This window comes from Pinus tabuliformis, chromosome 8, assembly GCF_031772625.1.
Source record: "Pinus tabuliformis cultivar Carrire ecotype Pingquan chromosome 8, CPIR1, whole genome shotgun sequence".
Lineage (NCBI taxonomy): Eukaryota > Viridiplantae > Streptophyta > Pinopsida > Pinales > Pinaceae > Pinus > Pinus tabuliformis.
In genome coordinates this window covers 428,848,588-428,992,766 of record NC_142294.1, presented here as the reverse complement: position 1 = coordinate 428,992,766, position 144,179 = coordinate 428,848,588, and the positions used below count along the sequence as shown (strand labels likewise).

Below are 144,179 nucleotides of genomic sequence, written 5' to 3'. Positions count from 1 at the left end.
GAATGACAACATGTTGAAACTATATAGGGACAACCCTGCCATGGTAGCTTCACTCTAAAAAGGTAGGAGGAAATTCTCAGTGACACCTATAGTTGAAAGTGGGTAGTGGACTATAAACTACACTGTAGAAAAGAGCTTCAACATAGAAAGGTTAGTTCGTGACAGTTAGGAGTATGTCGCAGTTCATAAGAACCATGACACAGGAAGGATTTTCTCTACAATGAAAGGTGCGTCAAAGTTCTCTGGAAATATGACCATTAAAAAGGAAACTAGTTGTTGGAGGAGCATAAATTTGCATTTATGGGGACAGGTTGGCAAGGGTCTAGGGACAAATAAGCAAATAATAAACAAAATCTAAGCAAGATCTAAGATAATGATGGGGTTAGAAGATTAATAGTGCTATAAAAGGCTACATCCTTCCAAGTTTTTGACACTTTGTTGTCTGAGAGCTCAAAAATCACTAAGTATTGAGAAATTTCAGAAGTCGTGCTACTACATGAACATTGAAGATCACATCCACATATTTGAAGAGAGAGGTATAGAGGGAATTATGAAAGTTACAACACCATCTGGTACACCTGCAAAATTTCCCCTCTTGTAGTGAAGATTACGAAGGAAGAAGCTAACTCTTGAGAAGAGAACAAAGAAGAAGAAAGATAAGAAGCCTAAGAAGCCTGTTGAACCACAACCAGAAGCCAAACCTATAAGAGACAATGGAGAAGAAGCAGAACAACCACAGATTGAGATAGAGAACACAACAATTCTATCCCTGTTGTCGCCATATTTACCACCGAGGAAACCCAATGCCAAACTAGTCAAAGACTCTAAGGATGTGAAGTATGGCACATTTACATAATTTCTACCAGAGAAGATGCCATTTGAAGGAGAATTTCTAGAACAATCTGAGAGTTGAAGTTCGAGGATAACAACTTCAATGACCATAAAAATTCTCGTATTTCACACCGAGCAGGTACCTAAACCAGGTCCTTTACCCAAAGAGCAGAGTAAGGAGATTGGAACCACGTTAGTGTGTGCAATGGTTAGAGCGATCAGGCTTACTGAAAATTTTGAATGTGCCGCACTTCAGCAAAAGTACACCTAACAAAGCCTACGTAAGACAATTGCTTGTGCTGGTGCACAAATAATACTTCTGGATGGGAAAAAAAATCCCCATCAATGAGATACTGATATGGCATATTACCAGGTTTCGATACCAAGGAAGGGACCCCACTGAAGAATTCATGGGTAAGGATAAGGACAAAGCAATAGCACAGAACATGAAGGATAAGTTCTGCTTGGTCAAGAAAATGCGAGGTTACGACATAAATTCAATTAGTGACCAACAAGTATGCTTCACCATGCATATCTTAGTTGGGAATATTATGCGAAAATGTTGAGCCAATGAAGTCCCCACAACAGTTGTTTCCCTAGCTGCACAATGCAACAATAGGGTCCAGTACAACTGGGCCAGATATGTATGTAAATAATTCCTGGAAGATTGTTGGGAAGCTCAGGAGGAAGGTAATACCTTTCCTTACACATGGTTTCTTTGGATCATAGCATTGTTGGCATGGAAGGAGTCAGATGATTCACAGTTTCCTCTAGTAGAAGAAGATGTGTGAAGATGTGTAGTATGCCTCGATCTGGTATAATGTAGAGCCATCACAAGCATAGGATAACAAAATATTATTTTTCTTGTATCATATGGATTTACACATGGTCATAAATCAGCACCCTAGAGTGTCACGAAGCTTGTACCAACAATATAAGTCTGTTGCAAAGTTCAAAGCAGACTTTCATAGGATCTATATACAGGCTCAAAAGGATACAATGAAGACATGGCATCCTCTGCCATACTTAGTCACCGAAGATGATCTTCTGACATTAATACAGTAGTGGCCCATAGAATGGATGACTGTGATGGAGAAAGATGCAGGAGATAGTGAAACAGAGGAAGAAACTTCACAGCATGGGGAACTAAGTGGAAAAGATAAATACAAGGATGTATAGGAGAAAGAAAAGGAGACAGAGCATGAAGAAGAGAAAACTAGGGAGAAGACAAAGACCAAAAAAGGAAAGAGGAAGATGTAGAGAAAAAGTTCACCAAGGAGCAAAAAGAAGAAAAAAGCAGATATATCCAAGGGCATAATGCCACTGGTCCTTACTGATGGGGACCTAGATGAAATTGGGAAGAATGTTCAAGAAGTCACAGCAGAGTCATGGAACAAAATAGAGGATCGCTATGGTGCACTCCTTATAGGTTTTGAGCAGAGTATTTCTAAATTGAAAATATAGGCGTAAACATCCAGAAAACCAGTGCAGATAGGCCAAAGACTCCATTCAAAAGGACTAATAGAGACGAAATTTGGGTTGATGATAATCCAGATACCTGCCAGAGCTCTACAGTTTGACTCCGTTGAAGTAAAGCAGCAGGAAAAATGTTGGGATCATGTAAATATGAACGTGGTAGCTCTTCCCATTCTGGTATTACATGACCTACACAAAGGCATCATGAATGAGCTAAAGGAGTGTGGACAATGCACCTCACAGTTAAATATTCACGTAGAACAATAGTGCATTGCGCTGAAGAAACATCTCGACCAGGAAATTAAGGATAAGGATCAGGGAGAGCTACAACAATAAAGATTGAAAGAGGTGGTCGAAGCCACTTGCAAGGAAATTCCAGACATGGATGTATGCTAGGAGGAATCAGTAGAAGATAAGGTCGCGAAGCTTGACCTTGTATTCAAGGAATCAAAGAAGAAGATTGCATATGTGTAGTTTGAATATGAATTGAAGATCAATGAGATGCAAATGAAGCTACAACCAGCCATGCCACCTAAAGTGCACGAACAGAGGGAGATCCACCTAAAGACTACAATGAAAAGCTTCTATGAGATAGTGGCAGAGTGTGGAAAATTATGGGATGAGACCATGTAGATTTTGATTTCACTGCATGAAGATATGAACATACAAAAGATAGAAGATGAGATCTAGTATAAGTAGAAGAAGCTAGAGGAGATTTAGGAAACTCTGAAGACCTTGCTAGTCTCATAGAAGCTCGTGAAAATCAGTGAATCCAAGGCACTTCAGAAACAGATAGAAGAACTCAGAAGGGAAGACCAAATTTTGATGGAGAGAAATCAACCATGGTAGGATGAGGCTCTGCATCTATCATAAGAAGTAGTGCTGTAGAAGATTGTAGGACCAGCGACAGAGGCACTACTGAAAGAAGTGCACAAATAAGATAAGTAGGCAATAGAGATACTAAAATAGTATAATGTCACCTACAACAATATCGCAACAAATATTTGAGGCAAAGAAGCTGAGTGACATGGGATGAGTCACATGTGAGTGTTAGGGACCTATTGGCCACAACCCAACTTGGACCAATTTTTGGTCAAAAATGTACATTTTGGGGAACCGGAGTGCATAGTTCTGCAGAGCTATGTACCACGTGATTTTTTAGAGGCTTCAAGGTGGATCAAAGTCCCTTTTTTTTGTAACAGGTTTGGGCAATAATTGATTGTTTTTAGGTGAAACATGGTAGCCAAACCATGTTATTTTGATAATACTTGTTGATGTAATTAGTATATATATAGGAGAAAATATGTAAGTCGAATTTGTTGGGTGTGGAACCTGATTATCTTCTTTATTTTGAGGTCTGTGTTTCAGCCAGATGTATACCCTAGGAAGATTGTACACCCCTCCACACAGGGGTACTTGTCCCCACCACGGTGTTTTGGAGGCCAGTGGGCCCCCAGTGGGGGTTTGGTGGTAGTGCCCCCAAAGCTAAAAATAGATATAAATTTGCTTTGTAAAATGTTGTAATTTCGTAGTCAATCTGAGCCATTCATTAGGTAGATGATTTGACGGTAGAAGTTATATTTAATTTAGGTTTTTTTACCTTAGAAAGCAACGCCTCACTATATTTGAGGGAATTGTAGTGTGGCTATGAATATGTGTATTCTGAGCAAGAAAGAGAGAGGAGATTGTGTGAGTGTGAAGAGGAAATTACAACTGATCTTATGTAGGTTGTATCTCTTCATTTTGATGGATAATATAAAAGGAAGGACTGGTTGTTTCTTCATGGACGTAGCCCAAATTGGGTGAACAACGTATATCTATGTCTCTCTTGTTTTATGCATTTTATGTGTTTGTGTTTCTGAAATATTTTATGTGTTCCATTGCTTTGTAATATATAATTTTCTGATAGAAGTAATGAACAATAATATGATAGAAGCATAAGGAAATATATTTGTAATATATTTTGGGTTTGAAGGAAAGGCTCTGCAGCTGAGTGCGTAGAGACCTAAAGTATGCAATTGAGTATGTAGACACCTATAGCTGGGTTCGCAGGTCAAGGATTTTTACACTGTTCCAAAGAATTAATATAAGAAGTACACTAATATGGACATAACTTGTGTATGATTATTATGTATCTTTTGCTTTCTATTTAGTTTGGTTATATTTTACTTCTGTGCAGTATTGTATATGGTTTTTAATGACATGGTTAAGTAGATAATCCAACCATGAGAAGTAAGCTATGTATGTTAAGTATAAAATAACATAAAAGTACCACATCGCATCATCCCTCAAGGCCGCAAAAACCTAGTTCTTCATCCTCCCATAATCACTTCGGGCGAGACTATGATATGCTTGCATATTGTTGCCGAGAGGGCCAAATTAAGGGTTTTGTTGGTGCATAGTAAACTTTGAACCTGGTTCAGACCAACCTAAGCCAATAGTTACAGACGCACATCATAATATCCTCATCACAGATCTATCAAACCATAAATAAATTATTCAATATGTGATCATTTTAGATCTATTAGATCTGATCCATCTCCATGCTGCCTAGTGTGCTTCTATTTCATATCAAGACATTAATAAATAATCCATCACATACACCACCTAACCCTTGCTCTCCATCTCCTTATATAGCTTAGGCCTTAACCAATACCTTAGGCCAATCCCTTAATAACGCCGATGGTATTCTTGGACAGAATCAAATATCTTTTATCGTGCTCATTACTATGGGCCAATACCATGGTAAATACCCCTGGTATTCATAATACCATAGTGCGAAAATTGTACATGACTTCTCTTCATCATACCTGCATATGTACATGAATTATCTTCACAAGACCCACATATACTTTCCTAAACTTCATCTCTATCATCTCTCTGTCTCTGAACTGATATTCCTTTATCCATCTCACCTGTAGTATTTGCATAACCATAATTTTGACATCGTTCTAAAGTAGGTTTCCATCAAGGGAAACCTCTTTCCATTATCTCTGTCACACTGCATAGTCATCATGTTGACATGTTTATAAAGTAGGTTTCCATCAAGGAAAACACATTATTCATAATGCCAAAAATCCCCCCCTTTGGAATCGATGGCAACCACTTTGGTGTTTGGTCACCATCACCTGTAAATACCTATAAAAACATTTGTAAGCATACCAAGCTTCTCTCCAAGCATTCTTCTACAAACTCTAAGAGACTCTCTCCCTTTGACATCAGGGAAAAGGGTTGATCAATGCTAAATGAAGACTTATTTCTCCCTTTGTAGAGAGGATCATTATAGGTCTAATATGTTGAATATGAACATTGACCATACTCCCCCTGAGCATATGCTAAATCTTCAGGAATATTTTCAATGAAGTACATGACTCTATGACTCAACCAAATATGACCTTTCCTATCACCAAGGACTCATGCATACATAAATCACTCAACATAGTGGGGTTACATATTTGACTCAAAATTACATCAAATTCCAAAAATGGGATTACATAGATAATTGAATTAACCCCAATAGTCCAAACATGACTAAATATTACAATTATTACATCAAAGTTATTTACATGACCTTTACATCAAGAAACAGATATGAAATTTATGATCAAAACCAAATACAAGGGCTTCAATCATGTGGTAGCAAGACCATAATATTCATCATAGGATCTTGAAAGATAGATAGCATAAATATGAACAACAACATGCACATCCTCATCATCAATATTTCAGATAAGACAATGTATCTTCAATATCATCAACCTGTGACCAAGTATACAACATCATAGGATTGTTTCGTAGAGATCTATTATCAACTCATCCCCTTGAGCTCATCAAGGTCAACTTTCTCTTTCCCTTTGTAGGAGTTTCCTCAATCCATGTACATCAAAGACATATAGATATTTTTCATCATAACAACATATCTATTCATGCATCAACAACATATGTGAGAACCAATAATATCATCATAAGGTAATATAGGACAATGTAGCATCAATCCTCATTAGCATCACCATGTGACCAAATCTATCAATATGTGACTAAATATGCAATGTGTCCAAGAATCACTTAGCAGTTGCAGCAATAGTATATCAATAACCATCCTCTTAATTTCATCATATGTATCTATCAAAGATAAGGAGAACCTTTAACATCAATCAAGTGTATCAAGAATAATCATCACACCATATGAAACTCAAGTGATCATCCATAAGATTCCTATTTGCAATTTATTGATATCCCATGACATAGAGATAGAAATATGTAAGAATTCATCATCATAAACCAATCATAGCGTGGGATTATACAATCAAGCTTTGTTATTATCCCATCTCCTTGAACCCATCAAGATCAACATGCTTTATATACAAAGAACTACAATCCCCAAGAAACACACCATGTGTAGCATATCATTTACATGTATCATCACCATGTAACATATGTGAGAACTAGTAGCATCACTTTAGGCATCATCCATGACTGCACCATATGAAACTTATACATCGTTGAAGACATATTGACAACAACATATAAGTAGTGAGTGAAACTCATCATCATCAACTAATGTCAATAAGGACCATGGCATGCATATCCTCTTCTTGTAGAATTAACTCCACTAAGTGCAACTTTGTCCAAGACTTTATCATCACTAATGAAAAAATTACAACATCATATGTGTCTTCAGTAGCAACAACTATACATCATCAATGATATATATACTTATCATTAACATAATCATGAAACAAGGAATTGTCAAGAATCATAATTTCAACAATGCATCATTAGAAGCATAGAAAATGCTCCCCCTAAACCCGAGTCAACTATTCACTACCAGGTCTGATCATATCCATCTTCACCAATTCGTAAATCCATCAAAAGAACCAAAGCAACAATGTCATATTGCAGCAACTTGTAAACCATCATAAGACAATACTACTTATAAGTAGTATCTAAGCATCAACAGATTGTAGCCAACCAATGTCAGAACTAGAAATCCAAATAATAACTAACTAAAGCATATCAGAACTTTTTCCTGAGTCTGTCCCAAAGTTTCTTCATCTCAGATAAACATACGTCCCTGTCTAGACAAAAACTCAGGTATATACACAACTGTCCTTCATGAGATCCGCGTACAAAAAGTAAAGTGTTGAACTTTCATAACCATAGCTCCCCCTGAGCCTGCACTGTATTTTCATGTTTCACTGTTGCTACATCAGATGAATTTTCAATAATATAAGAAACATGAATATCAAATCAACACGGGAATCATCATCAAGATAACATATGTATTGTTCCCCCGGAGATCATACATCACTGATTCTGAGGGCTTGATAATCATCTTCTACTTTCATGAGGTCATGTACCTCACATCACTTTTGTAGTCACTGTGAGTGAAGAATGTACTGTAGTAGAGACCATCTTATTTTATTATGAGTCTGAAGAAGAAGAACTATCCTCCTAATTTTTGTGAGAATTTATCTCTTTAAACATGTATAACTTTCTTGGATTTCTATATCCTCTTTCTATGACCTTTCCGGTTTCTTTATGTATGACCATTCATTTGGTTGATGTGAACACAATTAATAATATTTCATTTGACCTACACTTAGAATATTCTACTTTATACCCTTAATTAATAAAGTATCAACTTATCTTCTATGTTTATCCCAAAGTTTCTTCATCTCAGATAAACATACACGCCTGTCTAGACAAAAACTCAGGTATATACACAACTGTCCTTCATGAGATCCGCATACAAAAAGTAAAGTGTTGAACTTTCATAACCATAGCTCCCCCTGAGCCTGCACTGTATTTTCATGTTTCACTGTTGCTACATCAGATGCACTGTCAATAATATAAGAAACATGAATATCAAATCAACATGGGAATCATCATCAAGATAACATATGTATTGTTCCCCCTGAGATCATACATCACTGATCCTGAGGGCTTGATAATCATCTTCTGCTCTCATGAGGTCATGTACCTCACATCACTTTTGTAGTCACTGTGAGTGAAGAATGTCCTATAGTAGAGACCATCTTATTTTATTATGAGTCTAAAGAAGAAGAACTATCCTCCTCATTTTTGTGAGAATTTATCTGTTTAAACATGTATAACTTTCTTGGATTTCTATATCCTCTTTCTATGACCTTTCCGGTTTCTTTATGTATGACCATTCATTTGGTTGATGTAAACACAATTAATAATATTTCATTTGACCTACACTTATAATATTCTACTTTATACCCTGAATTAATAAAGTATCAACTTATCTTCTATGTTTATTAATAATGGCTCTACCTTTTCCCAGAACTTTTGTTGGAGCACTATTTCTGAGAATAACCTTACCATCTTTGTTTTTTCTGAGAGATGCCATATTACTCTTATCTCTAGTCATGTGATGAGAGAATCTATTGTCTATGTACCATTCATATTCATATTCAAAGGAGTAGAGAGAAACACCACACCTTATATGTTCTTATTCTTTTTGCTTATTATGAGAAATGTTGGAGGACTCATCATTTTCAAGTCTATCAATATTCTTATCAGATTGCTTGTCATGTTGTCTATGAAGATTCATTGATTTTTTCCTACATTCTTTTGCTACATGTCCATACTTTTCACAAGCATAAAATCTTATATGACCAAAAAAGAGAGCAAAGGAATCATAATATTTCTTTTTCAAATTCCTTTTATTGCAATCAATAGCTTTTTGGCCAAATTTGTTGCAAGTAAAACAATTTCCCTTGAAGAAACCTGAGTACCTAGGAGCTGATGTAATTCTTGTGAGATGAATCCTTTCTTGAAACAATTTTCTTTTGTAATTAGTGTTGGAAAGAATACTGAGAGGGGGGATGAATCAGTACTACCATATCAATAATTTAATTTTCCAAACAGATTTGTATATGCTACTTCAGCTAAGTGAACTAGCGTGTGTACGTGACTGTACTTAAAGCAACCAGCATATATGCAGAGAACTTTTGATTTACCCAATTTATCATGCATTGAACTTTAACTAGTATATCATAGATTTATTAGACAGTGCAGTAAAATCATAATAAAGCATCACACATAAGCAATGCATATGAACACCAAGATATAAGGTGGAAACCCAATGTGGGTGAAAACCACCAACTGCTGTTGTCTCTGTCTTCTTTTAATCATAAGAAAATCTGTTTACAATCTTGTACTGGTGCAGACTTATACCAGTATGCAGGCTTCTACCTCTAGAAGGTTACAACCTTCTCTCGTTCTCTAGCTTCTACTGGAAGGGAGCTATAATCCCCTAACTATTGTACTAGCTGATATGTTTACTAGTATGTAGGCGGGAACCTGCAGAAGGCTACGACATTCTTTATTCCTCCAAGGACCACATTTCATAAATTTTTAGACTGGATCCATCAACAACATCATAACTGCAATTCAATCATCAAATACATCTGCATCAACCAATCACTGAGACTCAATCATCACTTTCTAAATCAACCACAACCAAATCAATCAATCACTTTGACAACCCATCGTTAAATCACAATAACTCTGAACATTCATAATACTGTCACCAGAATACAATAACCAGAACCCAGAACTCTGCAACAGCAAACAGAAACAACTAAAACATACTTTATAAGGTATACACTACTTCCATGTGTTGAACCTACATGCATACACACTTTTCTCAAAGCCAACAAACGTATACATATGAAAACATTAATTCATAATTCTACAACTATTCTAGACTTTAGTTATACCCAGATCATAATATTTACAGAATAACACATGCGTCAGTATTCAGATCTAGACTATACATGATCAAACCACATAATGATAATTCATTTCAAGCCTTAAGATCCCTGTCGATCATTATATCTTATCCTTCATCAACCACTAAGGTTCATCCTTAGTTCAGTTCAAGCACAACACCATAAGCCAATAACTTGCATAATAAATCTCACACTTCATCAGATATTTGATACTTGCACCCTTGGCCTAATGAAATTATCCTCCTTTTATTGTTTTAGGCCTTTCTCAATACCATGGACCAAAACCACTTAGGACCAATACCTTGGACCAAATACCTAGGGTCAATACCTCGGACTAGATACCTTGGACCAATACCATGGATCAAAATACCATGGACCAAATACCTCGGACCAAAAACTTAGTTTTCCAAGGTATACATGCTTTTCCTCCTGTGAAAGTGTGTGTGTACATATACGCTACTTGTGGTGAGTGAACCTACATGTATACGCAGCTTGGTCAAGGTGAACCTGCGTATACCTCTCTTTCTTCATTCTGTGTAGCCTGATCTGTAATTCATTGCTGTTAACTTGATGTACTGTGATCTTTCATCCGAGTGAGTTGCCATAAAGGACACAACCTATATTATAATGCCAACAATCTCCCCCTTTGTACTTTATGGAAAAAACAACACCAATTCACTCTCCCCCTTTGACATCAAGGGCAAAGGGTCATGCTCCCCCTTTTGTTGGCATTATGATTCAAGTGTTGTCCTTGATGGCAACTCACTCAGAGGCTGGTACAGGTGCTCAGAGGTTGGTACAGGTGGTACAGGTGATGGCAACTTAATCAGAGGACAGATCTGAGTATAGCAGGCCAAGACAATTCATACACGCAGGTTAGTTAAGCCCAAGTCGCGTGTACACGCAGGTTGGCTTCAGTAAAAGCGTGTGTATGTGAAAACGTACCTTTGGTCCATGGCGGTTAGTCCTTGGAAGTTGTGCCTATGGTTTTGGACCATGGCGTCTCGACGGACGTGTTGATCCCTAGTTTTGAAGTTGATGGTATTGTGTTACTATGGTTTTGGACCGTGGTATTGTAAAGGGCCTAAGGCTATATAAGGAGAAGATCATTAGGCAAATGAAGGTAAGCAAGGTGCAAGAGTGTGTGAGTGATGAAGATCTGAGGAAGTGTGAGATCCAAGTGCTGGTTATGGGTTGGTGATCTGAACCAAGGTTTCACTCATGTGGAGGATGATGAATGATGGAACGAGATCTCAAGGCTTGGAATGATTATCTTCATATGGTTTGCCTGTGGATAGATCAGATCTACTGACGCATGTTTATTATTATGATCTGGGTATGTTTTGATGTCTGATATAGCTGCAGAGTTATAAGTTAGAATTTGCAGATCTGTACGCGGGTTGGCTTTGGTAAAAGAGCGTATACACACAGGTTGGGTTCATCCAAGTAGCGTATACAATGTGAAGTATGATATTTGAAGATGAAGTTGGATCTGGTTGTTGTTATGTTATCTGGTTGTTGTTGACAGGGTTACAGTGATTCAGAATTGGGTGTTTCAGTGATTGATGATGCAGGTTGTTCTACGATGATGATTGTTTCATGGATCCAGTATGAAAATGTATGAAACGTGGTCCCGGGAAGATCGTAGGCCGGCACCTACGTACTGGTAAACATATCAGCCAGTACAAGAGCCAAGGGGGTTGTAGCTCCCTTCAAGGAGCAGCTGGAAAACGAGTGAAGGTTGTAGCCTTCTGTAGGGTTGGCACCTACGTACTAGTAAATGGATCGGCTAGTACAAGAGCTATGAAGGTTGTAGCCTTCTGTAGAGTTGGTACCTACGTACTAGTAAATGGATCGGCTAGTACAAAAGCTATGAGGGTTGTAGCCCTCTGCAGGTTGCAGCCTGCGTGCTGGTAAATGACTGCACCAGTGCATTGTAAAAGAAGTTTCTTATTAAAGAAGAAAGAGACGAATTGCAGCAGGTGGTTTTCACCCACATTGGGTTTTCACCTTATATCATGGTGTTCATGTGTGTGGCTCTTGTGTGATGTTCTGTTCTGTTATTCTGCACCTGTTTACTGTTAATATGCTTAATAATGATCTGATGCATTTACTGAAGATTAAGCTAACTGAATTATAAGATCTCTGGATATACGCGAGTTTCATTAGACACAGTGGCGTGTACACGCGGGTTCACTTAATTGAAGTAGCGTATATGTTTCTGAGCATGAAATTGAAAAAGTTTGATTGATCTGATAATACTGATTCACCCCCCCTCTCAGTATTATTTCCAACAATTGGTATCGGAGCAGGTCCTTCAGAGAAGCTTGATCGCTTGAAGGAGATTCGTAGAACAATGGGGAAGAAAGCACGTCAGAAGAAGAAGACAGCTCAAAGGAACAATGACAACCTGCCGTTGAGTGGAAGTAAGAATTCAGATCCTGAATCACCTCAGAATGAAGATGGACAAACAAATGAAGTATCAGATCAAACCATAGATCAGCAAGATCTACCTAGCAAAAAGGAGAATGCCCTCAAAGAAGAAATCATCAAATTAGAAGATCTGTTGGAATGTGCCTCCAGAACTCGACAAATGCTGCTAGCACTGAATAAAGAGCAAGAAAACGAGATCCTCAAACTAAGGCATCAGTTGGATGAAGGAAGGAAAGCTTGTTGGCATTATGATTCAGGTGTTGTCCTTGATGGCAAACCCATTCAGGTGATAAATCAAGAAGGACACAGGAAATATGTTCAGCAAGTGCGTCCCCGCAGGTATACCATACAGAACCCGCGTCCAGGGACGCAGGCCAGCCGTTCAGGAGGTGCGTCCGCCCAGTGCACACATTTCAAGGCAGAGAAAAGCACGTGGGGTTTCTTGTGTGGTATCTAGCCGACGGTTTTGTGTTTCTATGGTGTCGGCTCGTGGTTTTGTTCCATGTTTTGGGGAGAAGCTTGCCTATATAAAGCAAAGGAGTTCATTTGGATTATGCATCATCTTGGTTGAATATCTTTTGGTGAGATCTAGTCCAGATCTATGAAGGCGAATCTTCTAATGGACTGTGATCTCTATGGCGCATGATCAGATCTGTGGATCTGAGTGTTTGGGTTGGTTCTGAAGTCCTCATATCTTTTATATCTGAAGGGACGCAGGTTCAGTGAAGGGAAAGTGCGCCGGGATGCAGTACAGTAAAGGCTCAGGTGCGTCTCTGAGGCAAAGGACGCGGCGCGACTGTGTTATTGGGTGCGTCTCTGAAGCAAAAGACACGGCGCGATAGTGTTTTTGGGTGCGCCGGTCGCAGCAAAGCATAGAGGAACAGTGCGTCGGCACGCAGAATAGTGGAAGGTAGACTGCATCCAGTCGCAGGTCACAGAAAGAAAATATGCGTCCCTGTCTTAAGATGATCTGTTGACTGTATATTTCTGTTCATAAGGTGTTCTGGGTTATTTCTGTAATTACTGATCTGATATCTGTAGTGGACTGTATCTGTTGTATACTTGCTGATCTTTTGATTCTTCATGAAAAGAAGTAGGGGGTTGTAGCTCCCTTCCAGGAGAGACTGGAAAACGAGAGAGAGTTGTAGCTCTCTGCAGGTTGCAGCCTACGTGCTGGTAAAGGACTGCACCAGTACAAAATCATTGTAAAAAGAATTTCTTGAAAGAAGATAGAGACATATTGCAGCAGGTGGTTTTCTCCCGCATTGGGTTTCCACCTTACATCTTGTGTTCTTTGGTGTGACTGTCTATTTTCTTTATTCATCTTCATTATTTTATGGTACTGATATGCAAGAATAATTCAAAAGATCAAATAAGGAAGATTTGGTAAATTGCTTGATAATACTGATTCACCCCCCCTCTCAGTATTATTTCCAGCAATTGGTATCAGAGCAGGTCCTTCAGAAAAGCTTGATCGCTTGAAGGTAGATCGTTCATCATGAGCAACTACGAGAGAGAAGCATCAATCAGGCCACCAGTTTTTGATGGGACAAACTTCAATTATTGGAAGGTAAGAGTTACTGCATATCTTCAATCTCTTGGTACTGAAGTTTGGGACATTGTAGAAACAGGCTATGCTTTTCCTTCAGCTACTCCTACAGATCCAGCTGAGAAAAAGAAGTATGAAACAAATGCAAAAGCAGTCAGTACTCTATTAGGAAGTATATCCCAAACAGAATTCATGAAGGTAATGCACTTCAAATCAGCAAAAGAAATATGGGACAAAATGATCACAAGCTATGAAGGAGATGAACAGGTAAAACAAGCCAAACTTCAAACTCTCAGAATTCAATATGAGACTCTCAAGATGTATAATGATGAAAGTGTGGCTAATTATTTTCTTCGGGTAGATGAGATTGTAAATTGTATGAAAAATTTGGGTGAAGAAGTAAAGGAGTCTCTAGTAGTTCAAAAGATTCTAAGATCATTATCCCCCAAGTTTGAATCCAAAGTATCTGCAATAGAAGAAAAAGAAAATCTCCGTGTTCTTACTATGTCTCAGCTACATGGAATTCTAACTGCTTATGAAATGAGAAAGGGAGGACCATCAGACAGAAGGGAGGCTGCTTTTAAAGCATCAGGCAAAGAAGATTACTATGAAGCAAGCCATGATCCAGAAGAAGAGGAAGAAGAATCAAATTTTGTCAGAAATCTTCAAAGAGGTTCTGGAAGGTTCAGAGGTAAGCTACCTTTCAAATGCTTTGCTTGTGGAAGAGTAGGTCATTATGCTACAAAATGCTCTTATAAGGATAAAGGAAAGGAACCAGTTAGATGGAACAAGAAACAAAGCGCAAATAAGAAAAGCTACTACACCCATGAAGATAGTGATGGCTTATCAAACAGTGATGAAGATGAACAAGGTAATAAATATAGGTTGTTAATGGCATTTGAAGATGATGATTATGAGGATGCTGTAGATGTGGATAACCTTTATGATGAAATTACTAGACTCAAGAGATGCATAGAAGAAAAGAACATGATTATTGATACTCTACAATTCCAAATTGATGAAAAGGAAAAACATCTTGAAAAATTAGAAGGTGAAATTGTTGGTCTTAGAAAAGAAATTGAGAAAACAAAAACTATTAATCTCAAGTTTGTCAAAGGATCTGAAACTTTGGATGAGATTATCAGTGTGCAGCGGTCTCCACTAAATAAGACAGGTTTGGGCTATAATGGAGAAACTTCTCAAGCATCCACTTCAAAAAGTTATCTTGATGCAGCAAGAAGAAATGAGCAAGAGCACAAGGAAGATCATCAGGTAAAGCAGGGACAAATGTCAAGCAGAAACTATCAGGGGCAATCCAGCTTAAGGGTGAACAAAAGCCACAACCAGCCACAGGTAAAATCTTCTCAATTTGGTTCAAGAATAGATGAAAATAGAAATTACAATCAGTTGGCTGGTAGATCCAATAATCGCAGAAGCTTCTTCAATGGACAATGCTTTTCTTGCCATAACTTTGGTCACAAAGCAGCTCAATGTGTTGCGTATAAAACAATCATGACTAGAGAAGCTCAAAAACAAAGAAGTATGACAGGGATTACAAAAAGGACCTATAACAACTTTTCAGCTCTTGAAAATGAAGTTGAATGTTCTATTTGCAATAATTTTGGACATAAAGACTTTGAATGCAGAAGCAGGTTTCCGGAAAGAAAGGTACAAGAGCAGAAAAAGGAACAAGCCTCAGGCGCCAAAACATGGAGAATAAAGGAACCTCAAACAGAAAGATGTGGGATAGCATTTTATGCAGAAGGACAAGAAAATCTATGGTACATTGACAGTGGATGTTCGAAGCATATGACAGGTGATAAAGAAAAACTTGAGTCTTATTCTAATTTAGAAAAGGGAAAGAAAGTCTCTTTTGGAAATGATACTCCTGCAACTATAAAAGGAAAAGGTATTGCTCCTTTAAAAGAAGATGTTAAGGCTGGAAATGTTTTGTTTGTTGATGGATTGAAGCATAATCTACTAAGTGTCAGCCAGATGTGTGATCAAAGAACCGAGGTTATATTCAGATCAAATGGATGCCTTGTTCGTGATCTTGATACAGGTAAAACAGTTCTCAAAGGAAAGAGAACTCCAAATAATCTATACATATTTGATGAAGGACAACAACAATGCTATCTAAGCAAGAATGAAGAGCACTGGTTATGGCATCGAAGGTTGGGACATCTAAGCTTCTCACAAATAAGGAAAGCTTGCAAATATCAGGCAGTTCGCGATCTTCCAGATATCAAAATTCCTGACAACACCATATGCAGATCATGTCAGTTTGGAAAAAAAACCAGAACTAACTTTCCAGAGAAAGAAGGATCAGCCAACATGCCTCTTGAGCTAGTACATACAGATGTATGTGGACCATTCAGAAAAAGAACACCTAGAGGAGAGGAATACTTGATATTATTTATTGACGATTTCTCCAGGTTTGTTTGGTTAGGACTTATGAAGCACAAAGATGAAGCATTCGAAAAATTCAAAACCTTCAAAGCCTTGGCTGAAAATGAATCAGGTCACAAAATTAAGTGCCTCAGATCTGACAGAGGTGGGGAATTTACTTCAAATGAATTTTTCGATTTCTGTGATGAACATGGGATAAGGAGAGAATTCTCTACAGCTAGAACGCCTCAGCAAAATGGAGTTGTTGAAAGAATGAACAGAACAATCCAACAAATGGCTCGTGCTATGCTTGATGAATCAGGAACCCCCGCAACCTTCTGGGGTGAGGCTGCACATACTGCGGTTATTATTCTCAACAAGACAAATGTCCAGGTGAACAGCACTCAAACCCCTCATGAGCTCTGGAGTGGTAAAACTCCTTCGGTAAAGCACTTCAAAATATTTGGGAGCAAATGCTATATCAAGAATACTGAGGAGCAGCTTGGCAAACTTGATCCTAGAGCAGATGAAGGCATTCTTCTTGGCTATTCTCCACATAGCAAAGCATACAAATGCTACAATAAAAGACTTGGCAGAATTGTTGACAGCATTGATGTAGTGGTTGATGAAAAGGGATATATTCCTAGGCAAATACATCGTGAAGACATCGAAGAAGATGAGAGCTACCCTCAAAGACAGAATGATGAAGAAGAAGAACCTCAAGAAGAATCTCAAGAAGAACCTCACGAAGAAGCAGAAGAACGGACAAGAATAGAAGAAAAGACTCCATCCAGATATGTTCAGAAGAACCATCCAGAATCTCAGATCATGGGACAAAAAGAAGCAGGTATACAAACTAGAAGAACAGTTGCAGAAGCTTCAAGCTATTTGGCATTACTGTCCTCCACCGAACCACAAAATGTGAAAGAGGCATGCAAAGATGAATGTTGGGTGAAAGCAATGGATGAAGAACTTGAGCAAATCGAAAAGAACAACACTTGGGAGCTGGTTCCTAGACCAAAAGATAAGAATGTTATTGGAACAAAATGGGTCTTCAAAAATAAATTGAATGAAAATGGAGAAGTAATTAGAAACAAAGCCAGACTCGTTTGTAAAGGGTATGCGCAGCAAGAAGGAATAGACTTTGAAGAAACTTTTGCTCCTGTTGCAAGACTTGAGGCCATCCGAATGTTCCTTGCTCTCTCAAGTTTTCAGAACTTCAAAGTATTTCAAATGGATGTGAAATCAGCCTTTTTGAATGGAGACTTGGAAGAAGAAGTGTACATTGAACAGCCAGATGGGTTCATTCTTGGAAATGATCCAAATCTTGTATGCCGATTGAAAAAGGCTCTCTATGGTCTCAAACAAGCTCCAAGGGCTTGGTACTACCGGTTGGACAAATATCTTCATCAACAAGGTTTCTTAAAAGGTTCAGCAGATAGCAATCTGTATATAAAAGTTGAAAATGACAAATTGCTAATACTTGTTGTGTATGTAGATGACATTATTTTTGGCAGCAATGAAGAAGCTATGAGTCAAAGCTTTGCCTCAGTCATGCAGAAAGAATTTGAAATGTCCTTGCTAGGAGAACTGACATATTTCCTTGGTTTGCAAATCCAACAGAAGGAAGGAGGAATCTTTTTATCTCAAACCAAGTATCTCAAGCAGATTTTGAAGAAATATGGCATGGAAGATGCAAAACCAGTATGTACACCCATGGTCACAGGATGTAGTCTCAGTGCAAATGATGAATCTGCAGCAGTACATCAACCAACCTACAGATCTATGATTGGAAGTTTACTATATTTGACAGGTACCCGACCAGACATCATGCATGCAGTTGGAATAGTTGGAAGATTTCAGGCAAATCCGAAGGAGACTCATCTTCAAGCAGTGAAGAGAATTTTCAAATATCTTCAAGGGACTCAAAATTATGGCTTATGGTATCCTAGAAAGACAGATCTTACTCTTCATGCCTATACAGATGCAGATTGGGCCGGAAGCGTGGATGACAGGAAAAGCACAAGTGGTGGTGCGTTCTTTATGGGTCCCAGACTGGTCTCTTGGTTCAGCAAGAAACAGAGTTCAATTGCCTTGTCTACAGCTGAAGCAGAATATGTTGCTGCTGCATCTTGTTGCACCCAACTCCTTTGGATGATGCAGAATTTGCAGGATTATCAAATCACTTGTACTCCTCCAATCCCTATCTTATGTGACAACACAAGTGCAATCAGCATCTCAAAGAATCCGGTTATGCATTCAAAAACCAAGCACATACCAATCAAGTACCATTTTCTCCGGGAACAAGTACTTGAACAGAAGGTCAAGTTGGAGTATGTTCCTTCTAAGGAACAAGTTGCTGATATTTTCACCAAACCATTGCCCAGGGACACTTTTGAATACCTCAGGCAAAAGCTGGGGGTTGTTGATGCATCATCTTACTGTTGATCATCTTCCTATTGGTGGTATAGGCTCAGGGGGAGCACATAATGCATTGTTGGCATTATGGAGAAGGAGATCTTGGAAATAGCTGCAATATGTCTCTATCTCCTTCATGATGGATTTCTGGTTACAGATCTGGAGATGCATGAGCATAGGGGGAGCATACCCTTTGCCCTTGATGTCAAAGGGGGAGAATGAAGCTGAAGATTATGTGGTTGCCATCAAGTCCAAAGGGGGAGATTGTTGGCATTATGATTCAGGTGTTGTCCTTGATGGCAAACCCATTCAGGTGATAAATCAAGAAGGACGCAGGAAATATGTTCAGCAAGTGCGTCCCCGCAGGTATACCATACAGAACCTGCGTCCAGGGACGCAGGCCAGCCGTTCAGGAGGTGCGTCCACCCAGTGCACACATTTCAAGGCAGAGAAAAGCACGTGGGGGTTTCTTGTGTGGTATCTAGCCGACGGTTTTGTGTTTCTATGGTGTCGGCTTGTGGTTTTGTTCCATGTTTTGGGGAGAAGCTTGCCTATATAAAGCAAAGGAGTTCATTTGGATTATGCATCATCTTGGTTGAATATCTTTTGGTGAGATCTAGTCCAGATCTATGAAGGCGAATCTTCTAATGGACTGTGATCTCTATGGCGCATGATCAGATCTGTGGATCTGAGTGTTTGGGTTGGTTCTGAAGTCCTCATATCTTTTATATCTGAAGGGACGCAGGTTCAGTGAAGGGAAAGTGTGCCGGGACGCAGTACAGTAAAGGCTCAGGTGCGTCTCTGAGGCAAAGGACGCGGCGCGACTGTGTTATTGGGTGCGTCTCTGAAGCAAAAGACGCGGCGCGATAGTGTTTTTGGGTGCGCCGGTCGCAGCAAAGCATAGAGGAACAGTGCGTCGGCACGCAGAATAGTGGAAGGTAGACTGCGTCCAGTCGCAGGTCACAGAAAGAAAATATGCGTCCCTGTCTTAAGATGATCTATTGACTGTATATTTCTGTTCATAAGGTGTTCTGGGTTATTTCTGTAATTACTGATCTGATATCTGTAGTGGACTGTATCTGTTGTATACTTGCTGATCTTTTGATTCTTCATGAAAAGAAGTAGGGGGTTGTAGCTCCCTTCCAGGAGAGACTGGAAAACGAGAGAGAGTTGTAGCTCTCTGCAGGTTGCAGCCTGCGTGCTGGTAAAGGACTGCACCAGTACAAAATCATTGTAAAAAGAATTTCTTGAAAGAAGATAGAGACATATTGCAGCAGGTGGTTTTCTCCCGCATTGGGTTTCCACCTTACATCTTGTGTTCTTTGGTGTGACTGTCTATTTTCTTTATTCATCCTCATTATTTTATGGTACTGATATGCAAGAATAATTCAAAAGATCAAATAAGGAAGATTTGGTAAATTGCTTGATAATACTGATTCACCCCCCCTCTCAGTATTATTTCCAACAAAGCTGAAGAGACCTTGAAGAAGCAATGTCTAGACAAAGAAGAACAACATCAAGTTGAGGTAAATATCTTGAAAAGTAAATTAGAAGAAAAGGATAAACTATTACGATTTCAAGATAGTACTAAGATCTTGGATGATATTCTTAGTAGTCAAAGGTCCCCTGCTATCAAAACTGGTCTTGGTTTTCATAAGTCTATTGAAGGTGAATCTGGTTCACAAAGTAAGACAAGAATCTCTCATGCAAAATCTGAAAGGCTCTACAAGGAGATGAAAGGTCAACCTCATCAACAATCAAGGAAAGAGACTCCTCAAAGAAAATCTTTTACTCCTCCCATGAATAATGTTGAATGTTATGTATGTCATAATCTTGGACATGTTGCAGCCATATGTAGAAAAAGAAGGTTTCAAGACCATCATGCAGAAAGATCATCACATTCAAGGTACTTTAATGGATATTGCTTTTCTTGCAATATGTTTGGTCACAAAGCTGCTGATTGCTATAGGAGGAATATGAAACATGTAAGATGCTATGCATGTAACAAGTTTGGACATAGAGCAAAGGATTGCAGGAACAAAGCTCATGATAAGAAGAAATCATCAACATGCTTGAAGATATGGAAGAAGAAGGAAGTTCAGCCAGAAAGATGTGGCACAGCACAGGGTACTCAGCACAGCACAGACATAACAGACTCAGGGGGAGCTGAAGGCATAGAACTTCAGTGTTCTAATTCTAATACGCAAGTTTCATGAAGCAAATCCGCGTATATACGCGAGTTTCACACTACAAAGTCGCGTATATGTCAGTTTGTGAAAAAGCAGTGGGGACAGACTCAGAAAAGGGGTCTGATATGATCCAGTCCAGTATATGTTCTATTGGTTAACAGTTACAGTCTGCTGAGGATGTCTGGAAATGTCTTGATACTTATGGCACAGGCTCAGGGGGAGCATATACTTCAAATAATGCATTGTTGGCATTATGGTTAGAAGCTGTTGATAAAGTCTATGATACATCTTGCTGTTTGATCAAAGGAATGGTATTGCAGGCTGATGCTTATGGTACAGATCGTGATGGTGGCCTTCATAAGTCCTGGTCTAGATATTTCATCTCTATGTCATGTATCTCTTTTATGATGTCAAGGTCATGTAACGGCCTATGTTGGTTTCCCCACTATGCCTGGGATGAATGATGTAATGTTCATGTCTTATCATGAGTAAACTCTTAATGTATCTCCACATGGTTAGGTAGATGAGTCAATATTGGTATATCCCCACTAGGTTGGGTGATGAATGTATGTATTGAGTCTTTTGGTGATAGGAAGGTCTTCTATGATGTATAAGTCCTTGTTCTTCTTGAAGAACATCTTTTGCAGATCTTGCCTACAGTCAAGGGGAGCATGAACAGCACAATTCAGCAAGAGCAGGATGGATAGATTGGTACACTTTGGCATACACAAAGGGGGAGCACATTTGGAGATTGCAGCAGGTACTCAGGGGGAGTATGGACAGCAGAAGGTATACCAAAGAAGAGGATATCTTGGTACGCCCTTTGCCCTTGATGTCAAAGGGGGAGAGTGACTTGGTGTGGTGGTTGCCATCAAGTCCAAAGGGGGAGATTGTTGGCATTATGATTCAAGTGTTGTCCTTGATGGCAACTCACTCAGAGGCTGGTACAGGTGCTCAGAGGTTGGTACAGGTGGTACAGGTGATGGCAACTTAATCAGAGGACAGATCTGAGTATAGCAGGCCAAGACAATTCATACACGCAGGTTAGTTAAGCCCAAGTCGCGTGTACACGCAGGTTGGCTTCAGTAAAAGAGCGTGTATGTGAAAACGTACCTTTGGTCCATGGCGGTTAGTCCTTGGAAGTTGTGCCTATGGTTTTGGACCATGGCGTCTCGACGGACGTGTTGATCCCTAGTTTTGAAGTTGATGGTATTGTGTTACTATGGTTTTGGACCGTGGTATTGTAAAGGGCCTAAGGCTATATAAGGAGAAGATCATTAGGCAAATGAAGGTAAGCAAGGTGCAAGAGTGTGTGAGTGATGAAGATCTGAGGAAGTGTGAGATCCAAGTGCTGGTTATGGGTTGGTGATCTGAACCAAGGTTTCACTCATGTGGAGGATGATGAATGATGGAACGAGATCTCAAGGCTTGGAATGATTATCTTCATATGGTTTGCCTGTGGATAGATCAGATCTACTGACGCATGTTTATTATTATGATCTGGGTATGTTTTGATGTCTGATATAGCTGCAGAGTTATAAGTTAGAATTTGCAGATATGTACGCGGGTTGGCTTTGGTAAAAGAGCGTATACACGCAGGTTGGGTTCATCCAAGTAGCGTATACAATGTGAAGTATGATATTTGAAGATGAAGTTGGATCTGGTTGTTGTTATGTTATCTGGTTGTTGTTGATAGGGTTACAATGATTCAGAATTTGGTGTTTCAGTGATTGATGATGCAGGTTGTTCTACAATGATGATTGTTTCATGGATCCAGTATGAAAATGTATGAAACGTGGTCCCGGGAAGATCGTAGGCCGGCACCTACGTACTGGTAAACATATCAGCCAGTACAAGAGCCAAGGGGGTTGTAGCTCCCTTCCAGGAGCAGCTGGAAAACGAGTGAAGGTTGTAGCCTTCTGTAGGGTTGGCACCTACGTACTAGTAAATGGATCGGCTAGTACAAGAGCTATGAAGGTTGTAGCCTTCTGTAGAGTTGGTACCTACGTACTAGTAAATGGATCGGCTAGTACAAAAGCTATGAGGGTTGTAGCCCTCTGCAGGTTGCAGCCTGCGTGCTGGTAAATGACTGCACCAGTGCATTGTAAAAGAAGTTTCTTATTAAAGAAGAAAGAGACGAATTGCAGCAGGTGGTTTTCACCCACATTGGGTTTCCACCTTATATCATGGTGTTCATGTGTGTGGCTCTTGTGTGATGTTCTGTTCTGTTATTCTGCACCTGTTTACTGTTAATATGCTTAATAATGATCTGATGCATTTACTGAAGATTAAGCTAACTGAATTATAAGATCTCTGGATATACGCGAGTTTCATTAGACACAGTAGCGTGTACACGCGGGTTCACTTAATTGAAGTAGCGTATATGTTTCTGAGCATGAAATTGAAAAAGTTTGATTGATCTGATAATACTGATTCACCCCCCCTCTCAGTATTATTTCCAACACCTTTGACATACATTATGCTAGTCATGCTCCCCCTGAGTACATGCTGGATTTTCTGATATGCTGAAATGTACTGATTGAGCTCCCATGATTGAGTCCATGCTCCCCCTAAGCATAAGCAAAGTCTGCAAAAATATTTTCTAAAAGAATAACATGACTCTATACATACCTCACCAATGACCTTCCTATCACTAACGACTCATACATACATCCATCTCCCAACCAAGAGGGTATATACCAAATTTGACTCATCCACCCAACCAAGTGGGGATATACCAATTGTTTATACATGATAAAAGCAAGAAATATTACATCATCCATCCCATGTAAAGTGGAGATATAAATTACATCATTTGTCCAAGAGGACCCATTCAAATGTATGAGAAGACATATTACACCCTAGAATTTTACATGACTTGAGAATCCAATGGTATAAATATCTGAAACCATAGCTAGACTCAGCAACCATAATGCCAACAATGTTGAATGTACGTGAAGGCTAATGCTCCCCGTTGAACCGGTGCTACCTGTGCATTGTTAACAGGTCAAAGATCAAGGCACTTTTGTTACTTAGATAAAATTAATGAACAGAGCATATCATCAATATCAGTCAGAGCACCCATATCAGAGCCTGCCCCAATGTTTTTGTTGCTTGAAAAACATATACGCTCCTTGACCCACAGAAACCTACGTTTGTACGCTCCTTCACTTTAGGAAACACACGTATAATCACCTTTCTCTGAAAAGTTTGATTTAACAGCAGGATGATGCAGCAACTACTCCCAGCTTTTGTCTGAGATATTCAAATGTCTCTCTGGGCAGTGGTTTAGTGAATATATCAACAACCTATTCTTTGGAGGGAACATATTCCAATTTGACCTTTTGTTCAAGCACTTGTTCACGTAGAAAATTGTATTTGATGGGTATGTGCTTGGTCTTGGAGTGCATGACTAGATTCTTTGAAATACTGATGGCACTTGTATTATCGCATAGAATGGAGATGGGTGGAGTGCATCTAATCTGAATGTCTTGCAATGTTTGCATCATCCAAAGTAGTTGTGTGCAGCAAGATGCAGCAACCACATATTCTACTTCAGTTGTAAATAACGCAATTGAACTTTGTTTCTTGTTGAACCAAGACACTAACCTGGAACCCATATAGAATGCACCACCACTAGTGCTTTTTCTGTCATCAACACTTCCTGCCAAATCTGCATTTATATATGTATGAAGAGTAAGATCTGTATCTCTAGGATACCATAAACCAAAGTTCTATGTTTCTTGAAGATATTTGAAAATCCTTTTGAACACCTGAAGGTGTGATTCCTTTAGATTTTCTTGGAATCTTCCAACTATTCCTACTACATGCATGATGTCAGGTCAGGTACCTGTTAGATAAAGTAGACAGTCAATCATGGATTTGTAAGTTGGTTGATGTATAGTAGATGATTCATCATTTGAGATGAGACTGCATCCTATTACCATTGGGGTACATACAGGTTTAGAATCTTCCATGCCATACTTTTTCAAGATCTGTTTGAGATATTTGTTTTGTGAAAGAAAAATACCATCTTTATTTTGTTGAACTTGTAGACCAAGAAAATAGGTAAGTTCACCAAGCAAGGACATTTCAAATTCTTGCTACATTACTAAAGCAAAATTATGACTCATGGATTCTTCATTTCTAGCAAAACTGATATCATCAACATAAACAATAATTACTAGCAATTTATCAGTGTCAATATTTGTATATAGATTGCTATCTGCTGACCCTTTTGAAAAACCCTGTTGGTGTAGATATTTGTCAAGGCAGTAATACTAGGGCCTTGGAGCCTGTTTTAGACCATAGAGAGCCTTTTTGAGTTTGCATACAAGTTTTGCATCATTTCCAAGAATCAATCCTTCTGGTTGTTCAATATATACTTCTTCTTCTAAATCTCCTTTAAGGAAAGCATATTTTACATCCATTTGGTATACTTTGAATTTCTGAAAGCTAAAAAGAGCAAGAAACATCCTTATGGCTTCAAGTCTAGCAACAGGTGCAAAAGTTTCTTCAAAATCTATACCTTTTTGTTTAGAATACCCTTTACAAACAAGTCTGGGCTTGTTTCCAATAACTTCTCCATTTTCATTCAGCTTGTTCTTGAATATCCATTTAGTTCCTATGATATTTTTATCATGAGGTCTAGGAACTAATTCCCAAGTATTATTCTTTTCAATTTGCTTAAGTTTCTTCATTCATGGCCTTGACCCAACATTCATCTTTGCATGATTCTTTTACATTTTGAGGTTCGGTGGAGGATAGTAATGTTAGATAGCCTGAGGTTTCTGTAATAGTTCTTCTTGTCTGTACACCTACCTCTTTTTCCCCTAAAATTTGAGTTTATGGATGATTTTTATGAATATACATGGACGAAGTACTTTCTCTTACTATTATTTCTTCTTCTAGTGCTTCATTGGTTTCTTCTTCAGAATCATTGTGATTTGATGTGGGAAAATAATCCCCATCTTCTTCATTGTCATAATCTTTACTTTTATCTGTTTTGGATTTTTGCATGCTTCATCAACTACAACATCAATACTTTCAACAATTTTCCCAAGTCTTTTATTATAACATTTATATCCTTTACTTTGGGAAGAGTAACCAAGAAGACTAATTTCGTCTGCTCTAGGCTCAAACTTACCAAGTTTTTCATCAGTCCTTTTGATATAACATTTTCTTCCAAAAACTTTAAAGTATTTTACAGTAGGAGTCTTACCATACCAAAGTTCATGAGGAGTCTGAGTGTTGTTTACCCGAACATTTGCTTGGTTGAGAATAGTTACGGTGGAAAATGCAACTTCACCCCAGAAGGTTGCAAAAGTTCCAGATTCATCTAGCATAGCTCAAGCCATTTGTTGAATAGTTTTGTTCATTCTTTATACCACTCCATTTTGTTGTGGAGTCCTTGCGATGGAGAACTACCTTTTCACTCCATGTTGTTCACAAAAGTCAAAGAATTCATCCTAGGTAAATTCCCCTCCTCAATCAGATTGGAGGCATTTGATTTTGTGATCTGATTCATTTTCAACCAAAGCTTTGAAGGCTTTGAACTTTTCAAATGCTTCATCTTTATGCTTTAGAAGACCTGTCCAACACATTCTAGAAAAATCATCAATGAAAAATATAAAGTATTCTTCTCCACGAGGTAACTTTTTACTTGATGGTCCACATAAATCAGTATGAACAAGTTCAAGAGGCTTACTAGCTGACCCTTCTTTTTCAATGAAGTGAGATCTGGTTTGCTTACCGAATTGACATGGTTTGCATATTGTATTTTCAATAATGTTGATATCTAGAAGATCACGAATAGCCTAGAAGCCTACTTTTCTTATTCGTGAAAAGCTTAGATGTCCCAGTCTTCTATGCCATAGCCAGTTTTCATCATTTTTGCTTAGATAGCACTATTGTTGTCCTCCCTTGAGTATGTATAAGTTGTTTGGAGTTCTTGTACCTTTGATCATGGTTTCTCCTGTATCAAGCTCACGAACAACACATCTATTTGATCAAAACACCAATTCATTTCCTTGATCACACATTTGACTGACACTCAACATATTATGCTTTAGACTATCTACATACATAACATTCCCAGCTTTAACATTTTCTTTCAAGAAAACAGATCCTTTACCTTTTATGACAGCAGGAGTGTCGTTTCCAAATGAGACATTCTTTTCATTTTCTAAGGCATTATATGAGTGAAGTTTTTCTTTGTCACCTGTCATGTGTTTTGAGCATCCACTTTTGATGTACCACTGATTTTCTTGTCCTTCTGCATACAAGGCTATACCACATATTTCTGTTTGAGGTCCTTTCCTTCTCCATATCTTGGGATTTAATGGAGTTTGTTTCTTTTGAGATGTTTGCCGAAATTTTCTCCTGCATTCAGATTCTTCATGCCCAAAGTTTTTACAAATTGAGCATTCTATTTCATTTTCAAGAAGAGAAAAGTTATTATAGAAACTTTTCTTGATCCTTGTCACATTCCTTTGATTTCATGCTTCTCTAGTAATGATGGTTTTGTAAGAAACACATTGAGCAGCTTTGTGTCCAAAATTATGACATGAGAAACATTGACCATTGAAGAAGTTCCTGCGATTATTGAATCTATTGACCTGGTGATTGTAGTTTCTATTGATATTCATCTTTGAAGCAAATTGAGTATCATTTACCTGAGGTTGGTTGTGGCTTCTATTCATCCTTGAAGCAAATTGAGCCTGATTTACCTGGTGATCTACTTTATGCCTTTGCTGACGATTGTCATACTGTTCACTGTTCTATGCCGCATCAAGATAGCTTTTAGTGGAGGTTGACGGCTTTTGTGATTGAGATGCTTCTTCAGTATATCCAAGGTCTGTCTTTATCAGAGGAGAACGTTGCACTTTGATAATTTCATTTAAGGTTTCTGATCCTTTAGCAAATCTAAGATTGAGAGATTTTGTTTTCTCAAGATCCTTTCTTAGACCCACAATTTCACATTTTAGTTTTTCATTGTGTTTTTATTTTTCAGCAAGTTGGTATGTCAAGGTATCTATAATCATATGCCCTTCTTCTAAATAGATTTTGAGTTTAGAGATTTCTTCATGAAGGTCATATTCTTCTAAAGCATCCCAAAAATTATCATCATCATAAGCCATTAAAAGTCTATAGTCATTATTATTTTCATCTTCATCATTATTTGATAAACCATCGCTATCTTCATGAGTACAGTAACTATTTTTACTTACACTTTGTTTTCTATTCCATTTTGCAAATTCTTTCCATTTATCATATTTATCTTTATGAGGACATTTGGTAGCATAATGACTGACTCTACCACAGGCAAAACATTTGAAGGGTAGTTTACCTCCAAATCTTCCAGAACCTTGTTGAAGCTTCTTGACAAAGTTTACTTCATCTTATTCTTATGAAATATGTCCTAATTAATTAAGTTCTTCCTTTCCTTTTGCTGAAGCTTTAAATGTGGCTCCTCTCATATTTGATCGGCCTCCTTTCCTCATATCAAAGGCAGTTAAGATTCCATGAAGCTATGTCATAGTGATAGTCTGTAGATCTTGTTTTTATTCTATGGCAGATACTTTTGATTCAAATTTAGCAGGAAAGGATCTTAAAACTTTCTCAACTAAGGTAACTTCCTTTATCTCTTCACCCAGATTCTTCATACAATTAACAAACTCATCTATATGTAAGAAGTAACTAGCTATACTTTCATCATTATGTATCTTAAGAGTTTCATATTGAATTCTGAGAGTTTGCAGTTTAGCATGATTTACCTGAGAGTCTCCTTCGTAGCTTAGAATGATTTTGTCCCATATTTCTTTGGCTAATTTGAGTTGCATAACTTTGACAAACTCTGATTGTGACAGACTTCCCAATAATGTATTGACAACCCTGGCATTGGTTTCATATTTCTTTTTACCTGCCGTATCTGTAGGAATTGTTGATGGAAATGTATATCCTCCTTCCATGATTTCCCAGACATCTGTTCCAAGTGATTGTAGATAGGTTGTGGTTCTTATCTTCCAATAAACAAAGTTGCTCCCATCAAAGATTGGTGGTCTGATGGATCCCATGCTTTCTTGATTACTCATGATGATGGATCTCCCTTCAAGCGATCAAGCTTCTTTTGAAGGACCTACTCTAATACCAATTGTTGGAAATAATACTGGGAGGGGGGGTGAATCAGTATTATCAGATCAATAATTTAATTTTCCAAATAGATTTGTATACGCTACTTCAACTAAGTGAACTAGCATGGATACAAAACTGTACTTCAAGCAACCAGTGTATATGTAGAGAACTTTTGATTTACCCAATTTATCATGCATTGAACTTTAACCAGTATATCAGAGATTTATTAGACAGTGCAGTAAAAGCAGAATAAAGCATCACACATAAGCAACACACATGAACACCAAGATATAAGGTGGAAACCCAATGTGGGTGAAAACCACTTGCTGTTGTCATCTCTATATTCTTTTAATAATAAGAAAATCTGTTTACAATCTTGTACTAGTGTAGACTTATACCAGTATGTAGGCTTCTACCTGCAACCTTCTCTCATTCTCTAGCTTCTACTGGAAGGGAGCTACAATCCCCTAACTCTCGTACTAACCGATATGTTTACTAGTATGTAGGTGGCGACTTACAGAAGGCTACGACCTTCTTTCTTCCTCCAAGGACCACGTTTCATAAATTTTCAGACTGGATCCATCAACAACATCATAACTGCAATTCAATCATCAAATACATCTACATCAACCAATCACTGAGACTCAATCATCACTTTCTGAATCAACCACAACTGAATCAATCAATCACTTTGACAACCCATCATTAAATCACAATCAATCTGATCATTCAGAATACTGTCACCAAAATACAGTAACCAGAACCCAGAACTCTACAACAGCAAACAGAAACAATTGAAACATACTTTATAAGGTATACACTACTTCCATGTGTCAAACCTGCATGTATACGCACTTTTCTCAAAGCCAACCAGCGTATACATCTGCAAATATTAATTCATAATTCTGCAGCTATTCCATACTTCAGTTATACCCAGATCATAATATTTATAGAATAACACATGCATCAGTATTCAGATCTAGACTATACATGATCAAACCACATAATGATAATTCATTTCAAGCCTTAAGATCCCAATCCATCATTAGATCTTATCCTTCATCAACTGCTAAGGTTCATCCTTAGTTCAGATCAAGCACAACACCATAAGCCAATAACCTACATACTATATCTCACACTTCATCAGATATTCCATACTTGCACCCTTGGCCTACTGATCTTCTCCTCCTTTTATAGTTTTAGGCCTTTCTCAATACCATGGACCAAAACCACTTAGGACCAATACCTTGGACCAAATACCTAGGGTCAATACCTTGGACCAAATACCTTGGACCAATATCATGGATCAAAATACCATGGACCAAATACCTTAAACCAAAAACTTAGTTTTCCAAGGCATACACGCTTTTCCTTCTGTGAAAGTGTGTGTGTACGTATACACTACTTGTGGTTAGTGAACCTGCATGTATACGCAGCTTGGTCAAGGTGAACCTACATATACCTCTCTTTCTTCATTCTGTGTAGTTTGATCTGTAATTCTTTGTTGTTAACTTGTTGTATTGTGATCTTTCATTTGAGTGAGTTGCCATTGTTTGGAAGCGGATCCCCCCATAGTATGTTTTGGGGCTTGAAGCCTGAATTTTGGTCAAGGGTAATAAAAAGACCCAGCGAAATCCAGGCGTGGAGCATGAGAGTTTAGGGTTGTCTGCCCTAAAATAATGTAATTTAATGTATGGTATGTTGGCCTACCCATGGTCTGCGGACCATGGGATTATATAAATAGGGTGAGGCTCTAAGTGTAAAGGGAGATATATGGGTTTTTGATGATGAATTAGCTCTGAGTCTATAAGTCTGAGTCTTGGGTTGTAGTAATAGTAAGAGGCTCTATAGCTAAGTGAGTAGAGGCCTGGTAGAGTCTGCAGCTGTGTGCGTGGATCCCTGTAGCTGAGTGTGCACGCAGAGTTGGGATTGTAATAGGATAGAGAATTAATGAAAGATAAGTTCATTTTGAAATATTGTGTGTCTATGCTTCTGTTATATTTATGCATCTCTTTACAGTTTTATGATTGCACACACTTGTTATGAATGTTGAATGATTAATGAGAATATTGGGCCCACACAATTAAGTAAGATCTCTAATAATAGCACAGTAAGGATAAAGGATCTAGACAACACCTCTTCGCGCTCTTGACAGAGCTACGTGGAAGTAGTTGCACAAGTTGCGAAGGGCAGATGGCTGCGTGGAGCAGCGCAAGCACGTAGGCTCAGTTTGTGATCTTCCTAGACTTTAACAAGACATCCCTAGGGTGCGGAAACTTGGTTTCAGCACCCTCCCATACTACCTCGGGTGAGACTGTTGGGTCCCTATAATACTAGTGATTACCCCATTACTATTATAGTTATACCCCTTTGTTGACGGGAAAAGTGTCTACTCATAATGCCCCTATCCCACTAAGGTGTGATAGTACCTTAGCAACAAACAAGGAAAACTACTTTCGTATTCTTCTTTATGAACTGTAAACGAAGAGGAATAGGATGAACCAACCTGTGTCTTGCGCTAGTCCTTTGATCCAATCTCTCTCCTCTTTGACAGCTTCCAGCTACCTGCTCCCTTACTTGCCCAGCTTCACCAAGTTCTTGCAAGATCACAAAAGAGGAAAACTACACAAAGACATGGATTTACATTCATAAACAGCTTAGGATCAGATATAAGCTAAACATGCAAATATAACAAAACATCATTGATACACAAGCATGTAGGAGAAACTCAAATAGTTTTATTGATATAACAAGAAGGTCCAGGAGGAGTTACAACCGATGATTCCTGATCCAGCATCAACCCCCCAGCAAAGGAATCCCCTCTTCACCTCCAACAAAGCATAAATCACCCAATGCACTGATCTCTATCTCAAAACCAACAACAATTCTCTGCAAAGTACAAAATTCTAGCCTCCTGGATCTCTAGGATGAGGGATCCATATATAGATGTATGCAAAGAGGATGAGTCAGCTTATGATTTGACTAGTGGCCTCTCTCTGTCAGTTCTTGCTTCCACTTGGAGATTGAGAGCCTCTTACTCATCCTTGGTCGAACTCAGTGAGGCAAGTGTCATTGGGGAAGATTCTGGAAGCTTCCATTGTCTGTCCACCTCGCGGAATGACACTGCCATTTGTCATTTCCCGCTCAGCGCACCTTGGTAGTGCATTTAGGTGCGTTGCAACGCACCTGGCTAGTGTACTGAGGTGCTATGCAACGCAGCTAGCTAGTGGAGTAGTTGAAATGATCCTGATTTGACTGTTTCTGAGCAGTTTCTGGTGGAGAACTTCTGGGAGAAGCTGTAGTTTGTTGACCTTGTTCCTTTAGGGGCAGGAACAACACTTTTAGGGACTTAGGATCCCTTGGTTTATGGACATTTCATGCTTAGAGCTGTAAGGCACAAAAATGTCTATAACAGTTGCCCCCTAAAGTATGAGGCCGTTTATCGGGTGAAATGCTTTATTAGGAGGATCCGAAGTTATTTCAATGCTGGGAGGAGACTTGTAATTAGATACAATACAATACATTATTTTCATAATGTTTTCATGATCTAGCTGAGGCAGGCATTCCCATGCTAAGCTTTATAAATTCATTTTTATGTACACAGGACAGACAATCGTCTGATGGTAGACTGATGATTGTGATGAAGTCATCATCCTTTTGGTAGGATGATTATCTGTGCTGCAATGTTGTACATGTCGATGTCTTTATTTTTCCTAAATATATATCGCAGCCCGGATGGATGAAACTAGATCCGGGGTCTTCAATCTCGTCCGATCTTCACTCGAAGTACAAGTCGATCCATGTGAAAAATGTTTTGAAGTCGAACATGGAAAGACATCGCTTGATTAACAGTCGATGATGTAAACTGTTAATAAGCGCGAGAGGAATCACCGATAATGATGATGACCCTCACGGTACTGCAGTACAATTCACGTGGTGTGAATAAAGGACTTGGCATCGAACACCACGCAAAATCTTTCGGTCGAAGGTCATTGATGTATACCTGTCGCCGGAAGTGAGAAACTTGCCATTGAGGCATGCAAGCTTCAAAGTACTGAATGGGGTATTCCTAGATCAACTTCTTGGATAATGAGCTGACGTCGACAAGAAGCGATCCGTCAAAGGAGGGCCTTGATGAATCCCACATCAATGACACGGAACGGAGCAAATGATTTTGATGGAGGTGAAAACGATCTGATGATATATGGTTCAAGATGGCGGTCATGAAGGAATGAAGTATAATGTATGGTAGTGGTTGGGACACGGGTGACTTCTCTGGATGACTTCTCTTGAACATGTCGGCGACACTTATGTGATGGATTGGTAGCATTTACCCCAAATGTGGATGGTATGGCGTGACCATGGTGATGTGACCGGTGAATGAAACAACCCAACCCGACTTAGGCACGGAGTGGAAGTGTCATGTTCAAGAGCGACTTGCTACCGATAAAGATTCTTTAGGTTTCTTCCCAATTTTTCCCCAGTCATTGCTGACCAGTACCTCTTTATTTTTGTCAAGCTTGAGGAGGATAACATATGCTTGTTCTATAATTTTCCCTTCGGGCAAACCCATCGCTATGTTTTAACGAGACTAGCGATAGTGAAACTCGTTCTCATCTAAAAACAAGTTTGTCGCTATTAATCTTTTTAACGGGTTTAACAACAAAGATAACTCGGTCCTTTTCATTTTTAGAGAGTCTGAAAAGGTACGTAAAGGAAACTCCAAAATTCCTTTTTCGTCATCTAATCCCTTAAGTCCGAAAAAGTATAAAACAATATAGAAGGGATGAATTTTCGATAGTTTTAACGAGCCGAACAATTCAAGCGCTCGATCTTTTTGTGCAATAATCCCTCAGGTCCAAAAAGATTAAAATCTAGAGGAGGGATAGCGCTTCCGGTCGCTTTAACGAGCTGGAAGGCCAAAACTCGGCAATCTTTTCATATTTTACGAGTCAGTTGAAAAGAGCTTAAAGAAGACTCATCTTTTGAGGAACGAGTGATAAAATGGGTAGCAGCTGATTCCAGGTAATGGTTGGAATTTTCCAATCACGGCAGTGTCACAAGGATGGCTAGTGAAATCACTCTTCGCAGCTGTTCCTCAAAATGGGTAAACAATCAAATGGATGTGAATGATCAGCCAATGGAAAAGTGGAGGTGACGGTGCAAACACGACCAAGGCTTTAATGGCTGAAATGCTTCATTCACGGTGGTTATTTACCGGGGAATAGTTCATTTTTTAATGAGCTTAAATGCGGGTGGAAACACTTGCTCATGTCTTATGTTTATTTTTTAACGAGCTTGAACTATGTGCTAAAACTGCTCGATTAATCCAGTCATATGATAAGAATGTCTCATATAAAAATGGCAACTCTTAGATTTTTGCCCCACATCCTTTCTTTATGCAAGTTAGGTGACGACTAATCCTACGATTTTAAAGGGTTAGAGGTCCTAAAAATTTAAAAAATAAATAGCCGCCCCTCGCTTGCACTCCAAAAGGTTTGCATGCCCCGAGGTATAAAACAGAGTTTCGGGGTCTCCCTCTATTCGAGCTGACAAAACATTCATTTTATCAGGAAGGGTCACCCTTTATTCGAGCTGACAAAACATTCGTTTTATTAGGAAGGGTACTACCTCTTACAGGTTACCCAAAGATTGTTCTATTTACGGCATAAACAAAACACTTCTTTGGCGATGTCTACCAAGATAAACAAAGGTGAGTGGCGGTGCTCGCCACTTACGTAACTTTGACAAGAGAATCTTGTTCTAGAATAACCCCTTTTCCAATCACAGACGGGGTACAGACTAGTCATATTCTCCCGCGGAAACCTACCCTATACCCGAAGTTTTCCTACCGAAGCAGACCAGGGTGCATGCCCCCTGGGTTTCAGTCATATCCCTCTGAATTACTCGCGCTCATCGGGGGGATGGACTGGAGATTGAGACATTTTTTGCATGAAGAGACCATTTAGGGATGGTATATGACTATTTGCTATGCGTGATCTGGGAAATGAAAGCTGGTCCATGAGCTTGACCACTCTTCCTTCGTGCGGAAAACACATTACTCTAAAGAGTGAGGAGACAATGGCTCCCATGCAATAAATAAAGTCTCGTCCAAGGAGTAGGTTATAATCCAAGGGTCCTTGAACGACCATTACGTTCATTTGAACTGTCTTCCCCCTCAATGTTATGGGCACATTGGGAAGGATCCCTAAAGGTCAACTAGTTCCTTTATCAAAGCCTGTCAGATTTCTCATCTCAGGCAAAAGCGATGGCGAACCAAGCACTTTCCAAGCAGTAGAGGAAAGGATACTCACAGAAGCCCCCACATCTATGATGGTACCAGCCATGACCATTCTATATATTTGAACGATAATTCGGAATGGTATGCTTGCTGGTAAACGGGGTCTGCCTAGTTGATTCCAATCGAAGGAGACAACTAGGTTGCTTGGAGGTGGGACCGAGTAGACGGCCGGGTATGGCTCTGATGAACTTCCCTCCTGCGGTAAGGGAATGGGTAAATTGCCCCCATGCTCATCGGAGTCTGTGTTGATGAAGAGAATTTGGACGGTGTCATCCTTGTTCTCTTCAGTGACTGTATCATCCGAAGATAAAACCTTTGAAGGTAAGACCGGGTCAACTGCCACCTCGACCTTTTGACTTTCGTCTGGTATAGATTCAGATGGTTTATCTTCGACGATAGGCGCTTCAGCCGACCACTTGAGCGGGCCAGCTGGATTCTCAACTAGCGATGGACTCGGAAAGAGTTTTTTATATCCAGGAGGAAGTCGTAACGGTGAAACCAGACGATCATCCAAAACTCTTTTCGCTTCGTCTAAGAAGGGACAACGGTGGATGGCGTGATTACCTTCGCATGGTTTACAGGGAAATCTAGCTTTCCATTTTTGTCCTGGGGCTTCACTTTCGCTAGTTGACGGTGTGCTTTCAACATGATCATCAGACGTTGAAGACACCAGATTGTGCAAATGAGGAGACCAGTCCCTTAGTATCCGAGGGATGCAAGGAAAATCTCTGTGAAAGTGGTCTCCTCTGCAAATGACACATGGCGATTTAGGCCTGGTCGGTGCAGTGTGTGGATTTTCATTAGACGACACTCGTTTTCCACCATTCGCCTTTGGCTCCTTCTTCTTCTTCTCTTTCTTCTTCTTCTCCTTCTCCTTAGGAACTTGACTTTTGGCTTTGCCAGCCCCATCAAGCGAAGAGGAAGGGGGAGAGGAAGAATTAGAGGAAGTAGAAGGTTGGTGGGCAACTCTGGATTCGTCTGGTTGCTGATTCGATTGTTCAGGAATAGTGGTGTTCTGAACGACATTGGTTGCGAAGAGCCATACTGGCAAGCCAATTGTCAGTCTTGGAAGCGACAATGTGGCCATATGGGGTGCACCAACATCTCCCCAAGAAGAGAAGGGACTAGGATTTCCACCAAGGGGAATTCCTTGGTTGGTATACTCCATTTTCTCAACCTAATATCAACGTAGGAAAAGGGGGTGAATATTCCGTTTTAAAATAAATTTTAAGACGCTTTGACACAACTTGTTTTTTCAATTTTAAAGAGTCGAGAAAAAACAAAAGATGACTCTAGTCTCCTTCGATTTTTAATGAGCCTGAAGTGACAAGTGCTCAGATGGACCTTTTCCATTAAGGAGTCTGAAAAGGAATGAAAGGGACTGCTCTCGAGATCTAGGTAGAGGGAGTACCAAACCAATCGCAAAACTGCAGAATACTTTTTACGGTGCGGCAGTCAATCTTCCCGAATGCTGTGTTCAGTGCATTGCGATCAGTAGGGCGGCCGACACGGCTTCCTATGGATAAAAGGTTTTAAGCCTATAGGGGTCTCCCAATATATACTCGACGGTATGTGGGAGCACAAGTCCGTACTGGCACTTATCGTCTCAAAGTGGAGGAATCACCCAACCATCAGTGAGGACAACAGTTACCAGGCTTTACGACGCCGGAATACGTCTCTAGCCTAGACCTCTAAATGTTGTGCGTTAAGTTCCAAAGCGTTGTTAGATTCATTCAATTTATTTTAAGTTGATCTTTCTTAGAAGTTTGCCTTTTTGGATCACCATGAGATGTAGATGTAATTCCTAAAAATGCAATCTAAAGATGATAAGAAAACTTTTATCTCTTTTTAGCAATGAAAATCCTAGCTACAAGGGGAAAAGAAAGACACAATCTTTTCTCAAAGAGCAAAGAGCACACTGTAGATGCACTTTTCCTAAATCAAGCCAAATAGACTATCAATATGCAAATGCACATATGCATGTATTTGTTTTCACTTTCTTAATATTGATGCCTAAAAAGAAAGTTGATGTACAAATCTGAATTTGCTTTCAAGTGAAAAACACAAACAAGCTTCTTTTCGAAATCAAAAGGTAGAGAAGATTACGACACTTTATGATTTTGAAATAAACACTCGTTTCGACACTAGAAAGTGACAAATTCAAACCAAAGGTAAAAGTAAAAGCATAATCGACTGTCAACAGCAAATGAACTTTCTCCTAAGATCAAAATCGACACTTACGACATATCTAAATCCAAGGACGACAGTATGACTATTCTACTTTTTCAATGGAAAACTGTAAATGATCTAACAAACACACAAAGAACATCTACAGTCTTTTTGTACAAAGGAGGCAGAATTCAGGCAAAGAAAAGGGGTTTTTAAACAGACACACACCGATCACAGGCTGCAAAATCAGAGACAAAACTGAAAAATGAAGCAAAGAACCTCAACTGCACAGGGCTAGGCTGATCAGCGCACCTGTTACATAGAGAAACTGAATTGCAGCGCAGGTAGCCCTCTCGGGAACTGCGTTGAAATGTAGAATCTCTTCACAAAGCCTGCGCTGGGGCAGAAACGAGATTTCTATTTGGGTTCTGGGTCACAGTTTGCAGTTTAATCTATGGATTTTGGCCGAGTAAAAGCAATCAGTAATGCACATTCAGAGGGTGGATTTAAAGGAGGTCTAAGAGCTATCACAAAGGGTAATCAGATCATTTGTGAATCAATTGTTCAAATCATAAACAAATCCAGTGAGTGGACTGAAGTAGCAGGTGTCTACTTTGCATTTGATAATGGCAAATGCAGTTCGATTGCTACTTATGTGTTTATGAAACCAACAACAAGAGAAACACAAACAAACTAACTAGACACGATCCCCAGTGGAGTCGCCATTTTGTTGACGGGAAAAGTGTCTACTCAGAACGCCCCTATCCCACTAAGGTGTGATAGTACCTTAGCAACAAACAAGGAAAACTACTTTCGTATTCTTCTTTATGAACTGTAAACAAAGAGGAATAGGATGAACCAACCTGTGTCTTGCGCTAGTCCTTTGATCCAATCTCTCTCCTCTTTGACAGCTTCCAGCTACCTGCTCCCTTACTTGCCCAGCTTCACCAAGTTCCTGCAAGATCACAGAAGAGGAAAACTACACAAAGACATGGATTTACATTCATAAACAGCTTAGGATCAGATATAAGCTAAACATGCAAATATAACAAAACATCATTGATACACAAGCATGTAGGAGAAACTCAAATAGTTTTATTGATATAACAAGAAGGTCCAGGAGGAGTTACAACCGATGATTCCTGATCCAGCATCAACCCCCTAGCAAAGGAATCCCCTCTTCACCTCCAACAAAGCATAAATCACCAAATGCACTGATCTCTATCTCAAAACCAATAGCAATTCTCTGCAAAGTACAAAATTCCAGCCTCCTGGATCTCTAGGATGAGGGATCCATATATAGATGTATGCAAAGAGGATGAGTCAGCTTATGGTTTGACTAGTGGCCTCTCTCTGTCAGTTCTTGCTTCCACTTGGAGACTGAGAGCCTCTTACTCATCCTTGGTCGAACTCAGTGAGGCAAGTGTCATTGGGGAAGATTCTAGAAGCTTCCATTGTCTGTCCACCTCGCGGAATGACACTGCCATTTGTCATTTCCCGCTCAGCGCACCCTGGTAGTGCATTTAGGTGCATTGCAATGCACCTGGCTAGTGTACTGGGATGCTATGCAACGCAGCTAGCTAGTGGAGCAGCTGAAATGATCCTGATTTGACTGTTTCTGAGCAGTTTCTAGTGGAGAACTTTTGGGAGAAGCTGTAGTTTGTTGACCTTGTTCCTTTAGGGGCAGGAACAACACTTTTAGGGACTTAGGATCCCTTGGTTTATGGACATTTCATGCTTAGAGCTGTAAGGCACAAAAATGTTTATAACACCATTATTAATATTGCTGTGCCCCTATTGCCCCTATATTGTTATTACTGTGCCCCATAGAATCCCTCTATTGTTATTTTTGTGGCTTTATATTATTATTGTTAGGTCGACTGGATTATATTGTGACTCCTTAGACTCCTATATGTAGAAAGGAGGTTTTGTCATTTGAATCATCCAAGGATTGTTCATTTATATAATGTAAAGGAGGTTGCCCCCTCGAAGAGGCTGAATTCTAAGGTGTTGATCTATCTTTTCTATCTTTTTTTGAGTTGGTTTCATAACATTTGGTATCAAAGCTTTGGATTCTAGGGTTTCGCTGCTCCAAACAGGTCTTCATGGAATTTTCACTATAACTTTTCTTCTGCGACATTTCAGAAGTTGAAAAAAAAAACCATTTGAGAAGAAATCGTGTTGAACCTCGGGTCCAAATTTCAGGGCTTTTCGCACTATATTTGCAGAGATATGATCTGAGGAAGTTGGTCTTTTTGCAGACTCCTAAATTACATTCCAAGCAGGTGACCTGGCGAAAATCGTCATAACTTTCTCTCTGGGGATCGGATTGAAATTTTGTAAGAAGGTACAAAAAGAGGACAGACCGTAGTTTCTTGTGTGTATGTTTCAGATCCAAAGGTTGAAATAGTGACTCGTGGCACATCGTACAAGTTCGCTCTACTGAACTAGTCTATAATCAAGTCACTGTGTGAGATTTCACATAACTCTTCCTTGGAGAATCCAATTTGGGTTAGACTTGTGGCATTGGAAAGAGGACACAAAGGAATACTGCAGGTCACAAATTCAGAACTATATGATTGGAAAGTATAGAGATACATCAGAGGCAATATCGAGCTCCTACAAAGTGAAAAAAAGGTGTGTAGTTTTTTAACATTTTTGCATAAGATTGGTTTGAAAAATTAGTTTGAAGGAATTCAAAGGGCATAGTAAATCATTATTATTGGTAATTGATGCCCCGAGGAAAGAAAATGCAAACACCTAGTAGGCAACCTGAAAGCTCTAGCATGACCCATGAAGAAGAGGAAGAAATGCAACATGATATATCAAAATTACGAGACCAAGTGCAACAATTGTCACTTGCACAAAAAGGAATAGAATCTAAGATGGATGGTTTAAAGAAAGATGTAGAAGCTAAGATGGATGGTTTAAAGAAAGGCTTAGAAGCTAAGATGGAGGATTTGAAGATAGATCTGAAGACAGACATGGACGAATTGAAGATAAATATGAATAAGTTGCTACAAGAAATGGTCACTAAGGGTGAAAGGGTAATAAAGGAAACTCATGATGAGAACAAAAGAAATGTTAATCATGATTCCATAGACTCTAATGTTGGATTGAAGACTCACCATATTCCAAAAATCGATATGAGGAAGTTTGATGGCAAGGATCCCGCCACATGGATATTACAGATGGAGCAATTCTTTGATCTCAATAATGTGCAAAACACACAAAAGGTACGTATGGCAACTTTATATTTGGAACCAAATCAGTTTGTATGGTATCAATGGCTTTGCTCTCGTAAACAATTTATCACTTGGGAAATTTTTACGGAAGAATTGATAGCACATTATGAGGATACAAAAAGCAACACTTTTTTTAGCCAATTGATAAGTCTCAAACAAAAGGGTTCAATAATGGAGCACATTGAGGAGTTCCAAAAATTGAACATAAGGGTAAAAGATATTCCAGAGGAGCATAGGATTGATGTGTTCATAGGGTCTTTAAAGGATAATATCCAACATGATGTTCGCCTTTGGGAACCTGATTCATTAGAGAAGGCATTCAGGTTAGCAAGAAAAATGGAAAGCAAAATTATGGCAACCAGGAAGCATACCACTCACAACTATAAAGACGGAAGTGTTGTTGCCCCTAGTCTTCCACAACCTATAAGGTTGACACCACAACAATTGGAAGAAAAAAGAGCAAAAGGGCTTTGTTACAGTTGTGATAGCAAATACACTAAAGGTCATAAGTGTGCTGAGAAGAAATTATTCTACATAGATTGTGAAGAGGAAGAAGAAAAGGAGCAAGAAAGGTCAAAAGAAGAGGATATACTCCAGGAACAAAGCCTAGATGAAGAACAAATAAATCCGACCATATCTTGTAATGCATTGGTAGGAATTACCACTCCTCAAACCATCAAGATAGAAGGACAAATCAAGAAGAAAAAGGTAATAGTGTTGATTGATTCAGGAAGCACCCACAATTTTATTCATTGTAAGGTAGCAAAAGAATTGAATTGCTTCCTATATCCAGCACCAGAGTGTCAAGTGATGATTGCAAATGGAGGAACAATAAATTGCTCTGGAAAGTGCCATAATATCAAGCTATCCATGGGAGAATATGTATTGACTAGCCCAATGCTTTCCATTCCAATGGGAGGTGCTGATGTTGTACTAGGAGTCCAATGGCTACAATCCTTGGGTACAATAGCTTTTAATTTTCAAGAACTTTTCATCAAATTTTCTACGGAAGGAAAGGAAGTTGAATTAAGGGGTATTGCAGGGAAACCAGGAAAGATAATCAGCTCTAATGGTATGACAAAGCTTCTAAAAAAGGAGCAAAGAGGTGTAATTGCACAATTATGTTCGCTAGATGTTTCCACATCGGAATCATCTATTTCTCCAGATCTCCAAAAAGTCCTGGACAATCATTCCAAGGTATTTGAGACTCCCAAAGGTCTCCCACCTATGCGTGATCATGATCATGCTATTCATCTGATTCCAGGAAGTGTTCCTCCAAACATCAGGCCGTACAGATATCCCTATGTCCAAAAGAGTGAAATTGAACGTATGGTTGCAGAAATGCTAGAGGCTGGTATAATTCAACCGAGTCAAAGTTCTTTCTCTGCTCCAGTAGTATTGGTGCACAAGAAGGATGGATCATGGCGCATGTGTCCAGATTATAGGGAGCTCAACAAGCTCACTATTAAAGATAAGTTCCCCATTCCTGTCATTGATGAATTACTGGATGAATTGCATGGATCAATTTACTTCACCAAGTTGGATCTTCGTTCAGGATATCATCAAATCAGAATGAAGACTGAAGACATTCCGAAAACAGCATTTAGAACTCATGAGGGTCATTATGAATTTTTGGTCATGCCTTTTGGCCTTACCAATGCACCTTCAACATTTCAAGGTTTGATGAATTCAATTTTCAAACCATTCCTTAGAAAATTTGTGTTAGTATTTTTTGATGATATACTAATCTACAGCAAGTCTTGGAAGGATCATGTTGAACATGTTGACAGGGTGCTACAACTATTGGAGGAGAAACAATTATATGCAAAAAGATCCAAATGTTTCTTTGGAGTCCAGGAGGTGGAATATTTGGGTCATATTGTATCTCATGAAGGAGTTAAGGTAGACCCTAGCAAAATTAAAGCCATTAAGGAATGGAAAATCCCCACATCCATAAAGCATCTGCGAGGATTTCTCGGGTTGACAGGGTATTATCGCAAGTTTGTTAAGAATTATGGGAGAATAGCAGCACCTCTAACAACATTATTGAAGAAAGATGCATTTTCATGGACTTCGGAAGCAACAAAGGCCTTTGAACATCTTAAAGAGGCAATGTGCCAAGCACCGGTCTTAGCTACACCGGACTTCACAAAAACCTTTATTGTGGAATGTGATGCTTCAGGAAATGGAATTGGTGCTGTTCTAATGCAAGATGAAAGACCCATTGCTTTTGAAAGTCGTCCAATCAAGGGAAAGTTTTTAAGAAAAGCTATTTATGAGAAGGAAATGTTGGCAATACTCCATGCACTTAAGAAATGGCGACCCTACCTAATGGGAAGACACTTCAAGGTAAAAACGGATCATGATAGCCTTAAATACTTTTTAGAACAAAGATTATCCTCTGAAGAGCAACAAAAGTGGGTCACAAAGATGTTGGGTTATGACTTTGAAATCATCTACAAAAAAGGGAAGCAAAATGTGGTGGCAGATGCACTCTCAAGAAAGGATGAGGATGTGGAAGCATTGTTGTGCGCCATTTCTATTATCCAACCAGATTGGATAAACGAAGCAAGGGAGGAATGGAAGAATGACGAAGAAGTGTGGGCACTTATTCGAAAGTTACAACAAGATTCCAGTACGTCTGATACATTTAGCTGGCAAAATGATTCGTTATGGTACAAAGATCGCTTATACCTCTGTAAGAATTCCCAGCTAAAACAAAAGATTCTTATGGAATTGCACACTTCTCCCTTAGGAGGGCACTCAGGATTTTTAAAAACTTACCACAGGGTTAAGAAGGAATTTTTTTGGGATGGCCTTAAATCAGATATTCAAAAGTTTGTGGCGGAATGTTTGGTTTGCCAACAAAATAAAGTTGAAACAATTAAGACACCGGGTCTATTACAACCTTTATCCATTCCAAGCCAACGTTGGGAGGAGGTTTCAATGGATTTTATCACAGGTTTACCCAAGTCTGAGGGAAAGAGTGTCATCATGGTGGTAGTTGACAGACTTACCAAGTATGCACACTTTTGTGCATTATCACATCCATTTAAAGCCAGTACAGTTTCTACTGCATTTATGGAAACAATTCAAAAGCTACATGGAAACCCAAAGATTATTGTAAGTGACAGAGATCCCATTTTCACTGGAAATTTTTGGACAGAATTATTTTCTTGTCTTGGTACTCAGTTAGCTCATAGCTCATCTTATCATCCTCAATCTGATGGGCAAACTGAGATAGTAAACAAATGTTTGGAAGGATATCTTCGTTGCTTTGTATCTGATAAACAGACACAATGGGTCAAATGGTTGCCTCTGGCTGAATGGTGGTATAACACTTCCTTCCATACAGCAACAAAAATGACCCCATTTATGGCACTTTATGGGTATCAACCACCATCCATCACATCATATTTAAGAGAAAATTCTAAGGTTCAGGCAGTGGAACATCACATCGAACATCAACAACAAGTCCTCCAACTCTTAAAGGATAACCTCGTGTTGGCACAGAATAGAATGAAACAACAGGCAGATCAACATCGCAGTGAAAGAAGTTTTGATGTAGGTGATTGGGTATTCCTACGGCTACAACCATATAAGCAAATGTCCCTCAAGCAAGCTAAGAAGGATAATAAATTATCACCAAAGTATTATGGTCCGTACAAGGTGTTGCAAAAGATTGGTACTATGGCATACAAATTGGAGCTTCCTGCAGCTTCTCGATTGCACCCAGTTTTCCATGTTTCATGTTTAAAGAAGGTTATAGGCGACAAGCTCCCAGTTCAAACAATATTGCCAGAACTTGATGAGGAAGGAAAAATTATATTGGAACCGGAAGCAGTCAAAGAAACAAGAACTCGACAGCTACGAAATCGATCAATTTCAGAGTATCTTATCAAGTGGAAGAACTTATCCGCTGAAGATTCCACATGGGAGGATGAGAATTTTATGCAGAAGTATCCAGAACTACTCAAGCATTGAGGAAAACACTTTTTTGAAGGAGAGGGGCATGTTGGGTCCCTATAATACTAGTGATTACCCCATTACTATTGTAGTTATACCCCTTATTAATATTGTTGTGCCCCTATTGCCCCCATATTGTTATTACTGTGCCCCATAGAATCCCTCTATTGTTATTTTTGTGGCTTTATATTATTATTGTTAGGTCGGCTGGATTATATTGTGACTCCTTAGACTCCTATATATAGAAAGGAGGTTTTGTCATTTGAATCATCCAAGAATTGTTCATTTATGTAATGTAAAGGAGGTTGCCCCCTCGAAGAGGCTGAATTCTAAGGCGTTGATTTATCTTTTCTATCTTTTTTTGAGCTGGTTTCATAACAGAGACCTTAGTCTGCACACCATGGATTATTTTCGAAAGGGCCGGTAGTTTCAGGATTTGTTTGGCTAAATCACTTCTGAACCTGGGTCAGGCCCCAACAAGCCAACAACCATCAAGGATAACACCTGTATTATAATGCCAACAATTGGATGTGGCATATCCATAATTATGACATATAAAGAATTCAACATTATTAATCAGAGGAGAGAATTTATTAACACTTATATAGTAAGGATAAAGTGATTTCCTTTGAAACTTCACTTTCCTTGTTTGTTGATCGGGTTGAATTCTTATCTTTCTATTGAGAACTTCAGGTTTTGGATTGTTACCCTTTAGATTCCTTGCTCTAGCCTATGAATTGGGTTCTCCTTTAACAGTTTCATGAAAACTAAAACTTAATTTAATGGCGGGAGACCTTTGAATACTAATAATAGTATCCAAAATCTTAGTACTATCTTGAATCTCAAATGTTTATCCTTTTCTTCTAATTTACCTTTTAGAATGTTTACGTCAACCTCCATTCTTTGGTATTTCTCTTCCTTTTCTAGATACTGCTTCTTCATTCTTTCTTTAACCTTTATTCCTTCTTCCACTTTCTCCTTTAATTTGAGAATATCTTCCCTTATCCCATTCTCTTCTTCTTAAAATTCTTGAAGTAGCTCTTAATTTTGCTTGTTTGATTTTTCAAGATCTTCCTTTAGAGAGACGATCTCAGCTTCAAGACCTTCACAATATTTCTTAGATTCTACATCAACATTACTGGTTTAATATGATCTCTATTATCATATGCTTGCAACTTATCTTTAAGATTAATAATATTTTTCAGATGAAGATCAAGTTTTCTTCTAAGATCAAAAATTTCTTCTAAATTCTCTTATTTAGAATCAATAACTCCATTTGACATAAAAAAATTGTTTTATCATCATGTTCATCTTTTGACACATTAGAAATGAGATTACCTGATAGTTCATTTGATGAACCACCTTCCTTTGGTTTTTCTTCATGGATTTCCTGTAGCTTATCACATAATTTGTGGTTGCATAATGCATAACCCTATTTAATGATGAATCAGGTATGTTATTAATGATGTCACTTAATGCCTTACTATTTTGTTCCACTTCTTTGACTGATGGAGGGATTTTGTTGAATCCATTGCATACTAAATACCAAACATCAAGGTTCATTAGATTATACTTCATGGTTTCTTTCCATTGTTGGTAATTATCATTTCTTAGCATAGGTACACCTTCACTGTCCATTATTTCTAACTTGCCTTGTTCTTTTACTTCTAGGGCCATCATTTTTTAATATGTCTTCTCTTTAGGGTGCTTAATTTCACTTTTACCCAAGAGTGAAAGTTCATTTGATTCACTTTCATCTTCACTATAATCATTATTACATAGATAAGGAAATGGACTACAATTAGAACAAAAACACATACCTAATAATTCTTTGTTACCGTCTTCTTCATTCTTGATCAATAGAAAGTGGGGTGCTCCAAAAACTAGATATTTTATGACATCTATAATTGTAGCTACATATTCTATATCATTGTCCCTACTATATTTTTCTGACTCCTTCCTTTGAGCTATCTTCTTCTTTCCCATCATCTTTGATCCACTCCAAGCTATTAAGCTTCAACTGAAGTGACTGGATCTAAAACCAATTGTTGGGAAAACTACTGAGAGGGGGAGGGTGAATTAGTATTTAAAAACTCACTTAAACAATTCAAATTATTATTCATATTTATGTATGCTACTATCATTAAGTAAACTAGCATATGTATGCAACTATGATGAAGGAAAACTACATATAACCAATTAACTAACTTTTTATATATATCATCATTTGTTCTAATTTAATGAGTGTATCATTACATTCAAATTTAATTAAACAGTAACCATGAATAGTAAGAACAGAATAAACTATCACACATAAGAAACACATCAACACATGAGGACACCAATCCTTTTAGGTGGAAATCCAATGTGGGATAAAACCACCTCTGATGTTGCCTCTGTCTTCATATTTTATTATAAAGGAAAACATGTTACAATATTTTACTGGTGCAGATTCATACTAGTATGAAAGAACCCACCTACAGAAGGCTACAACCTTCTATCATTCTCCAGTACCCACTGGAAGGGACCTCCAACCCCCTGATTAAATTTACTAGCTACCATTGGAAGGAAGGTTTGACTCCCTCACTCAAGGCTCCTACCCTTAGCATCTCTGTGGACCATGTTTCATAATATTTCGTACTAGATCCACTTGACTCACAACATCACACCTGTAGGCCACTTTTCATCATATTTTCATACTGGACCCACTACCATCATTTAAGTCCAATATCAAGTAATAATTCTGAAACCAATCACTATATAAAATCACTCAATCACTGAACCAACTAAATCATCAAAGAAATCATTGAATCTTAATCAATAAATACAATTAGATCAAACTAAACTAGGATAGATCATATCAATGCACAACTACTCATCAATAAACCAAACATTGTTACCCATCACAGAAACCAATTGTTGCTACTGCAAACCCTGATCAACCATATCTCAAAATATATACGCTATTGTTCTTAGTCATACCCGCGTATGTAAGCACTTCCCCTTAAGAGGACCTGCGTACAGATCTCAAAATACTAAACAACTGAGTCTAAATCACTGTCACACTAAATCAATCACTAAATCACATACTAAACCCATCACAGATCACTGAACCAGATACAGATCATCACACAGTAGTATCATCTCTAGTCAACATATCATTCCATAAAAAATTCAACCCAACCAAAACTATTAAACATAGATTATCATGAGAGAGACATCATTAATGGATAACAACAAACATAACAGAACTGGTCATGCACAAATAACAACTCATGCTACAAAGCCATAACAGATGTACGTGAATCTTATAAAATGCTTCTGCGTATGTATGTCCTTCTCATTCACCACACTTGCGAACAAATCTGTCCGTACTATAGTATATATACGTGACTACCAAAAAGTAGATCTGCATATGTAAGTGAATTCTCAGCGGCATACCAGTGTACAAATCTATAATCACTGAGTTATACCTTTTTTTTCACAATACAACATCTGATAAACCCAAATCTTGACATACAAATTGTTACAGACACACATCATAATATCCTCATCACAAATATATCAAACCATAAAAAGATTATTCAATATGTGATCATTTTAGATCTATTAGATCTTATCCATCTTCGTGCTCCCTGGTGCACCTCTATTTCAGATCAAGTCATTCATAAATAATCCATCACATACACCCCTTAACACTTGATCTCCATCTCCTTATATAGCTTACGCCTCAACCAATACCTTAGGTCAATCCCTTAGTAGCACCGAAAAGTGCCTTTGTATTCATAATATCATAGTGCGGAAACTGTACACAACTTCTCTTCATCATACCTAGACATGTACGCAACTTATCTTCACAGGACCCATGTATACTTTCCTAAACTTCACCTTTATCATCTTTTTGTCTCTGACCTAATATTGCTTTTTCCATATCACGTGTAGTATCTGCATAACCATCATGTTGAGATCTTTATCAAGTATTTTTCCATCAAGGACAACCTTTTTCCATTCTCTCTTTCACATTGCATAATCAGCATGTTGACATCTTTATCAAGTAGGTTTCCATCAAGGACAACACATTAGCCATAATTCCAACACACTTTCCTTGTGACTCTTCATCTACCCTCATGACTATTTGACTTCCTACGACTTTTCAAATTTACATGACTCTTCATATTCCATACATGTCATTTTGTCTTTCACTTTACAATACATTTTGAAACATGAACTACATAATCCACCATAATGATGTGGCATGTGACAACTCACGACATGACACTGCTGACATGGACTGCTTGACGACGTGGAAATATCAAGCCACTGTTTCCTCTGTGTGTTGAGTGTCTATTTGAGACCATTTTTCTCTCCACCTCTACATGGCTTAGAGGTAATGAATCTTCAATGATCTCGAGTCTTGAGTTGTGATTGCAAACTAATGTCCCTTTTCTTTTTCTTAGTTGATCAACTTGCACACTCAGCTACAAAGATGTCTTTTAGCATGTTTCCCTTCTTCATATCCTTATTCATCATCTCACCATCTTAAGATAAGGTACCTGTATCTAAAATTTACTCATGACAAGAATACATTAGCCTAAAAAAACCCTAGCCTAAGATAGTGCATATTGATCCATTGACTAGGCCAGAACTAGGGAACAAGCTGGGAGAGGAGCTCAGTGACTGTGTAGCTACATAGTTTAAGAGTTAGGGGTGAACCTTGAGCCTTAAGACTATGCAATATGTAGTCCAGGATGGGTTGAGGAAGAAAACTACACAATTCTAGGGGTCAGTGTGATACGTTGAGAGGATAGGCACTGGATGAGCATACTGCGCAGTTCTAGGAGACAACAGATGCTGGGACATTATGAAATTGTGCATCTCAGGGGCTCAAGGGATTAGCTTGAGGCTAGATATTGCACAATGTGTAGTTGAGGCCTAGCTGGGAAGAGGGATTGCACAATTTTGGGAGCTAAGGTTGGGGTTTGAGCACTAGAACTGAGTATTGTAGCAGTTTTAGAAGGTAGGAACTGCGTATTGCATAGTGTTAAGAGGAAAGGTCACATCTAGAGGACTATAACTGAGTAATGCATAGTTCAGGTAGGCCAGGTGAAGCTAGGTTGTTTGGTCGAGAAGCTTTTCTGAAATTGGCTAAGTGAGGGATCTGTGAGGCTAATATGAATAGTGATAATACTTCTTCCATGATCACACACTTAGAATGCTTGATGACACAACAACAGATACCATCTAAGACACAAAAACAATGCATTTATCGTAGTGTGACAACTTTAAAACGAATTATGGCAAGTGTGACACTAAAGATACAATTTCCGATGACCGTCATGACACTTGTACGACAGTGCTTGAAACTTTGCAAATGAGTGCAACAGATGTTTACATGGTTAGAAAACTTATTTACACAAAGATGACCTCTTGAAACCAACAGATCAGGCTTACACACATTGTGTGACAACGAACATATGAAAAGATGACATTTTTCGTATCTTGTAAAAGAGATCGAAACACCTCAAGAAAACACATGAAATGAATTTCAATGTTTGCAACAACAATGTACAAGACCAAGGAAGGCTCTGAAATTGAGTGTAGGCCAAAATTTTGGAGGGTATTGTAGCAGCAACAACACAATGCCTCTTTTATCAACAAAATAGTGCACCATAACAACAACTCCTATTCCCCCCTTGAAGCAGAAGTCAGGTAATATTAGTAGTCATAAGAGAAAAAAATAAATAAATTATGTAGTTCTTCTTTCCAACATAGTTATTCAACCACCCAAAATGGTTATCAAATCCACCCACACATTTGTCACAACTTCTATAGTGTTTTCTAGACTTACACATCTTAGCATTGCATAACATGCAAAGTAAAGAATCATCTTCTACATCTTGTGGTGGAAGTTCTTCATTCTAAAAGTTATCATATTTAACAAACCACCCACAAAGTAAGCACCCAAAAACCTCACGAATCTCTTCTTCCCAGTGTCTTTAGGGCTCATCCATGTCATTCTCTGAAATTCAAGTCATAAAATTCTAGGATCTAAAAAGCATTAGCAGACATCTGCCAGACATAGCGGAGAACCATCATGCCTCCACATCAAATGGCGTGCAAAGTTTACATGTCCTTGGAGCGCCAACAACATGCATTTCTAAAATCGACGTCATTTCACTTCACAAAAAATATAAAAATTCCCAAGCATCCTCCTCACTGCTACACAAAGAGCCCAACCAAAATACCAAATACATCCCTCATATGATCAACCCCTTTAGTAGCATTAAGAAAATGACCCTCCTTTGGAGGCACAGTTTTATCTAGTATTCCTAAATGGAAATGGATTTTCATCTCTCTTGTAATTTCAATGGCTACAACACCAACGAGCTGATAGAAATCGACGTAAGCAATCATGGGAAACTGTTCCTTGATGGGTTCCAGTAGCCTAATTGCAATGTCAAGACCTCTATTAGCATTGTGTGTGAGCTCATCCAGGTTGCTAATGGTTCGAAAAGGCCCTCTTGTCTTGGTCTTCACATCATAAGTTCCAACATAGTTCCATGTGAGACAGAGCATGCTCAAAGCCCATTTCTTCTGTGCAATGAGACCTTGCAGCTTCTTCTTGCATTTCTCCACAAATTTTTGGTATTCTTTTCTTACTGTAGGATATCTCTTACACATATCGACCTCTTTGCAACATCCCAACACAATTCAAACTCGACCCACTGCAATTCAAATTCCTTTAACACCAAATTATTAAATCAATCCATAGAAGTACGCATTGCCAAATCAACAAATAATCAACCAAATTCATTTATTATGTGGAACACATCAACTACTTGATCCCATAAATATCCATGCCAACATTACATTTGAACAAATCCATGAGATAATTCTATCCATTGTGAACCACTTGTCTTCAACTATCAAACCATTAAAATAATGAAGAGGACCAAATCATCAGATATTAAATCAAGAGCCCTTCAATATATTATTATTTTTATTTTGAAAATAGAATACTGATCCAGGTGGATATTGGTGGTCACCCGGCTATTCCACTTGGACCCCCAACACAATCTCTTTCAATTTTTCAGTTTCCTTAATTATAGCACAATTTACTATTTTTGACAGTTTTTCAGGTTGTGAACTTCCGGTGCCATTTTGAGGCCCTAAACGACATTTTTATGGAAAACGGAGAGACTGAAAACCACCCAAATTACCTTGTTTGTTTTCTTTCGGCCTTCTCTTTGAGATCTTTCAAACGAGGTATTATGATGGCCAAATGTAGATCGTATGCCAAAGTTACAACCTTGGGAAGTTGATGTACCAATTTACCCAAACGGGGCCCACAGTTTTGGCACTTCATGTCCTAGGGTTAGGTTTTCAGATATTTAGGGTTATCCATTGTTTCTCAATAATAAATAAGCCTTTGAGCCTCATCATAACACAGGCTAGAGGCATGTAGCCACCACATCTCTTCTCAGAAATAAGCTACCAATGCTTGAGATAGTCTAATTTCCATTTTGTTTGTAAGACTATTTCAGTATTTGATCTTAATGAAGTGAAGTGTTATTTCTACTACATCTTCGTATTTATGGTTATATATGTAATTTGTTGTGTTTCTGTTTAAGTTCGGATCAATGGTATCTGGGCCATCTGCTCTTTCTTTGTTTTTCTTTCCATGTCCCCAATGAGGTCAGGATATAAGGAGTTAGGGCTCGATCTGGTTGAACCTTTACAAGATCAGCCTTGTAAATCCCGACGACCTCCCATGGTGGAAGAAAAAGAAGATGAGGGTGTAGGATATCCTTTCAAAATGTTGCTCGAGGAAGCCCTCAAGCGACAGAGGGATGCGATCATGGATAACTTTGCCCAAATCCATCGACAGCTACCCACAGGCGATGCATCTTCATCCATCAGCCACTCCGGAGGTGCCACTCCTTTTAAGGTACAAGTTAACTTTGATATTCCAATATTTGAAGGCCTGATAGATGTAAACACCATAGATAAATGGTTAAATTTGTTGGAAGGATATTTTTCAGTTCATGACTTTTCCAATTGGGAAAAGATTACTTTTTCACTTCTCAAAGTTGCCCCACATGTCAAGGACTGGTGGGAAACCTACTGTGAACAAAGGGATGAGAGTGAACCCTCATTGTTTTCAGTCGCACCCTATCAGGACCTATGAAGATAAATACATAAAATGGACCATGCTATCATAGGGAAGGGACCAAGATGTGCTGGAGTTCACAAATATTTTCCATACCCTTTGCACGAAACTAGGTATCAAGGATACTGAGCGACATTTGGTGCTCAAGTATTGTGACTATCTACAAAAGTAAATCCAGGACGAGATGGAGTTCCTAGACATTTCCTCACTTGGTATGAGTACTGGTACGCTATCAAGATTAAGCAGAAGTTTAAACAGAAGAAGCAGGACTTTGGATTCGCGAATCCAAAGCAAGGAAAAGGAACCCCCAAACCACAGAAAAAGGACCAAGCTGAGGTATGGCTACATAGGACAGCCTGCTGAAGATGCAAGAAAAGAACAACACCATGAAGGCAAAGAAGGATACAGGAAAATGGTGTGAGTTCCATAAGAGCTCCACTCACAATACAAGTGAGTGTTGGGCCAAGCAGTCACTGGTGGCTGAGCTGAAGGCTTCTGATCAGATGCATGTTCAGAATCTGAATCAAAACATGATAAGGGAACTGACAAAGGCAAGAAAATCACTGATGCAGAGCCCAGTGCCACCATGGCCATGACCAAGATCCAAAAGATTGAGCCCGAAGATCTAGAGGAGGGGGAACACCTCTTCCACTCACAGATGTGGGTGAAAGGTTCTCCGCTGCAGTTCATTATCGACAACGAGAGCCAAAAGAACCTCATTTCAGTAGAGTTCGTGAAGCGATTGGGCCTAAAGACTACATCACATCCATAGTCGTACACTATCAGGTGGCTTCACCAAGGACGAGATCTTCGCGTCAGCCAGCAGTGCCACCTTCCCTACAACATCAAGCCCTTCACGGATGAGGTACTGTGTGATGTTTCTACTGTTGAAGTTTGTGATGTATTGCAAGGAAAACCATATTTGTGGAAGCGAGATGCTGTATATGAGTCTAGACCTCGCTATGTGACTATTACCTTGGCCAACAAGTTGTACATGATACCAGAGGTAGCCCCGCCTACCGCCATCTCTTTGATAACTGCAAAGAAATGAAGTAAGAGCATTACTGAGACTATGAATTTTTTTTTCCTTATGATTTTCCCTCAAGTCAAGAAGAAGTTTGTGGCCACAACTTCCAGGCAGGGCTCGTCTTCAAAACAATAATAGATGGACAAGGATATTTTCACCTCACCTACAGGGGTACCTCTGCATTGTCAGGTCAAGCACTCCATCAGTCTGACCCAAGGTGTGCCACTGCCCAATAGGCCAATCTATCAATACTATGTTCTGGAGAACAATGAGATCAGGAGGCAGATTTAGGAACTATTGTAGTAAGGGCACATCATGACAAGCTCATCACCTTGTGGGAGCCTAATTGTATTGCTACATAAGAAGGATGGGATGTGGAGGCTCTATATTGACTACTAATCATTGAACAAGATCACTCTCTGGAATAGGTACCCAATTCCACAGATTGATGACCTTCTTGACCAGCTCAAGGGGGCCAAATATTTCATTAATATTGACTTGAAGTGAGGTTATCACTAGGTTCCTATCGAACCCTCTGACGTGTGGAAAGATGCCTTCAAATCCAAGGAGGGACTTTTTGAATGGTTGGTCATGCTATTCGGATTGACGAATGCCCCTACAACCTTTATGAGACTGATGGATGACATGTTGTGACCCTTCACCAATGCATTCGTGGTGGTGTGTTTGGATGACATCTTGATATTCAGCCAGAGTTGGGATAAGCACCTCCACCATATTCGACAAGTCCTTCAGACCTTGCCACAACACAAGTTGTGTGCTAACTTGGAGAAATGCAGCTTTGGCCTGACCCAACTTCAATATCTAGGGTACATAATTGATGAGCAGGGTGTACATGTGAACCCATCCAAGATACAAGTCATTCAGGATTGGCCAGCCCCAACTACTCTAACAGAGCTCTACATCTTTTTGGGTGTTGCAAACTTCTACCGTAGGTTCGTGCTGGGGTTCTCTCATATCACTTGGCCTTTAAATCAAGTCACAAAAGGTAGAGAAAAAGAAATTTTTTTTGGTGTAAAACCCAACAACAAGTGTTCTCCAAGTTGAATAATCACCTCTGTTCTGCACCAATGCTCATATTACCAGATCTGCAACAACCATTTGAGATTGAGACAAATGCCTTTGACTATGCTATTGGTGTGGTTCTTACTCAGTGTGCGCATCTAGTGGCTTACCATAGTGAGAGACTTTCAAACATAGTCTGAAAGTACCCCACTTATGAAAAATAAATATATTCCATTGTGTAGGCTTGTCTTCAATGGAAGCATTATATTCTGCGGAAGGAAATGGTCATCCACACATACCACTGACCTCTGCAGTTCATACAAACACAAGGGAAGTTGCAGAACGATCACCATCAGAAATGGTCCATCTACTTGCAACAGTTCCATTTGAACATTAATTATAAGAAGGGCAACACCAATAATGTCGCTGATTTCCTTAGCCGACCACCTGTCATGGTGCTGATCACTGTGCTCGACTCCTGTGTGCAAGAGACATCGGGGTGGCTGCATCTTTACGAGAGTGATCCAGAATTCAACAGCACATACCAAACACTCCTGGAAGGGAAGAAAGAACCAAGTTTTCAACTTCAGGATGCATTGTTATGCCACTTGGGACACATATATGTTCCTTCAAGTGAGAATGCCAAGATTATTTGGGAGGCACACTACAGTTGGGCGGCTAGACATTTTGGAGTAGAGAAAATAGTGGCAGTATTGGAGAAGTATTTTTACTGGCCAAAACTTCGTCAGGATGTTGGGAAGTACATTAGATCCTGCACCACTTGTGCCATTTCCAAACCAACCATCAAGAAGCAAGGTTTGTATTCTCCTATACCTCCTCCTAGTTGTCCTTCAAAATCTGTCTCCATGGATTACATGTCGGGCCTTCCTTCTACTAAGAATGACAATGATTGTGTTTTCATGGTCGTCAATAGATTCTCTAAGATGGCCATCATGGCAGCGTGCAAGAAGAGTATCACAAAAAAGGCCACTGCTAAGCTCTTCTTTAAGCAAGTTTGGGTACACTTTGGGATCCCACAGTCCATTGTCTCAGATCGGGATGGCAGATTTGTTGTCTTGATGGGGCCTGACCTAGGTTTAGAGTTATTTAGCCCAAAAAATCCGTATACTACTGGCCCTTTTGGGAATAGCTCGCGGAGCGCGGATTGAGGTCTCACCTGATGTAGTATGGGGGGATGCTGGAACCAAGTTTCTGCACCCTTGAGATGTCTGAGGTGTCGCTTTAGTCCAACTGTGAACTAGCTTCGTGCACTCTTCTGACCTACGATGCTTCGCGATTTGTTATAATTATCTTCGTGTAGCCCTACCCAAGGACTACGGTGCTTTCGTGCTGCTAAGGAAACGATCTGTGCTAATTCCCCAAGTTACACCACAGATCTTACTTGTTTTCCTTATAAGAATTAGTTAACTTTGTTACACAAAAATATCATCACCATGATTATTTGCAGTCAATATGGGTCCATCATCACTTGTACTGTCCTCCTAAGCAATTCTAAGACCTCAGCTCTTCAAATCAAGCTTTGTAAATGGGAGAAAAACATTAAAAATCAATGTAACTATGGTTCCGCACTTTCTCTCATGGTCACCTGCGGTCCCGCACCTTCTGTGTACAAAAGCTGCGTACCTACCCGCTCTGTCCCTAACAGTGTAGGTGCAGACCCCTGTAAAAGTCAAAAGGCGCAAGTTTTATCTTAAAAAACTCACTTTGGGTTAATTCTAGAGTTTTCTAGAAGGAATTTTGACGTGGATTGTTCGCTCTGAGGTGGTTCATGCATCCCAAAAGAGAAGGAGCTAATCCCTTGACTAAAGGAACTATCCCTTTGAAGGAGGGCTTTATCCCTTTGAAGGAGGACCTAGTAACTTCCCTCCATTGCACTATAAATACAGGCATTGGGGTGAGGACTAGAGAGGTTAGAAGTTGAACATTTTGAGGGTAAATGCTGGTGAGATTAATACTTCCTAGTTGAGCTTAAGAGGAGAGATTACATACCTTTTTGGCTTCATTGGGGAGTGAGTGAAACTTGTCAAAGTAGAGGAGACTTCTTGTTGGACCCTGGGAGGAGCCTGTACAGCATCAAGGCAAAGGTTGTAAAGTTCTTCTTCTTTTGAATTAATACAATCAAACTCATTTTTCTCAACAAGTATCTTATGTTATTTGTTTCATGGACTCCTTGACTTTCATGTTAAATATGTTTTATGCAATTGGCTTTTCAGGTGCTATTTAATTTGTTTGCCTTGTTTGTGTTTGCAGATTCACGATAAGGAGCTCATTTGGATCAAAGGAGCGAGGGCATCCACAAGCTTGCGTTGGACCAAAGGTAGGCCCTAAAAACACTTGTTTGCTATTGTTTATCAAAGCATATTTAGAGAAAGATAGTGTCTGGTTGGTTTGTTTGTCATTAGGTCTTCTTTAGATTCTAGGAAGGTTTATCTTGTCCACAAGATCGACTCATTCCGTGTGAAAAACTTCGTATAAATAGATACTTACATTATGTTCATTTATTCAACACATTCATATAAGTTCGTGCATCATATAAATAGTAAACTTGCAATTCATACCCATACACTAAACAGGAAAAAGATACACAAAATGATAAGAAACTTCTTTTTATTAATTCCCAAATGGTTACAGACTCAACTCGCCCTGTGCACTCAGCTGTAGGGGTCCATGCACTCAGTTGTGGACTACTAGGCCTCTGCGCACTCAACTGCAAAGTCTTCTCCTACTCTACGACCCAACGACTCACTCTATAATTAGATCAGACTCAATTCATTGTTATTCATTCCATTCCATTGATTGATGTCTCTTTACAACTTAGAGCCTCACTCTATTTATAAAATCACATGGTCTGCGGACCATGGGTGGATCTCTTAAGCCTACATTACATTACAAAAATGAGGGCGGATAACCCTCTGACTCATTTACAATCTTCATGCTCCATGCCCAGACATTGCGGAGTCTTTACATTAGCCTTAGTCAAAACTTGGGCTTTTAGCCCCAAAACTTTCCTTGGGGGATCTCGTGCCCAACAGGCCCCCAACACCAACATCGTGACTCACCCTCGAGTCACTCTATCGGTGCAGAGATCTTCGCGCAGAGACCTCCCAACTCTACTCAGACCGCTGCAAGTTCGATAGTGCACTAAGCTACTTCTTGTTGTATCTCTTGGACGTCCTATTCGGAAATTGCAGAATTGATTTCTTGCATTTGCAACTGTGTCTCCTACATCTACACGAGCTTGCCTTCAATTGTTGTTGTGATGACGAAGGCCTCATCAATCCATGGTTGGACACGTGCCTTTAAAATCGCTTCTTTGTGCCACATCGCGTCTACCTGCTCCTTAAGTGCCTTGGCCTGTTACATCTATGCAAGCCTCTGTGTAAGGGCCATCATCTGCGCAATCCCTTTTATGTTGTCATACTATTGCTACAGCTCGCGTGACTCTATCTCCAAGTGTTGTATGTTTAGGTTCTCCTGTAGAGAGGTGAGAACCTCGAACAATTCTTCTAACATTTTGGTGCAGTCCTTCACTATACTGCTGATCTCTTCGATGCCCATTGTGATGGCACTGGAGCGTTGTTCCCTTACCTCTAGAGGAGTTGAAGGCTACACCTTCAACCATATCTCTGCTATCTGGAGGTTCAACTCCAACTGATCCTTAGCCATTTATTCTCTTGCCTTGTGCACCCCTGCGACTAAGCTCTGGATGCACCTCTGTTGGTGCTTCTGTTGGGATGTCCAGCTTAGGGACCATCTGGCAGGCTTCTTCAATTACCTGTACCATCTGCCTATTCTCAGACATGACCTCGTTGCGCTACAATATCAATTGCTCCATGTTGATCCTCTATTCACTCAACACCTGCAGTGCATGGCTCTCCCTAGCTCATAGTTTTGTAGTAATCCCATCCTGTAGAACATAGAGTGTCTCCCGAGGGAGTGCAGCAATGTTGATCCCTATTCCTTTTGACACACTGACCGTAGGCCTATAGGCCCCATTTTCTATAACCAGTGCCCCCTCTGGCAGCACTATTGTGTTAGTCATGCGGGCATGCAACAATTCCTCAGCTGCGACCTTTCCTACTACGACGTTGGTCGAGAGAATACCAGCCTAGGAGTGTGCACCTGTAACTCTTGAATCTATGTCTGGAGAGCTCCCAACACAATCTGATTGTCCTTCACAAATTGCTGGAGGGCCTTCACAATGACTTATGCACCGTCTACCCTGTATTGTGCAGATCTCCCTCAGTGAGGGTTATCAGGTCGAAAGAAGTCTTAGACGCTTTTGACTTCTTTTGTGGCCCCACCTGCTCTCTCAGGCATTAGCACTTTAACTATGTAGATGTTGTTTCTAGGTCCATGCTACCCTCCTCTGTCTCTATCTCCATTTCTTTTTCCTTCTTAGGAAAAGGTGACTTCTGACCCTCACGCTCCTTCTTTGCTGCCTTCTGTGCTTCTCCTGCGACCTTCTGTTGTTCTTTTGTTTTCTGCATAGCGTCCCGCACCTCCTACACCTTTGCTGCTACTGCCACTTTTCTTCTATTTTCTGCCAACTGTGCCACACTCTGTTTTGCCTCCTCTTTCTTTTTCTGCACAACAGACTTCTCTGATTCCACCATGGAGATGTCTGGAGTGCACCATTTTGGTGGCCACATCTCAAGTATGTCAAAGATCACATCATCTGTGGCCATATATGGTTGTTCGTTCCACTTCTTTGCAGGGTCCTTGCGCACCCTGAGGTAGATGTGATGAAAATCCACTTTAAACTCTGCGAAACTTTGTAGCCTATTATAGACAGTGGGTGATAACCACGGCTTGTGGTTAATCCCCATTCTGATGTTCATCTCCATGAACACCTATAATATTTTACTATCTTGGATCTGGTGCGTGTCTTTAGTGGCGCATAGTGAATCGTACTTCATGGCCTCTGGAATATCCCTCGCAATTATCGGGAATTGGCTATCCTTGGGCAATTATCCATCCACCAGCACTATGGACAGCAGGAGCCATGCATAGTGGAAGGTTTTCCCCTATTCCTGTGCCTCATGGCAATTCTCCAGGAACTCCTTGCACAACAATTTGGACTAGTTAAACTGGACCCCTTCTGTGCATTTTTTTGCAAGTGCAACCACTGATGCAAGCACCTCATTCGCGTAACACTTCTGCATGACCTTACCCGCCAGTATATGAGTCACAACTCTATCTGCCTTGTTGTTGATATTGGATATTGCGTAACCCATTTTTTCTTCTCCATCTTATATTTCTTTTTCATGGCCTCTGCGATGGCCAATTCGCTGCTTTTACCCTTTGAAATGTTTGCAGGGTCTTCTCCTTAACACGGGAGTCAGGTAATTCGATGGATCTGGTGGTCAGTGATAGGTATAGTCTCCTCCAACCACAAACACACATCATGCACCAGGCAGAGCAGTTGCCTAATGAAGAAGATAATTACTGGGGCGCGATGGTAGTGCAGCACCCAGAGCAGGTTCAACAACCATACCTTTTGGACCCCACACAAACATTTGCGCATTTCCAACTCTATGACTTCTATCGTGGTGTGTTTCTTTGGATTCGTGAGGTGCGCGGTTGCCATGTGAGGAAATTTATCGTGGTCAACAAGATCCTAGTATTCAAATTTTAAGCTCAGCACCCTTCTGAAGTGTGCTCCTTTGGAAATGATGTCATTAGGTAACAACGAATTCTGTAGAGGGTTGTTACTGTCGTTTAGGTCCTTGGGCACCTTTCCCTTCCCCTTCCACGGAGGGACATATACGAGAAACTTGGTTAGAGCGAACACGCCCTCGGTTTCTTCCTCCACGCCCTCATCCTCATCTTCTTCTATTATGATATCCTCAAGGTCTTCTTCCTCCTCATCGGTTTCCAGGTTAACCGATTTCCCTTTTTCCTCCCTTGTTAATTTAGTTCGCAGCGGGTTTTGAGGGGACACACACACCAAAATCATGGGTTGTTTATATTTCTTTGGTCTTGGTGTGTGCAGTGATTTAGGGATTTCTGCAACAATCCCGACGCTCTCATGGGCATCTTCTATGGTCATGTCCTACGCGGCTTCTTTGGCGGTCATTTCTGCGATTTCCTTGGCTTCTTCAGATGTTGCCATCGTGTTCATCCAGAGATCTCTCAACTGTTCAATTGGGTGCTCAAGCGATGATCTCCACAGGGCAAATAAGTATCGGTTCAGAATACTCATGGCGCGTGACAGCTCAATTCTTAAATGACCAAGTGTCATTTGTTGGGTAGTACTTTGTAATTTATAGCGCCTTTTGAATTCGAATTCGACTGTTCCCCTCAAATCTGATCAATTAATGCTCCCTTGGCAGCAGATTTTCCTAAATCTTGCCCATAAAATTTGCCTTAAATTCCTACCACTCGCTCCATTTGGTATCAAACCAAGCATCACATCATGAATAGTGACTATAATGGTCACTTTCTAGCCGACTCGCGTAGCAGCACAACTAACCTTGCGTTGTCGTGAACCCTGTGACACTTCACTCCCGTGCACAGCCCTGACAGCGCGTAGCTCTTGGGCAGAGTAGTTTATAGTCTCACGCCTCCTTTCAATTGCCTGGAGCGCTAAGACTATGCTTCCTATGGCTAGCCAGGTGACCACACTACCTGTATAGGGTTTTGCATGATCATCAGCTACTTTTTCTGGGCAAAGTTCACCTTTTGACTCTACTACTTGCATTGTGCACTTTACCATTTGCATCATGTCACCATCTGTGATCTTCTTAGTGACATACGGCCAAATCCACGGTACTAAACTGATCAGTTCATGGCGGTAGTCTCAAAATTTTTCACCATAGTCATGCGTATCCTGTTTTATTCCCACCATCCCTTTATCAATAAAATCCCCTTTCATTCCTTTCTCCAGCTTCTTGACTTCCTCTTCTGCCCTGGCGCTTTTCTCTCTCAACCAGACTCTTTCATTCATGAGATCTCGAAGCCTAAGATCACCTTGTTGAATCTCTTCATCAGGTCCCAAGCACTCTTTTGCAATCTTTTCTAACTGTGTGATCCCTTCTTCCAAGGATTCGTGATCCTTTACATTCGTAGGTGTAGCTATGCATGGACTAATCCTTCGATACTCCATTGAAAGTACAACATTTATTCCAGAAACCAGCGTAGAAGGTGTCTGTTCCATCAGTTCCTTGCATGTTGTTCTATAGGCCCATAAGACTGCGGGTATGCGCAGGTCCCAATAATTTCGCGACGTACGACATACCTTATTCAGTGCCATGCATACTTCATTATAGGATTTCACATAGATACCCTTCTGCATGGTCGTTCTTTTCATATGTTGTCGTTCCATCTGGAGGAACCTTTGGAAATTCCCCCCACCCCCTCCCCACACATGCTTATAGACTGTATCTCCCGTTTCGAACCTCATGTGTATCCGTGTAGGTTGCTTACCATACACCTGTACCCATCTGCATAGGTGCGTATGCGGACCATCCTGTACATTGTAATTATCTGTTAGTCATGTCTGAGGCTTCCAAAAATGAATGCACATCATTCTCCTGCATTTGCGCTAGTCCTCAAAGCTTCCTTGGTGTGTACCCTACCACCTTGCGGGTGTACCGCACAGTATCCACTTCAAAGCCTCAAAACATTGTTGTTCTGGCACCTCCCTTTCAAATATGTTCAAGAAAACATCTACCTCACTTAACCCATCATAAGTAGGCAGATCCCTTACTTCCATCGACACGCAGCACAGTGATCTTGTCATCATGTTACAGTTTAGCGTGGTTACCTCATGTAACTAGTTCTTCCATCTCTCTATTTCTTCATTCGAATCCGATGTACAGGAGCTTTTGCACTCCCATGATATTTGTCCATTTGCGGTGGGATTTACCCAGTCTTGCTCTCGTATGGTTATCTTGTAGATGTAGTCCAAATCGTCGTTGCTTTCATAGTCGCGCACCGGCTCTGTGTAGCCGATACTTCCACACGGTCCAAAGGTATGACTACATGCAAAGATTTTTTCTCAAAAATCATCTTACGCTTCTTCAGGTTGATAACCACCTTCATGTCAATGGCCCAATCGATTCCTAAGAGTGCGGGGTGGGGATTGCTATCATCGATAATATCTATCACCTCAAAGTCGGCTAGTGCTCACTCCTTCAATATCCACTATGATTCCCTACAATCACCCCAGGGTTATTATATTTTTTTGGTTCGCCATGCACAGCTGAATAGGAGACCATTGTAGGGTAGGCCTCCCCATGTGCTCCCATGTCTACTTCGGCAGAACATTTGCATCCAATCCTAGGTCTAGAATTACTTGGTCCATCTCATATTTTCCAATCTATACGGTCAACCTCATTTCTCTTCCCATCCTCGTCGCATGCTTTCCAATCTTTCAAACTACACATGGCTCTCCTGGCCAGGGAAAATTTTAAGAACCACCCTAAATTTATATGTATAAGAAATGGGCTAATCCCCATGATACATAGGAAAAATGGGAGGCGATTTTATCAATAATATAATATGTATATATAAATTTTTTGGCGAATCTCTCACCAGATTATATTATCTTGTATAGTGATGGAGAATATTTCACTGAATTATAAAATCTTGTAAGATATTGGCAAATCTTTTAATGAATAATAAAACATTGTGAAGTCTTGGCAAATGTTTTGTTAGTGTATGAAACCATATATGATAATAAGAAAACATATTCATTAAACTGTAATATACTAACATACATGTTTGGAAAAAAGAAACATAACTTTCTCTTCCTACAAACAATGTTCCAAGTTTCAGTGGCCATGTTTGTCAAGGTTCTTACAATACACTCTTTCATATCCTTCTATTAGTTTTGATAATATTCCACAACAATGTTCTTGTAGGTGTTGATATTGACAATGAGTTCTGTTAAGGTAGGAGAGATTAATCTTTTCTCTACAACTTTTGTCAAGCTACCACTTTTTTCAAGTTATCAAATTTCTTTCTTATTCCATAGACTCCAACTGCAAGATAAAAAAAAACACATCAAGTTTGTTTACCCCAACATGCCAACAAGTAGCAAGCCCCAACCATATTATATAAGAAAGTATTAGGTATCCCAAAGGCTTGAAGGGATCTAATTGAAAGAAGTGACCGTTGTGAGAATCCTTCTAATCAATATATGAATATATAAATGTAGATTTATTATTATTTTAATTGGAAATCTCCACCTTTTAGAAAAATATGGTGTAGTGGCTCCAACCCCTACAGATCATTAGGACAAACTAAGAATAGAACAGAAGATGAAAGGTTGTACAAACTAGCTTATTTTTCAAACAACTAATCCAACATCAGTACCTAAACTTTTTCATGAAGATATCATATTGAGAATGTTTGAAAAATGGTGAGAAATCTTTTGCGAGGGTGATGCGGAAAGAGTTATAAGGTTTCATTGTTTTGAATTTTTTTTGTTAAATCAGAAAAAGTTAAAAACCAATATTAATGGAGATATTGGTATTTTTTACTAAATTTTATGAAGTGACTAAATTTAGCTTCAACCATTCACCTTAAGATGTTTTTACAATATAATTTCCTAAGTCTATTTAATATCTTCATTATCATAAAACCGAACTTATATCCATCTTAACTCCACATCTACCACTCTTAGGAGGATGAAATCTATTTATCCCTTTGAGCACTTGGTATACCCAGAATTAAGATGGATCTAAGATGATAAAATTTCCCCTTTAAATATTCTATGCTCACATGAATACCATGGTATTACCATGGGTCAATACCATGGGTTATCATAAACCTGGAGCTTAAAAATTACTATTAGTAATTTATAAAAATTAATAAAATTAATAATTGATTTTTATTTTATTTTTTATTTTAACCAAGTTAAAATGTTTAACATACATTAAATTACAACATCCATTTTTACTCTTGATCCACCAAGCCCTGAGAGGGATCAAATATTTCTTCACTCTATCCTAGTTTGCATATCACGATATTTGATCCCTCTCCAGGCTTAGTAGATCCAGAGTAAAGATGATCTATGCTAGTTTAAATCCCCCATTTAAATAGGTTACATTCCACGTGAATACCATGGGTCAATACCATGTGCCATTTTTATTTTTATTAATACTAATATTAGGGTTAATAATGTTTTTTTGCATTGTATTAATAATAATCTAGCCCATGGTATTTGACCCATAGTATTTTGCCCATAGGTTTCACCTAAATATAATGCATTTTTTGAATGTTTGTAAATATAGGGTGACTTATGGAGTAAATATAAAAAAATGTTTTATTTGTTTACCATACCTCTCATTTATTTATATTTTTATTAATTTACCATACCTCTTCTACAAATATGGTATTTGGCCCAAAGGATTCACTTAAATAAAACCTCTTTTTTGAGCCTTCATAAATAGAAAGAGGGTTATGGACTAAATATAAAAAGAGGTTTTATTTATTTACCATACCTCCACTTTATTTATATTTTTATTTGTTTACACCCTTGCCTTGCATGTATATAAGGTGACTTATGGAGTAAATATAAAAAATGTTTTATTTATTTACCATACCTCTCATTTATTTATATTTTTATTAATTTACCATACCTCTTTTATAAATATGGTATTTGGCCCATAGGATTCTCTTAAATAAAACCTATTCTTGAAAATTAGGGCGAATGGAAGGTTGTAACTCCTAATTTCAAGGGCTAAATTTACATTTTTTACCCTCTCCCTTAAAATAAGGTGGGCTATTTGAGGCAATTTGTAAAAATGTACTATGATACAAAAATATTCACCCACTAAAAATTTAAAACCCCTTAATTTTGCCTAAGGTCGAACATTCCCCCCTAAAATTTTCCATGCTCCTGGCGCGGTCCCAGTGCATCTATTAATGAGTTCCTGTAGTACCTTTACTGCCTTACTGTCACGTAGTAACTTCATACACATTTCCAGGAACGTTGTGAGCATCGATGGGTCAATTTCTTGCTCTGGTCTGTCTTTTCTTCCTAATGTGGAGGCATTAGTGAAGCTCTTCTTAGCTTCTATAAAAGTTTCTCAGGCATGCTCCAAATCAAATTATGCTTCCTTCGCCAAAGCTTTGTGAACCCAAGTGCTTTCTTTGGGTTGTTTTCCTTTATCATCTCCCATTGTAATTCCACTTCAGAGCGCAATGTTTACATTTGGATCTTCCACGCGTGGCTTAGACCTCATCATTTGCAGGTTCTGAATCGGGGGAGGTTGGAGCGCTCCCTTATCGCGTAACATAGCTATCAGCGTGGGACAATCCTCCATCTCATGATAAAAAAAGGTACAACATAGACATGATGGACTCGTTGGATTTGTACAATCACAGACATAATGTCCTGGCCCTTCGTAATTGTAACATATTAGCTATCTGCGACCTCTTCTAGGTCCTCCTCCACCTAGGCCTCGTCTGCGTCCCTAAAATCCTATTTAGCCACTCCTGTGTTTTGTTCAAGGGAACATGTTTTGGCCTGAACTTTGTAGGTGTGAGTCCTATCCATCATCAGCTCATAACTTCTACAGGTGCGCTCATCATGTCCAACCAATCTACAAAAATTATAGAACAACTATTGTGAATTTTGTGTGTACTTCTGTAACAAATGGCAGTTGTGTGTAACATGCTTTCCTCCTATTTGACAAATCCCGCACCACAAAGTAGGCGTCACGCTAGGTCCTACTTGTGCCTCTAGTCTTAATAGCATCGATCGTCCTCTTGCGAGGCAATTCGCGAACACCAGGCAGTGGTCCTTGTCATGACCCCGACCGTTACATTTAATGCGCCATACCTCTTTGCATACTTCTGGTTGGGCTGTCCTGTCCCGTTTCAAACACTACATCTCAAGGCATAAGTTTTTCAACTATGCGTGGATCTGTTGAACTCCCAAGTTAGGATCCTGTATTGGAGTCTCATGCAGCCTCATTGCAATCTCTAAGACCTCTTCTTGAGTCATTAACCTCTATTGTGATAGCACGTTCCTCAAATGCGTTGTTACTGATGCTACAAACCATTCACGGTGTTGTCCATCCATCAAAGTCAAATTAGCTTCGCGAATCACGCAATTCAGTCTCTAATTCAATTTCCAAGGGGTATCACTTGGTAGCATTGTGATCTCCTTGAACCCAATGATCGACTACGCCTCTGAATTCGACCTACTAAATTCCCTTTTCAGCACAATTTGGATATCTGCGATCCTCGCATTTGGATTGTCATTAGAATGCTTAATATACTAGGTCAGCGCGCAATCCTGTAGAGCGCTGACCAATGTTGATTTCTTTATATTGTCATCTGTGACTCCCTACGCTTCCCATATGGCTTTTATCACAAACCAAAACTGGTTTGGATATTCATTTCCCACTCCCTTGAACACTAGCAACTTTATCGTGCTTGCCATATTGACTCGCGGTGGTGGCAGAGGTGGTATGGGCGAATATGGGGGTGAAGGCAGTGAAGCTGGTGGTGGTGTGGGTGGGGGTGGTATGCGCGGAACCCTCTGTCTTATCAAATTGATCGCACTCCTTGGTGAGACCTTTGCAAGCTCTTCCTCGTCCCCTCGCGGAGGTGAAATCAAAGGGTTGTTCTTTGGTCCCTTACTCCCTTTGTTTCTGTAGGTTTTTCCACTTTACGTGGCTCTGGACATCAAGGTAATTTCATAACCCTTTTTTCACACAATAAGATTTTCATCCAAGTATTTAGAAACTTAACGTACTTACTTCATGGTCCTTTGAGAAAGCGTCGCTCTGCCTCGCTATAGCTAACTGAAGTATCTACCGCAAACTCAATAATGAATCCTCCTATATTCTAATCGAGCCAGTGGTCAACAATGTGCACGATCTTAACCCCCGATGCTTCCAATCTACGCACCAACTCTAGGGTCCACACCATAGGATTTTTGAGTTTCCACCTTCCTTGGCTATCTGCTAGCTTTGTGATCCACTCGTACAGCTCAGTAGGGAAAGATGCGAAGAAAATTTCATGGATCTATGTGTACAGGTAGTAGTCTAACCACTCTTCTTTTGATAGTCGCAGATTCTTGTTCTCCTACGCCGCGAGCTCGTGGATTATCCTATCCAACCAACCTTCAATTTCCTTCTTAGTTGGATTCCAATGATATGATATCAGACATCTCTATGCAAATTCCGGTCCCAACAATGAAACCATTTGTTGGGTTGATGGGGCTTGACCTAGGTTCAGAGTTATTTAGCTAAACAAATCCCTGTACTCCTGGCCCTTTTGGCAACAGCCCGTGGAGCACGGATTGAGGTCTCACCCAAAGCAGTATGGGGGGATGCTAGAACCAAGTTTCCACACCCTTGAGATGTCTAAGGTGTTGCTTTAGTCCAACTGTAAACCAAATTCACGCAGATCACTTCGTGCACTCTTCTGACCTGCGATGCTCCACAATTTGTTATAATTATCTTCACGCAGCCCTACCCAGGGACTGCGGTGCTTTCGCACTACTAAGACAACGATTTGTGCTAATTCCCCAAGTTACACCATAGATATTACTTGTTTTCCTTATAAGAATTAGTTAACTTTGCATAAACAAATACTTAGGTTCATTTATTCAACACATTCATATAAGTTCACGCATCATATAAACAAAAAAATTGCAATTCATACCCAATATACCAAACAGGAAAAAGATACACAGAATGATAAGAAACTTCTCTTTATTAATTTCCCAATCGTTATAGACTTGACTCACCCTATGCACTCAGCTGTGGACTACTAGGCCTCTGCGCACTTAACTGCAGAGCCTTCTCCTAGTTTACGACCCAATGACTCACCCGATAGTTAGATCAGACTCAATTCATTGTTATTCATTGCATTCCATTGATTGATGTCTCTTTACAACTTAGAGCCTTGCTCTATTTATACAATTCCCTTTGCGCACTTAGCTACAGAGCCTTCTCCTACTCTACGACCCAATGACTCACCCTATACTTAGATCAGACTCAATTCATTGCTATTCATTCCATTCCATTGATTGATGTCTCTTTACAACTTAGAGCCTCGCTCTATTTATACAATCCCATGGTCCATTGACCATGGGTAGATCTCTTAAGCCAACATTACATTAAAAAAATGAGGGCGGACAACCCTATGACTCATTTACAATCTTCGCGCTCTGTGCCCACACATCGCAGAGTTTTTACATTAGACTTAGTCAAAACTTGGGCTTTAAGCCCCAAAACTTGCCTTGGGGGATCCCGTGCCCAACAATATTCTTGAGTGCATTTTGGTTAAGTCTCTTGTTGATGCTGGATACAAAACTTACTAAGTCCATGACTTTCCATCCCCAAACTGATGGCCAAACAGGGGTTGTAAACAGGATGATCATACACATTCTACACATGTACAACTCAAAGCATCCACACACATGGGATGAAAGCCTCCCCTATGTCCAACACAACTACAATAGAGCTCTCCATAGCTCAATGGGCCACAGCCCCTTTCAGGTAGGGTTTGGATTTCAACCATCATGTCCCATTGATGTGGCCATACCATTGGCAGTGACTCAGGTAGATTCGACTCATGTCCAGTCCGAAGCCGACAAGGCTAACAACTTCATTGAGCACATCCAATACATCTACCAGCAGGTCCATGATATATTGGACAGAGCCAATGCTAAGTACAAGCAACACCATGATCAACACCAAGTGTCACACAAGTTCTAGGTGGGTGACAAAGTTTGGCTACATTTGCAGAAGGAGCATCTCATTAGACCCCATCGAAGCTTCATCCACTCTGATATGGACCATAGAACATCACCAAGGTTGTATGGGACAGTTCCTTCGAGTTTAGCATTCCACCGTTCCTTGGTCTGCACCTAGTGTTCAAAGTAGACTGCCTTCGGCCATACTTTCCACCATTGTTGGACACATCCGCCATTGTAAAATAGCTCACACCAACAAAGCTAAACCCAGACTTTGTGGAACAGGCCACCACTGATCGGATCATGGACACATACATCAAGAACACTCACCAGCAAAAGATACAACTAGATCAGGTTGTTAAAGCTGGCCAACTCCTTCACCAAGGCAAGTGGCTCATCAGGGACCAAGTTCAGCAGAAGTTTCCCCATCTCATGTAGGCACTCAACGCAATGGGGACCATTGCTTCCTAAGGGGGGAGGAATGATCCAAGTGGATATTGGTGGCCAGCTGTCTATTCCACTTGGACCCCCAACACCATTTCTTTCAGTTTTTTGGATTCCTTAATTGTAGCACAATTTACTATTTTTGGCAGGTTTTCGAGTCCTGAACTTTCGGTGCCGTTTTGAGGCCCTAGACGACGTTTTTAGGGAAAATGGAGAGACTCAAAATGTTCCAATCTATATTTCTAGATTTTTGTTGGCCTTCCCTTTGAGGTCTTCGAAACGAGGTATTATGATAGCCAAACATAGATTGTATGCCAAAGTTACGACTTGGGAATTTGATGTACCAATTTACCCAAAGAGGGCCCACAGTTTTGGTGCTTCATCTCCTAGGGTTAGGTTTTTTGATGTTTATGGTTTTCCATTGTTTCTAAATAATAAATAGGCCTTTGAGCCTCATTGTAACACAGTTCAGAGGCATGTAGCCACCACATCTCTTCTCAGAGATAAGCTATCATAGCTCGAGCTAGTCTTATTTCCATTCTATTTGTAAGCATATTTTAGTATTTGATATTAATGAAATGAAGTGTTATTTCTACTGCATCTTTGTATTTATGGTTATATATGTAGTTTGTTTCGTTCCTATTTAAATCTGGATCAAATATGGTGCCAATCATAATATAACTGTAACATCCTATCACTCTATATAGAAAACTGCACTTTCATGTATTATACATTAAACATTCATTCTGCTTAGATCAAAATGTCCTTTTTTGTGGACTTGAACAAAAAATGGTGTGAAATATAAATCAACAATTCACTCAATTCCATGTTATTACACCCTTTCGCTATCATACTTTTATGGGATCACAACATTTCTATGTAATAGTAGTCTGCAGCAAGTTTGTATGGCCCTCACGACCCTAGATCCTCTATGGAATTATGTATCCCCTCCAAAGTAATTAACAAACATGAATTATCCTAATTCATGCGCAAGGATCACAATTATTAAATTTCAGCTCCATTGAGTGCATACCTTGTGCTACTGCTTCTATAAAATATTCTACTATCACTTTGAATCAACAAGCTAGATTGAACTCTAAATTTTTCATACAATGTTACTATAGGCAAGGAGATTGCATTTCCATTTTTTTTTGGTTAAAAACTAGTTATCGATTTCTTTATTTGATGTAGGCTTTTCTTCATTGTCCAAGTGCAAAGACTTCAAATCATGAATTTTAATCATACATTTTTCCTGAGAGAATATAGAGCTATATGAGCAAACTTCACACACCCTAATTTACTACTATTTGAAAAACACATAAATATGATAACACTTAAACCAGTCGTTGATGATGGTTTGTTTTCTTGGAGGAGCTCCTATTGAACTTAAAACCCTTTTTTTGCATGCTCCTCTTGAGGCCGAGCTGGCCTCATTTATTTTTTTGATCATTTGTTATTCAGACCTTAATGTACCGCATCCTGCTCAAAAAATATTTTGGGTATTTTTTTCTCCTCCAGTTCCTCCTTTGTTGATTAGATCCCTCAAGGGCTACATGAAACAATAAATATTTGGATCTATGACTAATATTATTGGAGATAAAACATGTAATGTGCCTAAGAAATGGTGGAAATGGAAACTTTTTACACTGAATACCTTTATGCCCAAAATATTTACACTGAAAACAATAGCCATGAAAGACATCTTTTTACCTAGAGAATGATGGGGTTGCATTCCCTTGACTGACTGCTTGGGAGTTCTCCACATTCGACTACTTATTTTGCTGGGAAATTTTTGTCATTTCCTTCTATAATTTGCAGCAATGTGTCTAAACTTCTAACAACAAAAACACCTTATGTTTCTCATGTTTTTCTTTGGCACATTCTTTGGCTCTTGATTTTGATGTTGGTTTCCTTAATATATGCTACTTGAACTTACTTATTTTGGCTCTTCAATTGCTACCTCGTTTTCTTTCTTTATAATAGATCTGATTTCTTCTAATTCTACTTCTAATTTCTCACAATGGCTGATTTGATCCTTTAGCTGAGTTCTAGTCCCCGCTTAAGCTATCCTTGCCTTCTCTAACTAATTTTTCCGATCTGAACTTTCTTTAAAATCATATTCTTTCTCGTCAAGAATCTACAATTTCTTTAGATCTCTATTCTCTAAAGTCAACTTCTCAATAATCCTTGCTTGAGTTTTATTTTCAGCCTCAAAGGTTACTAATATTTTCAATTCATCATCCTCAAATTCCTACATTGGAAACACACCTTTCTCATCTATGAGGATTCAACTTCAAAACATTGATCATAAACATCTTCAATAAACCCAAAAGCATCATCACTAAACTGGAAAGGAAAATTTCCATCACTGAAAAATACTAATTGACATACCTTTTACCAACAAAAGAGGTTCTTAAGGTTTTGCAACACTCTTAACCTGTTTGCATCTCATCTTCTTCTAAGATTGTTTCCTTATGTTTTTTTCCATGGTCCCATGATATTATCTCAAGTGATAAGGCTTCACCAAGAGAACCATGCTCTGATACCAATTGTTGGAAATGAGGTCACTACTGAGGGTTGGCGAGAGAGGGGGGAGGGGGGGGTGAATCAGCAGTGTGAGGGTTAATTAACTTTTTGAATTTTTTTATTAAAACAACCAAGAATCAATAACCCATTTGCTAATGTATGAATAGATAGAAAATAAACATGTAAAAACACCATGAACAATATCATAAGAATGCATAATCATTTTATCTCGATCCCTTTAACTACTGAAATTAACCAAGACCTTTTACTTCTATGATGTTAGAAAAATTGCATATGAAAGAGTATGAAAAACCACGTGTGCATGTTTTAAAGAAGATGAAACATAATGACAACCATAAAATCAAAGCACACACACACATTGATAATGGAGTTCACCCAGTGTGGGTTACATCTCTGGGCCTAGTGTTAAGAATGGGGAGGTCGCTTCATTAAATGGTACAAAACGATGATGATGTACATGATATTTTCTTTGTCATTACAAGAACAAACTTCCTCAATTAGAGTGGCCTATCTCTCCACGAGACATTCTCCTATACGAACTCCCACTCATATGGGCCCTCCTTTAGCATGAAAAGATAATAAATTCTCACATGACATGGCATACAAGTATCCTTCAACATAATGGTAACAAGGATCTCAACAACAAAATTATCATCTCAACAAATCAAAAGAAAGATATGGTATCACTGCATCATATAACTCCACTTTCGGGGATGGTCTGAAATTACAAAGATCTACTAAAGAAACAAACATCATCGTTGAAATCATGGAGTGAAATCGTGTCAAATGACTATAAACTTGGCCCCTTTCTGACATCGTCAAAATCTGGACTCCCATGAATCTCGAAGATTCCCCAAATATTCCTTCTTGGAGATGTTGAAAAATCTGTTGCTCAGATGAAAATTCTGAGCACAGCACTACGCTCCTTGTGAAATTCTATGAAAAATGACTATAAAGTTCGCAACATTATGCCTCTATCAAAAATCAACCTCCAAGGGAATCTTTTAGATTCCTCAAGATTCTATAAAGATTCCTCACTGCTGACTGCCTGAAATTATACTGGTCAGATGGGGAAATGGACCACACCATCTCATTCCCTATCAAATTATGGTTCTTCTGAGTATAAACTTGACATGAATCTGACACTGTAAAAAATCACCCTCCAAGGAATCTCTTAGATTCCTCAAGCATCAAAGAATATTCTTGCAAAGATTCCTTGAGAATCTATCCCAAAAAATGTACCAGGCATGGTCCCACCTTAGCCATTGTGTTAAGGTTCCACCTTAGAACTTGTGTGCATTGTTCTCCGTTCAACCTCTGCTCCTCCCCCAGTCGAATGGTAAACGAGGTTCATATATTAGTTTTCCGACATATTAAACAAGGTGAAGCTGATGGGCCATTGGCAATGATGTTTAAATTTAGTGCGGGAGGCCCATGTTCCAACCCCATGACCTCCCCACTTGGTACTTTTTTTGGTGCTATTTTTTTTTGTGCTCTGTTTGATGGCGGTTATGAGTTTGTCAGAGTGGTTAACAAAAGTTCAGAGGTGTGTGTTATTTATGTGGTGGCTGTATTAATATGGCATATTGTGGTGTGGGGTCGCCGCGTGGGGTGGGATGGCCATTGGGCAACGTGGGTTCAAGTCCCGCTAACCTCAGTTATATGGTCAACAACCTTACAACCATGTCATATTATATATGATATATATATGTTTTATGTGGGTCACGGGTTGGGAGGGACCACTGGGCCCGCCCGCCCATTTTTTTAATATTTTTTTGTTATTAAAAAATAGATGAGTTGACTGGCATATTTTTAGGAGTAATAGAAAAAATTAACAAGGTGTACAATTCACCCATTTTGGTGGTCAGAATACGTGCACTGGAAAATTCCAAATTGTTGTCTCATTAGTGCTTCCACTTGGGCTAGTTTAACCATAACTTTGATCAACTATATATTGAGCATACGAACTCGAATTTGAGTATCATTCACGTCGTTGGAATCAGGACGGTGAGCACTACGATCTAGTTTTGGTTTCACTTCAATATGATGACTTTTATTTTTGAGATTTTTCTAAGCCACTTCTATTTTTGGGCGTTTCTGTAAACACCTAGATCATTCCTCCCCATTGAGGAGCTTTTGGTCCTCCAAAATCATGAACATAATTTACAATTATTATGTTATATTGTTTGCACAACAAGTGCCTTGACATGTTACACTTCCTTCTCCACCCTTGTTCTTCAGAGCCATAAGTGATGAACTGACATCGACATCCTCAGCAAATCTGTAGTACAATATTTGCAAACTACATGATCACTTACATGACCAATCATGACCCAAGCATCCACATTCTTTCCAAGAGTTTATAACACACACTTTGTTGTCAATTTTACATCATAATAGAAACCAATACCCCAGCTATCAATAAAAGGCCAAAACATCCTTGTTGCTTTAATAAGAGATGGAAGTGCATCATCACATTTACAATTACATTGCAACACATGATTACAAAATGTAGCCATGAAAATCTACTATATCTAGTGAAACCATCTCTCACTCATCAAAGTGAATGGGTCGTCATCCTATATCTAATTTGTTTGTTGAAAAAAATTTCCAGCTAGTTCCAGCATGGGCACTTTGTCCTTGAGACATTGCCTTGGCTGGAGCCTCCAACAAGTGGCTCTTTGATGGCCATCTCTATTGCAATGATTGAAAAAAGTCTTCTTCCTCCAAACCTGCTTAACCTTCTTCTTTCCCTTATGTGGAGAATACCTTTTATGTCTCATCCTCTTTCTTTCTTCCATTCTCTTCTAGCACTTAGAAACCACATGGTTATGAAAATCACAAAAACTATATGGTTACCTACACCATGATTTCTACTCATCACTGACAATATGCTTGTAATCAAAATGAACTCTAGAATACTGAGACCTTTTATACCTTTCTTGACTGTCTCCAGTGCAATTCTGGCAATGAGAGCTTGTCTTATCTTTTCCTCTATAATGTGAACTGTCATGGGAGGATTGTGATGCATTCAAATCATCCTCTTTCTCTGATGGCTTTTACAATTCTTTGCAAGCTTCTGATATCTTTGAGCACTCTCCTTCAGTGTATCCCAAACCTGCAAATCAAGGTATTTGTACAACCTCCAATGGTTAAGTCATTCCTTGACCATTTACACCAATTGCTCCTCATTTATACCCCATCTTGGTAAGGAGTCGCATGCAATGGGTACCTCCATGTTTCCAATAGAAATAGTGTCATGTGAAAAATGAATTGAAGAACAATCAACAAGTTGTCAATTATGAAGCTGGTGATGATGTCTTTTCTAAGCCTTCATTGTGATTCAATTTTTCCAAGGCCTCTTCTATGGCTCATAACTAAAGATGCAATCTCTGCTTCTCCTATTTTTCTTCTATTAGAAGTATCCTCAATTCAACATTTTTTTCTTGAAGGCTCTAATTGATCTCCTCATCTAAATGATGAGAAGACAATGAAGAAGATGAATGATCACTTGAGGGGGTAGATGGAGCATCATCCTCTACTCTTTCTTTCTCTCATTCCTCTCTTGCCATCTTCTCCTCATAATCTACATACATTATGTCCATCATGCATGCCATCCTGAGGAGGTCCTCAAAGAGATCCCCATTGTTCTCCATTTTCCTTCTCTTGATGCATGTTCAATCTCTAGTTATCATTGGCACTCACAATTCACATCAGTGAGAAGACTACTATAATACCAATCTTGATCCGGATCTCTTCAGCTACTAGAATTAACCAAGATCTTTTACTTTTGTGATGTTAGCAGAATTGCATATGAAAGAGTATGAAAAACCACATTTTCATGTTTTAAAGAAGATGAAACATAATGATGACCATAAAATCATAGCACACACACACATTGATAACGAAGATCACCCAGTGTGGGTTACATCTTCGGGCTCGGTGTCAAGAGTGGAGAGGCCACTTAATTAAATTCTACAAAATGATGATGATATAGATGGTATATTCTTTGTCATTATAAGGGAAAACTTCCTCAACTAGAGTGGCGTGTCTCTCCATGAGATGTTCCCTTATATGAACTCTCACTGACATGGGCCCTCCTTGAGCATGACAAGATAATAATTCCTCACATGACGTGGCATACAAGTATCATTCAACATAATGGTAACAAGGATATCAACAACAAAATCATCATCTCAAAAAATTAAAAGAAATACATGGCATAGTTGCATCATATACCTCCACTTTCCGGGATTGTCTGAAATTGCAAAGCTTTACTGACAAAACGGATATCACCATTGAAATCATGGCGAAATCATGTCAAACGAATATAAACTTAGCCCCTTTTTGACACCATCAAAATCCAGACCATTGGGAATCTTGAAGATTCACCAAAGATTCCTTCTTGGATATGGTAAAATAATCTGGTGTTGAGATGAAAATTCTGAGCACACCACTATGCTCCTTGCGAAATTATGTGATAAATGACTATAAAGTCAGAAACATTCTGCCTCTATCAAAAATCATCCTCTAATGGAAACTTTTAGATTCCTTAAGATTTTATAAAGATTCCTCATTACTGACTTCCTGAAATTCTGTTGCTCAGATGAAGAAATGGACCACACCATTGTGTTCCCTGCAAAATTCAGGTTCTTTTGAGTATAAACTTAGCATGAATATGACACTGTGAAAAAACACCCTCCAAGGAATCTTTTAGATTTCTCAAGCATCAAAGAATATACCTGCAAAGATTCCCTGAGAATTTGTCTCGAAAAACATGCTAGCCATGGTTCCACCTCAGCCACAATGTTAATGTTCTACGTTAGCCCTTGTGTGCACTTTCTCTCCATTCGGCCTCTGCTCCTCTCTCGGTAGAATGGTAAACAAGGTTCATATATTATTTTTAGCTTTCCGATGGATTAAACAAGGTGAGGCCCATGGGCCATTGGAAATGATGTTTATATTTAGTGTGGGAGGCCCAAGTTCCAACCCTACAGCCTCCCCACTTGGTATTTTGTTTGGTGCTATTTTTTTTTGGTGCTTTGTTTGATGGTGGCTATGAGTTGGATGGAGTGGTTAACAAAAGTTCAGAGGCACGTGTTATTTTTGTCATGGCCATATTAATATGGCATATTGTGGTGTGTGGCCTCCGCGTGGGGCAGGCTGGCCACCGACCAGTGTAGGTTCAAGTGCCATCGGCCTCAGTTTGGTGGTTAATGGCCCAACAGTCGTGTCATATTAAATATGATATATATGTTTTATGTGGGTCATGGGTTGGGTGGGTCTGCCTACCCCATTTTTTAATATTTTTTTGTTATTCAAAAATAGATGAGTTGACTGGTAGTTTTTAGGGGTAATAGGAAAAATTAACAAGGTGACAAATTCACCTGTTCCAGAGGCTGGAATCCATGTGCCAGAAAATTCCAAATTGTTGTCTCATTAGTGCTTCCACTTCGCTTAATTTGACCAAAACTTTTACGGGTTATATATTGAGCATACAAACTCAGATTTGAGTGTCGTCTACACCGTTGGAATGAGGATGATGAGCACTACAATTTGGTATTAGTTTCACTTCAATCGTATGACTCTGATTTTGAGATTTTTCAAAGCCACTTGTATTTCTAGGCATTTCTGGAGCCACCTAGATCATCAATGGACACAAATTTTTCTAGTGGAAAACCATCTCCAGGAGAAAAACCACTCACTACTCTACTGCTTAAATATTCTATTATGCTGAACAAACTTTTACATAGAGGAGCTAGCACCCACTAGCTAGAAGACTCGACTACTAATACAATGTACTAACAATCATCAGTTAGAAAGACTCTTTCCTCATGACTCTACGAACAACCATTCGCTGGAAGCCACCATGGCTAACGAGCCTCACCCAATTCTACTAGACTCTGTAGAAAATGCTTCCCGTACTGATTTGTCTGCTAGAAGGCCCTTGCCTTGTCTATACACTATATATTATGAAGCCTCAATGCCTTCAACACCTCCATGGGAACCATGTTTCCTACATTTTCAAACTAGGTTCTCAATCCTACTCAACATGAGAAACCCAACAACCTCACTAATATGAATCTGGAAATGATAATCTGATCTACACACTTTACTCAACACAAATACAAATATGCAATATTCCGGGAAAAACACTATAACACCCACCCACACACACACACACACACACACACCATCAGTCTACCAATCCATCCTTCTCACACAAGTATAAACCAAAATATCCTCAACAATATCCAAACTAATACCATGGTAAAATATTATGTTTATGTCAATACCAAGGACACCTATACCATGGTAATCTCTAGGTCAATACCACAGGTAAATACCATGGTTGTGCCAATAGCATAGACACCTATACCATGGTAATCTCCAAGTCAGTACCACAGGCCAATACCATAGTTATCGAATACCACAAACCCTTGTTCCATGGCAATCTCCAAGCCAATACCATAAGAAGATACCATGGTAAAAACAATACCTAAAACACCAATGCCAAGTGCCACCTGGATCCACACACATAAACATATACACAACTGTAAAACAAGCATATACATAAACTCATCAATTTTCACAAGCCAAACTGCTCCAGAGTGATCTGTCACACTCCAACACACTCAAGCCAACTACAACACATGCCCAAGTTGACATCAATGCCAACCATCAAACACTGCAACACAACACCTCCATCATTAATGCCAATAAAAGTACAAGTAGTAAAGAAAAAGTAATACTTGTATGTAAAGGATATGCAAAGGTCACATGGATTCAATTTTAAGAAATATTTGGTCCAATAGCTAGACTCCAAGCAATAAGAATTCTCTTGGCCTTTACAATATTTAAGGGGTTTAAAGTTTATCAACTAGATATAAAATTAGAATTTATAAATGGAGAATTATAAGTACAAGTATATATTGGGAAGCCAAGATGATTTCAACAATCATAAGACAAAGATTATGTCTGAACATTAAATAAAGTTTTGTATGGGTTAAAGTAGGAATCTAAGCGCTGGTACTCTAGGTTCGATAAATATCTTCAACAACAAAGTTTCAAGAGAGGGGAAATAGGCAATAACCTTTTGTTATAGACATATTTGGGCACTTCAACCCCAATCTTATATGTCGATAAACTAGGGCTCTTCAACCCCTAAAGGTGTTGTTTCATACCCTAAAAAGATCATGGTCATCTGATTACATCATTCCCAAAAAGTTCCACCTGAAAAACCATCTAGAATTGGCCTAAACTGGACCATACTGACTGCTCCACTGTCAGGGTGCAATGCATACTAACTTCTACACTAGCCAGGTGTGATGCTTACTGATGGGGCCTTCTATAGGGTGCGATGAGCAAAGATGGACAAATGTTGGAGATAGTTTGCTAAGTGGATGCTCATGGAATCTTCTAGAAACTTCTCCTATGACACTTGCCTCTCTGAATTCGCCCAGGGATGAGTAAGAGATCCAAGAAATCTCCAAGTGGAACCAAATGCAACAAGTGGAATGACACTAATCAAAACCCCAGAGATGACTCACAACCTTGCACACATCTATAAATGGATCCCTCATCTGAGAGATCTAAAAGCTGGAATTTTGTGAATTGCAAGGAAGTGCTGATAGTTTGTATTTGAGAAAGAGCATTGTATTGTTGGTGTGATCTTGCTATTTCATGAGGTGAAGAGGGCTTCATGCTAGGAGGATGATGCTAGATCAGACAACTGGGTTGTAATTCTCCCTTCTATATAATAAAGTTCTTCGAGTTTAATTCCATATAATTTTGCAATTGTGAATGTTATTATTTTTGAATGCCACTGTATGTTCATTATATTTCTGGTTCCATAATGATTATGATATAATAGATCAAGATGCTTTGACATTTCTTTGTTACTGTGTTTCTACAGGTACTCTCCAAGCAGGATAAGTACGGAGAGGAGTTGCAAGCTCTGTAAAGGGGTAGAGAGATCAAGCAAGGAGTTAAGCGGAAGATCCAGGTTGGTTCCTTTGTCCTTCTCTTATCTATTATATATAGAAGAAATCATGAAATGCTTTAAACTATTGTTTCTAGGGTAGCTGCCAAACCTAGAGGGCTAGTCGATCGAAAAGACACTAGTTTTCCCAGAAAAAAATGGCGACTCCACTGGGGATCGAATAGATGTTTGTTTTTTGTTGTTGTTTATTTTATAAACTATAGACAGAGCCTGAAGTCATCCAGGTAGCCTTTGAACTTCTCTTGCTCTGCAATTGCATAGTAGATGAATGTTGCTTCAGTCAATTTCTTGTTTAGTTTATGAATTAAAGATTGGACTTACAAGCATTCTAGATGCCCTTTTGGTAGCTCAGTATCCTCTCAAGATCATTCCTCTGTACTTTGCTCTTTACTGTCCATCATAGCTCAACTTAACTTATTGAAATCAGCTACAAATTTGAGCCAAAACTCACTTCAATTGCACTCCTTGGCCCATCACACAGTCTATCACTGTCAACCACTATGCATCGCACCTCCTGAGTCTATAAAGTGCGATGCATCCCTATTTCCGGGAAGCCCCGGTGTGATGACTGACTGAACCTATTTCCATTCTAGAAATTTGGTGTTTTTGTCCTTGTTTTCAGTTCTGTTTAGTTGTTTTTGCTGCTTATGAACAGCGCCTCATTACTGAAGCCTGCTTGCATCACATATATCAGCCTCCATTGATTAGGATTAATAAATTTTTTTATGTATTTTTCCATCATTTACAATCCTTTGTCGAAAAGTTGCTTAAATCGATCTGTCGCTTTGGTACAAAAAGTGTCGTAACTGTCGTTTTGTGTCAAAAAGAGAAGTGTCATGGATTCTTCCTTCCCTAGATAGTCGATTGAACTTTTTTTCATGTATTTGATTTGATTTGTTGATATTTGAAGTGTTGAAAACATTTTATATTCAAAATTGAAAAGTGTCATTTAGTATTCCTATCTATTTTGAAAAAGAAATTGTCGAAATGTCACTTTGAGTAAAATATTTCTGATCTTTGCTACATATGTTTTTCCTTTTTCGCATTTTTTACATTAAGGAGAATGGAAAACAAATACATGCATTTACATTTGCATTTAGTTTCTGTGTGAAAAATGATTTAGGAAAGTGCATTAGTGTGTGTTCTTTGCTCTTTGTTTGAAATAATTGTAATCCTCTTTCCCTAGTAGCTAGGATTTTCATTGATCAAAATAAACAACGATTGTTTATCATTGTAGATTGCATTTTTAGGAACTTCAAATCAAAATCACACGGTGAACCATTGAAAGGCAAACTTTTAAGCAAGATCAACTCTAAAATAAATCTCATTGAACCTAACAACACTTTGGAACTTAACGCAACACATCTATAGGTCTAGGCTAGAGACGTGTTCTGGCATCATAAAAACTAGTAACTATCATTTTCATCGAAGTTTGGGTGCTTCCTCCTCCTTGATACGACAAGTGCTAGCACGGACTTGTGCTCCCTATGCCATCATGTATATATTGGGAGACCACAATAGGCTTATATCCTTTATCCATAGGAAGCCGAGTCTACCACCCTATCAATCGCAATGCACTGAACACAGCATTTGGGAAGATTGACTGCCGTACATAAGTCCTTGGTAATTTCTCTTTAATTTATCACCGAGGTGTATGTTGCAGTTTTGCAATTGGTTTGGTAATCCCTCTGTCCAGATTTTCCAGAGTAGTCACTTTCATTCCTTTTCGATTCTTTAAAAGAAAAGGTCCATCTGAGCACTTGTCACTTCAGGCTCATTAAAAATCGAAGGAGACTAGAGTCATCTTTAGCTTTTTCTCGACCCTTAAAAACTAAAAAAGAAAACTTGTGTCCAAGCGTCATTAAAATTAATTCAATTTGGAATAACATCCCCATTCCTTAGTTGATCTTAGGTTGAGATATATAGAAACAAACCCGGAGTCCACAAATCAAGGAATCCATTTTGATGGGAATCCTAGTCCTTTTCCTTCTTTTGGAAATATTGGTGCTCCTTATATCGCTACATTATCCCTTCCGGGACTTACCATTGGCCTACCAGTATGGCTGTTTTCAACCTCCTCGGTTCAAACTGTCATGACATCTCTAAAATCGAGTACACCTCCAACTGGGCAAAATCAACCTCCAGTTGATCCTAAAGTTGACCCTTTTCCTTCTTCCTCGTTTTTTTCTTCCTCCCCTTCTTCCTCTTTGCTTGGAGAAAGTATTGGTACTAGAAACTAGGTGGCTAAGAAGAAGAAGAAAGGGAAGAAGAAGAATAAGAAGCCAATTTAGCAAGGGGGCAACTAGGCAACCATTACTCTGAATGCAACATCTAATTAAAATCCGTCCGTTAAGCTTCCCAAAGCCAAATATCCATGTATAATTTGTATGGGAGACCATTTTCATCGAGATTGTCCTTACTTTCCTCATTTCATGAAAGAATGGTCTTCCCGTTCACACCATCTTGTGTCATCAAGCTCTAGAGATCATGTTGGTAACACACCATCAACTAGTGAAAGTAAAGTTCATGGACAGAAGGGAAAGGTCAGGATTCCATGTAGGTTAAGTGAAGGTAATCATTCCTTTCACCTTTGTCCCTTTTTGGATGAAGCCAAAAGAGTGTTGGATAACCGTCCTGTTTCACCGCAGTGACTTCCATCTGGTTCCAAGGAACTATCCCTAAATCCTTCACTAGTTGATGAAACGACTGACCAAAATCAACCTTCGGTCCAAACCATTGTCTCTGAAAGTGAATCCTATGAGTCTATACCCAACCAAAATCAATAGGTCGAGGTAACAGTTGACCCGATTTCACCTTCAGCTGATTGTACCTTTCCCGAAGAGAGTGAAAATGATACCACTCAAGTTCTTTTTGTTACATTAGATTCAAATGAGCTTCGGGGCAGTCCACCTATTCCATCAAGATAGGAGGAAAGTCCTCTAGTTCTCGTAACTCAAGGGGTTAATTCTCCCGTTTCTATGGTACCCCCTCCAAGTAGTCTAGTCACATCCTTTGATTGGAATTGACTGGCAAGATCCCGCCTTCCTTCTTATGTGCCTTTCCAGATCATAGTACAAGTTTGTAATATGATTGTATCTGGAACTATTATAAACGAAGGTGCATTAGTGAGTATCCTTTTCTCAACTTCTTGGCAAGCACTCGGTTCACCACCGCTTGTGCCTGTTACACAGAATCTTTTGGGCTTTAACAAAGGAACCAGTTGACCATTAGGGATCCTTCCTCAGTTACCTATCACTTTGGGAGAAAAGACCATTTATATGAATGCAATGGTAGTCCCAGGACCTTTAGATTACAATTTCTTCTTGGGCGTGATTATGTTTATCACATGGGAGCTATTGTTTCAACACTCTTTCAAGTTATTTGTTTCCTGCATGAAGGCAAGATTGTCACCATTGACCATCTTTCATTTCTTGGTCCAAATATAGCTCCTAGTCAACCATCATCCCTAAATGGTCGATTTATACCAATGGTATCATCCTTGCCATGGGTTAATTATGTGGAAACCTGTTCCATACCTACATCGGCTGATGATCAATTCAGTGATGTTGTACATTATGTACTGGGGGCATTGGAACCAGATCTTTCCTTCATGACCACTTATGAGTTGTGCTCGAAGGAGGACGAAGAGAGTTCATTGTCTTGTGTCAACCTCATTAAAAAAATGAAACCAAGGATTTGAGCAAAGTTCCAAGTCGAGTCTTTCACTTGATCTCGTAAAAGAACTTGTGTTCCATCCACTTGATAACCATGAGTAGTCTAGTGAATGTAATAAATCTGGGGGGCATGCACCTAGTTGTAAAGATAAGTTTCCATGTGGATTATGTGATTGGTCTGGCACACCATTCACCTTTGTCTATTCTGGACAAAGCCAAGGAGGTGTTTTGTCTATTCTGGATGAAACTATCTTGCGTCACCATAGTGACTTCCATCTGGTTATAAGAGACTCTCCTTTTCATCATGCTGGGGGCATGCAAACCATTTTCCAAGAATAATTTTGTCATTTCGAGCTTGTGTAAAAATGAAACTGACTCCAAGCATAGTTTTTCGTTTCAGGCTTGTGTAAACATGAAACCAAAACCAAGCATAGTTCCCCCATGGTTCAAGCTTGTTAAAAATGAGCCCACCTAGAGTAATTAACCTTTGTGATTGCCATGCTATCAGCCTTTTGAGCCTTGGTTGTGTACCTTCCATCACATCCATTCTTTTGGCCAGTCATATGCTTCCACTTGGTTGTATACCCTTTTTGAGGAACATCTGCGATGAGTGGTCCTATTAGCCAACCTCTTCACAGAAATGACCATGTTTTGAGAAGTTCCAAGCTTGCCTAGAACCAGTTGCTACCATAGACATCACTCTTTCCTCAAAAATGAGTCTCCTTTAAACTCTTTTCAAACTCGTTAAATATGAAAAGATTGTCGATCAATTGGCCTTTCCAGCTTGTTAAAGTGATTGGAAGTGCCATCCCTCCTGTACATTTTAATCGTTTTCAGACCCGAGGGATTATGTCATGAAAACGTTCGAGTGCTTGTCTTTTTTGGCTTGTTAAAATGATCGGAAAGGTCATCCCATTTGTATTATTTTATCCTTTTTTGGACTTAAGGGATTATGCTACGAAAAAGAACTACTGGGGTTTCCTTTTCATCCCTTTTCAAAATCTCTAAACATGAAAAGGATCAAGTTATCCTTGTCGTTAAACTCGTTAAAACAATAGCGACAAACTTGTCCACCTAGACCAGAACGAGTTTCATTGTCGCTAAACTCGTTAAAACATAGCGACAGGTTTTCCTGAAGGGAAAATTATAGAACAAGCATATGTTCTCCTCCTCAAGCTTGAAAAAAATAAAGAGGTACTAGTCAGCAATGATTGGGGAAAAGGGGAAGTAAACTTGAAAACTTTATGGTAGCAAGTCGCTCTTGAATATGACACCTTCACTCCATCACCATTACTGAGTCGGGTTGGGTTATTCCGTTCACAGGTCATATCAACATTGGTCTTTCACACCATCCATCTTTTGGGGTTAACGCTACCAATCCATCTTAGTGTCGCTGACATGTTCAACAGAAGTCATTCAGTTGAGAAACCACAAACCCAGTTAATGCCTCATCCATTGCAATACCTTCAACCTTCATTTTTCATGACTGCCATTCCTGAACCTTGTGTCGTCAAATCATTTTCACCTCCAGAGATCATTTGCTTCATTTCGTGTCGTAGATGTGGGATACATTAAGGCCCTCCTACGACGGGTCACTTCTTGTCAACATCATCTCATTATCCAAGAAGTGGACTTAGAAACACCCCTTTCAGTGCTTTGAAGCTTGCATGCCTCAATGGCAAGTTTCTCACTTCCGGCGACAGGTTGACATTAATGGCCTTCAACCGAAAGATTTTACGTGGTGTTTGACATTGGATCATATATTCACACCACGTGAATTGTACTATAGTACCTTGAGGGTCATTATCATTATCGGTGATTCCTCTCGTGCCTGTTAACAGCTCACATTATTGGTTGATAATCAGGCGATGTCTTTTTGTGTTCGACTTCAGAACATCTCTTCACATGGATTGACTTGTACATCAGGCGAAGATTGAACAAGTTTGAAGACCCTGGATCTAGTTTCATCCATCCAGGCTATGATATATTCAAGGATATAAAGACATCAAATGTACACAGAAGCTGCACAGGTGGTCATCCGAACCAAGGATGATGACTCTACATTTGAAGAATCACCAGTCTGCATATGCAGATGACTATCTTTTCTATGTACATGAAATGAATTTATAAAGCTGAGCATGGGAATGCCCGCCTCAGCTAGATCATGAAAATTATATGATGATGATGTATTGTATTGTATCTTATACAGGTCACCTTTGAGTTTGAAACCTCGGATCCTCATGATAAAGCATTTCGCCCGACATCAAAGATTTACGACTTCATGCTTTAGGGGCAACTGTTATAGACATATTTGGGCACTTCAACCCCAATCTTATATGTCAATAAACTAGGGCTCTTCAACCCCTAAAAGTGTTGTTTCATACCCTAAAAAGATCATGTTCATCTAATTACATCATTCCCCAAGATTTCCACCTGAAAAACCATCCAGAATTGGCCTAAACTAGACCATACTGACTGCTCCACTGTCAAGGTGCGATGCATACTGACTTCTACACTAGCCAGGTGTGATGCATACTGATGGGGCCTTCTGTAGGGTGTGATGAGCAAAGATGGACAAATGTCCCAGACAGTTTGCTAAGTGGATGCTCAGGTAATCTTCTAGAAACTTCTCCTATGACACTTGCCTCTCTGAATTCGCCCAGGGATGAGTAAGAGATCCAAGAAATCTCCAAGTGGAACCAAATGCAACACGTTGAATGGAACTAATGAAAACCCTAGATATGACTCACAACCTTGCACACATATATAAATGGATCCCTCATTTGAGAGATCTAGAGGCTGGAATTTTGTGAATTGCAAGGAAGTGCTGATAGTTTGTATTTGAGAAAGAGCATTGTATTGTTGGTGTGATCTTGCTATTTCATGAGGTGAAGAGGGCTTCATGCTGGGAGGATGATGCTGGATCAAACAACTGGGTTGTAATTCTCCCTTCTATATAATAAAGTTCTTCGAGTTTTCTTCCATATAATTGTGCAATTGTGAATGTTATTATTTGTGAATGCCATTGTATGTTCATTACATTTTTGATTCCATAATGATTATGATATAATAGATCAAGATGCTTTGACGGTTCTTTGTTACTGTTTTTCTTCAGGTACTCTCCAAGCGAGATAAGTACGGAGAGGAGTTGCAAGCTTTGTCAAGGGGGAGAGAGATCAAGCAAGGAGTTAAGCGGAAGATGCAGGTTGGTTCCTTTGTCTTTCTCTTATCTATTATACATAGAAGAAATCATGAATTGCTTTAAACTGTTGTTTCTAGGGTAGCTACCAAACCTAGAGGGCTAGTCGATTGAAAGACACTAGTTTTCCTAGAAACACCTTTACATCAAGGATGATAATGATAAATTTCTATTCATTGTTGACTATGTGGATGACACAATATTTGGAAGTGTTTTTTAATTTATGAGAAAAGGATTTGTAGATGACATGTAGAAGGAGTTTGAAATGTGTATGATATGGGAACTTTCTTTCTTTGTTTGCAAGTTCATTTATCATTAAGAGACATATTTATTTATCAGACCAAATATCTTATAGAAGTATTGAAGAAGTTTTGTATGGAAAATTGTGCACCCATTAGTACTCCTATGATAACAACATGCAAACCCAATAAGTATGATGAGTCTCCAGATGAAAATAAAGCCATCTACATTTCCATGATTGGAAACCTTCTTTACTTAACGAATTCAAATTTGAATATCATGCAACCAGTAGGTATGGTGGCTAGATTTTTATCAATCCAAAATGAAAATCTAGTGAATGCAATAAAAATAATATTTGTATAGCTATATGGCACCATATATATCACCTTGTGGTATCTAAGAGGCAGAAAAATTACTCTCAAATCTTATACAAATGTAGATTGTGTTAGAAAATTATATATTAAAGAGAAATGGTACACAAAATATTGCAAAAACACAAACACATAAAACACATAAAAAAAGAGAGACATAGGTATACGTGGTTCACCCAATTTGGGATACGTTCACGAAGAAACAACCAATCTATATTATCCAACAAAATGAAGAGATACAACCTACAACAGATGCACTGTAATTTCCTCTTCACTCTCACATAGTCTCCACTCTCTTTCTCGCTCAGAATAATAATCCACAACCGCAATACAATTCCCTCATATAAACTGAGGGTTTCCTTCTAGGGTAAAAAACCCTAAATTAACATAACTTATACCATCAAATCATCCGCCTAATCCACGTTAGGAATTGGGTTCTAATGTGGTGATACCTATGAATAAAGAAGATAATTAGACTCCACACCTAATAGGTTGTGCTGGTAGTGTTGATGATAAGAACACCACCATTGGGAGGGCCTTGTTTTTAGGAAACTAATTTGTGTCCTATATCAACAAGAAACAAGCCTCCATGTCCCTATCCACAACCAAGGCATAATATATTTTAGCAGCATCATGTTCGCACTTAGGTCCTATAGATGACGAAAAATCTCAAGGATCTTCAAGAAAATGGTAATCAAGACGTGCCCAGCATGTGTGATAACATTAGTGCTATCAATATCTCTAAAAATCATGTTATGCACTCCGAGACAACAAATATTACTATTAAATACCATTTTCTTAGTGAAAATTTTGTTGATCATGTTGTTAGATTATAATATATTACAAATAAAGAGAAAATTGTGAACATATTTACTAAACCCCTTTCAAGAGATAGTTTTTAATATATTAGACAAACAATGGGTGTAATTTACTCCATATAATGGGGAGTAGTCCACTAATTTTAACCAAGAAGGATGTTGGTGATAAAGGGGGTTCGAGGAAAGAGTATGCATCAATACAGGGGGAGTATATGTCCTTTTCCATTGATGTCAAAGGGGGGTAATAACCAAACATCAAGAGAAGAATAGTCAACAAGAAAATAGGGGGAGTCTAGTGCAATACCATTAATGACGAGTAGATGTCTACTAGTGTTTCCATCAATGCCAAAGGGGGATATTGTTTCACATATGTTGTCATTGATTTCAATTACAATGTCATTGACTTGAAATTCTAGTAGCATGGGATATTGTTTAATGTGTTATGTCATTGACATTACAATCAAGAAGAATTATGAATAGCATGTTGTCAAATTACAGTATGGGTAGCATATATTTGAAGGAATTTCATCTATAATTCCATAGTACAATTGAGAATGAAATTTGCATGGTTGAATAACCTATTATGAGACATTTCCAACATTATATGAAACTTCTTCTAAGTGAAGAAGTTAATGCAAGGTTCCAACTGGTTAAATTTCAATATTATATATGAACTAAGGCCATCAGGGGTTGTAGTGAAGAAACCCTCAAATAAATGATATATTTATATAGTTTTCCCTAACACTGTGGTATAGGTGGCATGGAAGGTGGTAGATTATAGTTTGGTAGATCACAGGTAGGGCTTGTACAAGGGTACCTGGGCATCCAATAGTACAAGGGTGCAAGCATCATACACCATAGCTTAATGCTCGACATTGGAGTCAAGTTAAGTAAAAAAAATGGTTGAGGTTCTAGTGTGATTGTGGTTCTATGTGAGAGAAGGAATCTAGGTATGTGGGCCTTCCAGTGTACACCAAGTTAGCTACTAACAATAAAATCAGATACAGATTCAACTATAGATGAATTCTGGTCAATGTTTCATATCCATGGTTTCATGTAGAAGTAATTGAATTATACCCAGTCTTCACTCATATAGGCCTCAAACAAATGCATAAATTAAGAAAGACCTAGATTCATGGATTCCTAGATATCTAGATCAAAGCTCTAAGTTTGTGGCCTCAACAATTAGTGTCAAAGAAAGAAAAGGCCTAGCCATGGGGGCTAGGTGAAATAAAGTTCCATATGAGTTTCCCTAGGTTATAACACGTAGTTCTATGGTACAATTGGACTTCATAAAGTGGGATATGTAACATTGGAATTAAAATCTCATCTAGCTATCTAGGCCTCTAAGTATGGAGCAAAACTACTACATATAAGACAAAGGTTTTATGACATAATCAGATGGTTTGGCGCATATTGTTGCAAATTACAAAAAAATTGTCATTTAATTATTTATTTTTTGTAAAGTGGCTATTTTTGTTGGTATTTCGACGACCGATGAACAAGAATTCAATATTATGACAATTTATCTATGTTGCATCTGTCTTCCAACATAAATAATGTGAATGTTATGTGACCATTTATTTGACTAGCCATATTTGACTTTGACTAGTCAACAGTCGTAGGAATTCCAACAATTAGCGAAAATATAAATATTTCACATGTAAGAGATGTTGTGACAACTCTTCTATAATTACAATAATTCTGAAAGGTTATAAGGTCTTTTTTCGCGAGAAAAAAATTGGTCACATAATTGTTTTGTGGCTAGGAAGAATGTCAAAAAATATTAGATGGGCAACATCTAATTGGTGAAGGGTCGATGATGGGAAATTTTATTTCCTTTGCACTCTTTTCAAGTGTGTGCATCCATGAAGAATTTCATATCCTACAACTGATAGACATTGTAGGAAGAATGAACACATTGAAAGGGGGAATGAATATCATCTGGTGGTAAGCTATTTATGAATCATTATATATATTTTCTTTATCTTAATCATATTTGTAAAAATAATTATTATTATAATATTTATTCTACAGACTAATTTCACGTGATTGTTTTCAATTATTAGAAAGTGAAGGTGGCCCCCTAGTTATTGTGATATGATTGGCCAAGTAGTAGTACTAGAAATGATGTTCTACAAGTTGAGGAACATGGAGTGAATTTTGAAGATCAACATAATGAACCTATGGAAGAAGATGACAATAATAACATAGTTCAAGATGATGGGAAAAATCAATTCATCTAAGGCTTGTTTGGTAATGAGAACGATGATGATATTGGTGATGCACCTGTGCTACAGAAAGTAGGGACACCACTTTATGAAGGCTCAAGAGTAAATATTCTCTCCACTGCATTATATTTGCTGAACCTAAAGGTTTTGAATGGTTTTTCAAATACGTATGACATACATCCTAAGGTATAATGTAATATGTTTCATACATGGAAGGTTTATTTTTTTCCCCTTTATTTAGTGTTAATTAATGTGTAAAATAAGAATGTAATATTTCTGTTTAATATTCTTTACATTGACTAGTATTTTTTATGTTTTAATAGAATGTTAGGTGAATTTATGTTACCATCCTCAAATAATTTACCTTGCATATACTGGTATTTGTATGTCATTATAAAAGAAATTGGAATAGATTATCAAGCTATAGATGTATTTCCTAATGATCATATTATATAGTATGGACAACATGCATAAAAAATAAAAATAAAAATTACAAAAAATCCCACAATGTCATAGTAGTATATATTGAAGCAATCAACCAACAAAAAGAGTGCCTCAAAAGGTTCTTTGTCATATTCCTATAATTCCACATTTGCAGCAATTGTTCAAATGTGAAAGCATAACAGAATTTATCGATTACCATGTAGGGAAGAGAAGTGGATATGGTTTTCTTCGCATGCATGTGGATGGTTATACATTTCGGGAAATTGAGGAAAAATGGATGGATTTTAAAGATGAACCTCATAATTTTAGGCTTTCATTAGCAGTGAATGGTGCTAATCCATTTAGAGAGTTGAGGTATATTTACTCAGTGTGGCCAAATTTTGTTATCAACAATAACCTTCCTCCTTGTATGGAGCACAATATGTTGATAATGATTTTTATACGTGTTTGTTTACTTTAAAGTTTTGAATATTGTAACATTTTCATTTGTCTTGTTTGTTTCATAATATGTTATATTTATTTATTTACTTATATGTACATATCATAATAGTAATTATTTAATTTCAAATAATTAGGTAAGTAGTAAGCTAAAGATGTGAATGTATATATTTATCCTCTTATCGACAAGTTAATGAAGTTATGGGATGGAATCAATATGTATGACCTCTATAAACCAATAAGGCAAAGGCAATTTCAATTCCATGGAATACTTGTACGGACAACTCATGATGCCCCAATATTAACACATTTTTGTGGTATGTAACGTTCCATTGCACTTTAATAGTACATAATTAGTTCAATTAGATCATTTTCATGCATGTTTTTAAATAATCCCTTCATTTATAGTTGACATTATTCCATCTCTTGCAGGCATTCAAACAAAGGGTAAATTTTCATGTCCACTTTGTGGTCCTAAGATGAAATTTTTTTATTCAAAAAATTTAGGAAAGCATGTGTTTGATGAGTATAGGCGCTTCCTCTCTAATAACCATAGGTATTGTGCTACTGAAAAGTATATTTTCAATGGGAAAGAAGAGACAAGATTAAAACCATGAAGAATGACACCTCATCTATGGAATTTGGAATATAAAAAAAATCGTCGTGAAGGTCAAGATGGGCTTCCACGAGGAATGTAAAGTTATCCCACTCAATTCATGAGGTTTACCTACTTTGAGCACCTAATAATAGCCCATTTATTTGATACATATCAAATCAGTAAGAATTTGATAGAAACTTTATGGCGGATCATAAATGGTAGGGGGAATATAGAAAAAATCCTCAAGTTTTGTAATGACATCGTAGAAGCCAATAATGCAATGAAAATTACGATACGATCAAACAGCGATGGAGACAAAACCAACCTTCCATGGTTATTAATAGATAAGCAAAGTGGTGACCTAAAATAGGTCATTCAAAGAATTAAATTTCCCACATTCTTTTCTTCAAACACAAATATTATCTTAATAAAGAAAGGTGAATTTGGTGGGGTAAAAAAACATGATTGGCATACCTTTCTTAAGATAAGTATTTTGGTATATATATTTATATATTGGTATATACACATATTTATGGTTAATTTTTTTGTCTACTTTGGATTAAACAAATAGTGATTCATTTTTATTGTTACGATATCTTCTGCCTCTATATCTCCCATAAAATTTCGATAATAATGTCAAACAAGTTAGATATGATCTTGGAGAATACATGAGGTAAGCAGTGATTTATATAGCGAGTGTTTTTTCAATTTTGTTCAACTTAATGACATGTGTTTTACTTATAATGTAATATATGGTGTTTTGTTGAAACATGTTATTTTCTTGCATCATCTGTAGATGGTTGTCATTGAAAGAAATAAAATAATATGACATAAAGCATTAGAAGAGATAAATTCCTCAGCTAATGCATGAAATGCAAAAGTATCTATCTCCAACATTTTTCAATGTAAAAGAACACTACTTCATACACCAAGTTGAAGAGTTTGAATTGTGTGGACATGTACACATAAGGTCAATGTGGATGATGGACAAGCACTTGAAATCATAAACAGCTTTGGTTAGACAAAAAGCACGTCCTAAGGGTTCGATCATGGATGGATATATGGTATATCAATACATAGTGTGTATTAGCTAGTATATTCCTATATTAGCAACAAATATGCATGTGGATTGCACTTGGGATATGAACTCCATCAAAAATGTAAAGGGGAGCACCTGTTGGTGAAAGGTAGAACAACGAAAGTGAGAGGTAAATAATATTTAATGTGGAGATTTATAATGTGTTTGTGTGTCTATATATATATATAATCCTACTTATTTATTTTTTATTCTTTCATAAATTATTAGTATTGACCATTGTAACTAGTAATATTTATTGGTGAATTATGATTTTATGATATAGTTGCTCGAGAGTGGGATGCACTACATTTATACATTGTGTTATAATCCATTTTGTCACGTATGGTCAATAGGCCATAAACTAGATCAATAAACATCCTTTTACCTCCTTCTCATCATCCTTTCACAAATCCCTAAGCATGACTCATTCTAATACCTGCGTTTTTGCCAGAAAAAACCTTGTTTCAGTCATTTTAAGGACCAACTCTCCCGACCTCCAGTTGGATAGTGTTAACTACCAGGTTTCTCTACTCTGCACCTGAATTGATCACTAGTAGGCTACTTAGTGTTGGGGGTGTGTTGATTCTACAAATTCAAGAAAAAGAGAGAGAATCGCGAAGCCTCTTCTTCCAGAAACTTCTAGGATATGTTGTAACCATTTAACTAAGATAAAAGTTTCAAATCCTATCCTATCCTACCTTGGAGTTCTTATCCATTATCCATTGAGCTCATCCTCCCATCAAGAGTGGATATCAGGCCCCAATTGGTAAAAGGATAAGAATTCATGAACTATCTCCTTCACCTATATATTTATTGTCATCCATATACAAGGGGTTGGATTTTGGAGAGTGATTCTACCCTTATGCTATTGATGTGAGAGATATATTTCCATGCATTAGGGTGATTAAAGGTGCACTTTGTGACAAATAAAGGACAAGTCAACTTGTAGCATCTCTTTTACAAGATCACCACCTATTTTGGTTGTAACTCACTTCATTTCTATTAATGGAAATAGTTCTTTGTTTTCCTATATATAATTTCATGGTTTCATATATTTCAATACCATTTTGATCTATTGAGTAAATTGATTAGATGATGCTACATAGATTCTCCATATCATTGTCCTCTGTTATCTAACTGTATGGTTTCTAATAATAGCGATCAGAGCTAGGATTGGACCATTCAAGCCAAGGAAGGAACGAAGCATATGATAAATTCCTGGTAGGATTCATCCTGTTATCTATTTACTCTAAGGAAAAAATTAGTCCCTTTGTCTCTCTATTGTCCTAGGTCAATCCACTAGGCCTATGGAAGATACTTATGTCCTTAATCATAGATAGGGAAAATTTTAAGGATGGAAAATTATCTTAAAGTTTAAAAACATTTCCGAATCTCACTAGTCCCTAATATGAAAACTATAAAAAATTTATTGATATATTTGTAAATTTATTGAAATTTATAATAGTTTTATATCAAGTCTCCATATAATGTTGGTGATTTTTAAGATAAAGTAATTTTACATTGTAAAATTAGGGCGAATCATTTTATAAAAAATGGAAATTACCGAATCGTTTTTGTGGAAAAATCATGCAAAATTAGCCCAACTACGAATATTAGCCCCTAAAATTTTTCGTGGTCATAGATTCCGCAGAAAAAATTGGTGACCATTCTAGGGAGCGGGTTATTCACGTCGTGGTTTCTTCTCCATTGTGTTTGTCTTACCTCTTGTTCATACATTTACTATCTTATTCAGTCAAGAACAAGCCTAGTATTAACTTTCACCAAGTCTTAATTGCAATCCTTGTGTCGAAACTTTGCATCCCTAGACCAATGCACCTTCTGGTCTTTTGACAGAGGTTTGCACCTTAGTTGAGCCTTTTATGTGCCTGCGTTACATAGCACTAGTGACTCCTTTGCACGTACATGGGCCCTTGTTCATGCAAAACATTTTATTTGCCTTGATTTTCTCTCTGATCAACCTTGTTCCAGCTGCTCTTCCTTTAGTCTCTGAGTGTTTTGTGGTCCCTTTGAAGCCTCCATTTTGGTTTGATTTTGCTTTAATACATTTAGTAAGGATTTGTTTAAACATTTTCCTTTTTTCTTATCATTAGGTTCTTTTCAAACTGATTTCGTTTGATCATTGAGTGCTTAGATGAATTGGTGCTCTAGTCATCATAAAGATTGTTTGAATTAGTGGTTAGAATTTCCATCTTAGTTTTCTTAATTTTAGAAAATTAAGTGACTTGAAAAGAAATATATTTGCATTGGCATTTAGGGTTTTATGTGTGCATTGAAATTGGAATAGTTGCATTAAAAAGGGAATTTCATTTTGCATATTCTTTGTCTCATCCCTTCTTTAAAAAGATTTTCATTGAATCAGAAAATATCCATTTCCTCATGCTAGCTTGCATCTTATGATATTTAGGTGACATTCACTGTGAGACCGAAAACTAAAACCTAATTGAAGATAAACAGTAAAATTTATTTAATCAACCTAAGGAGAATTTGTAACATTAATGCAAACATTTAGACATCTAGTATAGAGACACGTTTCAATGTCGTTAAATGTAGGAGTTGTCATTGTTTTCCAATGTTATATCTTGGGGGTGACATCGTGTTCCATGTACATGAGTGTATAGGATCGTTATCCACATACCTTTGGTATATTGGAAGATGCTCCATGCACGTAAAGTTTTTGGAAACGCTCTCATCGAAAGGTTATGCATTAGACATCACTACTATAGACTACACTTCCACATACCGTCGAGTATATTTTGGAAGTTTCCTATAGGTTTCTATCCTCACCATAGGTAAAAAAGTCAGCTGACTTGTATACCATGATACATTCAACACAAAATTCGGGGAGATTGCCTACGCATATGCTAAGTCCTTAGTTTTCCAAGGTGTATATTGCAGTTCACGGTTGCATGGTAATCCTTTATGCCTAGATTACCCTATTTATTTATTTATTTTTGTGTTAATTTATAAAATTTATTATCCAAGACGGAAGAATAAAATCCCCCACTCCGTCATTCATGTAGAATGAAAAATAGGCATGATCTTGCACTAGAGGCTACTCCTCATCACCTTGAGAAGCATAAGAAGACACAAACTACCGAATTAGGAAATTCAAGAACTACTTCTAGTCCTCCTCCTAAAACTGATCAACCAGAGACATCTTTTCCTTTGAGTACTAAGCCCAAGATTACCTCTACTCTTGCTTGTGAATCTGACACAATCGAAATAGAATCTCCTGAAACCTTATTGCCTGAGCTTATTGAACTTGAATTTCTTGAGTCAGATACTTTACTTCCTGAGGTTGTTGAACCTAAGGAACCTCAACCATCTTCACCTATTATTTCAGGTCCTTCCCCTTCTCTTCCTTTGTCTAAAACATAATCTCCAACTATATATCTTGCACCCAATAATGAACCTCTTCCATGTGGACTTGTGAGTATTGAAGATGTTGAATTTGCATGATCTTGGGTCTAGGATAGAATTTTAGAATATTTGATGGTACAAAACCAAGAATCTGAACAAGAACTACTTTGCACAGCGGAAAAGATAAAGCAGTAAATCATATATGCTCAAGTATACACAATTTTAAAAAACATATTGTACAATAATGTACAACACAATCTTCGTTATATTAAACCAATCTGAATATACAACAGCCTATGGAATACAAGATAAAATGACGATCTTCACTACAACAATTGTATCGTGTCTTGTCTTGTTGGGCCTTCAGTTCCATACTTCTCTCTCGTTGCCCCTTGTTATCACCAAAAAATGATCATCTAGCCATAGTTTACTAGATGGATCGAAGTACACCATATAGGGCCAATTGTAAGATAGTAAAATTGCTTTCACTATGAGAAAGTACTTAATAAACCACATTTGTTAAGTCATTTATAATTAAACCCATGAAGAATAACTAAATAAATCACTATTTATTTAATTTTCTTCTAGGAATAATTAATTAAACCATTGTTTAACTAATATTCCTTGTCATATTTGACCCAGTTATGATAAATAAACAGATAAATCATTAACTATCTTATTTTTCTCTAGGAATAATTAATTAATCACTAATTAGTTATTATTCCTTGTCAAGTTTGGCTAAATCCCCTAGGAATACTTAAATAAATCATTATTTGTTTATTATTCCTTAACCATATTTCTTGAGATGATAAATAAATCATCTATTTATTTATTATTTCTAAATAAAATTTTAAATACTTTTTCCCTCCAACCAAATCTAATAAAATATTCCAAATGGTTAGTTCTAGAATTTGGTTAATAATATTTTATTATTTCCCATTATTGAAGAATAACCTAATATGTTGTGATAAATAGAATGGTTTTACATTCATTCTTCACTTTTGATTATTTTCATTGTTACACTCACTATTGTAGCTCTTATTATTATCATTGTCACACACCATATTCCTTTTCATTTGAGTTCTCATTGACCTCAAATATTTTTGTTTGTTGGGCTTTACACATTATAGAGGAGAGAGACTCTACAAAAGCTGAAGACATTGAGGATAGCTAAGAACCCATCCCATAGAGGGGGAAAAGTAACATTATTTGTGCCCTTTATAGGTGTCATTTAATAAAATCTACTCTTTATATATTTGTTTTCCATTGGATTATTGGAGTTACTTGTGCTTTTTCTAGTTCACTGTTTAACTAGTTATGTTGCATAGATTAGGGCTTTCGTAGGTTTTGTTTCTCTCATCTACTACATATCCACACTGTTTAACAATAATTTTTACTATTAGGGTTGTTTTTCATCCACAACCTTAAGTTATTTCTTTCCATACACCATAGAGAAGAACACTTATTAACACCCTTTAGTCCTTCAAAGGACAACACATAGAGTCTCCAGGATGGCTGCCACCTATCACTGATGCAACTCACTTTTCCTGTGTGTACACGAGTAGATCCAATATGTTCTTCTAGGCTGGAAAATCCTTGAGCTCCAAATTTCCAATCTAGTAGTCACTTTTTTCCATAAAAGTGTTGCATATTAGGCACCAAACTTCGCCCAACATTTAGCTCTCTTTGTCATTTCAAGATTTCTTATCTAAGGATGCTTTGGGTAGCCAGCACGCTTCCCTCCACCAAACCAATGGCACCCAATTCAATCACTGCAAGATCTTCTTCTATGAAGGCTCTGGATCACTAAATCAGGCCTTCAATAATAATTAATTAATCACTAATTAGTTATTATTCCTTGTCAAGTTTACTAAATCCCCTAGGAATACTTAAATAAAACATGATTTGTTTATTATTCCTTAACCATATTTCTTGAGATGATAAATAAATCATTTATTTATTTATTATTTCTAAATAAAAGTTTGAATACTTTTTCCCTCTAGCTAAATATAAAAAAAATATTCCAAATGGTTAATTCTAGAATTTGGTTAATAATATTTTATTATTTCCCATTATTCAAGAATAGCCTAATATTTTGTGATAAATAGAAGGGTTTTACATTCATTCTTCACTTTTGTTTGTTTTCATTGTTACACTCACTGTTGTAGCTCTGATTATTATCATTGTCGCACACCATCTTCTTTTTCATTTGAGTTCTCATTGAGCTCAAACATTTTTGTTTGTTGGGTTTTACATATTATAGAGGAGAGAGACTTTAAGAAAGTTGAATACATTGAGGATAACCAAGAACCCATCCCATAGAGGGAGATTGGTAATACTATTTGTTCCCTCCACAGGTGTTGTTTAATAAAATATATTCTTTATATAATAGGTTTCCATTGGATTATTGTTGTTACATGCGCTTATTCCATTTTGCTTTTTAAGTAGTTTTCTTGCATAGATCCACACTGTTTTCTTGCTACAGATCCACACTGTTTAACAACCATTTTTACTATTAGGTTTGTTTGTCATCCACAAACTTAAGTGATTTCTTTTCGTACACCTTCGAGAAGAACACTTATTAAAAAATGGGCAACTCTACTGTGTTTTTAATTATGATCCAAAAAACTGGGTGACCTTTAGTTTTCAACTTAGAGATTTTCTTTTTTAGTCTCTTAATGTTTTTTACTAGCATTCTAACCCTAGATTAGTCAAATTTATAACTTCCGCAAGTTTTCTGTTTTTTTCTGCAGGTCATAGGAACCAGCCGCAACGGAGACGATAATTTTTTTTTAGACTTGCCCCTTGAGAACTGAGGAGAAAAAATTTCACTTTTCTACCCAAAACCTACGATCTAGAGGTCCAGAGTGCACTTTGTGGCCCAAAAAGTGTGATATCCCCCTAAATAGGTAAGTACCTGCAATTTTAGGGTTTCTGGGATTTTTTATTATTATCTTTTTTCTTGGTTTTGCCGAGAGTAGTCCGTTGGGTTGGTTGACCATTGTCCTATCCCGCTTAGGCCTTGACCTACTCTGTTTCACTCGTCGAAGTGGAATTTAGTCCCTTAGGACTTCTAGTACGCTTCCACCTTTATAGGAGGAGTTTAGCTGTGTAAGAAGTCTGAGTTTCTACAGAACTTTCAACAATATTTTCCAGATTTGTACCTTCCTATTTCAAGTCTTCATAGATAGGTTGTTTCCATCCAAAGTTCCATCTTGAACATTGTTTGGTCATTTTCATTAGGCTTCCATTGTTTTCCCTAGGCTTCACACCCATCTCCTTATCTTTTGCAATGATTTTCCTCACTGGTTTTTTGCTCCTGTTGCACGACTTTCGAGCAACATAGTGTCATTTGATCCCAGTCACACCAACATTTAGATATCTTGGCCTTTTTTGTGTGTTTTCAGTTGATTTCACCACCAACCGGCAAAGTGTTTGCAAACCTAGTATGGGTGGGGTCTTAGATAGTTGATTTGCTGTTCAATTTCTATTTTTGATTTCAGTTTATTTCAACAATCTTTTTCTTTTTTCAAACATGATTTGGGCTTATTTAATAAACACACTTACGCACACAAGAAAAACTTAAGAGAAGGGTGCTTGGTTGACACCGCCAAGCGAAGACTTAACTTAATTAATTTATCTCCCCACATAGAGATAAAGAAATTTTGTTTATCTCCCTTCACCATTTCTGTGTCACTTGTGTCTTACAACCATTGCACCACCAAGGCATTTGTCATGGAGACTCTTGGGCTTTCATCCATATTTTCCACTTGGATGTATTACTCCTCCTTGTAGGGTTCTAGTTAATCATCCCCTGAGTCCCCATACTGAATCTTCTTCTGGTTCATCTGATTCCTCATCTGATTCTGAGCCCCCTTCACCGCATATCATCATCATGTCAGGGCCCATTGTAGGTGCAAGAAACCAACCTAGTGCTAGCTCCAGTGCTACCCTGGTAGTCACATCTAGCAGAACAGTTATAAGAACCATTCCACCAACTCCAATGCTACCTTTCATGGATGGGTTAAGCCTCTCATATTTTAGCCAATTGATTAATGACCCTATACACCATGATGTTGGTTGCCCAACTATGTCGATTAAGCTTCCCTTTGACATTCCCAAGTTTGAGGGTAATTCTAGAGAGGACCCCACCAATCATGTCCGCCCCTTCCATATGTGGTGTTCATCCAATTCCATCACTGATGATTCCATTCATCTTCGATTGTTCCAATGCATGGTCACTGGAGAATCTACCAAGTGGTATGTTTACCAACCCACTGCCTCTCATTCCACTTTTGCTATGCCTACTAAAACATTCCTTTCATACTTTCAGTTACCTCTTCGATACGACACCGATACGAAGATTTTGACTACAGTTTGTCAATCTTCTGCCACTCATATTTCTGATCATGTTCAGGAATGGCATAGAAGGAAGAGCGTGTGATGTGCCCCACCCTTCAAATACCATGTCTACCTCAATTGTTTTCTTAGGACCCTTTTAGTGCCTATTACCAAAGATGTCGCATATCACCTTCCTCAGATAGAGGAAGAGGCTCTCCAGACTACTTTGAGATATGATTTGATTTATGCTCAATTTGGTTATTTCTATATCGTTATACCATACCTCCCTCATCCTGGCTGTTCCAATGCACCGGGGGCATATCATGCCACCGACAGTATCGTTGGAGCTATTTCACATCCTTCACCATATACTTAGCAGTGTTATGGCCATCCACAGGGGGGCACCAGTTCCTCCAACGCTTATCCCCCTCATGCCAACAATGTGTATTCAGGACAAAGAACATCTTATGCATTCACCCAACCACATCAGTAGATGTCAGGGCCAATTAGTACTCAATCTATCTACCAAACCATTGCCCCCTCACCATATTACACCTATGCACCACCGAGCGCTCCAGCCCCATAGGCATTAGTGTCGCAGCTTCCCATGCATCCTTAACCCCAGTAGCCACCGCCCCCTCCGAGTGAAGTGTATGCACAACAGAGTGTGACCAATCCTAAAATTTCAAAGAAAAAGAATAAAGGGAACAGTTACAAGGGTAACTAGGGTAACTAAGGTAATGAACCCCAGGGGAACCAACCTAACACCAACAACCAACAACAAGGTGACCAGCCTTGTGCACATTTTGGTGTACATGGCCATTATACTCATGAGTGTCCCATCTTACCCAGATGCACCAAATGTGGGAAGCCTAAGCAACTTCTAGAGGTCAACCGTCCATACAACAATCACCTCAGAATCTTGCGCCATCTCAACTGGACATGCTCACAAATCCTTTCCCTTAGTAAGGATTTGTTGTTGCTCAACCTCAGCAAGGTCAAGCAGCCCACCCTCCCCAACCTTCTGGTCCTAGTGACTACCAGATCCTCATGACGAATTCTAATGAGGTCAATACCTCCAATATCAACTTGCAAACTCAATCGTGTTAATATTACGAGCCATCATCTTCGTCCGCAACTGAGACCAAAAGCAAAGCATCTACTGAGCCTCTTATGAAACCAAATGGTCTGTTACAGATCCCTTAACCTAAATTTGAGTCATTTCCTAAGACCCCCAAGGGAGCATTACTCCGTAACGTGGCTTCTAACTGAGTTGCCCATACATACAATATAGTAGACGACTTGGCACAATCACTTACTACCATTTCGATGCTAGAGGTTCTCTAGTCATTCCATCTCAAAAGAAATATCTAATAACTTCTTTAGGTGTAGTAGATCCTTCAAACAGTTGTTTGATTGTCTTTCCGATTGATACATCAGAACATCCTCCATTACCTCCATCCATTGCTGTTTCTGGGAAAACTAGTGTCTGTTCGATCTGCTAGCCCTCTAGGATTGGCAGCTATCCTAGAAACAAAAAATCAAAGTAATTTGGGCTTTCCTCTATGTATGATAGATAAGAAAGAGGAAAAGGAACCAACTTGGATCTTCTGCTTGACTCTTTGCTTGAGCTATCTCCCCCTTGACAGAGCTTGCAACTCCTCTCCTACTTATCCCGCTTTAGAGAATACCTGTAGAAATGATGTAACAAAACACAGTCTAAGCATATTGATCTATGATATCATAAGCATTGAAGAATCAGAAATACAATGAACATACAATGGCATTCACAGATAACAAGATTCACAAATACACAATTGTATGGAGGAAAACTCAAAGAACTTTATTAAAATAGATGGGAGAATTACAACCCAGTTGTCTAATCCAGCATCATCCTCCCAGCATCAAAGCCCTCTTCACCTCACTAAAATCAAGATCACCCAAAAATACAATGCTCCTTCTCAAAGACAAACTATCAGCACTTCCTTGCAAGTTACAAAATTCCAGCCTCCAGATCTCTCAGATGAGGGATCCATTTATAGATGTGTGCAAGGGTATGAGTCATCTTTGGGTTTTTGATTAGTGTCATTCCACTTGTTGTTCTTGGTTCCACTTGGACTACACCATCTCATTCCCTGTCAAATTATGGTTCTTTTGAGTACAAACTTGGCATGAATCTGACACTGTAAAAAATCACCCTCCAAGGAATCTCTTAGATTCTTCAAGCATTAAAGAATAGTCTTGCAAAGATTCCTTGAGAATCTATCCCGAAAAATGTACCAGGCATGGTGCCACCTTAGCCATTGTGTTAAGGTTCCAACTTAGACCTTGTGCGCATTGTTATCCATTCAACCTCCACTCCTCCCCCAGTCGAATGGTAAACGAGGTTCACATATTAGTTTTTCGACATATTAAACAAGGTGAAACCAATGGGCCATTGGCAACGATGTTTAAATTTAGTGAGGGAAGCCCATGTTCCAACCCCATGACCTCCCCACTTGGTACTATTTTTGGTGCTATTTTTCTTTGTGCTCCATTTGATGGCAGTTATGAGTTTGTTGGAGTGGTTAACAAAAGTTCAGAGGCATGTGTTATTTATGTGGTGGCTGTATTAATATGGCATATTGTGGTGTGGGGTGGGATGGCCATTGGCCAGCATGGGTTCAAGTCCCACTGACCTTAGTTATATGGTCAACAACCCTACAACCATGTCATATTATATATGATATATATATATGTTTTATGTGGGTCACGGGTTGGGAGGGACCACCGGGCCCGCCCGCGCCTTTTTTTAATATTTTTTTGTTATTAAAAAATATATGAGTCGACTGGCATATTTTTAGGGGTAATAGACAAAATTAACAAGGTGTACAATTCACCCATTTTGGTGGTCGGAATACGTGCACTGGAAAATTCCAAATTGTTGTCTCATTAATGCTTCCACTTGGCCTAGTTTAACCATAACTTTGATCAACTATATATTGAGCATACAAACTTGGATTTGAGTATCATTCACGTCGTTGGAATCAGGACGACGAGCACTATGATCTAGTTTTGGTTTCACTTCAATATGATGACTTTTATTTTTGAGATTTTTCTAAGCCACTTCTATTTTTGGGCATTTCTGGAAACACCTAGATCATTCATCCCCACTGAGGAGCTTTTGGTCCTCCAAAATCATGAACATAATTTACAACTATTATGTTACATTGTCTGCACAACAAGTGCCTTGACATGTTACACTTCCTTCTCCACCCTTGTTCTTCGGAGCCATAAGTGATGAACTGACATCAACATCCTCGACAAACCTGTAGTACAATATTTGCAAACTACGTGATCACTTACATGACCAATCATGACCCAAGCATCCACATTCTTTCCAAGAGTTTATAACACACACTTTGTTGTCAATTTTACATCATAATAGAAACCAATACCCCAGCTATCAATAAAAGGCCAAAACATCCTTGTTGCTTTAATAAGCGATGGAAGCGCATCATCACATTTACAATTACATTGTAACACATGATTACAAAATGTGGCCATGAAAATCTACTATATCTAGTGAAACCATCTCTCACTCATCAAAGTGAATGGGTCATCATCCTATATCTAATTCGTTTTTTGAACAACTTTTCCAACTGGTTCCAGCATGGGCACTTTGTCCTTGATACATTGCCTTGGATGGAGCCTCCAACAAGTGGGTCTTTGATGGCCATCTCTATTGCAATGATTGAAAAAAGTCTTCTTCCTCCAAACCTGCTTAACCTTCTTATTTCTCTTATCTGGAGAATACCTTTTACATCTCATCCTCTTTCTTGCTTCCATTCTCTTCTAACACATAGAAACCACATGGTTATGAAAATCACAAAAACTATTTGGTTACCTATGCCATGATTTATGCTCATCACTAACAATATGCTTGTAATCAAAATGAACTCTAGAATACTGAGACCTTTTATACCTATCTTGACTGTCTCCGGTGCAATTTTGGTGATGAGAGCTTGTCTTATCCTTTCCTCTATAATGTGAACTGTCATGGGAGGATTTTGATGCATTCAAATCATCCTCTTTCTCCGATGGCTTTGACAATTCTTTGGAAGCTTCTAATATCTTTGAGCACTCTCCTTCAGTGTATCCCAAACCTGTAAATCAAGGTATTTGTACAACCTCCAATGGTTAAGTCATTCCTTGGCCATTTACACCAATTCCTCCTCCTTTATACCCCATCTTGGTAAGGAGTCTCATGCCAGTTCCTTAAACGTGTACCTCCATGTTTCCAACAGAAATAGTGTCATGTGAAAAATAAATTGAAGAACGATCAACACTATTTACCTCAGTTGTCAATTCTGAAGCAGGTGATGATGTCTTTTCTAAGCCTTCATTCTGATTCAATTTTTCCAAGGCCTCTTCTATGGCTCATAACTAAAGATGCAATCTCTACCTCTCCTATTTTTCTTCTATTAGAAGTATCCCCAATTCAACATTTTCTGCTTGAAGGCTCTGATTGATCTCCTCATCTGAATGATGAGAAGACAATGAAGAAGATGAATGATCACTCGAGGGGGTAGATGGAGCATCATCCTCTACTCTTTCTTTCTCTCACTCCCCTCTTGCCATCTTCTCCTCATAATCTACATACATTATGTCCATCATGCGTGCCATCCTGAGGAGGTCCTCATAGAGATCCCTATTGTTCTCCATTTTCCTTCTCTTGATGCATGTTCAATCTCTGGTTATCATTTGCACTCACAATTCACATCAGTGAGAAGACTACTATAATACCAATCTTGATCTGGATCTCTTTAGCTACTAGAATTAACCAAGATCTTTTACTTTTATGATGTTAGCAGAATTGCATATGAAAGAGTATGAAAAACCACATTTTCATGTTTTAAAGAAGATGAAACATAATGATGACCATAAAATCATAGCACACACACACATTGATAATAGAGTTCACCCAGTGTGGGTTACATCTTCGGGCTTGGTGTCAAGAGTGGAGAGGCCAATAAATTAAATTCTACAAAATCATGATGATGTAGATGGTATATTCTTTGTCATTATAAGGAAAAACTTCCTCAACTAGAGTGGCTTGTCTCTCCATGAGATGTTCTCTGATATGAACTGTCACCCACATGGGCCTTTCTTGAGCATGACAAGATAATAATTCCTCACATGACACGGCATAGAAGTATGCTTCAACATAATGGTAACAAGGATATCAACAACAAAATCATCATCTCAACAAATCAAAAGAAATACATGGCATAACTGCATCATATACCTCCACTTTCGGGGATTGTCTGAAATTGCAAAGCTCTACTGACAAAACGAATATCACCGTTGAAATCATGGCGAAATCATGTCAAACAAATATAAACTTAGACCCTTTTTGACACCATCAAAATCCAGACCAGGAATCTTGAAGATTCACCGAAGATTCCTTCTTTGATATGGTAAAAAAATCTGGTGCTCAGATGAAAATTTTGAGCACACCAATATGCTCCTTGCGAAATTATGTGAAAAATGACTATAAATTTGGAAACATTCTGCCTCTATCAAAAATCATCCTCTAATGGAAACTTTTAGATTCCTCAAGATTTTATAAAGATTGCTCACTACTGACTTCCTGAAATTCTGTTGCTCAGATGAAGAAATGGACCACACCATTGTGTTCCCTTCAACATTTTGGTTCTTTTGAGTATAAACTTGGCATGAATATGACACTATGAAAAAACACCCTCCAAGGAATCTTTTAGATTCCTCAAGCATCAAAGAATATACCTGCAAAGATTCGCTGAGAATTTGTCTCAAAAAACATGCTAGGCATGGTTCCACCTTAGCCATAATGTTAATGTTCTATGTTAGCCATTGTGCACATTTTCTCTCCATTCAGCCTCTGCTCCTCCCTCGGTAGAATGGTAAACAAGGTTCATATATTAGTTTTAGCTTTCCGATGGATTAAACAAGGTGAGGCCCATGTGTAGAAATTTTGAATAATTTAACACATATTCAATGGAGATTATCCTGATCATGTACTATTGCGGAAAACATACACAATACATAAGCTCCTCTACGTTGATCATCAATATAGCAGCATCAATAACAATAAAACATCAAGAGCATTCACACATTAACACAGTATGTATCCCGGGGAAAGCATCTCGCTAAAAACCCCAACTATCTGTATATTAATGATTGAGTCATGTAACATTACACAGCATAATACTTCTCACAAGTATCTCCACCTCTGTTACACACAATACAGCTCAGATCTGATCTCCAAATCTCTTCCACTGCTTGCCTGCCTCCACTACTCAATACCTACTTAAGAACTGATGAGAATGGCTCACCAAACTCATTTTTCACCTGCAAAATAGTCACTCACTCTTTGTTGGACGTGAGCACAAGCTATAATGTGGGCAAATACGTGAGCAAACTCATTGGCATACTCAATCCCTTGATTGTGCAAGATCTGGTGCACAACTATAGTCACAACTGATAGCAATCTGATTCTCTACCACCTGTCCCTGTTGAACTGAACATGCACTGACATGCAACTAAGTTAACTGATGTATTCATTAGTTGTATTATGAGTTAATAACTTGTGAATTAATTAATAACAAATTCACCCAACTCATCTCTAGTCTATTTTCCAGTTAGACTAAATACAACCAGTTTAACAAAGCTAAACTGAACACAACTCCATCAACTCCACAATCAACTCCACCAAACTCAACTGATTGAGTTCTAACTGAAGTCATGCATGGAACAACTCAACTGACTCATAAGAAAAGCGTATTTCCTTCTGACAGCTGCATGTGCCACCTCTGTAGCTCAAACTGAAGTGCTCCAAGAGAATAAGATTAAGTTTATAGTCCAAATATTATTGTGAGATAATAATATTTGAATTTTCTATTTTTGACAGCTAGTCTAAAAATAGACTTTGATCATTCACACTGTGATCACTCACACTTTCATCAAAAATAGAAGTCCATCTATTTTTTCCCAACTTGATCAATCATCCATAAACAGCAACCTGCAATCCATAGACATGATCCATATGTCTAAAAATAGACATAGTCTAAAAATAGACTTGCGCCAAAAATAGCCTGCGGGCCCACTTAGTGAAGGCGACTCTTTTCACTAAGCTCCATCATCTTGTTGCAATCTCAACACTCCCTCTCAACAAGATATGGATTATCAGCAACCCCTATCCTTCCTCGGTGGTACTCGAATTTGCTCCTGGTGAGAGCCTTCATCAGAATATCAGCATCCTGATCCTCCGTTGGAATGTACGAAAGTAACATGATCCTCCGCTGCACACAATCTCTGATATGATGGTACCTGATGTCAATATGTTTAGATCTATCATGAAATACAGGATTAGCTGAGAGTTTAATGCAACTCTGGTTATCACAGTAAATCACAGTAGGATCCAAATGAGAACCGAACAAACCAACTAGGATCTTCCTCATCCATATAGCCTCGCATGCAGCCAAACTTGCTGCCATATACTCGGCCTCCGTTGAACTAAGTGCCATGGATCTCTGTTTCCTGCTGTACCAAGAAACTGCTATCGATCCAATACTGAAGACCCCTCCTGATGTGCTCTTTCTGTCTATTGGGTTCCCTGCCCAATCTGCATCCGTGAAGCCACATAGCTTCACCTCATCCTCCTGTCTGTACCACAAACCATATCCCGATGTGCCTCTCAAGTAGCACAATACATGCTTGCCCGCCTTCCAGAAGAGCTTGGTAGGCTTAACCATAGCTTGTGAAAGCTGGTTAACTGCATAGCATATATCAGGTCGTGTATTGACCAAATACATCAGCGACCCCACCAACTGTCGATAAACAGTGGCATCCACTTCTTCTCCCGAAGTGGCATCCTCCTTCCTCCAACCTCCAGGTAGAGGAGTATCAACAGGCTTGCAGCCATACATGTTGAACTTCTCCAGTATCTCCCGAGCATACTCGCCCTGAGAAACAAACAGTCCACCACTGCGCTGCCATATTTCCAATCCCAGGAAATAGTGAAGGAGGCCCAAATCCTTCATCTCAAACTCTGTAGCAAGATCCTTCTTGCATGACAGTATCAACAGCTCATCACCCGTTAGAATCAAATCATCAACATACAGTACAATGATAAGCAACTTACCCTCCACCACAATCTGGTATAGGTTCGGATCGGCCTCGCTCTTGGAGAATCCAAGTCCTGTGAAATAGCTGTCTATCCGTGTGTACCAATCACGTGGTGCTTGCTTCAACCCATACAGCGCTCTCTTGAGCCTGCACACATGCGACTCGCTGCTGAAGACTTCAAAGCCTTCGGGTTGCTCAATGTACACCTCCTCCTCAATGACTCCGTTGAGGAACGCAGTCTTCACATCCATCTGATGAATGTGCCATCCCATCTGCGCTGAGAGAGCAAGAATCGTCCGTATGGAAGAATACCTTGCGACAGGTGCAAAGGTCTCCTCATAATCGATCCCCTCAATCTGTGAAAAGCCTCGGGCAACAAATCTTGCCTTGTACTTCTCCACACTCCCGTCAGCTGTCTGCTTAAATTTGTAGATCCATCTCGAACCCACCACTGATTTCCCTTCCGGTCTAGGAACAATCTCCCATGCACTATTTCTGACAATAGAATCATACTCTTCCACCATGGCGTCTACCCATGCGGGATCCTCCACAGCTTCCTCGAAAGAGGATGGCTCAGTCACAACACACTTGCTCATAAGAGCCATGTATCCAGTGTACCGATCTGGTGACTGTCTCTGCCTGCGTTGGGCTGTAGGTGGTCCTACAACTTTCTCTGCATCTTGAGCCAGTCGCTCAGCTTCTGTCAAGCACTTTCGCCCTCTGATGGTTGGCGCTGCATGAGTGGTCTCTTCCACTCCATGAACCTCGTCCTGTGGCTGATCCACGTCCTGAAGCTCATCCTTAGGAACTAATAGCTCCTCATCTGCATGCAAGTGTAGCTCCCTCTCAAGCGAACACTTCATGGCTTTCTCCTCCTGAAATTTTATATCCCGTCGCACAACAGTTTTACCACTGTCTGGAAAATACACACGATAGTTGTGGGGCATATCAGTGTACCCCACAAATATCCCAACCTCTGCGGTCGGCTCCAACTTCTTCCTGGCATCCTTCATCACATGCATGTAAACGTTAGCACCAAAAATCCTCAAATGAGAAAGATCAGGCTTCTTACCAGAATAAGTCTCCTCAGGTGTACTCATGCCAAGTATCCTATGAGGACAACGGTTCTGCACATAAACTGCTGTATTGCATGCTTCCACCCACAAGTGAAGGGGTAGGCCCTGATCATGCAACATTGCCCGTGCAGCACCCACAATCGTTCTGTTCTTCCGCTCAGCTACCCCGTTCTGCTGTGGGTTATGGGGAGCTATGAGCTCTCTACGAATCCCTTCTATCTTGCAGAAATCCTTGAACTCATCCAAGATGTATTCACCACCATTATCGCTCCTAAGAGCCTTCACCTTCTTCCCCGACTCCTTCTCGACCAGTGCTTTGAATTCACAGAACTTTGAATATGTCTCGCTCTTCTTCTGTATGAAGAAGATCCAGCACTTACGAGAGAAATCATCAACAAAAATCACATAATACCTGTGTTTTGCTATCGAAGAAACTGAGAAAGGTCCACACACATCTGTGTGAATTCTCTCAAGGATCGTCGTGGCGTGACTATCCTTCTCGTGAAAGGTGGCTTTCAAAAACTTCCCTAAAGTACACCCCTTGCACTGATCTGACTGCGCAAGTGTGCCTTTAGGAAGCCCTGTAGTGATCTGCTGCAGTATCTTCAAGGCTCCATGGTGAAGGTGACCCAATCTCCTATGCCACAACTCGCCATCATCCCGGCTCACCAATACTTCTGCCTTGCTTGCCATTGCTGCGCATCCATCTAAATGCAACTGATAAAGGTTCCTCACTCGAACCCCTATCTTCCGGGTCTCACCAGTTGTCTTGCTGCGCAGGAAGGCCTTTCCCTCGCTGAAAACAACATCATACCCCTTGTCTTCTAACATCGCCACTGAGATGAGATTCTTCTTCAATCCTGGAACATGCATGACTTCCTTCAATACAAAGGGTTTACTAGACTCCCTCTCAAAGGAAATGGTACCGATACCGGTCGCACTATATCTACCATCATCGCCCATCTCGATGTGCACTCCAAGATCTTTGTCCTCCAGATCAGAGAACAAATCTCTATCTCCCGTCATGTGAAAAGACGCACCACTGTCCAAGAACCACACTGATCCCATCACACTTGAAACCAAGCATGCGATCAATGAAAAATCAAGCTCAAACTGAGAAGCTAAGGCCTCTCCCCCTGCAAATCCAGCAGCTTGCTTGTTCTTCTTCTTCTGCGGACAATTTGTGGCATAGTGTCCGTGCTGGTGACAGTGAAAACACTTCACCTTGGACATATCCTGCTTCTTTCCTTTCGCACCAGACTGAGAATCTTTCTTGCTCTTCCCTTTCTTTGCTTTGGTAGCCAAAGCACAATTCTCTTCATCAGCTCCCTTTGACGAAGATCTGTCCCTGGTACTCCGCCTGATCTCCTCTTTCACAAGATCTGACCATAGTCTTTCCCATCTTGGCAACTTCTCCCGACCATTGATAGAGTCCTGATAGGAATGCCAACTCTTCAGAAGACCAAGGAGAGCCAAGCTCACCAAGTCCTCATCATCGACAGTAACCCCCACACTTCCTAGCTCATCTCGACACTGAGTGAACTTCGTGAGATACTTGGGAATACTATCACCCTTCTCGCATTTGATGTTTCTGAGTTTATCTTTGAGCGCCAGCTTCCTCTGATCACTCTTGCTTTGGAATAATTCTGTTAATGATTTCTACATCAAATATGGAGTAGCCTTTCCATGGAGGCTGGACACAATGTGATCCTTCACGCCCCCCAACAGAATCCTTCGACATTTTGCGGTCTTCTTTTGCCAAACTTCCGCCTCAGTAACATCAGTAGGCTTTGGGATATCCGTATCTATGAACTCCTTCAGCCCGTTATCATCCAATACTACCTCCATCCTGTCCTTCCATGCAATATAGTTTGAGCTGCCCTCAAGAGCATACTCCAATCGCAATCCGTTGAAAGACATTGCTACGTTGTCACCAAGAAAACACTGCTGCAAATTCGAATTCCACCAGCAACCAACTCAACTGCTTCCGATCTAGAATTCGTGAGAACACAATATTTCTCGTACAGAGATTGACTGTATGGGCATTCACCGGATATCTCACCTTCCAAAGGAAGGATGAATCCAGAGGCTACCTAGCCCAATTACAGACTCTGCCTGAAGAAATAGAATGTAAACACTTCCTGAATAGTAGATCTGATGATCAATCCTCGCTTGATATCCTGTAAAAATCTCTTCTACAAATCAAGCAGCTCTGATACCATGTAAAAATTTTGAATAATTTAACACATATTCAATGGATATTATCATGATCATGTACTATTGTGGAAAACATACACAATACATAAGCTCCTCTACGTTGATCATCAATATAGCAGCATCAATAACAATAAAACATCAAGAGCATTCACACATTAACACAGTATGTATCCCGGGGAAAGCATCTCGCTAAAAACCCCAACTATCTGTATATTAATGATTGAGTCATGTAACATTACACAACATAATACTTCTCACAAGTATCTCCACCTCTGTTACACACAATACACCTCAGATTTGATCTCCAAATCTCTTCCACTGCTTGCCTGCCTCTACTGCTCAATACCTGCTCAAGAACTGATGAGAATGGCTCACCAAACTCGTTTTTCACCTGCAAAATAGTCACTCACTCTTTGTTGGACGTGAGCACAAGCTATAATGTGGGCAAATACGTGAGAAAACTCATTGGCATACTCAATCCCTTGATTGTGCAAGATCTGGTGCACAACTATAGTCACAACTGATAGCAATCTGATTCTCTACCACCTGTCCCTGTTGAACTAAACATGAATTGACATGCAACTGAGTTAACTGATGTATTCATTAGTTGTATTATGAGTTAATAACTTGTGAATTAATTAATAACTAATTCACCCAACTCATCTCTAGTCTATTTGCCAGTTAGACTAAATACAACCAGTTTAACAAAGCTAAACTGAACACAACTCCATCAACTCCACAATCAACTCCACCAAACTCAACTGATTGAGTTCTAACTGAAGTCATGCATGCAACAACTCAACTGACTCATAAGAAAAGCGTATTTCCTTCTGACAGCTGCATGTGCCACCTCTGTAGCTCAAACTGAAGTGCTCCAAGAGAATAAGATTAAGTTTATAGTCCAAATATTATTGTGAGATAATAATATTTGACTTTTCTATTTTCGACAGCCAGTCTAAAAATGGACTTTGATCACTCACACTGTGATCACTCACACTTTCATCAAAAATAGAAGTCCATCTATTTTTTCCCAACTTGATCAATCATCCATAAATAGCAACCTGCAATCCATAGACATGATCCATATGTCTAAAAATAGACATAGTCTAAAAATAGACTTGCGCCAAAAATAGCCTGCGGGCCCACTTAGTGAAGGTGACTCTTTTCACTAAGCTCCATCATCTTGTTGCAATCTCAACACCATGGGCCATTGGAAATGATGTTTATATTTAGTGTGGGAGGCCCTAGTTCGAACCCTACAGCCTCCCCATTTGGTATTTTGTTTGGTGCTATTTTTTTGGCGCTCTGTTTGATGGAGGTTATGAGTTGGATGGAGTGGTTAACAAAAGTTCGGAGGCACATATTATTTGTGTCGTGGCCATATTAATATGGCATCTTTTGGTGTGTGGCCACCACGTGGGGCAGGCTGGCCACTGACCAACGTAGGTTCAAGTGCCATGGGCCTTAGTTTTGTGGTTTACGGCCCAATAGTTGTTTCATATTATATATGATATATATGTTTTATATGGGTCATGGGTTGGGCAGGTTTGCCTGCCCCATTTTTTAATATTTTTTTGTTATTAAAAAATAGATGAGTCGACCGGTAGTTTTTAGGGGTAATAGGAAAAATTAACAAGGTGACAAATTCACCTGCTCCAGAGGCTGGAATCCATGTGCCAGAAAATTCCAAATTGTTGTCTCGTTAGTGCTTCCACTTGGCTTAATTTGACCAAAACGTTTACGGGTTATATCTTGAGCATACAAACTCGGATTTGAGTGTCATATACACCGTTGGAATCAGGATGATGAGCACTACAATTTGGTATTAGTTTCACTTCAATCCTATGACTTGGTTTTTTGAGATTTTTCAAAGCCACTTGTATTTCTGGGCATTTCTCGAGCCACCTAGATCATCAGTGGACACAAATTTTTCTAGTGGAAAACCATCTCTAGGGAAAAAATCCACTTGGTACTCTACTGCTTAAATATTCTATTATGCTGAACAAATTTTTACATAGAGGAGCTAGCACCCATGAGCTAGAAGACTCGACTACTAAGACAATGTACTAACAATCATCAGTTAGAAGGAATCTTCCCTCATGACTCTACAAACAACCATTCGTTGGAGGCCACCATGGCTAACGAGCCTCACCCAATTCTACTAGACTCTGTAGAAAATTCTTCTCGTATTGATTTGTCTACTAGAAGGCCCTTACCTTGTCTATACACTATCTATTATGAAGCCTCAATGCCTTCAACACCTCCATGGGAACCATGTTTCCTACATTTTCAAACTAGGCTCTCAATCCTACTCAACATGAGAAACCCAACAACCTCACTAATATGAATCTGACAATGATAAGCTGATCTACACACTTTACTCAACACAAATACAAATATGCAATGTTTTGGGAAAAACACTATAACACCCACTCACACACACACACACACACACTCAGTCTACCAATCCATCCTTTTCACACAATTATAAACCAAAATATCCTCAACAATATCCAAACTAATACCATGGTAAAATACTATGGTTATGTCAATACCAAGGACACCTATACCATGGCAATCTCCAGGTCAATACCACAGGTAAATACCATGGTTGTGCCAATACCATAGACACCTATACCATGGTAATCTCCAAGTCAGTACCACGGGCCAATACCATAGTTATCGAATACCACAAACCCTTGTTCCATGGCAATCTCCAAGCCAATACCATAAGAAGACACCATGGTAAAAACAATACCTAAAACACCAATGCCAAGTGCCACCCGACTCCACACACATAAACATCTACACAACTGTCAAACAAGCATATACATAAACTCATCAATTGTCACAAGCCAAACTACTCCAGAGTGATCTATCACACTCAAACACACTCAAGCCAACTACAACGCATGCCCAAGTTGATATCAATGCCAATAAAAGTACAAGTAGTCAAGAAAAAAGCAAGACTTGTATACTACAACACAACACCTCCATCATTAATGCTAATAAAAGTACAGGTAGTCAAGAAAAAAACAAGACTTGTATGTAAAGGATATGCACAGGTCACATGGATTCAATTTTAAGAAATATTTGGTCCAATAGCTAGACTCCAAGCAATAAGAATTTTCTTGGCCTTTACAATATTTAACGGGTTTAAAGTTTATCAACTAGATATAAAATTAGAATTTATAAATGGAGAATTATAAGAACAAGTATCATAAGACAAAGATTATGTGTGAACATTAAATAAAGTTTTGTATGGGTTAAAGTAGGAATCTAAGGCCTGGTACTCTAGGTTGGATAAATATCTTCAACAACAAAGTTTCAAGAGAGCGGAAATAGGCAACAACCTTTTGTTATAGACATATTTGGGCACTTCAACCCCAATCTTATATGTCGATAAAGTAGGGCTTTTCAACCCCTAAAAGTGTTGTTTCATACCCTAAAAGATCATGGTCATCTGATTACATCATTCCCCAAAAGTTCCACCTAAAAAACCATCCAGAATTGGCCTAAACTGGACCATATTGACTGCTCCACTGTTAGGGTGCAATGCATAATGACTTCTACACTAGCCAGGTGTGATGCATACTGATGGGGCCTTCTGTAGGGTGTGATGAGTGAAGATGGACAAATGTCTGAGATAGTTTGCTAAGTGGATGCTCAGGGAATCTTCTAGAAACTTCTCCTATGACACTTGCCTCTCTGAATTCACCCAGGGATGAGTAAGAGATCCAAGAAATATCCAAGTGGAACCAAATGCAACAAGTGGAATGACACTAATCAAAACCCTGGAGATGACTCACAACCTTGCACACATCTATAAATGGATCCCTCATATGAGAGATCTAGAGGCTGGAATTTTGTGAATTGCAAGGAAGTGCTGATAGTTTGTATTTGAGAAAGAGCATTGTATTGTTGGTGTGATCTTGCTATTTCATGAAGTGAAGAGGGCTTCATGCTGGGAGGATGATGCTGGATCAGACAACTGGGTTGTAATTCTCCCTTCTATATAATAGAGTTCTTCGAGTTTTCTTCCATATAATTGTGCAATTGTGAATGTTATTATTTGTGAATTCCATTGTATGTTCATTATATTTGTGGTTCCATAATGATTATGATATAATAGATCAAGATGCTCCAAGCGGGATAAGTACGGAGAGGAGTTGCAAGCTCTGTCAAGGGGGAGAGAGATCAACCAAGGAGTTAAGCGGAAGATCCAGGTTGGTTCCTTTGTCCTTCTCTTATCTATTATACATAGAAGAAATCGTGAATTGATTTAAACTGTTGTTTCTAGGGTAGCTGCCAAACCTAGAGGATTAGTCGATCGAAAAGACACTAGTTTTCCCAGAAAAAAAATGGCGACTTCGGTTGGGATTAAATAGATGTTTGTCTTTTGTTGTTGTTTATTTTATAAACTATAGACAGAGCCTGAAGTCAGCCAGCTAGCCTTTGAACTACTCTTGCTCTGCAATTGCATAGTAGATGAATGCTGCTTCAGTCAATTTCTGGTTTAGTTTATGAATTAAACATTGGATTTACAAGCATTCTAGATGCCCTTTTGGCAGCTGAGTATCCTCTCAAGATCATTCCTCTGTACTTTTCTCTTTACTGTCCATCATAGCTCAACTTAACTCACTAAAGTCAGCTACAAATTTGAGCCAAAACACACTTCAGTTGTGCTCCCTAGCCCATTGCACTGTCTGTCACTATCAACTAGTATGCATCGCACCTCCCGAGTCTATAAATTGTGATGAATCCCTATTTCTGTGAAGCCCAGATGCGATGAATAACTGAACCTATTTCCATTCTAGAAATTTGGGGTTTTTGTCCTTGTTTTCAGTTCTGTTTAGTTGTTTTTGCTACTTATGAATAGTGCCTCATTACTGAAGCCTGCCTGCATCACATAGATCAACCTCCATTGATTAGGATTAATAAATTTTTTTATGTATTTGTCCATCATTTACAATCCTTTGTCGAAAAGTTGCTTAAATCAATCTGTCGCTTTGGTACAAAAAGTGTCGTAACTGTCATTTTGTGTCAAAAAGAGAAGTGTCGTGGATTCTCCCTTCCCTGGATATTCAATTGAACTTTTTGTCATGTATTTGATTTGATTTGTTGATATTCGAAGTGTCGAAATCATTTTCTATTTGAAATTGAAAAGTGTCATTTAGTCTTCCTATCTATTTTGAAAAAGAAATTGTCGAAATGTCGCTTTGAGTAAAATATTTCAGATCTTTGCTACATTTGTTTTTCCTTTTTGGCATTTTTCACATTAAGGAGAACAGAAAAAAAATACATGCATTTGCATTTGCATTTAGTTTTTGTGCGAAAAATGATTTAGGAAAGTGCATTAGTGTGTGTTCTTTGCTCTTTGTTTGAAAGAATTGTAATCCTCTTTCCCTAGTAGCTAGGATTTTCATTGATCAAAATAAACAACGATTGTTTATCATTATAGATTGCATTTTTAGGAACTTCAAATCAAAATCACACGGTGAACCATTGAAAGGAAAACTTTTAAGCAAGATCAACTCTAAAATAAATCTCAATGAACCTAACAACACTTTGGAACTTAATGCAAGACATCTAGAGGTCTAGGCTACAGATGTGTTATGGCATCATAAAAACTAGTAACTATCATTTTAATCGAAGTTTGGGTGATTCCTCCTCCTTGATACGACAAGTGCTAGCAAGGAGTTGTGCTCCCCGTACCATCACATATATATTGGGAGACCACAATAGGCTTATATCCATTATCCATAGGAAGCCGAGTCTGCCGCCCTATCGATTGCAATGCACTGAACATAGCATTTAGGAAGATTGACTACCGTACATAAGTCCTTAGTAATTTCTCTTAAATTTATCACCAAGGTGTATATTGCAGTTTTGTGATTGGTTTGGTAATCCCTCTGTCTAGATTTTGCAGAGTAGTCACTTTCATTCCTTTTCGACTCTTTAAAATAAAAAGGTCCATTTGAGCACTTGTCACTTCAGGCTCATTAAAAATCGAAGGAGACTAGAGTCATCTTTAGCTTTTTCTCGACTCTTAAAAAATGAAAGGGCAAAGTTGTGTCCAAGCATCATTAAAATTAATTCAATTCAGAATAAAATCCCCGTTCCTTAGTTGATCTTAGGTTGAGATATATGGAAACAAATCCGGAGTCCACCAATCAAGGAATCCCTTTTGATGGGAATCCTAGTCCTTTTCCTTCTTTCAGAAATATTGGTGCTCCTTATATGGCTACATTATCCCTTCTGGGACTTACCATTGGCCTGCGAGTATGGCTGTTTTCAACCTCCTCGGTTCAAAATGTCGAGACATCTCTGAAATTGAGTACACCTCCAACTGGGCAAAATCAACCTCTAGTTGATCCTAAAGTTGCCCCTTTGCCTTCTTCCTCATTTGTTTCTTCCTCCCCTTCTTCCTCTACACATGGAGAAAGTATTGGTACTAGAAACCAGGTGGCTAAGAAGAAGAAGAAAGGGAAGAAGAAGAAGAAGAAGCCAATTCAGCAAGGGGGCAACTAGGCAACCATTACTCTGAATGCAACATCTAATGAAAATCCATCCGTTAAGCTTCCCAAAGCCAAATATCCATGTACAATTTGTATGGGAGACCATTTTCATCAAGATTGTCCTTACTTTCCCCGAATCATGAAAGAATGGTCTTCCCGTTCACACCATCCTATGTCATCAACCTCTAGAGATCATGTTGGTAACACACCATCAACTATTGAAGTAAAGTTCATGGACAGAAGGGAAAGGTCAGGATTCCATGTAGGTTATGTGAAGGTAATCATTCCTTTCACCTTTGTTCCTTTTTGGATGAAGTCAAAAGAGTGTTGGATAACCGTCCTATTTCACTGCAACAACTTCCATCTGGTTCTAGGGAACTATCCCTAAATCCTTCACTAGTTGATGAACCGACTAACCAAAATCAACCTTCGGTCAAAACCACTGTCTCTGAAAGCGAATCCTATGAGTCTATACCCAACCAAAATCAATAGGTTGAGGTAACAGTTGACTCAATTTCACCTTCAGCTGATTGTACCTTTCCTTAATAGAGTGAAAATTATACCACTCAAGTTCTTTTTGTTACCTTAGATTCAAATTAGCTTGGGGGTAGTCCACCTGTTCCATCAAGACAGGAGGAAAATCCTCCAGTTCTCTAACTCAAGGGGTTAATTCTCCCATTTGTATGGTACCCCCTCCAAGTAGTCTAGTCACTTCCTTTGATTGGAATTGACTGGCAAGATCCCGCCTTTCGTCTTATGTGCCTTTCCAGATCATAGTACAAGTTTGTAATATGATTGTATCTGGAACTATTATAAACGAAGGTGCATTAGTGAGTATCATTTCCTCAACTTCTTTGCAAGCACTCGGTTCGCCACTGCTTGTGCTTGTTACACAAAATCTTTTGGCCTTTAACAAAGGAACCAGTCGACCATTAGGGATCCTTCCTCAATTACCTATCACTTTGGCAGAAAAGACCGTTTATCTGAATGTGATGGTAGTCCTAGGACCTTTAGATTACAATTTCTTCTTGGGCATGACCATGTTTATCACATGGGAGCTATTGTTTCAACACTCTTTCAAGTGATTTGTTTCCCGCATGAAGGCAAGATTGTCACCATTGACCAGCTTTCATTTCTCGGTCCAAATATAGCTCCTAGTCAACCATCATCCCTAAATGGTCCATTTATACCAATGGTATCATCCTCGCCATGGGTTAATTATGTGGCAACCTGTTCCATGCCTACATCGATTGACGATCAATTCAGTGATGTTGTACATTATGTACCGGGGGCATTGGAACCAAATCTTTCCTTCATGACCCCTTATGAGTTGTGATCGAAGGAGGACGAGAGTTTGTTGTCTTGTGTAAACCTCATTAAAAAAATGAAACCAAGGATCTGAGAAAAGTCCCTTGTCTTGTGTCAAGCTCGTTAAAAAATGAAAAAAGGACCCCTGGAGCAAAGTTCCAAGTCGAGTCTTTCACTTGATCTCGTAAAAGAACCTTCATTCCATCCACCTGATAACCATGAGTAGTCTAGCGAATGTAATAAAGATTGGGGGGCATGCACCTAGTTATAAAGATAAGTTTCCCTCTGGATTATGTGATTGGTCTGACACACCATTGACCTTTGTCTATTCTGGACGAAGCCACGGAGGTGTTTTGTCTATTCTGGATGAAACCGTCCTGCCTCACCATAGTGACTTCCATCTGGTTACAAGAGACTCTCCTTTTCATCATGCTAGGGGCATGAAAATCATTTTCCAAGCATAATTTTGTCGTTTCGAGCTTCTGTAAAAATGAAACTGACTCCAAGCATAGTTTTTCATTTCAAGCTTGTGTAAACATGAAACTGAAACCAAGAATAGTTCCCCCATGGTTCAAGCTCGTTAAAAAATGAACCACCTGGAGTAATTAACCTTTGTGATTTGCCATGCTATCAGCCTTTTGAGCCTTGGTTGTGTGCCTTCCATCACATCCATTCTTTTGGATGATCATACGCTTCCACTTGGTTGTATACCATTTTTGAGGAACATCTGCGATGAGAGGTCCTATTAGCCAACCTCTTCTCAGAAACGACCATGTTTTGAGAAGTTCCAAGCTTGCCCAGAACCAGTTGCTACCCTAGACACCACTCTTTCCTCAAAAACGAGTCTCCTTTAAACTCTTTTCAGACTCGTTAAATATGAAAAGATTGTCAAGAAATTGGCCTTTCCAGCTCGTTAAAGTGATTGGAAGTGCCATCCCTCCTGTACATTTTAATCTTTTTCAGTCTCGAGGGATTATGTCATGAAAACGTTGGAGCACTTGTCTTTTTTGGCTTGTTAAAATGATCAGAAAGGTCATCCCTTTTGTATTGTTTTATCCTTTTTTGGACTTAAGGGATTATGCTATGAAAAAGAACTACTGGAGTTTCCTTTTCGTCCCTTTTCAAAATCTCTAAACATGAAAAGGATCGAGTTATCCTTGTCATTAAACTCGTTAAAACAATAGCGACAATCTTGTCCACCTAGACAAGAACGAGTTTCATTGTCGCTAAACTCGTTAAAACATAGCGATAGGTTTGCCCGAAGGGCAAATTATAGAACAAGAATTTGTTCTTCTCCTCAAGCTTGACAAAAATAAAGAGGTACTAGTTAGCAATGACTAGGGAAAAAGGGAAGAAAACTTGACAAGTTTATGGTAGCAGGTCGCTCTTGAATATGACACTTTCACTCCATCACCATTACTGAGTCAAGTTGGGTTATTCTGTTCACCAGTCATATCACCATTGGTCTTTCACACCATCCATCTTTTGGGGTTAATGCTACCAATCCATCTCAGTGTCATCGACATGTTCAAGAGAATTCATTCAGTTGAGAAACAACAAACCCAATTAATGCCTCATCCACTGCAATACCTTCAACCTTCATTTTTCATGACCGCCATTCCTGAACCTTGTGTCGTCAAATCATTTTCACCTCCAAAAATCATTTGCTTCATTTCATGTCGTAGATGTGGGATACATTAAGGCCCTCCTACAATGGGTCACTTCTTGTCAACATCAGCTCATTATCCAAGAAGTTGACTTAGAAATACCCCTTTTAGTGCTTTGAAACTTGCATGCCTCAATGGCAAGTTTCTCACTTCCGGCGACAGGTTGACATTAATGGCCTTCAACCGAAAGATTTTACGTGGTGTTTGAAATTGGATCATATATTCACACCACGTGAATTGTACTGTAGTACCTTGAGGGTCATTATCATTATTGGTGATTCCTCTCGCGCCTGTTAACAACTCACATTATTGGTTGGTAATCAGGTGATGTCTTTTTGTGTTCGACTTCAGAACATCTCTTCACATGGATTGACTTGTACATCGGGCAAATATTGAACAAGTTTGAAGACCCTAGATCTAGTTTCATCCATCTGGTCTGTGATATATTCAGGGATATAAAGACATCAAATGTACACAGAAGCTGCACAGGTGGTCATCCGAACCAAGGATGATGACTATACATTTGGAGAATCACCAGTCTGCATATGCAGACGACTATCTTTTCTATGTACATGAAATGAATTTATAAAGCTGAGCATGGGAATGCCCGCCTCAGCTAGATCATGAAAATTATATGAGGATGATCTATTGTATTGTATCTTATACAGTTCACCTTCCAGTTTGAAACCTCAGATCCTCATGATAAAGCATTTCACCCGACATCAAAGATTTATGACTTCATGCTTTAGGGGGCAACTGTTATAGAAATATTTGGGCACTTCAACCCCAATCTTATATGTTGATAAACTAGGGCTATTCAACCCCTAAAAGTGTTGTTTCATACCCTAAAAAGATCATGGTCATCTAATTACATCATTCCCCAAAATTTCCACCTGAAAAACCATCCAGAATTGGCCTAAACTAGACCATACTGACTGCTCCACTATCAGGGTGCGATGCATACTGACTTCTACACTAGCCAGGTGCGATGCATACGGTTGGGGCCTTCTGTAGGGTGTGATGAGCAAATTGGTCAAATGTCCGAGACAGTTTTCTAAGTGGATGCTTAGTTAATCTTCTAGAAACTTCTCCTATGACACTTGCATCTCTGAATTCGCCCAGGGATGAGTAAGAGATCCAAGAAATCTCAAAGTGGAACCAAATGCAACAAGTGGAATGACACTTATCAAAACCCCAGAGATGACTCACAACCTTGTGCACATCTATAAATGGATCCCTCATCTAAGAGATCTAGAGGTTGGAATTTTGTGAATTGCAAGGAAGTGGTGATAGTTTGTATTTGAGAAAGAGCATTGTATTGTTGATGTTATCTTGCTATTTCATGAGGTGAAGAGGGCTTCATGCTGGGAGGATGATGTTAGATCAGACAACTGGGTTGTAATTCTCCCTTCTATATAATAAAGTTCTTCGAGTTTTCTTCCATATAATTGTGCAATTGTGAATGTTATTACTTGTGAATGCCATTGTATGTTCATTATATTTCTGATTCCATAATGATTATGATATAATAGATCAAGATGCTTTGCGGTTCTTTGTTACTGTGTTTCTACAGGTACTTTTCAAGCGAGAAAAGTATAGAGAGGAGTTGCAATCTCTGTCAAGGGGGAGAGAGATCAAGCAAGGAGTTAAGCGGAAGATCCAGGTTGGTTCCTTTGTCTTTCTCTTATCTATTATACATAGAAGAAATCTTGAATTGCTTTAAATTGTTGTTTCTAGGGTAGCTACCAAACCTAGAGGGCTAGTCGATTGAAAAGACACTAGTTTTCCTAGAAACACCTTTATATCAAGGGTGATAATGATAACTTTCTATTCATTGTTGACTATGTGGATGACACAATATTTGGAAGTGTTTTTATTTTATGAGAAAAGGATTTGTAGATGACATGTAGAAGGAGTTTGAAATGTACATGATATGGGAACTTTCTTTCTTTGTTTGCAAGTTCATTTATCATTAAGAGACATATATATTTATCAGACCAAATATCTTATAGAAGTACTGAAGAAGTTTTGTATGTAAAATTGTGCACCCATTTGTACTCCTATGATAACAACATGAAAACTCAATAAATATGATGAGTCTCCAGATGAAAATAAAACCATCTACATTTCCATGATTGGAAACCTTCTTTACTTAACGACTTCAAATTTGAATATCATGCAAGCAGTAGGTATGGTGGCTACATTTTAGTCAATCCAAAATGAAAATCTAGTGAATGCAATAAAAATAATATTTGGATAGCTATATGGCACCATATATATCACCTTGTGGTATCTAAGAGGCAGAAAAATAACTCTCAAATCTTATACAAATGTAGATTGTGTTAGAAAATTATATATTAAAGAGAAATGGTACACAAAATATTGCAAAAACACAAACACATAAAACACATAAAAAAAGAGAGACACAGCTATACGTGGTTCACCCAATTTGGGCTACGTTCATGAAGAAACAACCAATCTATATTATCCAACAAAATGAAGAGATACAACCTACAACAGGTCCACTGTAATTTCCTCTTCGCTTTCACATAGTCTCCACTCTCTTTCTCGCTCAGAATAATAATCCACAACTGCAATAAAATTCCCTCATATAAACCGAGGGTTGCCTTCTAGGGTAAAAACCCTAAATTAACATAACTTCTACCATCAGATCATCCGCCTAATCCACGTTAGGAACTTGGGTCTAATGTGGTGATACCTATGAATAAAGAAGATAATTAGACTCCACACCCAATAGGTTGTGCTGGTAGTGTTGATGATAAGAATACCACCATTGGGAGGGCCTTGTTTTTAGGAAACTAATTTGTGTCCTATATCAACAAGAAACATGCCTCCATGTCCCTATCCACAACCGAGGCATAATATATTTTAGCAGCATCATGTTTGCACTTAGGTCCTATAGATGAAGAAAAATCTCAAGGATCTTCAAGAAAATGGTAATCAAGTTGTGCCCAGCATGTGTGATAACATTAGTGCTATCAATATCTCTAAAAATCATGTTGTGCACTCTAAGACAACAAATATTACTATTAAATACCATTTTCTTAGTGAAAATTTTGTTGATCATGTTGTTAGATTATAATATATTACAAATAAAGAGAAAATTGTGAACATATTTACTAAACCCCTTTCGAGAAATAGTTTTAAATATATTAGACAAACGATGGGTGTAATTTACTCCATATAATGGGGAGTAGTCCACTAATTTTAACCAAGAATGATGTTTGTGATAAGGGGGGTTCGAGGAAAGAGTATGCACTAATACAGGGGGGAGTATATGTCCTTTTCCATTGATTTCAAAGGGGGGTAATAACCAAACATCAAGAGAAGAATAGTCAACAAAAAAATAGGTGGAGTCTAGCCCAATACCATTAATGACGAGTAGATGTATACTACTGTTTCCATCAATTCCAAAGGGGGATATTGTTTCACATATGTTGTCATTGATTTCAACTACAATGTCATTGACTTGAAATTCCAGTAGCATGGGATATTTTTTAATGTGTTATGTCATTGACATTACAATCAAGAAGAATTATGAATAGCATGTTGTCAAATTTACAATATGGGTAGCATATATTTGAAGGAATTTCATCTCTAATTCCATAGTCCAAATGAGAATGAAATTTACATGGTTGAATAACCTATTATGAGACATTTCGAACATTATATGAAACTTCTTCTAAGTGAAGAAGTTAATGCAAGGTTCCAACTGTTTAAAGTTTAATATTATATATGAACAAAGGCCATCAGGGGGTGTAGTGAAGAAACCCTTAACTAAAATGATATATTTATAGAGTTTTCCCTAACACTGCGGTATAGGTGGCATGGCAGGTGGCAAATTTTAGTTTGGTAGATCACAGGTAGGGTCTGTACAAGGGTACCTGGGCATCCAATAATACAAGGGTGCAAGCATCATACACCATAGCTTAATGCTCGACATTGGAGTCAAGTTAAGTTCAAAAAATGGTTGAGGTTCTAGTGTGATTGTGGTTCTATGTGAGAGAAGGAATCTAGGTATCTGGGCCTTCCAGTGTACACGAAGTTAGCTACTAACAATAAAATTAGATACAGATTCAACTATAGATGAATTCTGGTCAATGTTTCATATGCATGGTTTCATGTACAAGTAATTGAATTATACTCAGTCTTCACTCATATAGGCCTCAAAAAAGTGCACAAATTAAGAAATACCTAGATTCCTGGTTTCCCAGATATCTATATCAAAGCTTTAAGTTTGTGGCCTCAGCAATTAGTTGTCAAAGAAAGAAAAGGCCTAGCCATGGGGGCTAGGTGAAATAAAGTTCCATATGAGTTTCCCTAGGTTATAACACGTAGTTCTATGGTACAAATGGACTTCATAAAGGGGGATAAGGAACATTGGAATTAAAATCTCATCTAGCTATCTAGGCCTCTAAATATGGAGCAAAACTACTACATATAAGAGAAAGGTTTTATGACATAATCTGATGGTTTGGCGCATACTGTTGCAAATTACAAAAAAATTGTCATTTATTTATTTATTTATTGTAAAGTGGCTATTTTTGTTGGTATTTTGACGACTGATGAACAAGAATTCAATATTATGACAATTTATCTATGTTGCATCTGTCTTCCGACATAAATAATGTGAATGTTATGTGACCATTTATTTGACTAGCCATCTTTGACTTTGACTAGTCAACAGTCATAGGAATTCCAACGATTAGCGAAAATATAAATATTTCACATGCAAGAGATGTTGCAATGTAAGAGATGTTGTCACATAATTGTTTTGTGGCTAGGAAGAATGTCAAAAAAATTAGATGGGCAACATCTAATTGGTCAAGGGTCGATGATGGGAAATTTTATTCCCCTTGCACTCTTTTCAAGTGCGCGCATCCATGAAGAATTTCATATCCTACAACTGATAGACATTGTAGGAAGAATGAACACATTAAAAGGGGGAATGAATATCATCTGGTGGTAAGCTATTTATGAATCATTATATATATTTTCTTTATATTAATCATATTTGTAAAAAAATTATTATTATAATATTTATTCTATAGACTAATTTCACATGATTGTTTTCAATTATTAGAAAGTGAAGGTGGCCCCCTAGTTATTGTGATATGATTGGCCCAGTAGTAGTACTACAAATGATGTTCTACAAGTTGAGGAACATGGAGTGAATTTTGAAGATCAACATAATGACCCTATGGAAGAAGATGACAATAATAACATAGTTCAAGATGATGGGAAAAATCAATTGATCCAAGACTTGTTTGGTAATGAGAACGATGATGATATTGGTGATGCACTTGTGCTATAGAAAGTAGGGACACCACTTTATGAAGGCTCAAGAGTAAATATTCTCTCTGCTACATTATATTTGGTGAACCTAAAGGTTTTGAATGGTTTTTCAAACACGTATGACATACATCCTAAGGTATAATGTAATATGTTTCGTACATGGAAGGTTGATTTTTTTCCCCTTTATTTAGTGTTAATTAATGTGTAAAATAAGAATGTAATATTTATGTTTAATATTATTTACAATAACTAGTATTTTTTATTTTTAATAGAATGTTAGGTGAATTTATGTTACCATCCTCAAATAATTTACCTTGTGTATACCGGTATTTGTATGTCATTATAAAAGAAATTGGAATGGATTATCAAGATATAGATGCATTTCCTAATGATCATATTATATAGTGTGGAAAACATGCATAAAAAATAAAAAATAAAAAATAAAATTCCCACAATGTCATAGTAGTATATATTGAAGCAATCAACCAACAAAGAGAGTGCCTCAAAAGGTTCTTCGTCATATTCCCATAATTCCACATTTGTAGCAATTGTTCAAGTGTGAAAGCATAGCAAAATTTATTGATTACCATGTAGGGAAGAGAAGTGGATATGGTTTTATTCGAATGCATGTGGATAGTTATACATTTCGGGAAATTGAGGAAATATGGATGCATTTTAAAGATGAACCTCATAATTTTAGGCTTTCATTAGGAACTAATGGTGCTAATCCATTTAGAGAGTTGAGGTATATTTACTCAGTGTGGCCAAATTTTGTTATCAACAATAACCTTCCTCCTTGTATGGAGCACATTATGTTGATAATGATTTTTATACATGTTTGTTTACATTAAAGTTTTGAATATTGTAACATTTTCATTTGTCTTGTTTGTTGCATAATATCTTATATTTATTTATTTACTTATATATACATATCATAATAGTAATTATGTAATTTTAAATAATTAGGTAAGTAGTAAGCTAAAGATGTGAATGTATATATTTATCCTCTTATCGACAAGTTAATGAAGTTATGGGATGGAATCAATATGTATTACCTCTGCAAACCAATAAGGCAGAGGCAATTTCAATTCCATGGAATACTTGTATGGACAATTCATGATGCCCTAATATTAACACATTTTTGTGGTATGTAACGTTCCATTGCACTTTAATAGTATATAATTAGTTCAATTAGATCATTTTCATGCATGTTTTTAAATAATCCCTTCATTTATAATTGACATTATTCCATCTCTTGCAGGCATTCAAACAAAGGGTAAATTTTCATGTCCACTTTGTGGTCCTAAGATGAAATTTTGTTATTCAAAAAATTTAGGAAAGCATGTGTTTGATGAGTATAGGCGCTTCCTCTCTAATAACCATAGGTATTGTGCTACTGAAAATTATATTTTCAATGGGAAAGAAGATACAGGATTAAAACCATGAAGAATGAAACCTCATCTATGGAATTTGGAATATAAAAAAAAATTGTCGTGAAGGTCATGATGGGCTTCCACGAGGAATGTAAAGTTATCCCACTCAATTCATGAGGTTTAACTACTTTGAGCACCTAATAATAGCCCATTTATTTGATACATTTCAAATCAGTAAGAATTTGATAGAAACTTTATGGCGGATCATAAATGGTAAGGGGGATATAGGAAAAATCCTCAAGTTTTGTAATGACATCGTAGAAGCCAATAATGCAATGAAAATTGGGACCTAAAATAATAGATAAGCAAAGCAAAGTGGTGACCTAAAATAGGTCATTCAAAGAATTAAATTTCCCACATTCTTTTCTTCAAACACAAATATTATCTTAATAAAGAAAGGTGAATTTGGTGGGGTAAAAAAACATGATTGGAATACCTTTATTAAGATAATTATTTTGGTATATATATTTATATATTGGTATATACACATATTTATGGTTATTTTTTTGTCTACTTTGGATTAAACAAATAGTGATTCATTTTTATTGTTACGGTATCTTCTGCCTCTATATCTCCCATAAAATTTTGACAATAATGTCAAACAAGTTAGATATGATCTTGGAGAATACATGAGGTAAGTAGTGATTTATATACCGAGTTTTTTTCAATTTTGTTCAACTTAATGACATGTGTTTTACTTATAATGTAATATATGGTGTTTTGTTGAAACATGTTATTTTGTTGCATCATCTGTATATGGTTGTCATTGAAAGAAATAAAATAATATGACATAAAGCATTAGAAGAGATAAATTCCTCAGTTAATGCGTAAAAAGAAAAAGTATCTACCTCCAACATTTTTCAATGCAAAACAACACTACTTCATACACCAAGTTGAAGAGATTGAATTGTGTGGACATGTACACATAAGGTCAATGTGGATGATGGAGAGGCACTTGAAATCATTGACGGCTTTGGTTAGACAAAAAGCACGTCCTAAGGGTTCTATCTTGGATGGATACATGGTATATCAATACAGAGTGTGTATTAGCTAGTATATTCCTATATTAGCAACAAATATGCATGTGGATTGCGCTTGCGATATGAACTCCATCAAAAATGTAAAGCGTAGCACCTGTTGGTGAAAGGTAGAACAACGAAAGTGAGAGGTAAATAATATTTAATGTGGAGATTTATAATGTATTTGTGTGTCTATATATATATAATCCTATTTATTTATTTTTTATTCTTTCATAAATTATTAGTATTGACCATTGTAACTAGTAATATTTATTGGTGAATTATGATTTTATGATATAGTTGCTCGAGAGTGGGATGCACTACATTTATACATTGTGTTATAAGCTATTTTGTCACATATGGTCAATAGGCCTTAACCTAGATCAATAAACATCATTTTACTTCCTTCTCATCATCCTTGCACAAATCCCTAAGCATGACTCATTATAATACCTACATTTTTGCCTGAAAAAACCTTGTTTCAGTCATTTTAAGGACCAACACTCCCTGACCTCCTGCTGGACAGTGTTAACTACTAGGTTTCTCTACTCTACACCTAAATTGATCACCAGTAGGCTACTTAGTGTTGGGGGTGTGTTGATTCTACAAATTCAAGAAAAAGAGAGAGAATCGCGAAGCCTCTTCTTCCAGAAACTTCTAGGATATGTTGTAACCATTTACCTAAGATAAAAGTTTCGAATCCTATCCTATCCTACCTTGGAGTTTTTATCCATTATCCATTGAGCTCATCCTCCCATCAAGAGTGGATATCAGTCCCAATTGGTAAAAGGATAAGAATTCATGAACTATCTCCTTCACCTATATATTTACTGTCATCCATAGACAAGGGGTTGGATTTTGGAGAGTGATTCTACCCTTATGCTATTGATGTGAGAGATATATTTCCATGCATTAGGGTGATTAAAGGTGCACTTTGTGACAAATAAAGGACAAGTCAACTTGTAGCATCTCTTTTACAAGATCAACACCTATTTTGGTTGTAACTCACTCCATTTCTATTAATGCAAAGAGTTCTTCGTTTTTCTATATATAATTTTATGGTTTCATATATTTCAATACCATTTTGATCTATTGAGTAAATTGATTAGATGATGCTACATAGATTCTCCAGATCATTGTCCTCTGTTATCTAACTGTATGATTTCTAATAATAGTGATCAGAGCTAGGATTGGACCATTCAAGCAAAGGAAGGAATGAAGCATACGATAAATTCCTGGTAGGATTCATCCTGTTATCTATTTACTCTAAGGAAAAAATTAGTCCCTTTGTCTCTCTATTGTCCTAGGTCAATCCAATAGGCCTAGGGAAGATACTTCTGTCCTTAATCATAGATAGGGAAAATTTTGAGGATGGAAAGTTATCTTGAAGTTTAAAAACATTTCCAAATCTCACTAGTCCCTAATATGAAAACTATAAAATGTTTATTTATATATTTGTAAATTTATTGAAATTTATAATAGTTTTATATCAAGTCTCCATATAATGTTGGTAATTTTTAAGGTAAAATAATTTTATATTGTAAAATTTGGGCGAATCATTTTATAAAAAATGGAAATTGTTGAATCGTTTTTGTGGAAAAATCATGCAAAATTAGCCCAACTACGAATATTAGCCCCCAAAATTTTCCATGGTCATAGATTCCACAGAAAAAATTGGTGACCATTCTAGGGAGCGGTTTATTCACATGGTGGTTTCTTTGTTCATTGTGCTTATCTTACCTCTTGTTTGTACCTTTACTATCTTATTCACTGAAGCACAAGCCTAATATTAACTTTCACCAAGTCTTAATTGCAATCCTTGTGTCGAAACTTTGCATCCCTAGACCAATGCACCCTTTGGTATTTTGACAGAGGTTTGCACCTAAGTTGAGCCTTTTATGTGCCTGCATTACATAGCACTAGTGACTCCTTTGCACCTACATCGGCCCATGTTCATGCAAAACTTTTTATTTTCCTTGATTTTCTCTCTGATCAACCTTGTTCCAGCTACTCTTCCTTTAGTCTCTGAGTGTTTTGTGGTCCCTTTGAAGCCTCCATTTTGGTTTGATTTTTCTTTAATACATTTAGTAAGGATTTGTTTAAACATTTTCCTTTTTTCTTATCATTAGGTTCTTTTCAAACTGATTTTGTTTGATCATTGAGTGCTTAGATGAATTGGTGCTCTAGTCATCATTCTGAAAAGATTGTTTGAATTAGTGGTTAGAATTTCCATCTTAGTTTTCTTAATTTTAGAAAATTAAGTGACTTGAAAAGAAATATATTTGCATTGGCATTTAGGGTTTTATGTGTGCATTGAAATTGGAATAGTTGCATTAAAAAGGGAATTTCATTGTGCATATTCTTTGTCTCATCCCTTCTTTAAAAAGATTTTCATTGAATCAGAAAATATCCATTTCCTCATGCTAGCTTGCATCTTAGGATATTCAGGTGACATTCACTGTGAGACCGAAAACTAAAACTTAATTGAAGATAAACAGTAAAATTTATTTAATCAACCTAAGGAGAATTTGTAACATTAATGCAAACATTTAGACATCTAGTATAGAGACATGTTTCAATGTCGTTAAATGTAGGAGTTGTCATTGTTTTCCAATGTTATATCTTGGGGGTGAGATCGTGTTCCATGTACATGAGTGTATAGGATCGTTATCCACATACCTTTGGTATATTGGAAGATGCTCCATGCACGTAAATTTTTTGGAAACGCTCTCATCGAAAGGTTATGCATTAGACATCACTACTATAGACTACACTTCCACATACTGTCGAGTATATTTTGGAAGTCTCCTATAGGTTTCTATCCTCACCATAGGTAAAAAAGTCAGCTGAATTGTAGACCGTGATACATTCAACACAACATTCAGGGAGATTGCCTGCGCATATGCTAAGTCCTTAGTTTTCCAAGGTGTATATTGCAGTTCATGGTTGCTTGGTAATCCTTTATGCCTAGATTACCCTATTTATTTATTTATTTTTGTGTTAGTTTCTAAAATTTATTATCCAAGATGGTAGAATGAAATCCCCCATTTCGTCATTCATGTAGAATGAAAAATAGGCATCCTCTTGCACTAGAGGCTACTCCTCATTGCCTTTAGAAGCATAAGAAGACACAAACTACCGAATTAGGAAATTCATGAACTACTTTTAGTCCTCCTCCTAAAACTAATCAACCAGAGTCATCTTTCCCTTTGAGTACTAAACCCAAGATTACCTCTACTCTTGCTTGTGAATCTGACATAATCGAAATAGAATCTCCTGAAACCTTATTGCCTGAGCTTATTGAACCTGAATTTCTTGAGTCGGATACTTTAGTTCCTGAGGTTTTTGAACCTTAGGAACCTCAACCATCTTCACCTATTACTTCAGGTCCTTCCCTTTCTCTTCCTTTGTCTCAAACATAACCTCCAACTATATATCTTGCACCCAATGATGGACCTCTTCCATATGGACTTGTGAGTATTGAAGATGTTGAATTTGCATGATCTTGGGTCTAGGAGAGAATTTTAGAATATTTGATGGTACAAAACCAAGAATCTCAACAAGAACTACTTTGCACAGCAAAAAAGATAAAGCAGTAAATCATATATGCTCAAGTATACACAATTTTAAAAAACATATTGTACAATAATGTACAACACAATCTTTGTTATATTAAACCAATTTGAATAATACACCAACCTATGGAATACTAGATAAAATGATAATCTTCGCTACAACAAATATATCTTGTCTTGTCTTGTTGGGCCTTCAGTTCCATACTTCTCTCTCGCTGCCCCTTGTTATCACCAAAAAATGATCATCTAGCCATAATTTACTATATGGATCGAAGTACACCATATAGGGCCAATTTTACCATAGTAAAATTTCTTTCATTATGAGAAAGTACTTAATAAACCACATTTGTTAAGTCATTTATAATTAAACCCATGAAGAATAATTAAATAAATCACTATTTATTTAATTTTCTTCTAGGAATAATTAATTAAACCATTGTTTAACTAATATTCCTTGTCATATTTGACCCAGTTATGATAAATAAACAGATAAATAATCAACTATCTTATTTTTCTCTAGGAATAATTAATTAATCACTAATTAGTTATTATTCCTTGTCAAGTTTGACTAAATCCCCTAGGAATACTTAAATAAATCATTATTTGTTTATTATTCCTTAACCATATTTCTTGAGATGATAAATAAATAATCTATTTATTTATTATTTCTAAATAAAATTTTAAATACTTTTTCCCTCCAACCAAATCTAATAAAATATTCCAAATGGTTAGTTCTAGAATTTGGTTAATAATATTTTATTATTTCCCATTATTGAAGAATAACCTAATATGTTGTGATAAATAGAATGGTTTTACATTCATTCTTCACTTTTGATTATTTTCATTGTTACACTCACTATTGTAGCTCTGATTATTATCATTCTCGCACACCATCTTCCTTTTCATTTGAGTTCTCATTGACCTCAAATATTTTTGTTTGTTGGGCTTTACACATTATAGAGGAGAGAGACTCTACAAAAGCTGAAGACATTGAGGATAGCTAAGAACCCATCCCATAGAGGGGGAATAGTAACATTATTTGTTCCCTTCATAGGTGTCGTTTAATAAAATCTATTCTTTATATATTTGGTTTCCATTGGATTATTGGAGTTACTTTTGCTTTTTCCAGTTCACTGTTTAACTAGTTATGTTGCATAGATTAGGGATTTCGTAGGTTTTGTTTCTCTCATCTACTGCAGATCCACACTGTTTAACAATCATTTTTACTATTAGGGTTGTTTTTCATCCACAACCTTAAGTGATTTCTTGCCGTACACCTTAGAGAAGAACACTTATTAATGCCCCTTAGTCCTTCAAAGGACAACACATAGAGTCTCCAGGACGGCTACCACCTAACACTGATGCAACTCACTTCTCCTGCGTGTACACGAGTAGATCCAATATGTTCTTCTAGGCTGGAAAATCCTTGAGCTCCAATCTTCCAATCTATCAGTTACTTTTTTCCATAAAAGTGTTGCATATTAGGCACCAAACCAGTCGCAACAGAGATGACAATTTTTTTTAGACTTGCCCCTCGAGAACTAAGGAGAAAAAATTACACTTTTCTACCCCAAACCTACGATCTGGAGGTCTAGAGTACACTTTGTGGCCCAAAAAGTGTGATATCCCCCTAAATAGGTAAGTACCTGTGATTTTAGGCTTTCTGGGATTTTTTATTATTATCTTTTTTCTCGGTTTTGCCGAGAGTAGTCTGTTGGGTTGGTTGACCATTGTCCTATCCCGCTTAGGCCTTAACCTACTCTATTTCACTCGTCGAAGTGGAATTTAGTCCCTTAGGACTTCTAGTACGCTTCCACCTTTATAGGAGGAGTTTAGCTGCGTAAGAAGTCTGAGTTTCTACAGAACTTTCAACAATATTTTCCATATTTGTACCTTACTATTTCAAATCTTCATAGATAGGTTGTTTCCATCCAAACTTCCATCTTGAACATTGTTTGGTCATTTTCATTAGGCTTCCACTATTTTCCCTAGGCTTCACACCCATCTCCTTATGTTTTGCAATGATTTTCCTCACTGGTTTTTTGCTCTTATTTCACCACTTTCGAGCAGCATAGTGTCATTTGATCCCAGTCACACCGACGTTTAGATATCTTAGCCTTTTTTGTGTGTTTTCATTTGATTTCACCACCAACTAGCAAAGTGTTTGCAAACCTAGTTTAGGTGGGGTCTTAGATAGTTGATTTGATGTTCATTTTCTATTTTTGATTTTAGTTTATTTCAACAATATTTTTCTTTTTTCAAACATGATCTAGGCTTATTTAATAAACACACTTTCACACACAAGCAAAACTTAAGTGAAGGGTGCTTGGTTGACACTGCAAAGCGAAGATTTAACTTAATTAATTTATCTCCCCACACAGAAACAAATAAATTTTGTTTATCTCCCTTCCATTTCTGTGTCACTTGTGTCTTACAACCATTGCACTACCAAGGCATTTGTCATGGAGACTCTTAGGCCTTCATCGATAGTTTCCACATGGATGTATTACTCCTCCCCATAGGGTTCTAGTTAATCATCCCCTGAGTCCCCATACTGAATCATCTTCTGGTTCATCTGATTCCTCATATGATTCTCAGCCCCCTTCACCACATATCGTCATCATGTAAGGGCCCATTGCAGGTGCAGGAAACCAACCTGGTGCTCGCTCTAGTTCTACCCTGGTAGTCACATCTAGCGGAATAGTTATAAGAACCATTTTGGGAACTCCAATGCTACCTTTCATGGATGGGTTAAGCCTCTCACATTTTAGCCAGTTGGTTAATGACCCTATACACCATGATGTTGGTTGGCCAGCTATGTCGATTAGGCTTCCCTTTGACATTCCCAAGTTTGAGGGTAATTCTAGAGAGGAACCCACCAATCACGTCCGCTCCTTCCATATGTGGTGTTCATCCATTTCCATCACCGATGATTCCATTCATCTTCAATTGTTCCAAAACATGCTCACTGGAGAATCTACCAAGTGGTATGTTTACCAACCCACCACCTCTCATTCCACTTTCATTATGCCTGCTAAAACGTTCCTTTCATACTTTCAGTTACCTCTTCGATACGACACCGATACGAAGATCTTGACTGTAGCTTGTCAGTCCTCTGCCACTCATCTTTTTGATCATGTTTAGGAATGGCATAGAAGGAAGAGCGTGTGATGTGCCCCACCCTTCAAAGACCATTTCTACCTCAATTGTTTTCGTAGGACCCTTTTAGTGCCTATTACCAAAGATGTTGCATATCACCTTCCTCAGACAGAGAAAGAGGCTCTCTAGACTACTTTGAGATAGGATTGGATTTATGCTCAATCTGGTTATTTCTATATTGTTATACCATACCTCCCTCGTCATGGCTATGCCAATGCACCGGGGGCATGTCATGCCACCGACAGTATCGTTGGAGATATTTCACATCCTTCACGATATACTTAGCAGTGTTATGGCCATCCGTAGGGGGGCACTAGTTCCTCCAATGCTATCCCCCTCATGCCAACAATGTGTATTCAGGACAAAGAACATCTTATTCATTAACCCAACCACATCAGTAGATGTCAGGGCCAACTAGTACTCAACTTGTCTACCAAACCATTGCCCCCTCACCATATTACACCTATGCACCACCGAACGCTCCAGCCCCACAGGCATTAGTGTCACAGCTTCCCATGCATCCTCAGCTCCAGTAGCCACCACCCCCTTCGAGTCAAGTGTATGCACAACAGAATGTGACCAATACCAAAAATTCAAATAAAACGAATAAAGGGAATAGTTGTAAGGGTAACCAGGGTAACTAAGGTAATGAACCCCAGGGGAACCAACCTAACACCAACAACCAGCAAAAAGGTGACTAGCCTTGTGCACATTGTGGTGTACATGGCCATTATACTCATGAGTGTCCCCTCTTACCCAGATGCACCAAATGTGGGAAGCCCAATCAACTTCTAGAGGTCAACCGTCCATATAACAATCACCTCAGAATCTGGTGCCATCTCAACTCGACATGCTCACAAAACCTTTCCCTCAGCAAGGATTTGTTGTTGCTCAACCTTAGCAAGGTCAAGCCGGCCACCCTCCCCAACCTTCTGGTCCTAGTGACTACAAGATCCTCATGACAAATTCTAATGAGGTCAATACCTCCAATATAAACTTGCAAACTTTGTCGTGTTAATATGACAAGCCATCATCTTCATCCGCAACTAAGACCAAAAGCAAAGCATCTACTGAGCCTCTTATGAAACCAAATGTTCTGTTATAGATCCCTCAACCTAAATTTGAGTCAATTCCTAAGATCCCCATGGGACCATTACGCCGTAACGTGGCTTTTAACTGAGTTGCCCATACATAAAGTATAGTAGACGACTTGGCACAATCACCTACTGCCGTTTCGATGCTAGAGGTTCTCTAGTCATGCCATCTCAAAAGAAATCTCTACTAAATTCTTTAGGTGTAGTAGATCCTTCAAATAGCCATTTGATTATCTTTCCTATTGATACGTCAAAACATCCTCCATTACCTCCATCCATTGCTATTTCTGGGAAAGCTAGTGTCTTTTCGATCTACTAGCCCTCTAGGATTGGCATCTATCCTAGAAACAAACAATCAAATCAATTTGGGATATCCTCTATGTATTATAGATAAGAGAGAGGCAAAGGAACCAACCTGGATCTTCCGCTTGACTCTTTGCTTGATCTCTCTCCCTATTGATAGAGCTTGCAACGTGTCTCCTACTTATCCCACTTTAGAGAATACCTGTAGAAACCAAGTAAAAAAACACAGTCAAAGCATCTTGATCTATCATATCATAAGCATTGCAGAATCAGAAATACAATGAACATACAATGGTATTCACAGATAACAACATTCACAAATACACAATTGTATGGAGGAAAACTCAAAGAACTTTATTAAAATAGAAGGGAGAATTACAACCCAACTGTCTGATCTAGCATCATCCTCCCAGCATCAAATCCCTCTTTACCTCATGAAAAGAAAGATCACCCAACAATACAATGCTCCTTCTCAAAGACAAACTATCAGCACTTCCTTGCAAATTGCAAAATTCCGGCCTCCAGATCTCTCAGATGAGGGATCCATTTATAGATGTGTGCAAGGGTGTGAGTCATCTCTAGGATTTTTATTAATGTCATTCCACTTGTTGTTCTTCGTTCCACTTGGAGATTTCTTGGATCTCTTACTCATCCTTGGGCGAATTCAGAGAGGCAAGTGTCATAGGAGAAGTTTCTAGAAGATTCCATGAGCATCCACTTAGCAAACTGTCTTGGACATTTGTTCGTCCTCACTCATCGCACCCTACAGAAGGCCTCTTCAGTATGCATCACACCTGGCTAGTGTAGCAGTTAGTATGCATCGCACCTTGATAGTGGAGCAGTCAATATGGTCCTGTTTTGGCCAGTTTTGAGTGGTTTTTCAGTTGGAACTTCTGGGGAATGATGTATTCAGATGACCATGATCCTTTAGGGTATGAAACAACACTTTTAGGGATTAAAGAGCCCTAGTTTATCAAAATATAATATTGGGGCTGTAGTGCCCAAATATATCTATAACAGTTGCCCCCTAAAGCATGAAGTCGTAAATCTTTTGATGTTGTGTGAAATGCTTTATCATGAGGATCCGAGGTTTTCGAATCTGGAAGGTGACCTATATAAGATACAATACAATAAATCATCATCATAATATAATTTTCATGATCTAGCTGAGGCGGGCATTCCCATGCTCAACTTTATAAATTCATTTTCATGTACATAGGACAGATAATCGTCTGTAGTTGCAGACTGGTGATTCTTCATATGTAGAGTCATCATCCTTGGCTCGGATGACTATCTATGCAACTTCTATGTACATTTGATGTCTTTATGCCCCTGAATATATCGCAGCCCGAATGGATGAAACTAGATCTGGGGTCTTCAAACTCATTCAATCTTCACTTGATGTACAAGTCGATCCATGTGAAGAGATGTTCTGAAGTCGAACATGGAAATACATCGCCTGATTACCAGCCAATAATGTGAGTTGTTAATATACGCAAGAGGAATCACTGATAATGATGATGACCCTCAAGGTACTATAGTACAATTCACGTGGTGTGAATATATGATCTGATGTTGAACACCATGCAAAGTCTTTCGGTCGAAGGCCATTTATGTCAACCTGTCGTCGGAAGTGAGAAACTTGCCATTGAGGCATGCAAGCTTCAAAGTACTGAAAGGGTTGTTTCTAAGTCAACTTCTTGGATAATGAGCTGATGTCGACAAGAAGTGACTTGTCGTAGGAGGGCCTTAATGTATCCCACATCTATGACACAAAATGAAGCAAATGATTTTCTGGAGGTGAAAATGATCTAACGACACAAGGTTCAGGAATGGCGGTCATGGAAAATGGAAGGTGAAGGTATTTCAGTGGATGAGCCATTAACTGGATGGTGAATTCTCTGAATGACTTCTCTTGAACATATCGGCGACACTGAGATGGATTGGTAGCATTAACCCCAAAAGATAGATGGTGTGGAGGACCAATGGTGAAATGACCGGTGAACAGAATAACCCAACCTGACTCAATCATGGTGATGGAGTGAAAGTGTCATGTTCAAGAGCGACTTGCTACCATAAAATTCTTCAAGTTCTCTTCCCTTTTTCCCCATCCATTGTTGACTAGTACCTCTTTATATTTGTCAAGCTTGAGGAGGATAACATATTCTTGTTCTATAATTTTCTCTTCCAGCAAACTTGTCGCTACATTTTAGTGAGTCTAGCGACAGTGAAACTCATTCTTGCCTAGGTGGACAAGTTCTTCGCTATTGTTTTAACGAGTTTAACAACAAAGACAACTCGGTCGTTTAAATGTTTAGAGAGTTTGAAAAGGGATGAAAAGGAAACTCCAACAGTTATTTTTCGTAGCATAATCCCTTAAGTCCGAAAAAGGATAAAATAATACAAAAGGGATGACTTTTCGATCACTTTAGTGAGCAAAAAAAGACAAGCACTCGAGCTTTTTCGTAAGATAATCCCTTAGGTTTGAAAAAGATTAAAATATACAAGAAGGGTGGCATTTTGATTAATTTAAGGAGCTAGAAAAGCCAATAGCTCGACAATCTTTTCATATTTAACGAGTTTGAAAAGAGTTTAAAGGAGACTCATTTTTAAGGAACGAGTGGCATTTACGGTAGCGACTGGTTCCAGGTAAGCTTGGAACCTCTCAAAACATGGTGATGTGAAGAGGTTGGCTAACAGGACCACTCATCGCAGCTGTTCCTCAAAAGGGTAAAAAATCAAGTGGAAGCATATGATCGGCCAAAAGGATGGAGGTGATGGCAGGAACACAACCAAGGCTCAAAAGGCTGATAGCATGGTAATCATAAAGGTTATTCACCGAAGGCGGGTTTATTTTTTAATGAGCTTGAACCTTGCGGTAACATATGCTCAGTGGTAGGTTTTATTTTTCAACGAGCTTGAACCATGCGATAACATTGCTCAGGGTGGTAGGTTTATTTTTTAACGAGCTTGAACCATGCAATAACATTGCTCATTTGGTGGTCAAAATGTTCAATTCACTGTTTAGCACATTATGTTCTTTCGTCGGTAGTTCAACTTGCTCAATCACTCCATCAAACTAATTAAAGATACATATATATGTATGAAAAATGAATTAAAACTAACATTTTACTTGAATTACATGAATAGTAACATAAAAAGTAGTTTTACCATTCACTTTCATCATTTCATTTCAAATTTGGGATTTTCCCCTCAAATTTCATCAATTGATTTCTAGAGATCCGGTGGACTATTCTTCGCACCGTCAGGACCAGGTAGGAGCTAACCCTGAGATCTTCATTTTCATTCCATCGTTTCTTGATTTTGAGCAAGTTTTTCCATTTTTTTGGGCCCCTGGGGTTTGAAGAAATCGTTCTCCAACCATTGCACCTAGCCTATATAGAAAGGTGCGATTCATACTAAGCTGCCAACTAGCTAGTCAGTATGCATCCCACCTTGCTCAAAGGCAGGGTGCGATGAGCGTAGAAGGGCATCTTTATACAATGATTTCTCATGAAATTTTGGCCTGTTTTTGCTCAAATTTGGATCTTAACTCATCTTTTGTTTGCATCTTATATTTTTGTTTGATCAAGATGGTTGTCACATGGCGTGAATGCAAACATGAAGAAGAGGACATGATTTCTTTACATGACCCGGGCACAGAGGCTGCATTAAGAAACTGTGGCTTGCTGAAGTTCTTCTGCATATCCAGCATGAGGCAACAAATCAGTTTGTTGCAGTATTTTCTCGATGCTTGGGATATGATCGACCAGGTATTCCAGATTAGAGGTAAATCCATTCTATTGACAATCGAGGATATTTAGTTTTTGACGGGGTTTTCAAGGCGTGGTGCCCCTCTTTCACTTTCAGGATTCGCCTGTGGGGGTGAATCCGTGAAAGATTATATTCGTCAGTTCTGCAGAGATGGATCTCAGCCCAGTAGAGATGGCAATATCAATATCTGGGATGTCACTAATCGGTGCCTGAGGACCATTTTATTTACCTTTGCTAGATTGGCTGGTAGCGCGGCTTTGCATTTGGCAAATAGATCTTACATGCAATACACCCTGGAATGCCTGGAACCGAAGGTGTTCAACTGGTGTGAGGCGGTACTTCCTGTCATAAAAGAACAACTCTCCAAAGTAAAGAATGGAAGAACCAAGAATTTTGGCTATGGTTCCATATTGACTGCTTTTGCCTTGGAGAGGATTCCACTGATGCAGCCTCAGTACATTTCACTAGGATTGCTAGCACCGGGGGAACCACAGATGTAGAGATGGGTTGATCTTATGGCCAGACATGCTAGTCAGTCACAGATTTCCTTCTCTGATGCCTTTTTCGAGTGGTTTGACCATCAGGAGATGGTCTTTGCGGAGTATCCATACATCAGGATGGATTTCCGAGGCGACCTGGATTTGGCATTACCAGCTAGCGAGCAGTGGAGTGCTATAGGTAAAATGATTTGACCACATCTTTGTTTATTAGTTTTATAATGTTTTTGTGTTTTTAAATGTTATCAAGACTAATCAAACTCATATGTGTGTGCAGATATTGGGCCAGTGCGACCAATGGCATGCCCACGGGTGGAAGATGATGCTCCAACAGGAGAGGCTGTAGGGAGGGTCATCCTTCGAGATCTAGACATATCGGAGACCCTGGCAGTGCTGCAGGATCAGATCGAGGGCCTCACTCTCGGTATTCAGGAGGTCAAGACTGATGAGCTACCCTTGAGGTTATAGCACCACACTACCGATTTGCCAAGTTGATGGACCCAGCTCTTGCACATGATTGCACAGGCGGTGACATGTTATCACTAGCATCATTAGTCTAGGATGCTTTTCTGCATTCATTTTGGAGTTTCTTGGTCGTGTGACCGATTTTGTCTTGGACACAAAACATTTTGTAAAAACTATAAATAGTTATATATTTTTGATTTTCGAAGTTTTATTTTGGTTAAGTTATGCAATCCTGATGAAAATGTTAATGTAAAATGCTTTCTTTACAAATGTTGTAGATGTCTATATAACACATAGTTTGCTAATGAATCAGTTAATGTGTTTAAGTTTCTAGAAATGTGTTGATATTGAATGGAATCAAACTACCTTTCCAAAATTCTGACTCCTAGGAACATACAATAAATAGCTGGGTTCCAAATGGAATAAACGCCAGTAAGCTGTAGAATGACAAGTTGTGAATCTAGCCTGACAATGAGTCGGCGTATGCCATGTGAAATGGCATCAGAGACAAGCTCAATCAACGTGCTATACTTAGCGATGTTGTTCGTCGATCGACCAATACATATCCCCCTGAAACTTACTAACTCGCCGCTTGGAGTGAAAATGGCCCAGGGCGCAGAAGATAGGTTCCGTATACTATGACTAGCTCCATCGACATACCCAAAAAATGGTTCCAAAAATTCTGATATCTGCAGCAAATTCAATGTGGATTACCTAACCAAAATGACAACTCTAAAAGAAAACAAAAATGTAACAAAAGCATATATACAGAGAGCGTACAACATTTAATCAAGCATAGTAATGTTTAAGATACAACCTGTTTCGGGGTTGTGACCACTGACAGTGGAATTCCATCATAATCATCCAGCTCATAGGCTCCTTTTGTCAATACCCGTTTAACGACGTAGGGGCCCATCCATAATGGTTCAAACTTACCTGCTCCCAATTTATCAGGGTCCTGATCGTAAAGCAAGACTAGGTCACCTTTTGAGAAGACACAAGGCTTGACATTTTTGTCAAATTACACCTTGACACGT

The 144,179-nt window shown here is 38.4% G+C and overlaps 1 pseudogene; it reads right to left on the bottom strand.

The window, feature by feature from the left end:
- Nucleotides 1-51,080: 51,080 nt before the first annotated feature.
- Nucleotides 51,081-51,542, bottom strand: LOC149235883 (L-ascorbate peroxidase 2, cytosolic pseudogene; annotated as a pseudogene).
- Between the last annotated feature and the right edge of the window lie 92,637 nt (nucleotides 51,543-144,179).